The sequence below is a fragment of the Nerophis ophidion genome, linkage group LG10 (assembly GCF_033978795.1).
Source record: "Nerophis ophidion isolate RoL-2023_Sa linkage group LG10, RoL_Noph_v1.0, whole genome shotgun sequence".
Taxonomy (NCBI): Eukaryota; Metazoa; Chordata; class Actinopteri; order Syngnathiformes; family Syngnathidae; genus Nerophis; species Nerophis ophidion.
In genome coordinates this window covers 4,320,095-4,464,273 of record NC_084620.1, presented here as the reverse complement: position 1 = coordinate 4,464,273, position 144,179 = coordinate 4,320,095, and the positions used below count along the sequence as shown (strand labels likewise).

General features: G+C 43.4%; 6 protein-coding genes and 1 long non-coding RNA gene across 14 annotated transcripts in view; 4 read left to right on the top strand and 3 right to left on the bottom strand.

Annotated features, from left to right (window-relative positions):
• Positions 1-13,331, bottom strand: part of shank3b (SH3 and multiple ankyrin repeat domains 3b) — a 48,618-nt gene extending 35,287 nt beyond the window's left edge. For both annotated transcript variants that reach the window (XM_061912119.1, XM_061912120.1), the window contains exons 1-2: positions 10,095-13,331; positions 8,326-8,546 (exon numbers count right to left, since the gene is read on the bottom strand). The gene's annotated coding sequence lies outside the window, so the exon portion shown is untranslated. The remainder of the gene's footprint in view (positions 1-8,325; positions 8,547-10,094) is intronic.
• LOC133560050 (uncharacterized) lies at positions 8,675-11,478 on the top strand. Its single transcript, XR_009808373.1, has 3 exons — positions 8,675-8,887; positions 10,718-10,828; positions 10,899-11,478. It is a non-coding gene; the product is annotated as an uncharacterized LOC133560050 (long non-coding RNA).
• A 14,601-nt stretch (positions 13,332-27,932) lies between the features above and the next one.
• Positions 27,933-32,410, bottom strand: nots (nothepsin). Its single transcript, XM_061912118.1, has 9 exons — positions 32,234-32,410; positions 31,988-32,168; positions 31,787-31,904; positions 29,857-29,975; positions 29,585-29,784; positions 29,359-29,484; positions 29,156-29,300; positions 28,993-29,091; positions 27,933-28,922 (listed from the first exon to the last, which is right to left on the bottom strand). The coding sequence occupies exons 1-9, from the start codon at positions 32,407-32,409 to the stop codon at positions 28,746-28,748; spliced, it is 1,341 nt and encodes a 446-aa protein (XP_061768102.1). The 5' UTR covers position 32,410; the 3' UTR covers positions 27,933-28,745.
• An 81-nt stretch (positions 32,411-32,491) lies between these two features.
• Positions 32,492-46,595, bottom strand: cct2 (chaperonin containing TCP1, subunit 2 (beta)). The gene is made up of 16 exons (XM_061912117.1): positions 46,454-46,595; positions 44,687-44,761; positions 44,547-44,612; positions 44,352-44,463; positions 44,201-44,277; positions 44,012-44,124; positions 39,187-39,389; positions 39,027-39,127; positions 38,831-38,958; positions 38,645-38,748; positions 35,045-35,164; positions 34,850-34,978; positions 34,676-34,779; positions 34,515-34,614; positions 32,770-32,911; positions 32,492-32,702 (listed from the first exon to the last, which is right to left on the bottom strand). The coding sequence occupies exons 1-16, from the start codon at positions 46,454-46,456 to the stop codon at positions 32,672-32,674; spliced, it is 1,608 nt and encodes a 535-aa protein (XP_061768101.1). The 5' UTR covers positions 46,457-46,595; the 3' UTR covers positions 32,492-32,671.
• A 15,674-nt stretch (positions 46,596-62,269) lies between these two features.
• On the top strand, positions 62,270-64,935 carry LOC133560046 (protein SCO2 homolog, mitochondrial). The gene is made up of 2 exons (XM_061912116.1): positions 62,270-62,780; positions 62,871-64,935. Coding segments are annotated over exons 1-2 (768 nt in total). The 5' UTR covers positions 62,270-62,779; the 3' UTR covers positions 63,638-64,935.
• Positions 64,936-73,761: 8,826 nt separating this feature from the next.
• On the top strand, positions 73,762-78,203 carry mansc1 (MANSC domain containing 1). Of its 7 annotated transcripts, none has more exons than XM_061912115.1 (5): positions 73,762-74,053; positions 74,787-75,052; positions 76,349-76,486; positions 76,564-76,923; positions 77,002-78,203. In XM_061912115.1, exons 2-5 carry the CDS (start codon positions 74,827-74,829, stop codon positions 77,502-77,504), a joined length of 1,227 nt encoding a protein of 408 aa, XP_061768099.1. In that variant the 5' UTR covers positions 73,762-74,053; positions 74,787-74,826; the 3' UTR covers positions 77,505-78,203. The 7 variants fall into 7 exon arrangements, with proteins under 7 accessions (XP_061768099.1, XP_061768096.1, XP_061768093.1 ...); XM_061912112.1 differs by having other exon boundaries at positions 76,972-78,203; XM_061912114.1 differs by having other exon boundaries at positions 73,763-74,053; positions 76,564-76,971; positions 77,032-78,203.
• A 3,376-nt stretch (positions 78,204-81,579) lies between these two features.
• lrp6 (low density lipoprotein receptor-related protein 6) lies at positions 81,580-142,491 on the top strand. Its single transcript, XM_061912107.1, has 23 exons — positions 81,580-81,878; positions 89,441-89,837; positions 118,243-118,440; positions 118,509-118,705; positions 118,790-118,921; positions 122,413-122,809; positions 122,887-123,058; positions 130,131-130,347; positions 130,427-130,716; positions 130,789-131,015; positions 133,383-133,567; positions 137,388-137,714; positions 137,795-137,997; positions 138,073-138,284; positions 138,763-138,953; positions 139,389-139,598; positions 139,665-139,790; positions 139,868-140,104; positions 140,188-140,298; positions 140,372-140,599; positions 140,677-140,813; positions 140,892-140,989; positions 141,063-142,491. Exons 1-23 carry the CDS (start codon positions 81,824-81,826, stop codon positions 141,361-141,363), a joined length of 4,848 nt encoding a protein of 1,615 aa, XP_061768091.1. The 5' UTR covers positions 81,580-81,823; the 3' UTR covers positions 141,364-142,491.
• Positions 142,492-144,179: the final 1,688 nt, after the last annotated feature.

The following is a 144,179-nucleotide window of genomic DNA, read 5'->3' as shown; positions in this document are numbered from 1 at the left end:
GTCTTCAGTAATGTGTCGATCCGTTGTGGTGAAGAAGGAGCTGAGCCACCTATGGTCATGAGCTTTGGGTCATGACCAAAAGGACAAGATCACGGGTACAAGTGGACAAAATGAGTTTCCTCCACCAGGTGGCGGGTCTCTCCCTTAGAGATAGGGTGAGAAGCTCTGCCATCCAGGAGGAACTCAAAGTAAAGCCGCTGCTCCTCCACATGGAGAGGAGCCAGATGAGGTGGTTCGGGCATCTGGTCAGGATGCCACCCGAACGCCTCCCTAGGGAGGTGTTTAAAGTTAATGTTAAAGTAGCAATGATTGTCACACACACACTAGGTGTGGTGAAATTTGTCCTCTGCCTTTGACCCATCCCCTTGATCACCCCCTGGGAGGTGAGGGGAGCAGTGAGCAGCAGCGGTGCCGCGCCTGGGTATCATTTATGGTGATTTAACCCCCAATTCCAAGCCTTGATGCTGAGTGCCAAGCAGGGAGGTCATGGCTCCCATTTTTATAGTCTTTGGTATGACTTGGCCGGGATTTGAACTCCCAACCTACCCATCTCAGGGCGGACACTCTAACCACTTGGCCACTGCGCAGTTTAGGGCACGTCCAACCGGTAGGAGGCCACGGGGAAGACCCAGGACACGTTGGGAAGACCATGTCTCCCGGCTGGCCTGGGAGCGCCTCAGGGTTCCCCGGGAAGAGCGAGACAAAGTGGCTGGGGAGAGGAAAGTCTGGGCTTCTCTGCTTAGGCTGCTGCCCCCGCGACCCGACCTCGGATAAGTGGAAGAAGATGGATGGATGGATTCTGGGTGTCTCATTCAGTAAAAAAGCTTCAAATTCCATTCTGTCTTTTAAGGTGATCCTTCTTAAAAGTTTTTAGCATTCAATCAGACATTATTGTGCAGTTTTGTGTTAGTGTTCTTAAAAACAGATATACTGGCCCTTAGGCACATTTTTTTCTCTAAATTTGGCCCCCAAGTCAAAATAATTGCCCAGGCCTGCTATAACTGGAGTTTACCCCCTCCCCACAGCGACAGTGAAGTAATAGCGACATTCCTAATAAATACAGGAGGCGCGCGGGCTTGATTTTTTTAGAACGTGGTTTGAATCTGTAACTAGAATACAGCCCAAAACTGGTGTCTCCTGGAGATCAACTGAACTCTGTCTCTGCATGTTTCCTTGCTTCTTGTCTGATTATTAGATGTCATCAGTGTTTCAAGCTGGCAGAGTCACATCCACATGGAAATGTATGTTTAATGGACAAGGTTTAACACTCATCTGACCTCCCCACCTTCACTAATGCTAATAATGGCCCAGGAATGTTATATCACTTCCTGTTTTTCAACTGTCTCACGCACACACGCACACACACACACTTTTGGCAAGAGCAGTGTGGAAATTCATTCCGAAGAACAGTCAAGTCCCGTGGCTACCATCTTTAATCAATCAATCATTCAATCTTGACTTACATAGGCCTGAATCTCAAGTGTTTCAAAGGGCTGCACAAGCCACAACCACATCCACGGTACAGAGCCCACACAAGGCCAAGGAAAAACTCACCCCAGTGGGACGTCGATGCGTATGACTATGAGAAACCTTGGAGAGGACAGCATATGTGGGCAACCCCCCCCACCTCTAGGGGATGCCGAAAGCAATGGACGTCCAGTCCATAGTGGATCTAACATAATAGTGTGAGAGTCCAGTCCATAGTGGATCTAACATAATAGTGAGAGTCCAGTCCATAGTGGATCTAACATAATAGTGTGAAAGTCCAGTCCATAGTGGATCTAACATAATAGTGTGAAAGTCCAGTCCATAGTGGATCTAACATAATAGTGTGAAAGTCCAGTCCATAGTGGATCTAACATAATAGTGTGAGAGTCCAGTCCATAGTGGATCTAACATAATAGTGAGAGTCCAGTCCATAGTGGATCTAACATAATAGTGAGAGTCCAGTCCATAGTGGATCTAACATAATAGTGAGAGTCCAGTCCATAGTGGATCTAACATAATAGTGAGAGTCCAGTCCATAGTGGATCTAACATAATAGTGTGAGTCCAGTCCATAGTGGATCTAACATAATAGTGAGAGTCCAGTCCATAGTGGATCTAACATAATAGTGTGAAAGTCCAGTCCATAGTGGATCTAACATAATAGTGTGAGAGTCCAGTCCATAGTGGATCTAACATAATAGTGTGAGAGTCCAGTCCATAGTGGATCTAACATAATAGTGAGAGTCCAGTCCATAGTGGATCTAACATAATAGTGAGAGTCCAGTCCATAGTGGACCTAACATAATAGTGTGAGAGTCCAGTCCATAGTGGATCTAACATAATAGTGAGAGTCCAGTCCATAGTGGATCTAACATAATAGTGAGAGTCCAGTCCATAGTGGATCTAACATAATAGTGAGAGTCCAGTCCATAGTGGATCTAACATAATAGTGAGAGTCCAGTCCATAGTGGATCTAACATAATAGTGAGAGTCCAGTCCATAGTGGACCTAACATAATAGTGTGAGAGTCCAGTCCATAGTGGATCTAACATAATAGTGAGAGTCCAGTCCATAGTGGATCCAACATAATAGTGTGAGAGTCCAGTCCATAGTGGACCTAACATAATAGTGTGAGAGTCCAGTCCATAGTGGATCTAACATAATAGTGAGAGTCCAGTCCATAGTGGATCCAACATAATAGTGTGAGAGTCCAGTCCATAGTGGATCTAACATAATAGTGTGAGAGTCCAGTCCATAGTGGATCTAACATAATAGTGAGAGTCCAGTCCATAGTGGATCTAACATAATAGTGAGAGTCCAGTCCATAGTGGATCTAACATAATAGTGAGAGTCCAGTCCATAGTGGATCTAACATAATAGTGAGAGTCCAGTCCATAGTGGATCTAACATAATAGTGAGAGTCCAGTCCATAGTGGATCTAACATAATAGTGAGAGTCCAGTCCATAGTGGACCTAACATAATAGTGTGAGAGTCCAGTCCATAGTGGATCTAACATAATAGTGAGAGTCCAGTCCATAGTGGATCCAACATAATAGTGTGAGAGTCCAGTCCATAGTGGATCTAACATAATAGTGAGAGTCCAGTCCATAGTGGATCTAACATAGTAGTGTGAGAGTCCAGTCCATAGTGGATCTAGCATAATAGTGAGAGTCCAGTCCATAGTGGATCCAACATAATAGTGTGAGAGTCCAGTCCATAGTGGATCTAACATAATAGTGAGAGTCCAGTCCATAGTGGATCTAACATAGTAGTGTGAGAGTCCAGTCCATAGTGGATCTAACATAATAGTGAGAGTCCAGTCCATAGTGGATCCAACATAATAGTGTGAGAGTCCAGTCCATAGTGGATCTAACATAATAGTGAGAGTCCAGTCCATAGTGGATCTAACATAATAGTGTGAGTCCAGTCCATAGTGGATCTAACATAATAGTGTGAGTCCAGTCCATAGTGGTTCTAACATAACAGTGAGAGTCCAGTCCTTAGTGGATCTAACATAATAGTGAGAGTCCAGTCCATAGTGGATCTAACATAATAGTGAGAGTCCAGTCCATAGTGGATCTAACATAATAGTGAGAGTCCAGTCCATAGTGGATCTAACATAATAGTGTGAGAGTCCAGTCCATAGTGGATCTAACATAATAGTGAGAGTCCAGTCCATAGTGGATCTAACATAATAGTGAGAGTCCAGTCCATAGTGGATCTAACATAATATTTTGAAAGTCCAGTCCTTAGTGGATCTAACATAATAGTGAGAGTCCAGTCCATAGTGGATCTAACATAATAGTGAGAGTCCAGTCCATAGTGGATCTAACATAATAGTGTGAGAGTCCAGTCCATAGTGGATCTAACATAATAGTGAGAGTCCAGTCCATAGTGGATCTAACATAATAGTGAGAGTCCAGTCCATAGTGGATCTAACATAATAGTGAGAGTCCAGTCCATAGTGGATCTAACATAATAGTGAGAGTCCAGTCCATAGTGGACCAAACATAATAGTGTGAGAGTCCAGTCCATAGTGGATCTAACATAATAGTGAGAGTCCAGTCCATAGTGGATCCAACATAATAGTGTGAGAGTCCAGTCCATAGTGGATCTAACATAATAGTGAGAGTCCAGTCCATAGTGGATCTAACATAGTAGTGTGAGAGTCCAGTCCATAGTGGATCTAGCATAATAGTGAGAGTCCAGTCCATAGTGGATCCAACATAATAGTGTGAGAGTCCAGTCCATAGTGGATCTAACATAATAGTGAGAGTCCAGTCCATAGTGGATCTAACATAGTAGTGTGAGAGTCCAGTCCATAGTGGATCTAACATAATAGTGAGAGTCCAGTCCATAGTGGATCCAACATAATAGTGTGAGAGTCCAGTCCATAGTGGATCTAACATAATAGTGAGAGTCCAGTCCATAGTGGATCTAACATAATAGTGTGAGTCCAGTCCATAGTGGATCTAACATAATAGTGAGAGTCCAGTCCATAGTGGATCTAACATAATAGTGAGAGTCCAGTCCATAGTGGATCTAACATAATAGTGTGAGAGTCCAGTCCATAGTGGATCTAACATAATAGTGAGAGTCCAGTCCATAGTGGATCTAACATAGTAGTGTGAGAGTCCAGTCCATAGTGGATCTAGCATAATAGTGAGAGTCCAGTCCATAGTGGATCCAACATAATAGTGTGAGAGTCCAGTCCATAGTGGATCTAACATAATAGTGAGAGTCCAGTCCATAGTGGATCTAACATAGTAGTGTGAGAGTCCAGTCCATAGTGGATCTAACATAATAGTGAGAGTCCAGTCCATAGTGGATCCAACATAATAGTGTGAGAGTCCAGTCCATAGTGGATCTAACATAATAGTGAGAGTCCAGTCCATAGTGGATCTAACATAATAGTGAGAGTCCAGTCCATAGTGGATCTAACATAATAGTGAGAGTCCAGTCCATAGTGGATCTAACATAATAGTGAGAGTCCAGTCCATAGTGGATCTAACATAATAGTGTGAGAGTCCAGTCCATAGTGGATCTAACATAATAGTGAGAGTCCAGTCCATAGTGGATCTAACATAATAGTGAGAGTCCAGTCCATAGTGGATCCAACATAATAGTGAGAGTCCAGTCCATAGTGGATCTAACATAATAGTGTGAGAGTCCAGTCCTTAGTGGATCTAACATAACAGTGAGAGTCCAGTCCATAGTGGATCTAACATAATAGTGTGAGAGTCCAGTCCATAGTGGATCTAACATAATAGTGAGAGTCCAGTCCATAGTGGATCTAACATAATAGTGTGAGAGTCCAGTCCATAGTGGATCTAACATAACAGTGAGAGTCCAGTCCATAGTGGATCTAACATAGTAGTGTGAGAGTCCAGTCCATAGTGGATCTAACATAATAGTGAGAGTCCAGTCCATAGTGGATCTAACATAATAGTGTGAGAGTCCAGTCCATAGTGGATCTAACATAATAGTGAGAGTCCAGTCCATAGTGGATCCAACATAATAGTGAGAGTCCAGTCCATAGTGGATCTAACATAATAGTGAGAGTCCAGTCCATAGTGGATCTAACATAATAGTGAGAGTCCAGTCCATAGTGGATCTAACATAATAGTGAGAGTCCAGTCCATAGTGGATCTAACATAATAGTGAGAGTCCAGTCCATAGTGGATCTAACATAATAGTGGGAGTCCAGTCCATTGTGGATCTAACATAATAGTGAGAGTCCAGTCCATAGTGGATCTAACATAACAGTGAGAGTCCAGTCCATAGTGGATCTAACATAATAGTGAGAGTCCAGTCCATAGTGGATCTAACATAATAGTGAGAGTCCAGTCCATAGTGGATCTAACATAATAGTGAGAGTCCAGTCCATAGTGGATCTAACATAATAGTGAGAGTCCAGTCCATAGTGGATCTAACATAATATTTTGAAAGTCCAGTCCTTAGTGGATCTAACATAATAGTGAGAGTCCAGTCCATAGTGGATCTAACATAATAGTGAGAGTCCAGTCCATAGTGGATCTAACATAATAGTGTGAGAGTCCAGTCCATAGTGGATCTAACATAATAGTGAGAGTCCAGTCCATAGTGGATCTAACATAATAGTGAGAGTCCAGTCCATAGTGGATCTAACATAATAGTGAGAGTCCAGTCCATAGTGGATCTAACATAATAGTGTGAGAGTCCAGTCCATAGTGGATCTAACATAATAGTGAGAGTCCAGTCCATAGTGGATCTAACATAATAGTGAGAGTCCAGTCCATAGTGGATCTAACATAATAGTGAGAGTCCAGTCCATAGTGGATCTAACATAATAGTGTGAGAGTCCAGTCCATAGTGGATCTAACATAACAGTGAGAGTCCAGTCCATAGTGGATCTAACATAATAGTGTGAGAGTCCAGTCCATAGTGGATCTAACATAATAGTGAGAGTCCAGTCCATAGTGGATCTAACATAATAGTGAGAGTCCAGTCCATAGTGGATCTAACATAATAGTGTGAGAGTCCAGTCCATAGTGGATCTAACATAATAGTGAGAGTCCAGTCCATAGTGGATCTAACATAGTAGTGTGAGAGTCCAGTCCATAGTGGATCTAACATAATAGTGAGAGTCCAGTCCATAGTGGATCCAACATAATAGTGTGAGAGTCCAGTCCATAGTGGATCTAACATAATAGTGAGAGTCCAGTCCATAGTGGATCTAACATAGTAGTGTGAGAGTCCAGTCCATAGTGGATCTAACATAATAGTGAGAGTCCAGTCCATAGTGGATCTAACATAATAGTGAGAGTCCAGTCCATTGTGGATCTAACATAATAGTTAGAGTCCAGTCCATAGTGGATCTAACATAATAGTATGAGTCCAGTCCATAGTGGTTCTAACATAACAGTGAGAGTCCAGTCCATAGTGGATCTAACATAATAGTGAGAGTCCAGTCCATTGTGGATCTAACATAATAGTGAGAGTCCAGTCCATAGTGGATCTAACATAATAGTGTGAGTCCAGTCCATAGTGGTTCTAACATAACAGTGAGAGTCCAGTCCATAGTGGATCTAACATAATAGTGAGAGTCCAGTCCCTAGTGGATCTAACATAATAGTGAGAGTCCAGTCCATAGTGGATCTAACATAATAGTGGGAGAGTCCAGTCCATAGTGGATCTAACATAATAGTGTGAGTCCAGTCCATAGTGGATCTAACATAATAGTGAGAGTCCAGTCCATAGTGGATCTAACATAATAGTGTGAGTCCAGTCCATAGTGGATCTAACATAATAGTGAGAGTCCAGTCCCTAGTGGATCTAACATAATAGTGAGAGTCCAGTCCATAGTGGATCTAACATAATAGTGGGAGAGTCCAGTCCATAGTGGATCTAACATAATAGTGTGAGTCCAGTCCATAGTGGATCTAACATAATAGTGAGAGTCCAGTCCATAGTGGATCTAACATAATAGTGTGAGTCCAGTCCATAGTGGATCTAACATAATAGTGAGAGTCCAGTCCATAGTGGATCTAACATAATAGTGAGAGTCCAGTCCGTAGTGGATCTAACATAATAGTGAGAGTCCAGTCCATAGTGGATCTAACATAATAGTGAGAGTCCAGTCCATAGTGGATCTAACATAACAGTGAGAGTCCAGTCCATAGTGGATCTAACATAATAGTGAGAGTCCAGTCCATAGTGGATCCAACATAATAGTGAGAGTCCAGTCCATAGTGGATCTAACATAATAGTGAGATCTTATATGTAGGCCCGGTCGGTCATCTTGATAGTACTTCCTGTTGCCGGAGGACGCGGCGCGGCTCTACTTCCTGCTAATGAGGACATTTGCCGACCAAACTTGATAGCTGCTTCCATCAAGGTGAGCCAGCAAGGCCGTGAGTGGGGTGTTGCCATAGCAACTGGAAAACAGGGAATCCTGTGCTAACCTCACTGTGTCAATCTGAGTGTGTGCGCGATCTACATGCTCGCTGTTGCTATGGCAACGCAGCTGAACAATTTTCACAGTCGCCGTGTGAAACTACATCCTAACTGCTGACTCCGGCGCTTTCTGTCCTGCTGCGAGCGTCCACTGGCACACACACGGGACATGGAGGCGTGAAGCGTCCAGGTCACATGACACTCTTACATTCCAGGTCACATGACACTCTTACATTGTGATCCGCACATCTCAGCGTTGGTTTCCGAGGCCGGTGAAGGTAAAATAAGAGCTTCTTCAGCTCTTCCCCCGGGCTAAGTAAGACTGTAGCGGGCAGGAAGTGGACGTGACGCCTTGTTTAGGTGCTGAGACACGAAGCAATATTAAAATAAAAGTTCTCCTACCTACTGGCAGCAGTCCCATCAAACTTTTCCTGTGAGCGATCTGTGCTGGACTGATCCAGAGCCGGACCGCTTTATGGCTTCAGTGTTCTGGGTCGGAGTCTGGTACTGGTCCAGTGTGACGGGCGGCTCGGTGTCTCGGAAGGACGCAGCCGTGGGGACGCCTCGGGTGGGTGGCGGCAGCGGGACCTTCAGATGGTATTGTGGGAGCTGGCCGGCCCATCCTGTGTTGGAGAGGGAGGAAGAGCGAGAGGAAGATGGGGGTCGGGGGTGGGGGGGATTTGGGCGGGCGCGGGTCAGGATGTAAAAAGGGGGCGATGGAGGGGGGGGGGAGAAAGACACATAATGGTTAGGCTGCCGGAGACATGCTTATTGTCTCACACACACCAGGAAGTAGCTAAAACTAGCTTTCCGCTACGCCGCCAGGACTCGCTGGTACCTTGTTGCCACGGCGACGCAAAACAACAGGATGCCATGAGGGAATCAGAACTACGGCTCTTCCTGTGACTCATGCTTCCTGTTTCCTGTGTGTGTGGGCGAAGGAGCGGACGCGAGGAAGGAAAAGGTGAGAAGCTGGACCGCTCTGATAACACACGCACACATGCGCACGCACACACACACACACGCACGCACACACACACACACACACACAAACACACACACACACACACACACACATGCGCACGCACACACACACACACACACACACACAAACACACACACACACACACACACTCTTGATTTTCTCCTAGTGATGTTCAGGCAAACATCACAAAGTTAACCATGGAAAAAGTCTTCAAGTAGGAACACATCGCATTTGTCCTGGAGATGTAGCTCCCTTTGCCCATTACCATGGCAACCAATGACAGGAGCTGATAAAACCCACTGTTCACACACACACACACACACACACACACACACACACACGCTATCTTGTCAAATTTCTCACATCACTGGCGGCTGAAACAGAGGTGGCGCTTCTTCCTCAACTCCTAAAACATGGTGGACGCCAGACTCAAATCCACACAAACGTGTCTCATTGCGAGACGTTGCCGTGACAACCAGGTCTTGTGCCAAGAAGAGACGGTACACTTCCCGAGCAGATCATCTCCTAGATAGACGTTGTGAGACGACGGCCTACACACTCACCGCCGCACTTACATAACACACACACACACACACACACACTCGGAGGATGCTGGAGGAAAAAAAAAGTACAAAAAAAAGTCAAAGAGGAGGGGGGGGAAGGGGAGGAAATAAGGAGGTGAAGGTGAGGGAAGGAGGAAGAAAGGAAGCATATGAGGGAGAGGAGGTGGCAAGAGTGTAGAGGAAGGAAAGAAGGAGGTCCAATCAAAGAAGATGGTTAGAGCTCCTAACCAGCATGTTTTGTCACCAAAAAGTCAAGAATGAAGCTGAACGACACATTTCAAACCCAAACCAGGATTTTAAAGATGGGGGGGGGGGTCTTAAGACACATCCTATGGTCCCAGGAGCAACGTATCCATCTGTGTCTTTACAAAAGTCACCCATGAAGACATTTAAGTGGTTGATGGCTAGAAATGTGCTCGCCATGCCCACTCAGTTATGATGGGCGGAGCTTGGAGCAAAGGAAAGAAGGAGATGTAAAGGATACCAGCCAAGGTGGCTTAAAAGGAAGGACAGGTGTGAAGGTGGGAAAAGTTTCCCACACACACACACACACACACACACACACACACACACACACACACACACACACACGTGCATGGAGGAGTTGGTGCAGAGAGACTCACCCAGCAGATGAGCGACTTGTTCTCCATCATGATGGACTGATCAAGCAGGAGGAAGAGGAGGATGCTGATGAGGAGAGAGGTAGGAGCAGGACGAGTGGAAGGCTGCTGGCTTCAACCCACGCACACACTGCTGTGTGTGTGTGTGTGTGTGTGTGTGTGCACGTGAGCATGCGCACGCCATCTCCCACTCCAGTGCGTGGGTTAGAACACACACCTCTCTCTCTCGCTCGCTGGCGTCCACAGTGAGAGAGTCGGGGTGATCGGCGTGGGTGTGGAGGAGCGGCCCCGTCGCCGTGGCAACGATGCGATAGAGCAGGAAGGAGGGCGGGCGTCAGATCGTCTTCTCTGACCAATCCCAGTCAGCCTGCTGCATGATGGGAAATCAAATAGTTTCAGTCCTTCTTCGTTGGTATGGTCTGAGGAAGCCCTGTGGCCTGGAGGGCAACTTTCTGGTTGCCTAGCAACCCTCCAAGGCGTCTTCTCCCTCGCTGGATCCGCCCACCAGGTCAGGTAGGAGACCTGTGGAGGGTCAGACAGGACAACACTAAGGGAGGGAGTCACGTGATTGAAATATTTTTTAAAAACGGATACGTGCAACAGCGCCCTCTGCTGGATTCTTTCAGAGGCAAACTTCCACATCAGCCTACTTGGTCATCAGTGCGAGGTGCTGGTGGACAGTTGCCATGACAACCAGACCCCTGCAGATGCACCTCCTCTTCATATGACTTTGAATGGTTAGTGACTGCCTCATCAACCGTTGATAAACTATTGTTTAAAAGATAGTAATGATCAGATCAAAATCAGTAGGTGCGGGATGGACGTCAGACCCAGTAAAGATGAGAGAGATGGCGCCCTCTGCTGGCTGCTTCACATCACGGCAACTAAAAGATTCACAAAGTCTGTTTAATAAACATTTCAACACAATCCAACTTGATTGTACACATTTGATTTATTTAGTAAAAAAAGAAATACATCTATTTGTGTGAGTGCTCCAAACATTCACAAATGGTTTTCTACACCAAAATGCATCTATTTATCATTCTTCTTCTCCAGATTTTGGCACTGTCTACTTTCCACATTTTGTATCCAATTCAAACCGATCCAACTTCCAACTGTTCAGCCTATTTGGGAATCGCAGGCTTTCCCCTGAAAAATTCCCCAAATTCCCAGGTTTTCCGGGACATTTTTCCCATTCAAAATGATTTGGGCGTTTTTCAGACTTGCAACATTTCCACATTTTTCAACGATTCAAACCATTCCACCTTCAACATATTCTACTCATCCTGGACATTCAATCTATCATTTTTCCAAGTTCAAAAAAATTCCATCATTGCCCAGAATTCCTGTTTTTCAAACCCTTTAAACCGATTTAAACAATTCTGAAACCAACCAATTCAGCTCACTCAGGACATTCATGCTCCTAATAATAATATTAATTTAAAAAAAACAATAAAAAAAAAAAAAAACACTTTTCCCAAAATTCCAGGACCTTCAATGGAAATGAATGGGACATTTTTCCATCCAACATTAACACAATCCACTCATCCTGGACATTCAAACAAACACTTTCCCATGTTCCAAACTAAATTCTGGGTGTCCTGGAAATTCAAACTCTTAAACATTTAAACCATTGAAGTGATTCTTACATTCATACCACAAACTCCAAAAGCAGTGAAGTTGTCACGTCGTGTAAATGGTAAATAAAAAGAGAATACAATGATTTGCAAATCCTTTTCAACTTATATTCAACTGGGAATTTGATCAGCCTCCGCTTGGGATGGTTTCCTGCTGGCTCCGCTGTGAACGGGACTCTCGCGACTGTGTTGGATCCATTATGGATTGAACTTTCACAGTAGCATGTTCTCATAGTCATTATTGTCACCGACGTCCCACTGGGTGTGAGTTTTCCTTGCCCTTATGTGGGCCTACCGAGGATGTCGTAGTGGTTTGTGCAGCCCTTTGAGACACTAGTGATTTAGGGCTATATAAGTAAACATTGATTGATTGATTGATTGATTTAACCTTCCAACTGGAAAACTGTTATTTTTTGCAAATATTATCTCATTTGGATTTTGATGCTTACAGCATGTTTCAAAAAAGCTGGGAAAAGTGGCAAAAAAGACTGAGGAAGTTGAGGAATCCTCATCAAACACTTATTAGGAACATCTCCCCGGTGAAGAGGATAATTGGGAACAGATAAGTGCCATGATTGGGTAAAAAAGCAGCTTCCATAGAATGCTCACTCATTCACAAAGAAGGATGGGGCGAGGGCCACCACTTTGTTAACAAATGCGTCAGCAAATTGTCCAATATTTTAAGAACATTTCTCAACCAGCAAGGAATTTAGGAATTTCACAATCTCTGGTCCGTAATATCACCAAAAGGTTCTGGAGAAGTAACAGCATGTAAGCGACATGGCCGTGACCTTCGATCCCTCAGGCAGCACTGTATCAAAAAATGACAGTGTGTAAAGGATATCACCGCATGGGCTCAGGAACACTTCATAAAACCACTGTCAGTAACTACAGTTGGCCACCACATCTGTAAGTGCAAGTTAAAACTCTACTATGCAAAGCGAAAGCCATTTATCGACAACATCCAGAAATTATGCTGGCTTTGCTGGGCTCGAGATCATCTAAGATGGACTGATGCAAAATGGAAAAGTGTTCTGTGGTCTGACAAGTCCACATTTCAAATTGCTTTTGGAAACTGTGGACGTGGTGTCCTCCGGACTAAAGAGGAATAGAACCATCTGGACTATTCTGGGCGCAAAGTGTAAAAGCCAGCATGTGTGATGGTATGGGGGTGTATTAGTGGTCAAGGCATGGGTGACTTACACATGTGTGATGGTATGGGGGTGTATTAGTGGTCAAGGCATGGGTGACTTACACATCTGTGAAGGCACCGTTAATGCTGAAAGGTACATACAGTTTTTGGAACAACATATGTTCTCATCCAAGCAACGTTATCATGGACGCCCCTGCTTATTTCAGCAAGACAATGCCAAGCCATGTGTTACAACAGCGTGGCTTCATAGTAAGAGAGTGCGGGTACTAGACTGGCCTGCCTGTAGTCCAGACCTGTCTCCCATTGGAAATGTGTGGTGCAATATGAAGCCTAAAATATGAGGCAAGAGACAGTTGAACAACTTAAGCTGTACATCAAGCAAGAATGGGAAAGAATTCCCCTTCAAAAATGTGTCTCCTCAGTTCCCAAACGTTTGAGTGTTGTTAAAAGGAAAGGCCATGTAATACACTGGTAAAAAGGCTACTGTGACAACTTTTTTGCAATGTGTGGCCGCCATTAAATCCTAAGTCAATGATTATTAAGTATCTTGTCTTTGCAGTCTATTCAATTGAATAGAAGTTGAAAAAGTTTTGCAAATCATTGTAATGTCTTTTTATTTACAAATCACACACCGTGCCAATTTGACTGCTTTTGGCTTTTGTAGTTACTCTGTGCTGGTGTGTTTGCGTCCCTCGAGCAGCAGGTCCACGTAGGCGCCCGTCACCAGACTCTCCTTGGCCACGCCAAGCTGCTCCATCAGACCCTCGGCCACCTGCCGGCACACAAAACTCTCACGCTGAACAAGACTGCTCGGAGCGTGATGAAAACAAACACACCTGCTGTCCGTCCTCCAACGTCTGATCTGGACGCATCACCACCTAAAGAAAGACAGGTAAGACAAACCACCACAGCTAATTTTCCAGGGCCAATGAGACCTCCAGCTCCATGTAGTGTCCAAGTCCTTCCACCGTGTCCAGGTGGACCCGCGTTTGGCCAATTAGAAAGAGACGCCTCTCTTTGCGCACTTCACCTTTGACCCCAAGTGCGTCTGACAGCACGGCCTGAGGACACACAGTGGAAGTGAAGAGAGTATACACACTGGAAGTCTTTGTACACACTCCAATTTGAACTCAACTGCTGCTTTAGAAAAGGACCAACCCCTTATTCCACTTACTTTAACTCAACATTTTGGGTTCATTTTTTCAACACAACTTTTGCGTTAAACTATTTTAACCAAAAAGTTGAGTTATGCTAACTCAATGTTGGGTTATTCCAAACCCAACTATTGGGTTTGAACTATTTTACCCAAAAGTTAAGTTATGCTAACTCAATCTTGGGTTATTCCAAACCCAACTATTGGGTTTGAACTATTTTACCCAAAAGTTAAGTTATGCTAACTCAATGTTGGGTTATTCCAAACCCACCTATTGGGTTTGAACTATTTTACCCAAAAGTTGAGTTATGCTAACTCAATCTTGGGTTATTCCAAACCCAACTATTGGGTTTGAACTATTTTACCCAAAAGTTGAGTTATGCTAACTCAATCTTGGGTTATTCCAAACCCAACTATTGGGTTTGAACTATTTTACCCAAAAGTTGAGTTATGCTAACTCAATCTTGGGTTATTCCAAACCCAACTATTGGGTTTGAACTATTTTACCCAAAAGTTAAGTTATGCTAACTCAATCTTGGGTTATTCCAAACCCAACTATTGGGTTTGAACTATTTTACCCAAAAGTTAAGTTATGCTAACTCAATGTTGGGTTATTCCAAACCCAACTATTGGGTTGAACTATTTTACCCAAAAGTTGAGTTATGCTAACTCAATGTTGGGTTATTCCAAACCCAACTATTGGGTTTGAACTATTTTAACCAAAAAGTTGAGTTATGCTAACTCAATCTTGGGTTATTCCAAACCCAACTATTGGGTTTGAACTATTTTACCCAAAAGTTGAGTTATGCTAACTCAATCTTGGGTTATTCCAAACCCAACTATTGGGTTTGAACTATTTTACCCAAAAGTTGAGTTATGCTAACTCAATGTTGGGTTATTCCAAACCCAACTATTGGGTTTGAACTATTTTACCCAAAAGTTAAGTTATGCTAACTCAATGTTGGGTTATTCCAAACCCAACTATTGGGTTGAACTATTTTACCCAAAAGTTGAGTTATGCTAACTCAATCTTGGGTTATTCCAAACCCAACTACTGGGTTGAACTATTTTACCCAAAAGTTGAGTTATGCTAACTCAATGTTGGGTTATTCCAAACCCAACTATTGGGTTGAACTATTTTACCCAAAAGTTGAGTTATGCTAACTCAATGTTGGGTTATTCCAAACCCAACTATTGGGTTTGAACTATTTTACCCAAAAGTTGAGTTATGCTAACTCAATGTTGGGTTATTCCAAACCCAACTATTGGGTTGCGCAATTTAGAACTCCATGACCCAATACTTGGTTAAAAATGATCTATTTTACTGCTGGTTTGTCCTACTCCTTCACAAACTGATAAAAAAGATTTTTATTCCATTAAAATATACTTAAAAGCAAGATATGAGTGACATTTTTTGTTTGTTTTTTTTAACAAGAATTGCGGTGTATGGTCATAGTAGTTCTATGCAGCATGCTCAAATATTGGCAGGTACAAAAGATGTGTGATTGTAAATAATCCATCCATCCATTTCCTACCTCTTATCCCCTTAGGCTCCATCGCCCCCCACGTTCCCGATCTCAGCTACAATTGTGCGGAAGGCGGCGTACACCCTGGACAAGTCGCCACCTCATCGCAGAGGTGTTATCGTAATTATAGTGTAGGGAGGTGTGGCCGGCGCGTGTGCAGAAGGAAAGGTCACCGCCTCTGTCTATGTTGCTGAGGACGAGCACCATCGGATAGGGGCGGGGCATGTGCTGACGGCGAGACACAGCTGGCAGGTGATTAGATTTCACAGGTGGTACATGTTAATCTAATCATCTGTTGTCTTTAACAGTAAGTGGCCGGGAACAGGAGGAGAGAGAGGATACGGACGTGGCTGAAAAGTCAGGTCCTGCTGGAGAGAAAATCTTTTGATAAAATCTATGTACGTTAAAACCTGGTTAAAAACTGCACACTTGGCTCCGGTACTGTGTCTAACAGTGGATCTGCTGGGAAGCAACTTCCACAATTAAATAAAAGCCATCACTCAACCCTTTTCTTGCAAAGGCACATAACTGGTTATCTTCCACCGCAAGTTAGGAGTTGCCTCGCCGCAGATGTTTGTGTTTTTCAGCCTGCAAACAGCCAAGGACAGACCTTAAGTACCTCAATGAAGATAAGGAAACAAAAGACAAACGAAGATAAGGCAACAAAAGACAGACAAAGCAGAGAGAGGGCGAAATCACAAGGCTCAGCACATTTCCATTCTGAATAATCACGCACTGTGTCTACTGGAGCTGCTTGCATAATATGTGACCCCTCCCTTTAGAAGCAGCCTCAGCGATGTAACTAGGGAACTCCGGAAAAAAAAGGTGTGTGTGGGGGCTGTACCTCAGAGTGTAGGGGAGACTGTAACTGAGTGTGCAGCTCCATGCTTTCTCCTCATGAGCAAAATTGAACTCTGTCTCTGCTTGATTCCTTGCTTCTTGTCTGTGTGACCCGTTTTAATTTTTTATTAAAAGAAAAATGATACAATAAATTTATTTTTCAAACTGAGACTCACTGACTTTGGCTCATTTTCTGTGAAGTACATACAGTGGGGCAAAAAAGTATAGAGTTAGCCACCGATTGTGCAAGTTCTCCCACTTGAAATAAAGACAGAGGTCTGTAATTTTCATCATAGGTACACTTCAACTGTGAGAGACAGAATATGAAGAAAAAATCCAGGAATTCACATTGTAGGAATTTTAAATAATTTACTTGTAAATGATGGTGGAAAATAAGTACTTGGCCAACCATTCAAAGCTCTCACTGATGGAAGGAGGTTTTGGCTCCAAATCTCACGATACATGGCCCCATTCATTCTTTCCTTAACACGGATCAATCGTCCTGTCCCCTTAGCAGAAAAACAGCCCCAAAGCATGATGTTTCCACCCCCATGCTTCACAGTAGGTGTGGTGTTCTTGGGATGCAACTCAGTATTCTTCTTCCTCCAAACATGACGAGTTGCGTTTATACCAAAATGGATACATGGATGATACAGCAGAGGATTGGGAGAATATCATGTGGTCAGATGAAACCAAAATAGAACTTTTTGGTATAAACTCAACTCGTCGTGTTTGGAGGAGGAAGAATACTGAGTTGCATCCCAAGAACACCACACCTACTGTGACGCATGGGGGTGGAAACATCATGCTTTGGGGCTGTTTTTCTGCTAAGGGGACAGGACGATTGATCCGTGTTAAGGAAAGAATGAATGGGGCCATGTATCGTGAGATTTTGAGCCAAAACCTCCTTCCATCAGTGAGAGCTTTGAATGCTTGACCAAATACTTATGCTGTCCTCTCCAAGGTTTCTCATGGTCATCATTGTCACCGACGTCCCACTGGGTGTGAGTTTTCCTTGCCCTTATGTGGGCTCTACCGAGGATGTTGTTGTGGTTTGTGCAGGCCTTTGAGACCCTAGTGATTTAGGGCTATACAAATAATCATTGATTGATTGATACTTTTATTAGTAGATTGCACAGTACAGTACATATTCCGTACAATTGACCACTAAATGGTAACACCTGAATAAGTTTTTCAACTTGTTTAAGTCGGGGTCTACGTTAATCAATTCATGGTACAAATATATACTATCAACATAATTCAGTCATCACACAGGTTAATCATCATAGTATATACATTGGGAACAACAATAAGTGCATTACACAGGGGTTAATAGACAGTTTGGTACTTAAACCTGACAAGATTAATCCTTGATAAAATTTCCTTCCAGAAAAAAGTACCTTTTTGATAAAAAAGGCATTATACCCAAAAATTAGTTAATCATTGGAAAAACAACCCAAAAAAGGTTCATAGTTTGGAAAACCCAGAAATAGACTTAAAATAATACCCTTATAACTAGGGATGTCCGATGATATCTGACCTACTGAAAGCCACTACTAGCCACCACGCAGTCTGATAGACAATATATCAATGATGAAATATTAACATTGCAACACATGCCATTTTTGGTTTAGTAAATTGCAATTTTAAATTTCCCAGGACTTTTTTCTTGAAAACGTGGTGTAATGATGACGTGTACGCGTGACGTCACGGGCTGTTATGAATATGAGCGCTGCACACACACACAGCTAAAAGTCGTCTGCTTTAACGGCATAATTGCACAGTATTTTGGACATCTGTGTTGCTGAATCTTTTGCAATTTGTTCAATTAATATTGGAGAAGTCAAAGTACAAAGACGGAGTTGGGAAGCTTTAGCCTTTAGCCACACAAACACACGGTGATTCCTTGTTTAAAATTCAGGGAGGTGAAACTTTAGTATGGATCACAGCGGACATGGATCCCGACTACATGTCAACCAGCAGGTTTGGGTGAGAAAATTGAGGTTAAAAAGTCGCCTCTTACTGGATATCAGCTGAGCTTGTGTCGTCCATACAGCTGCCGTCGACTTCCCCGAGACACTGTGCGTCAACACCCGGCCGTGGACGTACACTTCTGACTATCAGGTACTGTTAAAACTCACTAAAACACTAGCAACACAACAGAAAGATAAGGGATTTCCCAGAATTATCCTAGTAAATGTCTCTAAAAATAATGCAACCGCGTTTTTTTTTTTCCTAGTCCGTCGCTATCAATATCCTCAAACACCAATCTTTCATCCTCGCTCAAATTAATGGGGAAGTTGTCGTTTTCTCTGTCTGAATAGCTGTTTTTGTTGGAGGCTCCAATTAAAAACAATGTGAATATATGAGAAGTCATCAACATGTGACGTCATCGTCTGAGACTTCCGGTAGAGGCAGGACTTTTCTCCAGTTGCCAACTTTTTCCTGGATGTTCTCTACTAAATCCTTTCAGCAAAAATATGGCAATATCGCCAAATGATGAAGTATGACACATAGAATGGAGCTGCTATCCCCGTTTAAATAAGAACATCTCATTTCAGTAGGACTTTAAAGGCACTGCCTTCGCGTACCGGCCCAATCATATAATATCTTCGGCTTTTCACACATACACGTGAATGCAAGGCATACTTGGTCAACAGCCATACAGGTCACACTAAGGGTGGCCGTATAAACAACTTTAACACTGTTACAAATATGCGCCACACTGTGAACCCACACCAAACAAGAATGACAAGCACATTTTGGGAGAACATCTGCACCGTAACACAACAGAACAAATACTCCTTGCAGCACTAACTCTTCCGGGAAGCTACAATATTCACCCCGCTCTACGCCCCCCACCCCGCCTACCACAACCTCTTCATGCTCTCTCATGGCCCAAATTCCAAGCTGCTGTTTTGAGGCATGTTAAAACAAACAATGCACTTTGTGACTTCAATAATAAATATGGCAGTGCCATGTTGGCATTTTTTTACATAACTTGAGTTGATTTATTTTGGAAAACCTTGTTACATTGTTTAATGCATCCAGCGGGGCATCACAACAAAATGAGGCATAATAATGTGTTCATTCCACCACTGTATATATCGGTATGGGTTGATATCGGAATCGGTAATTAAGAGTTGGACAATAACGGAATATTGGATACCGGCAAAAAAGCCATTATTGCACATGTCTAGTAAACATTGAATGATTGATTGATTGTGTGTACCTTGAGACTGGGGGGGTCCGAGGTGGGACTGATGGAGTAGCGAGACAGTTTGGGCCCGTCAGTGTCGGGACGCTCGTAGAAAATCAGCTGACCGGATCCGTCCTAAAAACAAACACTGTCAACGTCTAAAGAGCGAGAGACATTCCTCGCTTAAAAGACGCACCATGAAGTCCCTCAGTTTGAGTCGTCCTCTGCTGCTGCTGAAGAAGGTGTCGTGCTGCCTGATGATGCTGCCTTCTGATTGGCTAAGGTCAGACGCCATCTTGGCGAACTGCAGGGGGTCGCTGACCTTGGCCTTGATTTCCACGTTAGATGGCATGCTTTGATTGACTGATGGATTGATTGATACTTTTATTAGTAGATTGCCCAGTACAGTGCATATTCCCTACAATTGACCACTAAATGGTAACACCCCAATAAATTTTTCAACTTGTTTAAGTCGGGGTCCACCTTCATCAATTCATGATACAAATAAATACTATCAGCATAATACAGTCATCACACAAATTAATCATCAGAGTATATACACTGAATTATTTACAATCCACGGGGAGGGATGTGGAGGGCTTTGGGGCGGGGGGCTTAGGTTTGGTTGATATCAGTACTTCAGTCATCAACTATTGCATCATCTGAGAAATGGACATTGTAACAGTGTAGGTGTGACTTAGTAAGATATGTACAGCCAGTAGTGAACATAGTTAGCTCAGAAAGCATAAGAACACATATATACATTTGATTTGATTATTTACTTTTGATTATTTACAATCTGGGAAGATGGGGGAGGGGTTAGTCTATAGGGTTATAGTTGCCTGGAGGTGTTCTTTTAGTGTGGCTTTGAAGGAGGATAGAGATGCACTCTATATTGATGTGGCATAGAAAGAGAATGAGTTAAGACCTTTGTTTAATCGGAATCTGGGTTTAACGTGGTTTGTGGAGCTCCCCCTGGTGTTGTGGTTATGGCGCTCATTTATGTTAAGGAAGTACTTTGACATGTACTTGGGTATCAGGGAGTTGTAGCGGATTTTATAGACTAGGCTCAGTGCAAGTTGTTTTACTCTGTCCTCCACCCTGAGCCAGCCCACTTTGGAGAAGTGGGTTGGAGTGAGGTGTGGTCTGGGGTGGAGGTCTAAAAGTAACCGGACTAGCTTGTTCTGGGATGTTTGGAGTCTAGATTTGAGGGTTTTGGAGGTGCTGGGGTACCAGGATGTGTAAGCGTAATCGAAAAAGGGTTGATTGTGAGTTCCTGCAAGAATCTTGATGGAGATTTTGTTGACCTGAGAGGAGATTCTGTAGAGAAATCTCGTTTGTTGGTTGACCTTTTTGATGACCTTGGTTGCCATTTTATTACAGGAAAGATTAGCCTCTAGAATGGAAGCTAGGTAGGTGATCTCATCTTTTCTGGTAATAACAATGTCACCCACTTTAATAGTGAAGTCACTGACTTTCTTAAATAGGATGGATTCCGTTTTACCCAAGAGTATGGATAGCTTGTTGTCAGCGAGCCAGGTTCAAATTCTACAGAGTTAGGCACGGAGGATTTGTTCCAACTGTGTCTTGTCCTTGCCAGATACCAGCAGGGCCAAATCATCCGCAAACAGGAACAATTCACAGTCGCATACTGATGACATGTCGTTTACGTATATTATGAACAGTAAAGGTCCTAATATACTGTCTTGGGGGACTCGGCAGCTGACTGAGGGGAGGAGGGGGGGGGGGGGGGTGACAAGGTGCCTTTCACCTCTACCACCTGTTCCCTCCCCTCCAAGTAAGATTGTATCCAGGTTTTATCAAATCCGATTGCTGTGAGCTAATCCAACAGTAGGCTGAGCATATTGTGAAATCCCCAAAAGAGGACACATACATGCATGCCAAGGCCGAGACTAGGTGAACATTTGCCAATGATACTTGAACTTGCTTTATAAATAATACATATATTTAAATAAACCATTTTTTCACCTGTGTTGACAGCAGTGTTGGCCAAAGGATTTTTCAAAATGGGGTCCCACAGTAAATTTTTGAGGTCCCACTTTATTGTAAGCGTTTTGAAAACCAATGATAAATGTATTGATTATCCTATTGTATCTCACACTCTATATTGTGTTTTGGAAAAATGTTGTCATAAACCTTACTTGATTCATAAAAACAAAATATATATATAAAAGAAAATTGTATACATATATAAATGTATTCAGTTACAAACATTTATTCAATTTCTTCTTTCATTTATGAATCTAAACTTTACCGCTGCGGCTAGCTTTTTTAATGTTTTTATTCAATAAGTTGTAGGTGTATTTATTTCAGTATAAAAGTGTACAAAGTGTTTTTCTTGGGTCATGAAATGATAATGGTGTGCCAGGGCATACATACATTTTATATTTAAGGCTTGAATCTCTGGAGTCTACATCAACTTCACATCTATCCCTCATTTCAAAATGTTTTAGTTTTTTTATGTTTTTTGTTTGTTTGTTTTCTGCCCTTTTTTGTCAAACAAAACTATGGTTTTAATGGCAAACACACACAATTTGCAAAATCTTCCCCCAAAAATAAGTTTCAAAGTGGAATATTGGATGTGAAGTAAGAGGAACCTCATATAGGGCAATAATTCATAATAACAATAATTTTGATTCAATATTATGTTTTGAGCAATGACAGTTTGAAAGAAAAAATTTAAGATTTGTTTTATTGGTCAACATTGCGACTTTTTATAAGTTACATTTCACCTTTAAGCTTTTTTATTTCACTTTTATGTTTTGTTTATTTTAATAGTACTTGCAGCATCGCGTGGACATCGGGGACGGTACCTCTGGATTGGCAGACCGGGGTGGTGGTCCCTCTCTTTAAGAAGGGGGACCGGAGGGTGTGTTCCAACTATTGTGGATCACACTCCTCAGCCTTCCCGGTAAGGTTTATTCAGGTGTACTGGAGAGGAGGCTACGCAGGATAGTCCAACCTCGGATTCAGGAGGAACAGTGTGGTTTTGGTCCTGGTGGTGGAACTGTGGACCAGCTCTATACTCTGGGCAGGGTCCTTGAGGGTGCATGGGAGTTTGCCCAACCAGTCTACATGTGCTTTGTGGACTTGGAGAAGGCATTGGACCGTGTCCCTCGGGAAGTCCTGTGGGGAGTGCTCAGAGAGTATGAGGTAACGGACTGTCTGACTGTGGCGGTCCACTCCCTGTATGATCAGTGCCAGAACATAGTCCACTCCCTGTACGATCAGTGTCAGAACATAGTCCGCTCCCTGTATGATCAGTGTCAGAACTTGGTCCGCATTGCCGGGAGTAAGTCGGACACGTTTCCAGTGAGGGTTGGACTCCGCCAAGGCTGTCCTTTGTCACCGATTCTGTTCATAACTTTTATGGACAGAATTTCTAGGCGCAGCCAAGGCGTTGAGGGGATTTGGTTTGGTGACCGCAGGATTAGGTCTCTGCTTTTTGCAGATGATGTGGTCCTGATGGCTTCATCTGGCCAGGATCTTCAGCTCTCACTGGATTGGTTTGCAGCCGAGTGTGAAGCGACCGGGATGAGAATCAGCACCTCCAAGTCCGAGACCATGGTTCTCGCCCGTAAAAGTGTGGAGTGCCATCTCCGGGTTGGGGAGGAGACCCTGCCCCAAGTGGAGGAGTTCAAGTGTCTGGGAGTCTTGTTCACGAGTGGGGGAAGAGTGGATCGTGAGATCGACAGGTTGATCGGTGCGGCGTCTTCATTAACGCGGACGTTGTACCGATCTGTTGTGGTGAAGAAGGAGCTGAGCCGGAAGGCAAAGCTCTCAATTTACCGGTCGGTCTACGTTCTCATCCTCACCTATGGTCATGAGCTTTGGGCTATAACCGAAAGGATAAGATCACGGGTACAAGCGGCCGAAATGAGTTTCCTCCGCCAGGTGGCAAGTCTCTCCCTTAGAGATAGGGTGAGAAGCTCTGCCATCCGGGAGGAACTCAAAGTAAAGCCGCTGCTCCTCCACATGGAGAGGAGCCAGATGAGGTGGTTCGGGCATCTGGTCAGGATGCCACCTGAACTCCTCCCTAGGGAGGTGTTTAGGGCACGTCCAACTGGTAGGAGGCCACGGGGAAGACCCAGGACACGTTGGGAAGACTATGTCTCCCGGCTGGCCTGGGAACACCTCGGGATCCCCCAGGAAGAGCTAGACGAAGTGGCAGGGGAGAGGGAAGTCTGGGCTTCCCTGCTTAGGCTGCTGCCCCCGCAACCCAAGCCTCAGATAGGCGGAAGAAGATGGATGGATTAATAGAATTTTAAGAATGTGCCGTGGGCCTTTAAAACATAAGCTGTGGGCCAAAAATGGCCTCCGGGCCACACTTGACATCGCTGCTACAGAAAACAAACAATTAAATCTGATAAATGTATAAACAAAAAGCAGAGCCTGGCGACGCATGCGCGTTTATTTTAACTCTCTCTGTCTCTGCTCCGCCCTCACGAATGCTGCTGCGTGCGCACACCTTCACAATTAATTTGTTTTTCAACCCCTTCTTAATCCTGGACGTAGGTTAAAATGACATGCAACCCCAACTGCAAATGTTGGACATTTGACGCCCATTCCGGACAGCCCCGCCAAAGAGGACATGACCGGGGAAAAGAGGACGTATGTCAGTCTAAAGAGGGAGGACAGCAGAGTTGCTAAGCAGCAACATGCTAGCTATTAGCCTAGCTATGTTGAAAGTAGCTTAAAGTCACGAGCAGTCAACTAAAGTAACGACACAGACAACTTACTCGCAGATGAAATTCCAAAAATGTAAACTATGCTATTTTCGCGGCTCGCCCCAGTTGTCGTGTTTGTTTGTGCGGAGAATCGACGCTCGAGTTTCCCGCGGAAAGTTGGGGAGTCTGACAGCAGTCAGGAAGCCTCCCGGGCTGGCAGACGAGCGACCAAACACCGACCCTGGATCAGCGCACGGCCACCAACGTTCCCCCCAGAGGCGCACGAGGCCCAGAAAACCGACCCTGGACCAGCGATTGATAGCACGTACCTTGGTTGAATGACATGTGTATTCAGGCAGTCTTGCTCTACCACATTATATGGCACGGAGAGCTGAATACTAACCAGTACTGTCCCCTAGCGGTCATACCTGCAATAACATCTGATCATAACACTTTAAATCTTCCAAGATTTTTTTTTTACATAATTAGAACAAAAAACATAAACTAAAAAAAAAAACAATATACAAATATCTATCCGTCCATCTTCTTCCACTTATCAGAGATCAGGCCGCAGGGGCAGCAGCCTAAGCAGGGAAGCTGTATATGTATGTATATTTACGTATATATAGATATGTATAAATATATATATATACATATACATACATTCACATGTATGTATGTATATGTATCCATCCATCCATTTCTTCTGCATAAACAAGGTCAGGTCGCGGGAGCAGCAGCCTAAGCAGGGAAGCTATATATGTATGTATATTTACGTATATATAGATATGTATACCCCAGGGCAGCTGTGATGTAGCTTACCACCACCAGGTGTGAATGAATGTTGAGTCCCATTTCTCTGTGAGCGCTTAAAGTGTTTAGAAAAGCGCAATTTAAATCTAAGTTATTATTACTATTATATATATATATATATATATATATATTTATACATACATACATACATTTATGTATGTATGTATCCATCCATCCATTTTCTTCTGCTTAAACAAGGTCAGGTCACGGGGGCAGCAGCCTAAGCAGGACATATATATATATATATATATATATATATATATATATATATATATATAAGAAGATGGACATATATAGGTACTTAAACTCCTCCACTTGGGGCAGGGTCTCCTCCCCAACCCAAAGATGGCACTCCACCCTTTTCCGGGCAAGAACCATGGACTCAGACTTGAGGTGCTGATTCTCATTCCGGTCGCTTCACACTCGGCTGCGAACCGATCCAGTGAAAGCTGAAGATCCCGGCCAGATGAAACCATCAGGACCACGTCATCTGCAAAAAGCAGAGACCTAATCCTGCAGCCACCAAACCAGATCCCCTCAATGCCTTGGCTGCGCCTAGAAATTCTGTCCATAAAAGTTATGAACACAATCGATGACAAAGGGCAGCCTTGGCGGAGTCCAACCTTCACTGGAAACGTGTCCGACTTACTGCCGGCAATGCGGACCAAGCTCTGACACTGATCATACAGGGAGCGGACCGTCACAATAAGACAGTCCGATACCCCATACTCTCTGAGCACTCCCCACAGGACTTCCCGAGGGACACAGTCCAATGCCTTCTCCAAGTCCACAAAGCGCATGTAGACCGGTTGGGCAAACTCCCATGCACCCTCAAGGACTCTGCCAAGACTATAGAGCAGGTCCACGGTTCCACGACCAGGACGAAAACCACACAGTTCTTCCTGAATCCCAGGTTCGACTGTCCGGCGTAGTCTCCTCTCCAGTACACCTGAATAAACCTTACCGGGAAGGCTGAGTGTGATCCCACGATAGTTGGAACACACCCTCCGGTCCCCTTCTTAAAGAGAGGTACCGCCCCCGATGTCCACACGATGCTGCAGAGTCTTGTCAACCAAGACAGCCCCACAGCATCCAGAGCCTTAAAGAGCTCCAGGCGGATCTCATCCACCCCTGGGGCCTTGCCACCGAGGAGCTTTTTAACTACCTCGGCCCCAGAAATAGGAGAGTCCACCACAGCTTCCCCAGGCACTGCTTCCTCATAGGAAGACGTGTTGGTGGGATTGAGGAGGTTTTCGAAGTATTTTTTCCACCTATCCAAAACATCCGCAGTTGAGGTCAGCAGAACTCCATCCGCACCATACACGGTGTTGACAGTGTACTGCTTCCCATTCCTGAGGCGGCGGGTGGCGGTCCAGAATCGCTTCTAAGCCGTCCGGAAGTCGTTTTCCATGGCTTCCCCGAACTCCTCACATGTCCGAGTTTTTGCCTCCGCGACCGCTGAAGCCGCACACCGCTTGGCCCGTCGGTGTCTGTCCACTGCCTCCGGAGTCCTGCGAGCCAAAAGAACCCGATAGGACTCCTTCTTCAGCTTGACGGCATCCCTTACTGCTGGTGTCCACCAACGGGTTCTAGGATTGCCGCCCCGACAGGCACAAACTACCTTGCGGCCACAGCTCCATTCAGCCGCCTCGACAATAGAGGTGCGGAACATGGTCCACTCGGACTCAATGTCCAGCACCTCCTTCTTGACATGTTCAAAGTTCTTCCGGAGGTGCGAATTGAAACTCTCTCTGACAGGAGACTGCCAGAAGCTCCCAGCAGACACTCACAATGCGTTTGGGCCTGCCAGGTCTGTCCGGCATCCTCCCCCACCATCGCAGCTACTCACCACCAGGTGATGATCGGTTGCGTAAGCACAAACAACAGTCAGGACCTGTCCCCCCACCCGAAGGCGGAGGGAGGCTACCTTTTCGTCCACTTGGTTGAACTCCAACGTGTAGGCTTTGAGCCAGGGGGCAACGAGAATTGCCACCCCAGCCCGTCGCCTCTCACTGCCGGCAACGCCAGAGTGGAAGAGTCCAGGCCCTCTCAAGAGAAATGGTACCAGAGCCCTTGCTGTGCGTCTAAGTGAGTCCGACTACATCCAGCCGGAAATTCTCTACTTCGCGCACTAGCTTAGGCTCCTTCCCCCCCAGTGAGGTAACGTTCCACGTCCCAAGAGCTAGCTTCTGTAGCCGAGGATGGGACCGCCAAGTGCCCTGCCTTTGGCTGCCGTCCAGCTCACAATGCACACAACCTCTATGGCCCCTGCTATGGGTGGTGAGCCCATTGGAGGGATGACCCACGTCGCCTCTTCGGGCTGTGCCCTATGGGAACAGGTCCGGCCACCAAGCGCTCGCCTTCGTGCCCCACCTCCGGGTCTGGGTTAGGGTTAGCGTTAGTGTTAGGGTCTGGGCAAGGGAAATCTGAGTCTTTTGTTTGTGTTCATCATGAAGTCTTCAAGCTGCTCTTTGGCTGGTCCCTCACCTAGGACCAGTTTGCCTTGGGAGACCCTACCAGGGCGCTTAAAGCCTACGGACAACATAGCTTCTAGGATCATTGCGACACGCAAACTCCTCCACCACGGTAAGGTGGCAGCTCAAAAGCAAAATATTGCATTATTTATTTAAACTATGAGCAAAATAAATTTTCATAGATATATTAACTATAACAGTTAATACAAAAAACTATTATTGCCTTAAAAACCTCCTGTCTAAGGACTTAATCCCAAATTTTCTCCACAGTAACACTTGATGAATACAGTGAGTGCGTGTACACAGATGCCAATAGAGTGCTTTGTGTTGTATTTTTACATGAATGACTAAATGCCAGCAATATCGGATTGTCTTTATTGTGGTAAATGGGTCATACTTGTGTAGTAGAGCTTTTCTACCTTCAATGTACTCATAAAAGCGCTTGGACACTATTTCCACATTCACACACTGAGGGCGGGAGCTGCCATGCAAGGCCCTAACCCATCAGGAGCAAGGGGTGAAGGACACAACGGACACGACAAAGTTGGGGATCGAACCAGGAACTCTCATGTTACTGCATATGTCAGCAGCTAAATTAGAAGCCCTTGTTTTTCTTTACTTACTCATAAAAGATAAGCTGTCTTGTATGTTCACTATTTTATTTAACCTCTTAAGGCCCAAGCTGTTTGTTTACATTCTTTTTTTATTTCTCTTTGCTATTTGGCCTTATGGACCCTAATTAGAACAACTAAGAATCATCTTTTGATATGATGTCCTTAGTCCATAAGTACATGAAAGTGTACTTCATGTGTAGTGACATGCTAATTCTTATTTTTACACTTTTTTTCTTCCAAATTCCATTGTATGTTATACTCTTCTGACACCACCAGATGGCAGTACAAGTGTCCACATAAGTGGCCATAGGACCCCAATTCAGCAGTGTACACAATTTTGGAAATAAAAGCTAAAAGGTCCTGTCCACGCATGTGGCCACTAAGCGTTTAGATGGTTTAAGGATAAACTTGCAATAATAAACACAATGTATGGTAGGATTTTTTTGTTAAAATAAAGCCAATGATGCAATTTTTTGTGGTCCCCTTTACTGCTGCTTTGCTGGCACAGCCACTCTCCTAACTGCGCCACGCCGTCCTCATTGACAACCAATCAGACTTTATTGATCAGCTGAGCGGCGAACAGGCGCTAAACCAACCCGGTCCTGTCCTCTGTCGAAGATGCTGTAATACTCGCTTAGGAATACATCTCCCAGAATCCACAGGGGTCCCTGTGGTGAGACGATGTCTGCAGCCTGGAAGCCACTGAAGCACAGCTCCCTGTCAGCCAGCATCTCCTGAGGGTCACATGTTTGGTCACCTGACGGCTCAGGGCAGCCGAGACACAGGACAAAAAACCGTGCTGACCTTCCTCACGTAGTGTTCCGCCGTCAGCGTGTACGCCATCCCGCCCAGGACAAAAGACACCTGAGGCAGATTGGACAACCTGGCGCAGTCGATGAGGAACTGCCAAACGCACAGTTAGTCACGTGGCCCGACGCCGTGACGATGTCAACGCTAGACCTCTCACCTCGCCGATGTTTGTGGGCGTGGCTCCGATCAGCTGCTGGAGGATGAGGATGTCATTGGTTGGCCCGGCGATGAGGGAGGTCCCCGTGTCCACGATGGCCTGGCAGCCGCGAGGGCAGAGGGAGCTGACGCCTTGGACCTCCACACTGGAACACGCCCACATTTCAGCACACTCTCCTTTAAACGCCAGCGAGAGGCACACACCTGTCCATCTTGATTTGCCAGTAGCCTTTGGCCGTGACGGGAAGCCATGCAATTGGTCCAGTGTACAAGGCCTCATCAACGCCGCCAAACACCAGTTCACCGTCCACACCGCCACCGCCCGACTTCCTGTGGGGGACATCCCTCTCTCGTCAAAGCACGCTTTTACATTTTGATCATTTTTCTGGCTTCCATCAAGCCGACAAAGAGAGGAAGGTCGAGGCCGCACCTGTTGAGGTAGAAGGAGAAGACGGGCGCCTCCACCGCCTTCTGCGCCATCATGCTGTCAAAAACCGGGTTTTCCAGGATCTCCGCCAAGGAGGGGTACGCCATTCCCAGAACGCCGTCGAACCTCGCCAGGACGAAGGTGCCCCCCGGCTCGTACACGGACTCGCCAAACTCCTGGCTGAGGACGCTCAGGTCGCCCACCTGTAGAATGAATCCTCACCCGTAAGAACCCCCCCTTCGGAAAAGCATGGTCTGGGATAGAACAGACTGGACCTTCAGCGTGTCCCTGGCCATGACTCCAAGAAGGTGTCCTGATCCGTAATGGATGCCAAATGTTCGGCCGTCATGACGAAAGGAAGAGGACTCGAATGCTCGGAAGCGTTTGTGCAGTGCTGTGTACACACACACACACACACACGGACACACACACACAAACGGACACACACACACACACAAACAAAATTGTATTTATTACCTTCCTGAGACCACCGAAAAATGCCCACCTCTTTAGGACCACCCTTTCTGGATATATAAAGATTAGTATTTACAACATTAATAATATATACAAACTATCCATCCATCTTCTTCCACTTATCAGAGGTTGGGTCGCGGGGTCAGCAGCCTAAGCAGGGAAGCCCAGACTTCCCTCTCCCCAGCCACTTCGTCTAGCTCTTCCCGGGGGATCCCGAGGCGTTCCAAGGCCAGCCGGGAGACATATTCTTAAGTTTTTCAACTTGTTTAAGTCGGGGTCCACGTTAATCGATTCATGTTATGTTTGAACATGGTGTTTGTTATGGACAAACTGTGACGAGCACTAAAGTCCAATAACAAAACACCACTCGGGTTCAGATCCGGGCGGCCATTCTTCCCAATCACACCTCTCCAGGTTTCACTGTCGTTGCCAACACGAGCGTTGAAGTCTCCCAGTAGGACAAGGGAATCACCCGGGGGAGCACTTTCCAGTACTCCCTCGAGTGTACCCAAAAAGGGTGGGTACTCTGAACTGCTGTTTGGTGCGTAAGCACAAACAACAGTTGGAACCGTCCCCCCACCCGAAGGCGGAGGGAAGCTACCCTCTCGTCCACTGGGTTGAACTCCAACGTGCAGGCTTTGAGCCGGGAGGCAACAAGAATTGCCACCCCGGCCCGTCGCCTCTCACTGTCGGCAACGCCAGAGTGGAAGAGTCCAGCCCCTCTTGAGAGAAGTGGTTCCAGAGCCCTTGCTGTGTGTCGAAGTGAGTCCGACTATATCCAGTCGGAACTTCTCCACCTTGCGCATTAGCTCAGGCTCCTTCCCCCCCAGTGAGGTGACGTTCCACGTCCCGAGAGCTAGCTTCTATAGCCGAGGATCGGACCGCCAAGTGGCCTGCCTTCGGCTTTCGCCCAGGTCACATCGCACCCGACCTCAATGGCCCCTGCTATGGGTGGTGAGCCCATTGGAGGGGTGACCCACGTTGCCTCTTTGGGCCGTGCCCGGCCGGGCCCCATGGGAACAGGCCCAGCCACCAGGCGCTCGCTATCGTGCCCCACCTCCGGGCCCGGCTCCAGACCGCATTTGGGTGAGGGAAATCTGGGTCCATGATTTGTCTTCTTCCTAAAGGTCTTCGAGCTGCTCTTTGTCTGATCCCTCAACTAAAAAACTATTAGAATATAAAAAACGTAAGCTTTTAGTAATTTATTTTAAAAACATTGTTGTTAGCAATTGTTTTTTAATCTTTTTTTTTACTTCAATTTAATACAGTATGTCTTTCTATGCATATTTATGTGTTTTATTCATTTTGGCCAAAGGGGTCGCATTTCAAATTTTTTACACACTTGTTATTTCATATGTTGATCAGAGGGAGAGCACTTTTAAAACAGTCAATTTGAAAAATCCCTCCTTTTTGGGACCACACTAAGTTTGATAGATTTCACCACCAGCGGTGCAAATGAGACATTCTCTATTAGATACGATGATTTTCCTTATTAGGACCATGATTCCGGTCTTAACTTGTTCACACCTCCTCATATGGAAGGTAATTGTCCTTGTTGATGTCTCAAAAAGGGTAGAAGTACAAAAACACACACACACACACACACAGGTCAGTGGCCTCCTATCATGAGTTGTGGTCAAGCTGCTCTGACTTTCTGTTCAGTGGGAAACAGAGGTCAGTGTGTGTGTGTGTGTGTGTGTGTGTGTGTGTGTGTGTGTGTGTGCACAGTACCGCATGCTTGGCTGACGCAGTAGGACGATGGCACCCAGAGATCAGCTGAGCCTGTGTCAAAGATCACTGAGAAGTTCTGCGCCGGAGTACCGAGGCTGATTTCACCGTAGTACTGAGCCTGACACGCATGAGAACAGTTTGAATGTTATAAAGCGCTGAAAAGGCCATGACACTTGACATCGCTCATCATCTCCCTCTCACGTCCATGAAGTTGTAGAGCTTCTCGCTGGAACGTCCGAGGCGCAGCGACGGCGTTCCGGCGGGGAAGCAGTGAGCGTAGCGGCGGCTGTAGGCGTCGGTGTGGTGATCTCGCAGGAAGTCCCGCAGCTGTCCGGTGGCCCGCAGCTGTGAACGAATGGAAGGCACGCGCCTCAGAGGAACCCTGAGGGAACCACCCAGGCATCACTTCTTGGTCTTTGAACGCATCACCAGGTGAACCTGTCTTACCTGAGCAGCGCCCAGCCGGTGCACGTGCACGACAGAAGCAGCAGCAGCAGCCTGATCATGTCCGTCTCCGTCGGTCCCTCTGCAGACTGAACGCCGGCGGACGTGCACGAGGTTATCAGAAGCCACGTGCACTTTGACCACGCCCAGCAGGAATCAATACGTGCACGAGCGTGCATGTTTGTTCAAGTCATCCAACTTCATTGTCGACAACTAAGAATAATTTTATACTTCAAATAATATGAGAAATATTCAAAAGCATCGGAGAAAAACCAGGAAAGGTCATTTATTTCCGTGAACAAAAACATTTTTGCAAGCGACGCCAACTAGCTAACAGCATTATTTTAGTTAGCATTAGCCACTGAAGAAGAGCAATCCTTTGACGTGAAATACAAGGAGATAAATAAAGACCATGTCTTCTATCTTCATCAAGCCCTTCTTCTAACACGGGTGATGGTCAGGAACTCTCTTCCTGCAAAGGACAACACCAGGTGTCTGTGTCAGGGGACCGTCACATCCTTTGGGTGCGTGTGACTGACCTGGGAGCAGCTTTGATGATGTTGTCCACTCTGAGGATCATCTCCGCGGCCTCGGAGGCGCTCAGCAGCACCTGACGTTTAACCTGGAAGGACTCTGTGATGCCCATCTGTGCCATGTTGCCCACGGTGCCCTCCGACATGTCTGCGGGGTCACACCTTGGTTAAGCCGGGCACGTACGAAAATCCAATCCACTTTATTCATATAACACACATTCAAACAACAAAAGAGTTTCCAAAGTGCTGCACAACAATATATCCTCAGCTCCACCAATGACTGACTAAAAACCATAAAATCAATGAATATAAAACCAATATAAAAATAAATATGATTAAAAACGATTTCAAAGGGTAAAACCAATTAAAACAAATAGAAATCCATCCATCTTATTCCGCTTATCCGAGGTCGGGTCGCGGGGGCAGCAGCCTAAGCAGGGAAGCCCGGACTTCCCTCTCCCCAGCCACTTTGTCTAGCTCTTACCGGGGGATCCCGAGGCGTTCCCAGGCCAGCTGGGAGACAGTCTTCCCAACATGTCCTGGGTCTTCCCCGTGGCCTCCTACCGGTTGGACGTGCCCTAAACACCTCCGTAGGGAGGCGTTCAGGTGGCATCCTGACCAGATGCCCGAACCACCTCATCTGGCTCCTCTCCATGTGGAGGAGCAGCGGCTTTACTTTAAGTTCTTCCCGGATGGCAGAGCTTCTCACCCTATCTCTAAGGGAGAGCCCCGCTCATTTGGGCCGCTTGTACCCGAGATCTTGTCCTTTCGGTCATAACCCAAAGCTCATGACCATAAGTGAGGATGGGAACGTAGATCGACCGGTAAACTGAGAGCTTTGTGTTTCGACTCAGCTCCTTCTTCACCACAACGGATTGATACAGCGTCCGCATTACTGAAGACGCCGCACCGATCCGCCTGTCGACCTCACCATCCACTCTTCCCTCACTCCTGAACAAGATTCCCAGGTACTTGAACTCCTCTACTTGGGGCAGGGTCTCCTTCCCCACTTGGAGATGGCACTCCACCCTTTTCAGGGCGAGAACAATGGACTCGTACTTGGAGGTGCTGATTCTCATCCCCAAATACGATGAGAAATAGAAATAGAAATTTTAAAAACACAAAGGACAACTTTAAACACAACTCACGTAGTGTTAAAAGCCAAACAATAAAAGTGGGTTTTAAGACGAGACTTAAAACAGTCCACTGTGGGAGCAGTTCTAACACGGAGGGGCAGAGTGTTCCAGAGCTAAGGCCCTGTCTCTCCTGGTTTTAAGTCTGGTCTTGGGCACCAGGAGCTGGAGCTGGCTCTCAGACCTCAGAGCGCACGCAGGAGTCTACATTTGGATGAGGTCCGAGATATACTGAGGGGCCAGTTCATATAAAGCTTCAAAAGCAAACAGCAAGGTTTGAAAATCAATTCTAAAATGAACAGGGAGCCAGTGCAAAGTCTGAAGAATTGGGGTTATATGCTAGCGTTTCCTGTCCACCGCCTTCTGGACTAACTGCAACCGCGAGAGAGCTTTTTGGCTAATGCCAGCATAAAGTGCATTGCAGTAGTCCTAGCCACTTGAAATAAATGCTTGCACCATTTGTTAAAAAAGGTTAAAAGATAAAAACAGTTTTACTTTCGCTAAAAGACGAAGATAAAAAAAAACACGATTTTAAAACGCCATTGACTTGTTTGTCAAGTTTAAAATCGCTGTCCATAGTGACACCAAGGCTGGTGACTATGGGACATGTGTACTCACTCAGGCCGAAAGTGGTCTTGTTGTCCTGGTGCGCCGCGCGCAGTTGAGCCACAAGGTCAGCGCTGTCGTAGCCGGCGTTGTCAGCAATGATGGTGGGCAGCTGAGGAGCAAGCTGATGGTCAGCAGACAACGAACAAGATGACCATTACTTATTTGTTTACCATCATTAGGGCCTTGGCGAAGGACTCCATGGCGACGGCCTCCTTCCCTGGCGTCTTATTGGCCAAATCACTCACCACCTTGGCCATCAGCATCTCAGAGCAGCCTGACAAGACAGCAGCTCAGCGTCAGGGGTCATAGGTCAGAGGTATACTGTACAAAGGGGGCGTGTCTACCTCCGCCGTAGACGGTGCGCGGCTCCTTTATGGTCTGAGCCAACACGCAAAGAGCGTCGTGCAGAGAGCGCTCCGCTTCGTCCAAAATCTGCTGTGTTGCTCCTCGCAGCACGATAGTGCACGCCTCACCTGGAAGGTCAGAGGTCAGGCGTCACCTGTGAGTGCATGTCTGCGAGTGTGTGTGTGAGCGCGTACCCATGGCCACGCCTGAGAAGTGGATGAGCGTGTCCTCGCCGATCATCACTTCCTCGATCAGCTTGCAGTGACCCAACTTGGCCAACTCAGGATGCTCAAAGGTCGATGTGATCTCGCCGCCTGCACGCACGCATTTAATTCACACATTTTATAGACACGTGCGCACACACACACACACCAATACACACGCAAACATTTGTTTTACGCACGCACACACATTTTAAAATCATAAACATGCCACTCACGCACCCATTTCATTCTCGCACGCGAACACACACACACGTTTTAGTCACACTAGGGCTGGGCAATATATGGATATACTGGATATATGGCGGGTTTGTCTCTGTGCGATATAGAAAATGACTATATGGTGATATTGGAGTATACGTTCTCACGCAGTTGCTTTTAGCTGCGGGCATTACACTACAGGCTCTTCTCGCTCTTACCCGTCTCTCCTCACAGACAACAAGCGTACCTTTCTACATATGTCACATCATACGTCACATACATATACGCCCTCGCGGAGCAGAGAGGTAGCAGCATGAAACAGCATGGGTAACGTTAGCTGTGATGCTAGCAGAGCCGTGCGAGTGGTGATACGAGAGAAAGAAGGTCCGAATGAAGAAAGAATTCCCAAGAAAAACAGCAGGGGGTCCATTGTCTGGCGGTGTTTTGGCCTCAAGTGGGAATATGTCGAATGGATAACCGTAATTTGTCAAGTGTGGGGCTAAAGGGTTGCTACCAAAAGTATCATTAATGCTAATATGTAGCCGTGCCACACCCACAATATGCCGAGGCAACCATTTCCACATCAACACCATATGAAATAAATTGTCAACAGAATTTAATAACGCCGTAGTAACCTACCACATAGCCAAGGACGAACACTATTTGATTTCCTATTATGCAGCTCATTTTTATTTGACACTTAAAATGTCTCTGACAATCTAACCCTGTTTTGGAAATGACATACATTTTTGTGCCACTGCTTAAAAACTGTTTAATAAGTACAGTTTTGGTCAATTGACTTAGTTGTGATTTCCTTCTCTGCATGAAAGTTTAAAAGTATCATATATTAATTCAGTAGGAAGAAGAATGTTTGAATGTAGACACATAGAATCATCATACTGCTGTGATTATATGCATCAAGTGTTCATTCAAGGCCAAGGGGAAAATATGGAGATAAATTGTGTATCGCGATATGGCCTAAAAATATCGAGACATTAAAAAAAAGGCCGTATCGTCAAGCCTTATGTCACACACACATTTCCTACACATGCACAAACATTCTATTCACAAACGCATTTCATTTAGTGGTTCTTTCCACACCATGTGACAAAGTCCTCCCCCAATCTCCTGTATTCCTCGTCATCACCATCCTCAATACACCCCACTATCGTAGAGTCATCAGAAAACTTTTGAAGGTGGCAGCACTCTGACTGATAGTGGAAATGGGTGGTGTAAATGGTGAAGAGGAAGGGGGAGAGGACTGTACCCTGCGGGGCCCCAGGGTTGCTGACCAGCCTGTCAGACACACAGTCCTGCAGTCGAACGTACGGTGGTCTGTCAGTCAGGTCATCTACAACCCAGGACACCAAGGAGGCCTCCACCTGCATCTTCTCCAACTTCACACCCAGTAGCCCAGGCCGTATAGTATTGAAAGCACTGGAGAAGTCAAAAAACATGACCCTCACACTGCTTGCTGGCTTGTCCAGGTGGATGTGGGCTCAGTTCAGCAGGTAGATGACTGCGTCCTCCACTCCCAGTCAGGGCTGGTAGGCGAATTGGAGTCGGTCCAGGTGGGTCTTGATGTAGGGCGGAGTTGTTCCAGGACCAACCTCTCCATGGTCTTCATGGAGAGCCTGTAGTCCTTTGATGTGCTGGGTCGCGTGGACTTGGGGATGGGGACCACGCATGAGGTTTTCCACAGTGTGCGGACTTTCTGCAGCCTAAGGCTCATGTTGAAGATGTGCTGGAGCACACCACACAGCTGTGGGGTGCAGGCTTTGAGCACCCTGGGGCTCACACAGTCAGGACCCGCGGCCTTGCCTGTGTGTAACTTATTTAACTGTGCATTCTGCAGACAGACACACTGGGGGGTTTCAGGTGGTTGGGGAAGGGGGGAGGTAGTCATTGGAGTTGGGGGGCTGTGAGGAGGGGAGAGGGGGGGTGGATTGGTTCGCTGAAGTTGTCAGGGGCCCGGCTTGCATGTTTTGGGGGAGGGGCAGGAGCTTGTCGGAGCCACTGTGTCAAACCTGTTAAAGAACTGGTTTAGCTCTCTTTGTCTCCGTCTACCCACCTACCTTCCAACGGTTTGAGGCCGGTGATGGTCTGCATACCTCTCCAGACCCCCTTCATGTTGTTGTCCTTCAGCTTCCCTTCCAGCTTCCTCCTGTAGATCTCCTTGGCCTCCTTTAGTTTGGTATTCAACAGCACCTGAACTCTTTTCACCTCCTCCCTATTACCAGCATTGAATGCCCTTTTCTTCTCATTCAGTATGGCTTTGATGTCTTTGGTCACCCACGGCTTGTTGTTTGGGTAGCAGGTGACCGTCTTTGATGGGACATTTGAGTCCACACAGAAGTTGATATAGTCTGTGATGCACTCTGTGAGCCTGTCAATGTCCTCACCATGAGGCTTCATGAGCACCTGCCAGTCAGTTACCTCAAAACAGCCTTGTAGTGTCTCTTGGAGCCCTTCTGACCACCTTCTCAGTTTTTTTGGGACACAGTCAGTCTTTTGACTAGAGGCACATAACAGGGGTTGAGGTAAACAAGGTTGTGGTCTGACCGGCCCAGCTCTGGGAGTGCTATGAAGCTATACGCATCCTTGATGTTTGTGTACCTGTTCCCAATGAGCCTGTTCACCTGTGGGATGTTCCAAATAAGTGCTTAATAAGCATTCCTCAACTTTCTCAGTCTTTTTTGCCACTCGTGCCAGCTTTTTTGAAACCGTATCAAATTCCAAATGTGCTATTTCTCAAATATTTGCAAAAAATAAAGTTTCTCAGTTTGAATGTTAAATATCTTGTCTTTGCAGTGTATTCAATGGAATATAGGTTGAAAAATATTTGCAAATCACTGTATTCTGTTTTTATTTACTATTTACACTTCACTCGTTTTGGGTTTTGTAAATTTTTAGAATTGTCTGGAACGAAAAACTCGAACTTATCGAAAAAATGGATGTATCGCATAGGCCTACATTTCATTCACACACACACGACCGTAAATGGGTTCTACTTGTATAGCGCTTTTCTACTTTTTTTTTTTTTAAAGGAACTCAAAGCGCTTTAAATGGGTTGTACTTGTATAGCGCTTTTCTACCTTCAAGGTACTCAAAGCTTTGACATTATTTCCACATTCACCCATTCACACACTGATGGCGGGAGCTGCCATGCAAAGCTCTAACCAGGACCCATCAGGAGCAAGGGTGAAGTGTCTTGCCCAAAGACACAACGGACTTGACGAGGATGGTAGATGGTGGGGATTGAACCAGGAATCATCAGGTTGCTGGCAAAGCCTCTCTCCCAACTGCGCCACGCCGTCCCCAAAGCAAAACCAACCATAATTCACATTGCGCGCACACACACACAGCACGTACCAGTGACCAAGGCCAGGCGCTCCACGCCAGCAAAGTCGGCATGCTCGATGGCCATGACGCCGGCCTGAGCAAAGAGCTGTTCGGGGTAGTTGTAGATGAGCTGCCTGTCATCACCAAAAAACAGCAACAATTAGACGGCGCAGTGAGGTGGTGTGACCAGACAAGAGGCGGCCAGGTCAACGTCACCTGTTGATGAAGCAGTTAATGCCGTGTTTGAGGATGCGCTCCACTTTCTCTTTCATCTTCTCCTTCTCAGCTAGCTCGATATCAGCCACCTTCGCCGTGGAGTCCACGCGAACCCTTGATCCAAAGATCTGCCTCACAGACATGGCACGTTTGTTCTTCTTGAGTCCAGCAAGAAATGGGAGCAGGGCTTATTCACCTTAATCTTGTCAGTGTCCATGCCTGTGTTAGCGATGAGGATGTTGACATTCTCTAGCCTCTTGGGTTGGTTCACGCCGATCTTCTTGTCCAACAGGAAACCTGAGGAAGCACATGGCCACGTGACTTCACAGCAGCCAGGAGGAAGTCGGCACGCTCACCTTCGTCCAGGTAGGAGTCGGTGAGGCTGCCACCCAGCTTCTTGATGATGTGGATGGCCTCCAGGTTGCCTGAGCCTTTCAGCCTCATGACGGCATCCACGGCGAGCTGGGAGAAGTGGGCCTTGTGGTGAGTCAGGAGTTTGGACGACAGCGTGGTGCGCGCGATGTTCAAGAGGTCCTCTTGGAAACGGACAGGGTCGTTGCTATGGAGGACGAGGAGGGGCCGTTAGTGCAAGTACTGCATCAATGTTGGCGTTAACGCACTTTTTCTGTCTTTTTACGCATCAAAATCAGAAAGGACATGCACTTCCAGAATATTTATTTTTCTTTTTTTTTACCAACCCTGCCTTCTCCCAATCAGAACTCTCCTTTGCTTGTTTTTTGTTTTTTTAAAATCGATTATTGCTTTCCGCCTGTGTTTTTTCTTTATATTTGCCGGTGTTGTGCCAAATTGTGATTGCCTGCCAAAAATGTATTTCCTTGGCGGGAGCAGGCACCGCTCGCTGAACCTGCATTGCTTGGCAGATTAATATGTGTTAGACAAACACTTTAACTTCATGGTTAATGTAAAGCTACGTGTTTGACATTATTTAAGCCTTCATCTTGTAAGGAAAATGACAGATTGCCTTCTCTGTTGTATTGATGAGATTAAAAGGACTGTTGTTAATCCGATATCAATTGTAACGGTCACTTCTTCCTGCACTTAATATTTATTAAGTGTTTGGATGTATTCATTTATGAAAAATGTTCAATAAATGTAATATTGCCTGACAAAAAGTGATTCAACGTAGTATTTTGATATTTACACACGCATATTTTACTAGAATTCCCCAAGGGCATTACATACATCAAATTCAGGTACCTACTGTAGTGTTTACTTGTTGAAATACCCTTTACAAAGCACAAATCTACCCAAACGACCACTTTGCTGCTGCCAAAAATGGATTTTCAAGTAATATTTTGATACTGACACATTTTATCTCTGCATATTTTACCAATAATACTCATATAGGCATTACATATATTAAAATCAATTACCTTCTGTACTGTTTACTTGTTGAAATACCCTTTTTAAAGCCAAAATCTACCCAAACAACCACTTTGCTGCTGCCAAAAATTGATTCCAAGTAATATTTTGATACGGACATCTTATCTCTCTATGTATTTTTTTAAGTAAATCCACATAAAAAACACAAGATACGCTTACAATTAGCGCACCAACCCAAATAAACCCTCCCTCCCCCATGTACACAAAAGGGTTGTTTCTTTGTTATTAATATTCTGGGTCCTACAATATAGAACAATACAGTCTGCAAGGGATACAGTCCGTGACGCACACATGATTGTGTGTGCCGCTGATCCACTAACATTTTACAATAGCTACTATTTTCAATGTAATTGTTTTATTGTTTTAATTTCTTTTTGTATCCAAGAAAATGTTTTTTATTTATTTATCTTATACTTTATTTTTAAAAAGGGACCTTACCAGACCAGGTTGTCAATGAAATTAAATTATTTAAAGAGTTCTTAAAACCAGGTCTAGTCCAGATTATGCCCAAATCGGGCTCAGCAACACACCATCTATGTACACTCAAATTAGGTAACACATTAACATATTGCATATAATCTATAAACAAAATTACATTTACAAAATAAGCATGTGAGGACTTGCTTATTTTCTTCCCATCTATTTTTGTTTTTGGGTGTAATTATCGGTTTCAACCATATAACTTTCTTAAATTACAAAAATACTGAATGAATGTTTTAAAGAAAGTAATACTAAGTGAATATCTGTTTTTGGCCTTAAAAATAAACCTTTTACAGAGTAGTATAATTACATTGACTAAATCATGACTGTCAAGGAACACTCCTAAAATAACAGAAACCACATCAAGCTTCATAAACAAACCAATCCTTAAACACACGTTTTCAACTTCCACCCAAAAGGAGGACACAATATGACGATACCAAAACAAATGCAGGGTGGATTCAGACTCCTAAAAACAACATCAGCAAACATCTGACTATGTCATATTCCATAGTTTTGACATTTTTCCCATGGGTAAGAAGTTATGAATAATTTTAATTTGAAAATAACGATTTGGAACATTGATAGTAGTTTTGTAGAATGATTTGACTATTGCATCCCACGGCAACGGGCAATCCAAATAGTCCTCCAATTTTCCATATATGTTATATGGGGCAGCCTTCAGAGATTTCTTTATTAAACAAAAATCATCTCTATATTTACGTCTATATTTTACTACAACACTCCTGTGGGCATTATATATATCAAAATCAAGTACCTAGTGTACCTTCAAAATTAATTTTTGGCAGCAACAAAATGGTCGTTTGGGTAGATATTTGCTCTAAAAAAGGGTATTTCAACAAGTACCGTATTTTTCGGAGTATAAGTCGCACCTGCCGAAAATGCATAATAAAGAAGGAAAAAAACATATAAGTTGCACTAGAGTATAAGTCGCATTTTTGGGGGAAATATATTGGATAAAACCCAACACAAAGTTGAAAGGCAATTTAAAATAAATAAAGAATAGTGAACAACAGGCTGAATAAGTGTACGTTATATGAGGCAGCCTGGTATGTTAACGTAACATATTATGGTAAGAGTCATTCAAATAACTATAACAGTTGTGATCAAAATTATTCAACCCCCACACAATTTGTGTTTTAGCAAGTTGGACATTTATTCTGTATTTTGTTTATAGTCATATCAAATAAAGATGCATTAAATAGACAAATGCAACTTGAATTACAACATTATATTTTGTAACATACCAAACAGTGTCATTTCTCTTAATATCTCGATGACAAAATTATTCAACCCCTTGAAGATCATAACTCTTAGGAACAGAATTTGAATAAGGTCTTTTCAATCAGGGGTTGAAAACACCTGTAGATGTGATTAGAACCATAACGAGCAACAATTAAACTGATTGAAAAAGACTGTCGCTCAACTTCTTGTAAATGATCAATTGGTGTATTTGCAACATGGTGAAGTCCAGGGAGTGGTCAAAGAAGTCAAGAGAGGAGGTCATTTCTCTTCATAAGAAAGGATATGGATATAAGAAAATAGCAAAGACATTACACATTCCAAGAAACACAGTTAGGAGCATAATTTGCAAGTTTAAAGCTAAAGGCACAGTGGAAACACTACCTGGGCGTGGTAGAAAGAGGATGCTGTGTGCGTACAGTGGTGAAAAACCCCCGGGTAACAGCTGAGGAACTACAACAGGACATTGCAGAGGGGGGAACGCAGGTTTCGTCCCAGACAATAAGGTGCGCACTACGAGATGAAGGCCTCCCTGCCAGAACTCCCAGGTGCACCTCACTTCTGACTACCAGGCACAAGAAAATAGATAATATGCCAAAAATCATCTGGACAAACCCCAAAGGTTTTGGGAAACTGTTCTATGGAGTGATGAGACAAAAGTGGAACTCTTTGGGCCTATGAATCAAGGTTATGTCTGGAGGAGAAAAAATGAAGCTTACAAAGAGAAGAACACCTTGCCTACTGTTAAGCATGGTGGGGGGTCAATCATGCTCTGGGGCTGTTTCTCTGCGTCAGGTACCGGGAATCTCCAGCACGTTCAAGGCATTATGAATTCTATTTCCTAGCAGGATATATTAGCTGCAAATGTCATGAAGTCAGTGACGAAGCTGAGGCTTGGGAGACGTTGGACCTTCCAACAGGACAAGGATCCCAAGCATACCTCCAAATCAACATCAGAGTGGTTGCAGAAGAAGGGCTGGAAGACTCTGGAGTGGCCAGACCTAAATCCTCTAGAAAAGCTGTGGTGGGACTTGAAGAAGGCAGTTGCAGCACACAAGCCCAAGAATATGAATGAACTGGAGGCCTTTGCCCAAGAGGAATGGGCTAAAATACTGTAGATGCTTGCAAGAAGCTTGTATATCACCTTTGAAGGATGTCATTACTGTTCTACTAAGTACTAAAGATGCATGGAACTAGGGGGTTGAATCATTTTGTCAATGAGATATTAAGAAAAATGTCCCTTTTTGCTATTTTGTAAAATACAGTGTTACAATTTAAGTTGCATTTGTCTATTTGACACATCTTTATTTGATTTGACTATAAACAAAATACGGAATAAATGTCCAACTTGCTAAAACACCAAAATTGTGTGGGGGTTGAATCATTTTGATCACAACTGTATAGAACATGCTATACCTTTACCAAACAATCTGTCACTCCTAATCCATAAATCCCATGAAATCTTATACGTCTAGTCTCTTACGTGAATGAGCTAAATAATATTATTTGATATTTTACGGCAATGTGTTAGCAATTTCACACATAAGTCGCTCCTGAGTATAAGTCGCACCCCCTGCCAAACTATGAAAAAAACTGTGACTCATAGTCCGAAAAATACGGTAAACAGAACTGTAGGTGCTTGATTTTGATCTATGTAATGCCCATAAGTAAAATAGGCACAGATGAGGTCTCAGTGGTCCTCGTCAGCCAGACAACTTTGATTTTGGGGCGGCAGCGGTAAAGTTTAAATCCATGAAGGAAAAAAGAAAGTGAATGAATGTTTATAACTGATGACATTTACATAGGCATAAAATGTGTCTTCTTTTTATGAATTAAGTAATGTTCATGACAACCTTTTTCCAAAACAATATAGAATGTGAGTTATAACAGGAAAATGCATAAATGTATAATTTGTTTTCAAAACGGTTACAAAATAAGTGGGACCCCAAAAATTGACTGACTTGATGGGGCCCGTGGGACCCCATTTTGACAATTCCTAGCGCCAACACTGTGCTTGTTTATGCATCAGAGCACCTGTGGTCCACAGCCGCCTCCCGCAGCGCATCACGGGCCGCCTGTGTGGACTTCCTCCAGCCTGAGATGATGGTCTGCGGGTGGATCTTCTTGGCGATGAGCAGCTCCGCCTCCTGTCATGGTACAAGCAAAGCGGGTCCCATGACCTCATCTTTTTTACATAAACATTGAGATTTAGCAGCTTTTTACCCGGAGAAGCTCGGCTGCCAAAACGGTGACAGACGTCGTTCCATCGCCGACCTCATCATCCTGGACCTTGGACATGTCTATACACACGTGTGCACGCATCAAGTTCTGCGACACGGCTGCTGTCGAGTTAACACAGAGCGACTTCACTCACCAACAAGAATTTTAGCGGCCGGGTTGTCGACGCCGATGGCCTTTAGGATGGTGGCGCCGTCGTTTGTCACCGTCACTGTGGCCTCTCTTCCGCCTCCCAGCAGAATTTTATCCTTGTGACGACAACACCCAAACATGGTCACAGACGGTCTACGCCCGCTCACAAAGGACGGCATGGAGTAAGTGAACGCCTCACCATGCCTTTGGGTCCGAGAGTGCTCTTCACCAGATCCCCGATGGCAATGGCGCCCACAAAAGACGACTGCGGGAACAACACACACGTTATTTTAGCAAACAACAATAATCATTCAGTAAGAGTCAGCGGAAGATACACACCAGACGAGCGGTTTCAGCTTTCTCCTCATCAGCTCCATGCTTGAATATGTTGACGGGGGCCATTGACAGGGACGCCTGCAGACATCAACTCATTTAACATCCTTCTTCAAGCCTGATATTTGACTATCCATTCATCTTCTTCCGCTTGTCCGAGGTTGGGTCGCGGGGGCAGTAGCCTAAGCAGGGAAGCCCGGACTTCCCTCTCCCGAGCCACTTCGTCAAGTTACTCCCGGGGGATCCCGAGGCGTTCCCAGGCCAGCCGGGAGAGATAGTCTTCCCAACGTGTCCTGGGTCTTCCCCGTGGCATCCTACCAGTTGGATGTGCCCGAAACACCTCACTAGGGAGGCGTTCGGGTGGCATCCTGACCAGATGCCTGAACCACCTCATCTGGCTCCTCTCAATGTGGAGGAGCAGTGGCTTTACTTTGAGTTCTTCTCGGATGACAGAGCTTCTCACCCTAAGGGAGAGCCCCGTTCATTTCGTCCGCTTGTACCCGTGATCTTGTCCTTTCGGTCATAACCCAAAGCTCATTACCATAGGTGAAGATGGGAACGTAGATTGACCAGTAAATCTAGAGCTTTGCCTTCTGGCTCAGCTCCTTCTTCACAACAATGGATCGATACAGCATCCGCATTAATGAAGACGCCGCACCGATCCGCCTGTCGATCTCACAATCCACTCTTCCCTCACTCGTGAACAAGACTCCCAGGTACTTGAACTCCTCCATTTGGGGCAGGGTCTCCTCCCCAACCCGGAGATGGCACTCCACCCTTTTCCGGACGAGAACCATGGACTCAGAGGTGCTGATTCCCATCCCAGTCGCTTCACGCTCTACTGCGAACTGATCCGGTGAGAGCGGAAGATCTTGGCCAGATGAAGCCATCAGGGCCACATTTTCTGCAAAAAGCAGAGACCTAATCCCACAGCAACCAAACCGGATCCCCTCAACGCCCTGACTGCGCCTAGAAATTATGTCCATAAAAGTTATGAACAGAATCGGTGACAAAGGGCAGCCTTGGCGGAGTCCAACCCTCACTGGAAAATTGACCAAATAAAACTAAATCAAGAACAATGAGTGCTAAAAGTTCGGGAAATACCTAAATTTAAGATGAGATAGGCACCAGCGCGACCCCAAAGGGAATAAGCGGTAGGAAAATGGATGGATGGAATAACAATGTATGCTTAACGTTAGCGAACGAAAAATTCCGAGGTCCTTTAAAGGCAGCATCATTCATCGTGGAAAGCACTGGAAGCTTCACCGCATTGTACAAAACTAAGTGAAATGCGGCAAGAACACACATTTTAAACAACTTTTAAGCAATACAATGGCAATGAGTTGTAAAAGTCAGCACATTAGTCATTCTGCGATGTCATGTTCTTTCACGCTCGCTAACAACCACAAAGCAGAAGGACGAGCTAAGCTAACATGCTAACCCGCAGTGGTGACAAGAAGTGATAATAAAAGGACACAACACACTTCTCCATTACTTCATTTTGTATTAAATAATGAACATTGGAAAGCATCACATGATGTCTAAGAGTGTTTCAATCCAGCTCGGACGCGACAAAGTATCGGCTTTGACGGGAGTTTAACGCCCATGTGCTCGCTGGCTAGCGCCGCTCGCTAACGCAGACAAAGAAGCAATGACGGATTCTCTAACATTGGCTCAGTCGGAATGTTTATCCTGAAACTCGTAGCGGAGCTCAGGTTAGTCTTTAGTGCCATTTGTGAGGGTACGCAGTCAATATAGAAGGAAGAAACTCACCATGATGCGCTTGCTTTAGGCTACGCACTGCAGAAGGGGAGGACAACGGCGTGACGTCACTCACGTAAAATGCGTAACATTTTCTTAAAGTGATGCCCTCACGTAAGATGCGTAACAGTTTCTTAAAGCGACAGACCACGTAAAATGCGTAACATTTTCTTAAAGCGACGCCCTCCCGCAAAATGCGTAACATTTTCTTAAAGCGACGCCCTCACGCCAAAATACGTAACGTTTTGTTAAAGGGACAGAAAAGATAGATCGTCATAATATTAAGAATAATAAGAGAAACTAAATAAAATAAGGACATATATTTTTATACAATGATTTTGTAAATTCACATGTTGCTGGTTTTCAATCACGTGACCTAGAAGCACTTCCGGGTTCCAGGGTCCCATTAGGCTATTTATGTATTTATTTACTTGTTTATTTACCTGCATCAGTGCTGATTTGGGCATATTTGGAACGGTTAGGGTTAGGGTTAGGGTTACTTCTTTATTTACCTGCATCAGTGCTGATTTGGGCATATTTGGAACGGGTTAGCGACAAATATACAAGCAAAAATGAAAGCATATATAAAATGGGATGGAGTGGATGTATACACAAATACAAAATATTTATATATAACATATAGGAAAATCAGTCCTGCGATGAGATGGCAACTTGTCCAGGGTGTACGCCACCTTCCGCCCGATTGTAGCTGAGATAGGTACCAGCTCCCCCCGCGACCCCTAAAATCAATCAATCAATCAATCAATCAATCAATCAATCAATCAATCAATGTTTACTTATACATCCCTAAATCACGAGTGTCTCAAAGGGCTGCACAAGCCACAACGACATCCTCAGCTCAGATCCAACATCAGGGCAAGAAAACTCAACCCAATGGGAGGACAATGAGAAACCTTGGAGAGGACCGCAGATGTGGGGACCCCCATTGGGTGACAGGTGCAATGGACGTCGAGTGTGAGAGTCCAGTCCATAGTTAATCTAACATAATAGTGTGAGAGTCCAGTCCATGGTGGATCTAACAGAATAGTGTGAGAGTCCAGTCCATAGTGGATCTAACATAATAGTGAGAGTCCAGTCCATAGTGGATCCAACATAATAGTGAGAGTCCAGTCCATAGTGGATCTAACATAATAGTGTGAGAGTCCAGTCCATAGTGGATCTAACAGAATAGTGTGAGAGTCCAGTCCATAGTGGATCTAACATAATAGTGTGAGAGTCCAGTCCATAGTGGATCTAACATAATAGTGAGAGTCCAGTCCATAGTGGATCCAACATAATAGTGAGAGTCCAGTCCATAGTGGATCTAACATAATAGTGAGAGTCCAGTCCATAGTGGATCTAACCTAATAGTGAGAGTCCAGTCCATAGTGGATCTAACATAATGGTGAGAGTCCAGTCCATAGTGGATCTAACATAATAGTGTGAGAGTCCAGTCCATAGTTAATCTAACATAATAGTGTGAGAGTCCAGTCCATAGTGGATCTAACAGAATAGTGAGAGTCCAGTCCATAGTGGATCTAACATAATAGTGAGAGTCCAGTCCATAGTGGATCTAACATAATAGTCTGAGAGTCCAGTCCATAGTGGATCTAACATAATAGTCTGAGAGTCTAGTCTATAGTGGATCTAACATAATAGTGTGAGAGTCAAGTCCATAGTGGATCTAATAGTGAGAGTCCAGTCCATAGTGGATCTAACATAATAGTGAGAGTCCAGTCCATAGTGGATCTAACATAATAGTGAGAGTCCAGTCCATAGTGGATCTAACATAATAGTGTGAGTCCAGTCCATAGTGGATCCAACATAATAGTTAGAGTCCAGTCCATAGTGGATCTAACATAATAGTGAGAGTCCAGTCCATAGTAGATCTAACATAATAGTGAGAGTCCAGTCCATAGTGGATCTAACATAATAGTGTGAGTCCAGTCCATAGTGGATCTAACATAATAGTGAGAGTCCAGTCCATAGTGGATCTAACATAATAGTGTGAGTCCAGTCCATAGTGGATCTAACATAATAGTGAGAGTCCAGTCCATAGTGGATCCAACATAATAGTGAGAGTCCAGTCCATAGTGGTTCTAACATAATAGTGAGAGTCCAGTCCATAGTGGATCTAACATAATAGTGAGAGTCCAGTCCATAGTGGATCTAACATAATATTGTGAAAGTCCAGTCCATAGTGGATCTAACATAATAGTGTGAGTCCAGTCCATAGTGGATCTAACATAATATTGTGAAAGTCCAGTCCATAGTGGATCTAACATAATAGTGAGAGTCCAGTCCATAGTGGATCCAACATAATAGTGAGAGTCCAGTCCATAGTGGTTCTAACATAATAGTGAGAGTCCAGTCCATAGTGGATCTAACATAATAGTGTGAGAGTCCAGTCCATAGTGGATCTAACAGAATAGTGAGAGTCCAGTCCATAGTGGATCTAACATAATAGTGAGAGTCCAGTCCATAGTGGATCTAACATAATAGTCTGAGAGTCCAGTCCATAGTGGATCTAACATAATAGTCTGAGAGTCTAGTCTATAGTGGATCTAACATAATAGTGTGAGAGTCCAGTCCATAGTGGATCTAACATAATAGTGTGAGTCCAGTCCATAGTGGATCTAACACAATAGTTAGAGTCCAGTCCATAGTGGATCCAACATAATAGTGAGAGTCCAGTCCATAGTGGATCTAACATAATAGTGAGAGTCCAGTCCATAGTGGATCTAACATAATAGTGAGAGTCCAGTCCATAGTGGATCTAACATAATAGTGAGAGTCCAGTCCATAGTGGATCTAACATAATAGTGAGAGTCCAGTCCATAGTGGATCTAACATAATATTGAGAGTCCAGTCCATAGTGGATCTAACATAATAGTGAGAGTCCAGTCCATAGTGGATCTAACATAATAGTGAGAGTCCAGTCCATAGTGGATCTAACATAATAGTGAGAGTCCAGTCCATAGTGGATCTAACATAATAGTGAGAGTCCAGTCCATAGTGGATCTAACATAATAGTGAGAGTCCGTGCCTGCGGTCTGCTCTGCTGCTAAGACTTCTGGATAGAGTGTCCGCCCTGAGATTGATAGGTGACCCATTACTTCCCTGCTTGGCACTCAGCATCAAAGGTTGGAATTGGGGGTTAAATCACCAAAAATTATTCCCGGGCGCTGCCACCGCTGCTGCCCACTGCTCCCCTCACCTCCCAGGGGGTGATGAAGGGTGATGGGTCTAATGCAGAGGACACATTTCACCACACCTAGTGTGTGTGTGACAATCATTGCTACTTTAACTTTAAAAGGTTCAGAGAATCTAGAGAAATCACTGCATGTAAGCAGCAATGCCTGTGACCCTTTATCCCTCAAGCAGTACTACATCAAAAAGTGACATCAGTGCGTAAAGGATATCACTGCATCGGCTCAGGAACACTTCAGAGAACCACTGTCAATAACTACAGTTGTTCACTACATTTGTAAGTACAGGTTAAAACTATACTATTCAAAGCCACAGCCATTTATCAACAACACCCAGAAACGCCCAAACTCATCAAAGATGGACTAAAATTTTCTAAACTCATTTTCCGAACAATGTCCTTAATATTCTAAAAAATGATGCGGAAACGCATATCTTCCCAACGTTGCTGTGCGTGCCAGAGGGGTTGATAAAAACCTGCTGGCGGGCCGGACGTTTGACACCCCTGGTTTAAGAACAACATTTCTCAACGAGCTATTGCAAGGAACTTTGGGATTTCATCATGTACCGCCCGTGACATCATCAAAAGTTTCAGAGAATCTGGAGAAATCACTGCACATAAGCAGCAAGGCTGAAAACCAACATTGAATGCCCGAGACCCTTGATCCTTCAGGCGCTGCTGCATCAAAAAGCGACATCGGTGTGTAAAGGATATCACCGCATGGGCTCAAGAACACTTCAGACAACCACTGTCAGTAACTACAGTTGTTTGCTACATTTGGAAATACAAGTTAAAACTCTACTATGCAAAGCCACAGCAATTCATCAACAACACCCGGAGACACCGCCGGCTTCGCTGGGCCCGAGCTTGGAAACTGTGGACGTTGTGTCCTCCGGGCCAAAGAGGAAAGGAATCATCCGGATTGTTCTGAGTGCAAAGTTGAAAAGCCAGCATCTGTGATCGTACATATGTTGCCATCCAAGCAACGTTATCATGGACTATTCTCCTCGCTTGTGTTCTGCTCTGCTGCTAAGACTTCTGGGTAATGTAGTTGCACAATAATCACCAACACAAGGTATTTCGAGAGTTGATTTAAAGAATCTTGAGTGGAGTGACAATGTTGCCCGCCTGCCGAGCCGGCGAGGAAAGACGTGACAATGATTCGAAACTCTTCAAGAATGTTCTTTTTTGATGGTCTTCTTTAGGCTCCGCCTACCGCCTTTGCGATTGGCTGGCTGGACGGGCAGGCAGTAGATGTGCATGGGGAACTTCCTGAAGTAACTGCTGACCCAGGGTCTGTAAAGGGGATGAACACAAACATGGCAGTGAGTCCCGGAACCTTCCAGGCCTGTGTTTAGGCGTGCGTGAGTACTTGGCGAGGCGCTGGCCGAGGCCGAGGAGGCAGAGGCTCTTCCTCATCTCTCGGTTCTCTTCTCTCTGCAGGAAGTCGGCCTCTTGCTTGCGCCGGACGTGGAGACCCAATGACTCCCTGAGCTGTTCTTCGACGGAGCCCAGCTGCAAGACAGTCACATGACCCGTGTTGTCACGGGCGTCACTGGAGGCCGCTGCCCCCTAGAGGGCGCTGTGTAAGAGTCACCTCCTCCAGCAGAGTCCTGCTGGCCTCCGCCGTCCGGTTCTCCTCGGCCTCTTGCTCGTCTTCCTGCTTAGGACTCACGCCCGCTGTGCGTGTCGCCATCTGCTGGAGGAATGAAGAACTGACCGAGGATTGGGACCAGTTGAAGAAGTACAAAACCCCAAAACCATCGAAGTAAATGGTGAATAAAAAGAGAATACAATGATTTGCAAATCATTTTTAACCTAAATTCAATTGAATAGACTGCAAAGACAACATATTTATGTTCCAACCGGTACATTTTGCTATTTTTATGCAATAAATGCATTAAAAAAAACTGGCACATGTGGCAAAAAAGACTGAGGTAGTTGAGGAATGCTCATTAAACACTTATTTGGAGCATGCCACAGGTGAACGGGCTAATTGGTAACAGGTGGATGCCATGATTGGGTATAAAAGCAGCTTCTGTCAAATGCTCAGTCATTCACAAACAAGGACGGGGCGAAGGTCACCACTTTGTCGACAAATGTGTGAGCAAACTGTCCAACCGTTTAAGAACAACATTTCTCAACCAGCTATTGCAAGTAATTTAAGGATTTCACCATCTAAAGTCTGTAATATCACCAAAAGGTTCAGAGAATATGGAGAAATCACTGCTCGTAAGCGGCAAGGACGAAAACCAACATTCGATCCCTGGGAGTTAAAACTTTACTATGCAAAGCGAAAGCAACACATGCTGCTATCCAAGCAACATCTTTTTAATGCTTATTTTAGTGGCAAAGCCTTGACCTTCAATCTCTCAGGCGGTACTGCATCAAAAAGGGACATCGGTGTGTAAAGGATATCACCACGTGGGCTCAGGAACAGTTCAGAAAACCACTGTCACTAAATGAGGTTGGTCGCTACATCTGTAAGTGCAAGGTAAAACTCGACAATGCAAAGTAAAAGCCATTTATCAACAACACCCAGAAACACTGGGCCCGAGATCATCTAAGATGGACTGATGCAAAGTGGTAAAGTGTTCTGTGATCTGACGAGTCTGTGGACGTCATGTCCTCTGGAACAAAAGCGGGAAAAAAACATCCGGATTGTTCTAGCCGCAAAGTTGAAAAACCAACATCAAAATAATACAAATACAAATACAAAATATTTATATATAACATATAGGAAAATCATTCAATCAATGTTTACTTATTCAACTGAATATGGCTTGAAAAGGATTTGCAAATCATTGTATTCTGTTTATATTTACATCTAACACAATTTCCCAACTCATATGGAAACGGGGTTTGTACTAAGGGATCGTTCATGATGGTCAACACACGTTGATGTCACCTAGTGGTCAACACACATGTTGATGTCACCTAGTGGTCAACACACATGTTGATGTCACCTAGTGGTCAACACACGTTGATGTCACCTAGTGGTCAACACACGTTGATGTCACCTAGTGGTCAACACAAGTTCATGTCACCTAGTGGTCAACACACGTTGATGTCACCTAGTGGTCAACACACGTTGATGTCACCTAGTGGTCAACACACGTTGATGTCACCTAGTGGTCAACACACGTTGATGTCACCTAGTGGTCAACACACATGTTGATGTCACCTAGTGGTCAACACACGTTGATGTCACCTAGTGGTCAACACACGTTGATGTCACCTAGTGGTCAACACACATGTTGATGTCACCTAGTGGTCAACACACGTTGATGTCACCTAGTGGTCAACACACATGTTGATGTCACCTAGTGGTCAACACACGTTGATGTCACCTAGTGGTCAACACAAGTTCATGTCACCTAGTGGTCAACACACGTTGATGTCACCTAGTGGTCAACACACGTTGATGTCACCTAGTGGTCAACACACGTTGATGTCACCTAGTGGTCAACACACGTTGATGTCACCTAGTGGTCAACACACATGTTGATGTCACCTAGTGGTCAACACAAGTTCATGTCACCTAGTGGTCAACACACGTTGATGTCACCTAGTGGTCAACACACGTTGATGTCACCTAGTGGTCAACACACGTTGATGTCACCTAGTGGTCAACACACGTTGATGTCACCTAGTGGTCAACACACGTTGATGTCACCTAGTGGTCAACACACGTTGATGTCACCTAGTGGTCGACACACATGTTGATGTCACCTAGTGGTCAACACAAGTTCATGTCACCTAGTGGTCAACACACGTTGATGTCACCTAGTGGTCAACACACGTTGATGTCACCTAGTGGTCAACACACGTTGATGTCACCTAGTGGTCAACACACGTTGATGTCACCTAGTGGTCAACACACGTTGATGTCACCTAGTGGTCAACACACATGTTGATGTCACCTAGTGGTCAACACACGTTGATGTCACCTAGTGGTCAACACACATGTTGATGTCACCTAGTGGTCAACACACGTTGATGTCACCTAGTGGTCAACACACATGTTGATGTCACCTAGTGGTCAACACACGTTGATGTCACCTAGTGGTCAACACACGTTGATGTCACCTAGTGGTCAACACACGTTGATGTCACCTAGTGGTCAACACACGTTGATGTCACCTAGTGGTCAACACACGTTGATGTCACCTAGTGGTCAACACACGTTGATGTCACCTAGTGGTCAACACACGTTGATGTCACCTAGTGGTCAACACACGTTGATGTCACCTAGTGGTCAACACACGTTGATGTCACCTAGTGGTCAACACACATGTTGATGTCACCTAGTGGTCAACACACGTTGATGTCACCTAGTGGTCAACACACATGTTGATGTCACCTAGTGGTCAACACACGTTGATGTCACCTAGTGGTCAACACACATGTTGATGTCACCTAGTGGTCAACACACGTTGATGTCACCTAGTGGTCAACACACGTTGATGTCACATAGTGGTCAACACACGTTGATGTCACCTAGTGGTCAACACACATGTTGATGTCACCTAGTGGTCAACACACATGTTGATGTCACCTAGTGGTCAACACACGTTGATGTCACCTAGTGGTCAACACACGTTGATGTCACCTAGTGGTCAACACACATGTTGATGTCACCTAGTGGTCAACACACGTTGATGTCACCTAGTGGTCAACACACGTTGATGTCACCTAGTGGTCAACACACATGTTGATGTCACCTAGTGGTCAACACACATGTTGATGTCACCTAGTGGTCAACACACGTTGATGTCACCTAGTGGTCAACACACGTTGATGTCACCTAGTGGTCAACACACATGTTGATGTCACCTAGTGGTCAACACACATGTTGATGTCACCTAGTGGTCAACACACGTTGATGTCACCTAGTGGTCAACACACGTTGATGTCACCTAGTGGTCAACACACGTTGATGTCACCTAGTGGTCAACACACGTTGATGTCACATAGTGGTCAACACACGTTGATGTCACCTAGTGGTCAACACACGTTGATGTCACCTAGTGGTCAACACACGTTGATGTCACCTAGTGGTCAACACAAGTTCATGTCACCTAGTGGTCAACACAAGTTCATGTCACCTAGTGGTCAACACACGTTGATGTCACCTAGTGGTCAACACACGTTGATGTCACCTAGTGGTCAACACACGTTGATGTCACCTAGTGGTCAACACAAGTTCATGTCACCTAGTGGTCAACACAAGTTCATGTCACCTAGTGGTCAACACAAGTTCATGTCACCTAGTGGTCAACACACGTTGATGTCACCTAGTGGTCAACACACGTTAATGTCACCTAGTGGTCAACACACGTTGATGTCACCTAGTGGTCAACACACGTTGATGTCACCTAGTGGTCAACACACGTTGATGTCACCTAGTGGTCAACACACGTTGATGTCACCTAGTGGTCAACACACGTTGATGTCACCTAGTGGTCAACACACATGTTGATGTCACCTAGTGGTCAACACACGTTGATGTCACCTAGTGGTCAACACACATGTTGATGTCACCTAGTGGTCAACACACGTTGATGTCACCTAGTGGTCAACACACGTTGATGTCACCTAGTGGTCAACACACGTTGATGTCACCTAGTGGTCAACACACGTTGATGTCACATAGTGGTCAACACACGTTGATGTCACCTAGTGGTCAACACACGTTGATGTCACCTAGTGGTCAACACACATGTTGATGTCACCTAGTGGTCAACACACGTTGATGTCACCTAGTGGTCAACACACGTTGATGTCACCTAGTGGTCAACACACGTTGATGTCACCTAGTGGTCAACACACGTTGATGTCACCTAGTGGTCAACACACGTTGATGTCACCTAGTGGTCAACACAAGTTGATGTCACCTAGTGGTCAACACACGTTGATGTCACCTAGTGGTCAACACACGTTGATGTCACCTAGTGGTCAACACAAGTTCATGTCACCTAGTGGTCAACACACGTTGATGTCACCTAGTGGTCAACACACGTTGATGTCACCTAGTGGTCAACACACGTTGATGTCACCTAGTGGTCAACACACGTTGATGTCACCTAGTGGTCAACACACGTTGATGTCACCTAGTGGTCAACACACGTTGATGTCACCTAGTGGTCAACACAAGTTGATGTCACCTAGTGGTCAACACAAGTTCATGTCACCTAGTGGTCAACACACGTTGATGTCACCTAGTGGTCAACACACGTTGATGTCACCTAGTGGTCAACACACGTTGATGTCACCTAGTGGTCAACACACGTTGATGTCACCTAGTGGTCAACACACGTTGATGTCACCTAGTGGTCAACACACGATGATGTCACCTAGTGGTCAACACACGTTGATGTCACCTAGTGGTCAACACACGTTGATGTCACCTAGTGGTCAACACACGTTGATGTCACCTAGTGGTCAACACACGTTGATGTCACCTAGTGGTCAACACACGTTGATGTCACCTAGTGGTCAACACAAGTTGATGTCACCTAGTGGTCAACACAAGTTCATGTCACCTAGTGGTCAACACACGTTGATGTCACCTAGTGGTCAACACACGTTGATGTCACCTAGTGGTCAACACACGTTGATGTCACCTAGTGGTCAACACACGTTGATGTCACCTAGTGGTCACACACGTTGATGTCACCTAGTGGTCAACACACGTTGATGTCACCTAGTGGTCAACACACGATGATGTCACCTAGTGGTCAACACAAGTTCATGTCACCTAGTGGTCAACACACATGTTGATGTCACCTAGTGGTCAACACACGTTGATGTCACCTAGTGGTCAACACACGTTGATAGTCACCTAGTGGTCAACACACATGTTGATGTCACCTAGTGGTCAACACACGTTGATGTCACCTAGTGGTCAACACACATGTTGATGTCACCTAGTGGTCAACACACGTTGATGTCACCTAGTGGTCAACACACGTTGATGTCACCTAGTGGTCAACACACATGTTGATGTCACCTAGTGGTCAACACACGTTGATGTCACCTAGTGGTCAACACACTGTTGATGTCACCTAGTGGTCAACACACATGTTGATGTCACCTAGTGGTCAACACACATGTTGATGTCACCTAGTGGTCAACACACGTTGATGTCACCTAGTGGTCAACAACACGTTGATGTCACCTAGTGGTCAACACACGTTGATGTCACCTAGTGGTCAACACACGTTGATGTCACCTAGTGGTCAACACACGTTGATGTCACCTAGTGGTCAACACACGTTGATGTCACCTAGTGGTCAACACACGTTGATGTCACCTAGTGGTCAACACACGTTGATGTCACCTAGTGGTCAACACACGTTGATGTCACCTAGTGGTCAACACACGTTGATGTCACATAGTGGTCAACACACGTTGATGTCACCTAGTGGTCAACACACGTTGATGTCACCTAGTGGTCAACACACGTTGATGTCACCTAGTGGTCAACACACGTTGATGTCACCTAGTGGTCAACACACGTTGATGTCACCCTAGTGGTCAACACACGTTGATGTCACCTAGTGGTCAACACACGTTGATGTCACCTAGTGGTCAACACACGTTGATGTCACCTAGTGGTCAACACACGTTGATGTCACCTAGTGGTCAACACACGTTGATGTCACCTAGTGGTCAACACACGTTGATGTCACCTAGTGGTCAACACACGTTGATGTCACCTAGTGGTCAACACACGATGATGTCACCTAGTGGTCAACACACGTTGATGTCACCTAGTGGTCAACACACGTTGATGTCACCTAGTGGTCACACACGTTGATGTCACCTAGTGGTCAACACACGTTGATGTCACCTAGTGGTCAACACACGTTGATGTCACCTAGTGGTCAACACAAGTTGATGTCACCTAGTGGTCAACACAAGTTCATGTCACCTAGTGGTCAACACACGTTGATGTCACCTAGTGGTCAACACACGTTGATGTCACCTAGTGGTCAACACACGTTGATGTCACCTAGTGGTCAACACACGTTGATGTCACCTAGTGGTCAACACACGTTGATGTCACCTAGTGGTCAACACACGTTGATGTCACCTAGTGGTCAACACACGATGATGTCACCTAGTGGTCAACACAAGTTCATGTCACCTAGTGGTCAACACACATGTTGATGTCACCTAGTGGTCAACACACGTTGATGTCACCTAGTGGTCAACACACGTTGATGTCACCTAGTGGTCAACACACATGTTGATGTCACCTAGTGGTCAACACACGTTGATGTCACCTAGTGGTCAACACACATGTTGATGTCACCTAGTGGTCAACACACGTTGATGTCACCTAGTGGTCAACACACGTTGATGTCACCTAGTGGTCAACACACATGTTGATGTCACCTAGTGGTCAACACACGTTGATGTCACCTAGTGGTCAACACACATGTTGATGTCACCTAGTGGTCAACACACATGTTGATGTCACCTAGTGGTCAACACACATGTTGATGTCACCTAGTGGTCAACACACGTTGATGTCACCTAGTGGTCAACACACGTTGATGTCACCTAGTGGTCAACACACGTTGATGTCACCTAGTGGTCAACACACGTTGATGTCACCTAGTGGTCAACACACGTTGATGTCACCTAGTGGTCAACACACGTTGATGTCACCTAGTGGTCAACACACGTTGATGTCACCTAGTGGTCAACACACGTTGATGTCACCTAGTGGTCAACACACGTTGATGTCACCTAGTGGTCAACACACGTTGATGTCACATAGTGGTCAACACACGTTGATGTCACCTAGTGGTCAACACACGTTGATGTCACCTAGTGGTCAACACACGTTGATGTCACCTAGTGGTCAACACACGTTGATGTCACCTAGTGGTCAACACACGTTGATGTCACCTAGTGGTCAACACACGTTGATGTCACCTAGCAGTCCCAAGTGTCAGCCAATCAGCTGGATGCTTGCCTAGCTGGCCTCCCATCATGCATTGCAGCACACATGCGCCGCATCCAATGTCACTTAATGACATCTTCTAAGAGGAACTGAGAAGAAGACACCATTTCCTCCAAAGATAGTTTCCATGGTGACACACACACACACACACACACACACACACACACACACACACACACACACACACACTTTGTACATGTACAGTACTTTAAAAGAGCCAGTAGGGACTAAATAAGCCAATAAGAGAGCTGCATTTGTTGGATTAGCAGCACATAAATGTGATCCACCCATGAAAATCTTTGCATTAATTGATCAAATGACATGTGGAGTTTGTGTGGTAAACACAACTTTGTCTTGTGTGCATCTAAATGTGTGAGTGCCAGAATTAAAGATGATCTTGTCTTGTGTGCATCTAAATGTGTGAGTGCCAGAATTAAAGATGATCTTGTCTTGTGTGCATCTAAATGTGTGAGTGCCAGCATTAAAGATGATCGGATGCAGTGGAAACTCACCTCTGTGGACTGTCTGCTGTGTCAGCTGGGAATGAGCGAGTGTTGGTGAGCACATGAATGACTCCTCTTTCACTATCACTATCTGTCACTTTTTTTTTCTCTCTGCTTGCGCTGTGGAGGGCGGCTGCATCTCCAGTAGCTCTGTAGTCAACTCTGTACACTGCTGCTGGAATTTTAATTTTCCTGAAGGAACTCTCCTGAAGGAATCAATAAAGTACTATCTATCTATCTATCTATCTATCTATCTATCTATCTATCTATCTATCACCATGTCACCTCTGTTTACTGACAATATTTGGAATTCTTTGTTGTTCGTTTTTTAACAGAATGAGTAAACGCTTTATTATTGACATTTGCTTATTTTAAAAAGAGCCATATTTGTCATAATGTTGGTATTGATTTAATAACATAATTAACAATAACGTAATTCAACTATTTAAGCTTTGTGGGTTTTCATCAATTCCCTTTCATAATTAAGTTGGTGTTTTATGATGAAGAACCTTTTTTTTTTTAAATTATTATTTCCCCCCAAGAAAGCCTTGCTGAAGACGCCGCACCGATCCACCTTCAGTAATGCGGACGTTGTACCGATCCGTTGTGGTGAAGAAGGAGCTGAGCCGGAAGACAAAGCTCTCAATTTACCGGTCGATCTACGTTCCCATCCTCACCTATGGTCATGAGCTTTGGGTCATGACCGAAAGGATAAGATCACGGGTACGAGCGGCCGAAATGAGTTTGGGTCTCTCCCTTAGAGATAGGGTGAGAAGCTCTGCCATCCAGGAGGAACTCAATGTAAAGCCGCTGCTCCTCCACATGGAGAGGAGCCAGATGAGGTGGTTCGGGCATCTGGTCAGGATGCCACCCGAACGCCTCCCTAGGGAGGTGTTTAGGGCACGTCCAGCCGGTAGGAGGCTATGGGGAAGACCCAGGACACGTTGGGAAGACTATGTCTCCCGGCTGGCCTGAGAACACCTCAGGATCCCTTGGGAAGAGCTAGACGAAGTGGCTGGGGAGAAGACAGTCGGGGCTTCCCTGCTTAGGCTGTTGCCCCCGCGACCTGACCTCGGATAAGCGGAAGATGATGGATGGATGGAAAGCCTTGCTCTGGATGCTGTGGGGCTGTCTTGGTTGACAAGACTCTGTGGACATCGGGGGCGGTACCTCTGGATTGGCAGACCAGGGTAGTGGTTCCTCTCTTTAAGAAGGGGGACCGGAGGGTGTGTTCCAACTATTGTGGATCACACTCCTCAGCCTCCCTGGTAAGGTTTATTCAGGTGTACTGGAGAGGAGGCTACGTCGGATAGTCCAACCTCGGATTCAGGAGGAACAGTGTGGTTTTCATCATGGTGGTGGAACTGTGGACCAGCTCTATACTCTGGGCAGGGTTCTTGAGGGTGCATGGGAGTTTGCCCAACCAGTCTACATGTGCTTTGTGGACTTGGAGAAGGCATTGGACCGTGTCCCTCGGGAAGTCCTGTGGGGAGTGCTCAGAGAGTATGGGGTATTTGTATGACGTCACATTAGTGACAAAAGTCCAAGCGCATACAAACTGTTGTCGCGCGCTGATTCCCCACTTCGTGCGCGCGCGCGACACCCTTTTGCACGCGTGTGGTGTCTTTGTGCGCTGGCGCGGCGCCTTTTTGCGTGCGCGCGGTGCCTTTGTGCGCTGGCGCGGCGCCTTTTTGCGTGCGCGCGGTGCCTTTGTGCGCTGGCACGGCGCCTTTTTGCGTGCGCGCGGTGCCTTTGTGCGCTGGTGCGGTGCCTTTTTGCGTGCGCGCGGTGCCTTTGTGCGCTGGCGCGGCGCCTTTTTGCGTGCGCGCGGTGCCTTTGTGCGCCGGCACGGCGCCTTTTTGCGTGCGCGCGGTGCCTTTGTGCGCCGGCGCGGCGCCTTTTTGCGTGCGCGCGGTGCCTTTGTGCGCTGGCGCGGCGCCTTTTTGCGTGCGCGCGGTGCCTATGTGCGCGCGCCGTCTTTGTTTTGGCACTTTGTGGGCGGTTATTCTTACACAACCCCTTCTTTCTGATTGGTCAGGTGAAAATAGCTGAGGGCCAATCAGAAGTCTAGCAGGGCGGGTCATAGTCAATATGTGTCAAGATAATACAGCTCCTGTCGACAATATGTGTCAAGATGATACAGCTCCTGTCGACAATATGTATCAAGATAATACAGCTCCTGTCGACAATATGTATCAAGATGATACAGCTCCTGTCGACAATATGTATCAAGATAATACAGCTCCTGTCGACAATATGTATCAAGATGATACAGCTCCTGTCGACAATATGTGTCAAGATGATACAGCTCCTGTCGACAATATGTATCAAGATAATACAGCTCCTGTCGACAATATGTATCAAGATAATACAGCTCCTGTTGACAATATGTGTCAAGATAATACAGCTCCTGTCGACAATATGTATCAAGATAATACAGCTCCTGTCGACAATATGTATCAAGATGATACAGCTCCTGTCGACAATATGTATCAAGATGATACAGCTCCTGTCGACAATATGTATCAAGATAATACAGCTCCTGTCGACAATATGTATCAAGATGATACAGCTCCTGTCGACAATATGTATCAAGATAATACAGCTCCTGTCGACAATATGTATCAAGATAATACAGCTCCTGTCGACAATATGTATCAAGATGATACAGCTCCTGTCGACAATATGTATCAAGATGATACAGCTCCTGTCGACAATATGTATCAAGATAATACAGCTCCTGTCGACAATATGTATCAAGATAATACAGCTCCTGTCGACAATATGTATCAAGATGATACAGCTCCTGTCGACAATATGTATCAAGATGATACAGCTCCTGTCGACAATATGTATCAAGATAATACAGCTCTTGTCGACAATATGTATCAAGATGATACAGCTCCTGTCGACAATATGTATCAAGATGATACAGCTCCTGTCGACAATATGTATCAAGATAATACAGCTCTTGTCGACAGGAGCTGTATCATCTTGATACATATTGTCGACAGGAGCTGTATTATCTTGACACATTTTGACCATGACCCGCCCTGCCAGACTTCTGATTGGCCTTCAGCTGTTTGCACCTGACCAATCAGAAAGAAGGGGTTGTGTAAGAATAACCGCCCACAAAGTACCAAAACAAAGACGGCGCGCACGCAAAAAGGCGCCGAAGTGGAGAATCAGCGCGCGACAACAGTTTTCATGCGCTTGTATTTTTGGCACTAATGTGACGTCATAGTTTTTGAACGATATTGGACTCAAGGAGCGATTGTAACTGAATTCTAAAGTGAAACTGAGGGTGGCAGTATTGCAACACGGACGGATGCCAGCTGCCGTGAAACTGAAGAGAAGAAGAAGAAAAAAAGACATGCGCAGTGCGTACACATACGGTGCTACTTGCTACAAGCTAATAGAGGGTGATATAAGTGCATTTCATGTCACACATGGTGAGATAAAAGTATATCGCAGTGCATTTGACGTCACACATGGTGAGATAAAAGTATATCGCGGTGCATTTCATGCCACACATGGTGAGATAAAAGTATATCGCGGTGCATTTGACGTCACACATCGTTTGAGGATTCTCTTTGATCGGCGACCTCGTGGAAGAATATTGCAAGACTCCTCACGTCCGGACCGCAACAAGTAAGTTTAAAACTCGCTTAATTACGACCCCGAAAAGGACAAGCGGTAGGAAATGTCTGGATGATGAAAATGACGCTGTGCTTGTTTTAGTGCTCAGGTGTGCGATGGCCGGTGTCCGTGGAAACTTGCGGACGTGTTCTCGGGTCCAGCAGAGTCCACTCAGGATCCATTGGGCCGGGTTTTGGTCTCAAGGTCAGAGGTCATCGGCCCAGGTCAAGTTGAGGACACGTGTGGCGGTGACGCTGCTTTTTGGCGGCGGGCTGCTGGCGGCGTGGGCCTCCGTCCACGCGGAGAAGCAGCAGAGGGACAGGAGGCAGCGTTTAGAGCAGCTGCGGCAGGTGGCGCTGGGCCGGGGGAACTTCAGCCTCCTGGACCAAGACGGGCGGCGCCGCACCAAGCGCGACTTCTCGGGCCGCTGGGTGCTGCTCTACTTCGGCTTCACGCACTGTCCCGACATCTGCCCGGACGAACTGGAAAAGATGAGCGCCGTCGTGGAGGCGCTGGACCGGGACTCGTCCATACCCCCGGTCCAGCCCGTCTTCGTCACCGTGGACCCGGAGCGCGACGACGTGGCGGCGCTGGCGCGCTACGTCAAAGACTTCCACCCCCGCCTGGTGGGTCTCACCGGCACCGCCCAGGAGGTGAAGGACGCGGGCCGGGACTACCGGGTGTACGCCAGTGCCGGCCCCAAGGACGAGGACGGGGACTATATCGTGGACCATACCATTCTCATCTACCTGCTGAGTCCTGATGGCCTCTTTGTGGACTACTACAACCGCATGAAGACCCAGGAACAGATCACGGAGAGTGTGCGGAACCACGTCAAGAACCACCCCTTGCTTTTTTCTGACTCATGACCGTGAGCAATTCATTTGTTTCTTTCTTGCGTTTTTCTGGGGTGTGACGTTCATACCTTGTCAATATTCAGTGTTTTATCCTTCATAGTTAATATTGTAAATCCCACATTCTTTATTTTCATCTACATTCTGGGTGTCTCATTCAGTAAAAAAATGTAAAATTCAATTCCTTTTTTAAAAGGTGGTCTCTTAGTTTTTAGCATTCAATCTGACATTACTGTGAGGTTTTGTATTCGTGTTTCTAAAATCAAATATACTTGCCCCCAATTACTTTTTCTCTAAACCTCACTTCCCAACGCCTTAAGAGTTTTTGAATTATTGACTCGGGAGGCCAAATTTTAGAGAAAAAAAATAGTCTTGGGGCCAGCATATTTGAATTTTAGGAACACTAATACAAAACCTCACAATAATGTCAGATTGAAAGGTAAAAACATTAAGACAGCCTTAAAAACTGGAAGGACATTTTGAAACTTTAGTTTACTGAATGAGACACCCAGAATGTACACACTGCAAGAAGTCAGTTTTCAAAAACAAGAAAAACACTAAATATAAAAATGAGGGCTATTTTATTTGAACTAAGCACAATGATCTGCCAATAGAACAAGAACATTCGGCTTGTCAACACTTTGTAAAACAAGTACAATCTTCTAACTTCAATGAACCCCAAAATACCTTCAAATAAGTAGATCCTCACTAATAACAAGTGCACTTTTCTTTGGAGGAAAAAAACACAGACCTTTTTGCTCAATATGTTGAAAAATATTCTCAAATGAAGTAAATGCTAGTGTGCATAAACATATGTGCTTGGCATGATTTTTTTTTCAAGCTTGAAAGAAGAAATGATTACTTTAAAAAGTAGTTTTATACTTGTGTGTGTTGACACAGTTTTGCTATTGTTGATGTTAAGAACAATTGTCTACAGTTGATAGTCTAGTTTCAAGCATGTTTGACTCAATATAGGTCATCAAATCTCAGTAACAAGCTCATTTAGGACCAAAACCCTTAAAACAAGTAAAACACTCCAACATAAAATCTGCTCAGTGAGAAGAATGATCTTATCAGACAGAAAATAAGCACATATTACCCTTATTTGAATTATTTCATCTTACTTAGATTTCAGTTTTTGCAGTGCATGGAAATAAAGAATGTTGTATTTACAACATTAACTATGAAGGATAAAACACTGAATATTGACAACATATGAACGTCACATATTTTGCAATCAAGCAAAACGCAACAAAAATGCAACAAACCTTGTGAAATAAATATACAATCTGCTATATCACGAAACTTTAGAACTTGGTTGTAAAAATCTCCTTCCGCGTCCGTCCCTGACACCCACATTTCAGGATGTCACCTAGATGAGCATAGTAACTAATTACATTACCAGAGTAACCTATTAGATTACCAGAGTAACTAGTTAGATGACCATAGTAACTAATTACATTACCAGAGTAACCAATTAGATTACCAGAGTAACTAGTTAGATGACCATAGTAACTAATTACATTACCAGAGTAATCAATTAGATGAACATAGTAACTAATTAGATGACCATAGTAACTAGTTAGATTACCAGAGTAACCAATTAGATGACCATAGTAACTAGTTAGATTACCAGGGTAACCAATTAGATGAGCATAGTAACTAATTACATTACCAGAGTAACCAATTAGATGACCATAGTAACTAATTAGATGACCATAGTAACTAGTTAGATTACCAGAGTAACCAATTAGATGAGCATAGTAACTAATTAGATGAGCATAGTAACCAATTAGATGACCATAGCAACTAATTAGATGACCATGGTAACTAATTAGATGAGCATAGTAATACGTTAGATTGCCAGAGTAACCAATTAGATGATCATAGTAACTAATTAGATGACCATAGTAACTAATTAGATAACCATAGTAACTAGTTAGATTACCAGAGTAACCAATTACATGAGCACAGTAACTAGTTAGATTACCGGAGTAACCAATTAGATTACCAGAGTAACTAATTAGATGAGCATAGTGACTAATTAGATGAGCATAGTAACTAATTAGATGAGCATAGTAACTAATTAGATGACCATAGTAACTAATTAGATGACCATAGTAACTAATTAGATGGGCATAGTAACTAATTAGATAACCATAGTAACTAATTGGATGGGCATAGTAACTAATTAGATGAGCATAGTAACTAATTAGATGAGCATAGTAACTAATTAGATGACCATAGTAACTAATTAGATGACCATAGTAACTAATTAGATGGGCATAGTAACTAATTAGATGGGCATAGTAACTAATTAGATGACCATAGTAACTAATTAGATGGGCATAGTAACTAATTAGATGACCATAGTAACTAATTAGATGGGCATAGTAACTAATTAGATGAGCATAGTAACTAATTAGATGAGCATAGTAACTAATTAGATGACCATAGTAACTAATTAGATGAGCATAGTAACTAATTAGATGACCATAGTAACTAATTAGATGAGCATAGTAACTAATTAGATGGGCATAGTAACTAATTAGATGACCATAGTAACTAATTAGATGAGCATAGTAACTAATTAGATGGGCATAGTAACTAGTATATCATGCCAAAGTGCAGATTGCAACCATTGAAATACTTTGTATAGTTGAAGACTTCCAGTCATTCTAAAACATCATAATGGAAGCTAGTTTCCATCTTAAAGATCTAAAGAAATTATTTGGGAATGTCCGGCAGGCCAGATTGAAAAGCTTAACAGGCTTTAATTTACCCAAGTCTGCCTTAAGAGCTGTGCTGGACAATGAGCTGACATTGGCTAGCACTGCTTGCCTAAACTCTCACCAGTGGGGACTTGTGGAGCTGGACACACAAAGACTTATGAGCAAAACATTGAAGTTATTTCTGTCTGGTATGAAGAGTTGTGTCCTCCACAGTTGTGTGTGCATGTGTTGGCGTGCACACAGAAAACATGCTTCACGCTCTCAACTCTGGGATGGGGGGTGCTTTGATTACCAGCCTGCTCTTATTAATTCTGGGAAAATTGAGCACGCTTAAAGAAGCCAAGACCTGACAATCCATTACAAGTGCTGCATTTCCGCCAGTCTTCCACTGGGGGGCAGCAACTTCACTGCAAAAACTGAAATATCTCAAATAAGGCAGATCTTTATTTTCTGTCTGATAAGATCATTCTTCTCACTAAGCAGATTTTATGTTGGAGTGTTTTACTTGTTTTAAGTGATTTGCTCCTAAATGTAAGATATTACAGCTTGTTGCTGAGATGTGATGAGCTAGATTGAGTAAAACATGCTTGAAAGTAGAATATCAAGTGTTGCAAAGCTGTGTCAACACTCACAAGTTTAAAAGTAATCATTTCTTATTTCAAGCGTGAGACAAAAAAAATCATGTCTTTGAAACAAAAGTGTCTCAGAATTAAAACAGATGACAGTCCAATGGACTTTGCTGTTTTATTTTCCATGAAACAAGAGAAAATACGTCCTCATATAGTAGTAGAGTAACTTGGCACGGTACAGTAAACTGGCACTTGATATTTCAAATGTGACATTTCTAACTATTTGGAACAGAAATAGTTCATGCACATTCTTCAAAATTATAATACAAAATAATATGGTTTGGGGCCGGGCTGTGTGTGTGTGTGTATATATATCCATCCATTTCCTACCGCGGGGGACGCAGGAACCTATCACAGCTATAATCGGGCGGATGGCGGGGTACACCCTGGACAAGTCGCCACGTCATCGCAGGACCAACACAGATAGACGGACAACATTCACACACTAGGGACCATTTAGTGTTGCCAAGCAACCTATCCCCAGGTGCATGTCTTTGGAGGTGAGAGGGGCCTATCCCCAGGTGCATGTCTTTGGAGGTGAGAGGGGCCTATCCCCAGGTGCATGTCTTTGGAGGTGAGAGGGGCCTATCCCCAGGTGCATGTCTTTGGAGGTGGGAGGGGCCTATCCCCAGGTGCATGTCTTTGGAGGTGAGAGGGGCCTATCCCCAGGTGCATGTTTTTGGAGGTGGGAGGGGCCTATCCCCAGGTGCATGTCTTTGGAGGTGGGAGGAAGCCGGAGTACCCGGAGGGAACCCACGCATTCACGGGGAGGACATGCAAACTCCACACAGAAAGATCCTGAGCCCGGGATTGAACCCAGGACTTTCGTAGAGTGAGGTAGACGCACTAACCCTTCTTCCATTGTGCTGCCCTATATATATATATATATATATTTATATATATATATATATATATATATATATATATATATATATATATATATATATATATATTAGGGTTGTCCCGATCCGATATTTGGATTGGCCGCCGATATTTGCCAAAATGTGTATGGGCAAGGCATGGAAAATGCCGATCCAAATCCAGTTTTTAAAAAAACTCTGGTCCGTGTTTTCCAACACACCGATTTAAACAATACATTCCACTCTTCTGCTTCTCTCTAAACTCCGTTCCGCATTTTCCAGAACACTTTCAAAACATCCACAGGTCTGCATTCTAACTGTTCAGACGGCCGTGTGAATTAAAAGTTACAGTAAAAATGTCAGCTGTGTGGGATTATTTTATCCTACAAAACAAAAAAGATGAAGAGGTGGAGTGCAAAACATGCCACAATAAAGTCAAGCGTGGCTGTAAAGTTGTAAGACATTTGAATGACTTTTGCTAGTGAGAGGCTTTTTAGCACTCATCATAGATGAAGACAGGAGCAGGCTGACACCTGAGAATCTTCAAGTGCTCGTCTTTGTTAGAATGAATCTCCCCATTATTCTTGGAGTTCAATTGTTTGCCCCGCCCTGTATTTCTTAAGTTTACACTTGTTCAATAGCAAGTATTGATGCTGAGTTATAGACATTTTATCCCACTCAGGTTGTTTGTGTGTTTTGCTTTTTTAAATAATATTTACAGCATTATTTGCACTTTATACCGTTCACTTTTTTACTGTTTAATGATGCCATTTCTGTTTGTCATGTATAATTTTTGATATTTTGTGTTTATCCTTGAATACCAACTATTGTGTATTATTCAAACTCACCTAATTCAGCTGGCTAGTTGTTATCAAGAGTACTAAAATCCTTTTCAGCATCAATCTGAGAACTAAGTAGGCTAAATAACTTTCAATCAATCAATCAATGTTTACTTATATAGCCCTAAATCACTAGTGTCTCAAAGGGCTGCACAAACCACCACGACATCCTCGGTAGGCCCACATAAGGGCAAGGAAAACTCACACCCAGTGGGACATCGGTGACAATAATGATCCAGTGGGACGTCTGTGACAATAATGATTATGAGAACCTTAGAGAGGAGGAAAGCAATGGATGTCGAGCGGGTCTAACATGATACTGTGAAAGTTCAATCCATAATGGATCCAACACAGTCGCGAGAGTCCAGTCCAAAGCGGATCCAACACAGCAGCGAGAGTCCCGTTCACAGCGGAGCCAGCAGGAAACCATCACAAGCGGAGGCGGATCAGCAGCGCAGAGATGTCCCCAGCCGATACACAGGCGAGCAGTACATGGCCACCGGATCGGACCGGACCCCCTCCACAAGGGAGGGGGGGACATAGAAGAAAAAGAAAAGAAACGGCAGATCAACTGGTCTAAAAAGGGAGTCTATTTAAAGGCTAGAGTATACAAATTAGTTTTAAGATGAGACTTAAATGCTTCTACTGAGGTGGCATCTCGAACTGTTACCGGGAGGGCATTCCAGAGTACTGGAGCCCGAACGGAAAACGCTCTATAGCCCGCAGACTTTTTTTGGGCTTTGGGAATCACTAATAAGCCGGAGTCCTTTGAAGGCAGATTTCTTGCCGGGACATATGGTACAATACAATCGGCAAGATAAGATGGAGCTAGACCGTGTAGTATTTTATACGTAAGTAGTAAAACCTTAAAGTCACATCTTAAGTGCACAGGAAGCCAGTGCAGGTGAGCCAGTATAGGTATATATGTATGTATATATGTATATAAAGGTATATACAGTATAGGTATATATGTATGTATATATGTATATAAAGGTATATACAGTATAGGTATATATGTATGTATATATGTATATAAAGGTATATACAGTATATGTATGTATATATGTATATAAAGGTATATACAGTATAGGTATATATGTATGTATATATGTATATAAAGGTATATACAGTATAGGTATATATGTATGTATATATGTATATAAATGTATATACAGTATAGGTATATATGTATATAAAGGTATATACAGTACAGGCGTAATGTGATCAAACTTTCTTGTTCTTGTCAAAAGTCTAGCAGCCGCATTTTGTACCAACTGTAATCTTTTAATGCTAGACATGGGGAGACCCCAAAATAATACGTTACAGTAGTCGAGACGAGACGTAACAAACGCATGGATAATGATCTCAGCGTCTTTAGTGGACAGAATGGAGCGAATTTTAGCGATATTACGGAGATGAAAGAAGGCCGTTTTAGTAACGCTTTTAATGTGTGCCTCAAAGGAGAGAGTTGGGTCGAAGATAATACCCAGATTCTTTACCGTGTCGCCTTGTTTAATTGTTTGGTTGTCAAATGTTAGAGTTGTATTATTAAATAGAGTTCGGTGTCTAGCAGGACCGATAATCAGCATTTCCGTTTTTTTGGCGTTGAGTTGCAAAAAGTTAGCGGACATCCATTGTTTAATTTCATTAAGACACGCCTCCAGCTGACTACAATCCGGCGTGTTGGTCAGCTTTAGGGGCATGTAGAGTTGGGTGTCATCAGCATAACAGTGAAAGCTAACACCGTATTTGCGTATGATGTCACCTAGCGGCAGCATGTAGATGCTGAAGAGTGCAGGGCCAAGGACCGAACCCTGGGGAACTCCACACGTTACCTTAACATAGTCCGAGGTCACATTGTTATGGGAGACACACTGCATCCTATCAGTAAGATAAGAGTTAAACCAAGACAGGGCTAAGTCTGACATACCAATTCGTGTTTTGATACGTTCTAATAAAATATTATGATCGACGGTATCGAAAGCAGCGCTAAGATCGAGGAGCAGCAACATAGATGACGCATCAGAATCCATCGTTAGCAATAGATCATTAGTCATTTTTGCGAGGGCTGTCTCCGTGGAGTGATTTGCCCTGAAACCGGATTGAAAGGTTTCACATAGATTGTTAGATGTTAAGTGTTCATTTAGCTGCTTTGCAACAATTTTTTCAAGGATTTTCTAAATAAAGGGCAGGTGAGACACCGGTCGGTAGTTTACCATGAGGTCAGGATCGAGGTTAGGTCTTTTAAGAAGAGGATGAATAACCGCTTTTTTGAATGCTAGGGGAACAGTGCCCGAGGAGAGTGATAAGTTTATAATATTTAGCACTGATGGACCTAATAATACAAAGAGCTCCTTGATCAGTTTCCCAGGAAGTGGGTCAAGTAAACATGTTGTTTGTTTTATTCCATTTACACGTTGTAACAATTCCTCTGTTATTTCCTCAAAACGAGAGAAACTATTTTGGAGGGCAGTATCCGCCGTATATACCATCGTATCAGTGTTAATAGAACCCCGTTGTAGCTGGGACGCATTGTCTTTAATCTCCTTTCTAATGACTTCAATTTTCTTACTAAAGAATTGCATAAAGTCATCAGCTGAGTGGGTGGAGCTACTGGAAGGAGTCCCTTGTTGGGTTAGCGATGCTACCGTACTAAACAAAAATGTAGGATCGTTTTTATTACGGTGGATGAGATTTGAGTAATAATTAGCTTTAGCTAAGGTAAGCATGTGTTTATAAGTTATTAAACCATCACTCCATGCTTGATGGTGCACCTCAAGTTTAGTCGTGCGCCATTTGCGTTCCAGCTTTCTGCATAATAATTTCTGAGCTCTAGTTTCTTCTGTAAACCACGGGGTGCGCTTTTTTGGAGCCTTTTTTAACTTTAGCGGTGCTATGTTATCAATGGTTTCGCGCAGGGTGTCGTTAAAGTTGTTAGTGAGGTTATCAATAGAGCCCACATACTTTGGGAATGGTGCCATTACCGAGGGCAGTAGGTCAGCACTTTAAACTTTAATACATGCTCGGATAGGCCAGTATCTGATCGGAAGTGCAAAAACCTGGATCGGGACATCCCTAACACATTATATATACATATATATATATATATACATATACATATATATATATATATATATATATATGCATACATATATTAGGGTTGTGGGAAAAAATTGATTCGAATACAAATTGAATCTAATACGTTTACGTTTAAATACTAGGGGTGTGGGAAAAAATCAATTCGAATTTGAATCACGATTATCACGTTGTGCGATTCAGAATCGATTCTCATTTTTAGAAAATTTATTTTTTAATCAATCCGACAAAACAATACACAGCAATACCATAACAATGCAATCCAATTCCAAAACCAAACCTGACCCAGCAACACTCAGAACTGCAATAAACAGAACAATTGAGAGGAGACACAAACACCACACAGAACAAACCAAAAGTAGTCAAACGAAAATGAATATTATCAACAACAGTATCAATATTAGTTATAATTTCAGCATAGCAGTGATTAAAAATCCCTCACTGACATTACCATTAGACCCCTCCCTGGCCGACCTGTACAGCTCCTGCTGTCTCAGGAAAGCACAGAGCATCCTGAAAGACCCATTCCACCCCGGGCACAGCCACCTAGAACTGCTACCCTCAGGCAGACGCTATAGGGTGCTAAAAGCTGGCACAAATAGACTAAAAAACAACTTTTACCCAAGATCCATAGTAGCATTAAACAGGCTCATGTGTCGTGTCTTTTAATTTTTTTCTTTTTTTTTTCGGACTGTAATGTGCAATGATATATATATGTGTGTATATATATTCATATGTATGCATCTGTGTGGATATATATACATATATATAGATACATCTCTTATTTCTAGCTTTTTTTTACTATTTATATTACCATATTGTACATGCACCTTAGGGGATCTGCTCCAATTTCGTTGTTCTTTGAACCTGTTCACTGCAATAATGACAATAAAACTCTATTCTATTTAAAAAATTAAAAAAAGAACAATAGTGTCACAGCGTCTTACACTTGCATCGCATCTCATAAGCTTGAAAACACAATATTTTCACAAAGATAAAAATAAGTCATATTTTTGGTTCATTTAATAGTTAAAACAAATGTACATCATTGCAATCAGTCGATAAAACCTTGTCCTTTACAATTATAAAAGCTTTTTACAAAAATTAGACTTAGACTTACTTTTTATTATAATTCAAATTTGAATTTTACAGTACAAATAAGAGGCTTCACGGTGGCAGAGGGGTTAGTGCGTCTGCCTCACAATACGAAGGTCCTGCAGTCCTGGGTTCAAATCCAGGCTCGGGATCTTTCTGTGTGGAGTTTGCATGTTCTCCCCGTGACTGCGTGGGTTCCCTCCGGGTACTCCGGCTTCCTCCCACTTCCAAAGACATGCACCTGGGGATAATTGGCCCTAGTGTGTGAATGTGAGTGTGAATGTTGTCTGTCTGTGTTGGCCCTGTGATGAGGTGGCGACATGTCCAGGGTGTACCCCGCCTTCTGCCCGATTGTAGCTGAGATAGGCGCCAGCGCCCCCCGCGACCCCAAAAGGGAATTAGCGGTAGAAATGGATGGAGTACAAATAAGAACAACATTTTGTTGCATTAGCTCTTGGTAGTGCAGGATAAAAAAAAGCAATAAGGTGAGGATATCAATAAATAGATTACTGTACAGATAAATATTTTGCGCTTTTGCATATGCGTCCAGATTTTTGGATGTATGTTTTATTGTATTTTTTATTCCAGCTAGTTAATCCTTTTTGGGGGGAGTTAAGGGGATAATTTAATTATGATGCGTTCAAGAGTTCCAAAAAAATCTACTAATCTGCTTGCATGTCAGCAAACTGAGGTTGATCCTGCTGTTGAATGAATACAGAATCCTTTTAAATCAGGAAAAAAATCATTGTTGAATTGAAAAAAAAAATCGATTTTGAATCGAATCGTCACCCCAAGAATCGATATTGAATGGAATCGTGGGACAGCCAAAGATTGGCGGCGCTATTAAATACATTTTAGTGCGTGTTCCTGCACGAGTGGGCCGGCCCACACGTTTACGAATACCTCCAGCTTCCCTCCCCCCTCCCAGAGGACAAAGACTAAAATGGGTCAGCTGGTCGGTACCAACCAGCTTGGAAGGTGCTTCTTCATCCAGACGCCCCGACGAACAGCTGCTGGTGGGCTCGGTGCCGTCTTCTCCGTTTCCCGTCCTGCGACGCCGTTATCGGGTTAAAGCTAGCTGCTTCCATCCGGCAGACAGTTAATGTTAGTGGGCTTGGGATGGAGGATGCTCGGCTCCCGGGGGTGGAACCTCTGTGAAGAAGACCTGAAGAACCAGCAGGTGCGTTAGGAGTCGGAACCAGAAGCGGTACCGATGTTGGATGGTTCATGATGCGTTTACGTTTACTGGCTAACGAGCCCAAAAGCGTCGTTTAATTTGAAACAGTTAAGACAAAGCAGCTATTTTATCGTCCTATTGTTCATTTGTTGTCATGCTGGCTTTATTCAAACCTTTGTTTAGCTTTTAATTGTCGGTGTGGGAACAATGCCGGTACCGAAAAAGCCCGTTTTAATGTTTTTAAAGTATAGTTCTTTGCTACAAGGAAGCTAGCCAGATTAGCACTAGCCGTATCATTTCATAATTTCGTTACAATATATAATGTTTATTTGTATTTTACATTGTGTCATGATAGCGTTGCGGCACATATTCATCAAACATTCACTGGAATGGATGTTCTGATACAAGGTCCATTTAAGCTCTGTAATTAAGACAAACAGAACCGGTTTTGTTCGCTAGATAAGGTTTATTTATGTCCGACTAAAGTCCTGTTTTGTGGACTTTGGACTGAAATGTTCCTTTTGGTTCAGAAGGAGGACTGCTTGTTGTGGTGAGTTCTTCCTGCAGGTCCCTTTGGTCTAAAAAAAAAAAAAAAAAAGGAAAGAATCTTCGAGATGTTCTATTTTTACTCCATGGTTCTTCTGATCCACACACCTACTTGTGCGAGCTTGTAAGTACCTGCTCCTCACAAACAAACAATATGCTAATGCCACTACCGTTGTCTTTTTGTCAGCAGTTCTAAGACCTGCTAGAACTTTAGTGGACTTTCTACCACCATGACTCTGACGCTGCACGCTCCCCTTGTGAGGACACTTGGCCTGTTCGTGGTTGTGGTTGTGGTTCTGCGGGCGGAACCAGACACATGTTTCTCCAGACAGCACCAGAACGCCATTGTCAATGTCCGATTGGCCTTCAACGTGACCGGTAGCGCCATGGATACCCGCGTGGTCCACTCGGAGCAGGACTGTGTTCTGGCCTGTTGCTCTCAACAGGTCAAGCCAGGTGAGTTCAAATGACGTCAGCGCCGCTCGGTCCCTTTATGACAGGGGTCGGCAACCCGCGGCTCCGGAGCCGCATCTTTGACCACTCCAGTGTGGCTCAGCCGCATACTTGCCGACCGCCCGGAGAAGTCCGGCAGATTTCCAAATTTCAGTGTCTCTATCAGAAATCTCCCGGCTTATCATTTTTTGATTTTCACCCAGACATTAACTTTGAAGGCATGCCTTCAAAGGTGTTATCTAACACCTTTTCTACATGTCATCGCGCCAAGATTTTCACCATGCTATCTGTGCGCGTGTCGGCCGTCCGGCCGGTCACATTTTTGATGCGACCTCTCCCTGAACGAATACGCTACTGCTAGGCATACTTGGTCAACAGTCATACAGGTCACACTGCGGGTTGTGATGTAAACAACTTAAACACTCTTACTAATATGCGCCGCATTGTGAACCTACACCAAACAAGAATGACACACATTTCGGGAGAACATCCTCACTATAACAGAACATAAACACGACAGAACAAATACCCAGAATCCCATGTATCCCTAACTTTTCCGGGCTACAATTTACACCCCCGCCCACCTCAACCGACGCACGGATGGATGGGTGGGAGTGGGGTTGGGTTGGTGGTAGCTGGGTGTATAATGTGCCCGGAAGAGTCAGGGTTACATGGGATTCTGGGTATTTGTTCTGTTGTGTTTATGTTGTGTTATAGTGCGAACGTTCTCCCGAGATGTGTTTGTCATTCTTGTTTGTTGTGGGTTCACAGTGTGGCGCATGTTAGTAAGAGTGACCTTCAGTGTGACCTGTATTGCTGTTGAATAAGGATGCCTTGCAGTCTGTTACGTGTGTCTGCAATAGCCTCGTCAAACAATTCTTTGGACTGGCAAGCTATTTGTACAAAATGTTGAGTGCCATCATTTTACGCCCTTATTATTGTTCATTGGGTAAGCACCAGCGTACATTCGAGAGAATAATTACTCTGAAATTCGGGGAACTCCCAGGAAAATAAGGAGGGTTGGCAGGTGTGACGCTGTCAAGCGGAGTTCATATTAAACTCGCGGGCCGCACTAACATTACATTTTCATATTAAGGTACGGGCCGTGTGTCTGAGACCCCTGGTTTATACATAGCACAAAGCAAAAAAACTCTGTATGCAGTATTATTTCAGTATAAATTTCAAAAGAGTTATTTGGCTCCCATTGTTTTCTTTACTTTGTGAAACGGGTCAAAAAGGCTCTTTGAGTGGTAAAGGTTGCCGACCCCTGCTTTATGACGTCACTTCCTGTTTGTAAAGGTGCCAAGTGCAACATGGCCGTCTTCAACGGCAACAAGACCGGCGGTGAAGACAACTGCTTCCTGTTCCACTGTCCCACCGAGCAGGCCTGTCCTCTGATGGCTCAGTCAGGTGTTCGCACCTACGACATCTACAAAGGTGGTCAAATCGATGCCATTGATGCTTTGTGGTATTTTTAATCCGGTTGTTGTGTTAAAGTGATGGCTTCTTCTTAGGCATGATTCATCCAGCCACCATCAGGCCTGTTTCCATGACAACCAGCACCACCACTGCTCCACCGCCTCCTACCACCACGACAACACACTCTTCTACCACGCCACCTACCCCCAAAGCCACTGCCACGCCCATTTTTCCATCCGCAGCGCCAACCACCACACTGGCAGTAAAGGCCACACCCACAAAAAGACCAAACAAGACGAGCAAGAAGCAAAATAAAACAACCAGAAAAGGAAAAGGTCATGCTGTGACGGTGCACTCTACCACGACGTCCGAGGAGGTGCTCGCTACTACTCTGACTCCTCCTACGACTTCTGCTGCCCTTCCTACCACTGTTTCCGCCACCAGTTTGGCTCCTCCTACTACTTCAGTGGCTCCTCCTACAACCATGGCTGCTACAACTCCACCTTCTACAACCATGGCTGCTACAACTCCACCTTCTACAACCATGGCTGCTACAACTCCACCTTCTACAACCATGGCTGGTCCCACCTCGACTACTACCACTTTGATCATGGCTCCTCCCATGACCAGGTCTACTACGACTGTGGCTCCTCCCACTACTACTTCAACCACAAGTCCTCCCATCACAATGGCTTTGACTACAAAGGCCCCTTCCACACCTCCTCCTCCCCTTCCCGGCAGGACTGTGGCTTCGAGCACGATGTCAGCGTATGCTGGCAGAACAAGTCAGAACGTGGTCATCGTCCCCCACATTGACGTCCAAGCTCCCCCCACCCTCCGTAACACGGGCAACACTCGGGGCAAAGCGCCAACAGCGGCACAAGGGGCGTTAAGAATCGGTGTGGTGGCGTTTATGGTCGTAGCCATCGCCGTGGTATCTTTGGCGCTAGCGGTTGGTGGTCGTAAGGCGATGGAGTCGTTCGACAGACGCCATTACACCAGACTGGAGCTCAATGACTTGCACTACGACGTGTAATCTTTTGCAGGGCCTAAAGGGGCGTGGCCACCTTTTGCACACCTTTTTGATACATGACATCATCCCAATCAAAGATCAATATGAGGCGGCGTCTCCATCATGCTACTGCAAAGACGGAAGGAGGGAACAGCAATACTTAGGTCCTGTGAAACTCAGGAAGCTTCTTAATTAAGACTTTAATCAACTTAATTAAATTGATTAAAGCTTTGATCAACTTAATTATTTGAATTTAATTAAGTTAATCATAGCTTGAATTGATTTAGTTAATTAAGGCTTTAAACATTATGTCACCTGCATGTCTTTTTGTACTTCACACTTTCAAGATGGAGGAATTATTTACTATCAACTATTCTATCTTGTGTATTTTCAGAAATGCAACGTGCATCATTTCAAATACTAATAGTTCGTTAAGGATAATGACACTTTTCCTAGTTAAGCACACTGGCCGTGCACTTTTTTCCGTGCACTATTTTGCTACTTGTTTATATGAAGCTGCTGCAGCGTGCTCTGTCCGCTAGGTGGCAGCAGCAGGCCGCATCACACTTTGTTATTGTGTTATTTTGGGTGTTTTGTTGATTTTTTTTTCACTAGGTTCAATCCAAATTTGCTTTGGTTTTGTTGTCTAGTGACGCTTATGCAGAAGTTTGGAAATTGGTGTTTTTTCTTGTAACTATTAAAAATGTGATTTTTTTGCAGGAACAGTTTGTGTCTAATTACACTTCGGACACATTTGACCTTAAAGTGGAAAAAGGCAAGTTATTGCAGCAACTTCTCATTTGCATCGACAATATTTTGATTATTTAATTCATTTAATTTTTATTTTTATTTATGTGCATTTTCATTGATCCACCTCGATTATACCATTTAAATTCACACAACAAGGCCCGAAAAGGAGCAGGATGAAGAAAAATATTATAGTTTCCTGCCCCCTTTGACATAATACATAGTCTTGCTTCAAGAATATCATTTAAACCAACAAATACATCCAAATGTAATGAAACAATCAAAAAACACAATAAGTGCAAAACTTCATAAAGTATAAACCAAACAGAGAAAATAATAATATACACCTCACCTCCTGGATTATAACTTAATTGACCAAGCTTTATGTTTATATATGCAATGCAATAATAGTGTTAAATGTAATAATATTAATAATGTAACGTTAGTCAACATGTTTAGTGCAGAGTTTTTCAACCTTTTTTGAACCGAGGCACATTTTTTGCGTTGAAAAAATGCAGAGCCACACCCCCAACAGAAATTAACAGTAAAATGTGGTTGTTGCAATTGTTGGATATGACCTTAAAGCATAAGCAAGCATGCACCACTATAGCTCTTGTCTCAAAGTAGGTGTTCTGTCACCACCTGTCACATCAAATCATGACTTATTCTCACTTTTTTGCTGTTTTCCTGTGTGTAGTGTTTAACTTCTTGTCTTGGGGCGGTTTAGCTCGGTTGGCAACTTGAGGATTGCAGGTTCGAATCCCGCTTTCTCCATCCTAGTCACTGCCGTTGTGTCCTTGGGCAAGACACTTTACCCACCTGCTTCCAGTGCCACCCACACTGGTTTGAATGTAACTTAGATATTGGGTTTCACTATGTAAAGCGCTTTGAGTCACTAGAGAAAAAGCGCTATATAAATATAATTCACTTCACTTGCACTCTTATTTTGGTGGCTTTTTCTCTTTTTTTTTGTTGGTATTTCACTGTAGTAGTTTCACATCTTCCTTTAAGCGACATTTCCCGCATCTACTTTGTTTTAGCAATCAAGAATATTTCAGTTGTTTTCATCCTTCTTTGTGAAGACATTGTTGCTTGTCATGTCATGTTCGGTTGTACATTGTGGACGCCGTCTTTGTGGGGACATTGTTGCTTGTCATGTCATGTTCGGTTGTACATTGTGGACGCCGTCTTTGTGGGGACATTGTTGATTGTCATGTCATGTTCGGTTGTACATTGTGGACGCCGTCTTTGCTCCACTGTAAGTCTTTGTTGTCGTCCAGCATTCTGTATTTGTTTACTTTTGTAGCCCATTCAGTTTTAGTTTGGTTCTGCATAGCCTTCCCTAAGCTTCAATGCCTTTTCTTAGGGGCACCCACCTTTTGTTTATTTTTGGTTTAAGCATTAGAAACCTCTTTACCTGCATGCTGCCTCCCGCTGTTTCCGACATCTACGAAGCAATTAGCTAGCGGCTGCCACCTACTGATATGGAAGAGTTCTAGACAGCACCGACACCCAACAACAACACATCATTTGCAGACTATAATTACTGGTTTGCAAAAAATATTTTTTACCCAAATAGGTCACAATACGAAGGTCCTGCAGTCCTGGGTTCAAATCCAGGCTCGGGATCTTTCTGTGTGGAGTTTGCATGTTCTCACCCTGAATGCGTGGGTTCCCTCCGGGTACTCCGGCTCCCTCCCACCTCCAAAGACATGCACCTGGGGATAGGTTGATTGGCAACACTAAATTGGCCCTAGTGTGTGAATGTTGTCTGTCTATCTGTGTTGGCCCTGCGATGAGGTGGCGACTTGTCCACGGTGTACGCCGCCTTCCGCCCGATTGTAGCTCTGATAGGCGCCAGCGCCCCCCGCAACTCCAAAAGGGAATACGCGGTAGGAAATGGATGGATGGATGGTGTGAATGTTGTCTGTCTATCTGTGTTGGCCCTGCGATGAGGTGGTGACTTGTCCAGGGTGTACGCCGCCTTCCGCCCGATTGGAGCTGAGATAGGCGCCAGCGCCCCCCGCAACCCCAAAAGGGAATAACCGGTAGAAAATGGGTGGATGGATGGTGTGAATGTGAGTGTGAATGTTGTCTGTCTATCTGTGTTGGCCCTGCGATGCGGTGGCGACTTGTCCAGGGTGTACGCCGCCTTCTGCCCGATTGTAGCTGAGATCGGCGCCAGCGCCCCCCGCGACCCTAAAAGGGAATAAGCGGTAGAAAATGGATGGATGAATGGTGTGAGTGTGAATGTTGTCTATCTGTGTTGGCCCTGCGATGAGGTGGTGACTTGTCCAGGGTGTACACTGCCTTCCGCCCGATTGTAGCTCAGATAGGCGCCGGCGCCCCCGCAACCCCAAAAGGGAATAACCGGTAGAAAATGGATGGATGGATGGTGTGAATGTGAGTGTGAATGTTGTCTGTCTATCTGTGTTGGCCCTGCGATGCGGTGGCGACTTGTCCAGGGTGTACACCGCCTTCCGCCCGATTGTAGCTGAGATAGCGCCCCCCACGACCCCAACAAGGAATAAGCGGTAGAAAATGGATGGATGGATGGTGTGAATGTGAGTGTGAATGTTGTCTGTCTATCTGTGTTGGCCCTGCGATGAGGTGGTGACTTGTCCAGGGTGTACACCGCCTTCCGCCCGATTGTAGCTGAGATAGGCGCCAGCGACACCAAAAGGGAATAAGTGGTAGAAAATGGACGGATGGATGGTGTGAATGTGAGTGTGAATGTTGTCTGTCTATCTGTGTTGGCCCTGCGATGAGGTGGCGACTTGTCCAGGGTGTACACCGCCTTCCGCCCGATTGTAGCTGAGATATTGCCCCCCACAACCCCAAAAGGGAATAAGCGGTAGAAATGGATGGATGGAGGTGAAATTAGACAATCTCCCACGGCACAGTGGTTGAAAAACACTGATTTAAACCAAAAAAAACATCAAAATGTAATGAAACAATCCAAAAAATAGAAACAGAGAAAATAATAATAATAATAATATACACCTCACCTCCTGGATTATAACCAAATTGACCAAGCATTATGTTTGTATATGCAATGCAATAATAGTGTTAAATGTAATAATAATAACAATAATGTAACGTTAGTCGACATGTTTAGTGCAAGTTGGCATTTGGATCTCCTGTTTGTAAACTGGGAGAGAAAGTAGTCCCTTTGGAATGTGACTGCCTTTGCCTCTGGATAAGCGAGTGTCTCATTCTTCCAATCCAGGATGGATTTCCCCGTTCTCAACTCTACATTTAAAGGTGAAAGATGCGTGGTGTTTGTGTGTTGTATCATTATATTTGCCAATTCAATGGCCGACAATAGCGCGGCGGCGGCGGAGGAGGAGGAGGTGTTAGCGGAGGGATACAGCAGAGGTGCAGCAGGACAATGTGAGCTTGGAGAGTTGGAGCGACGCACTTAGCAGGAATCTTCCCAGCCAGCATGGAAGTGCAATAATTCTACAAACAAACACTTTGCTGGCCGAGCAACGTGTTGCTAAACTGCACATTTTAAGCCGACGGAGAGCGGCGGGCGAGATGGGAAGTGAGCGCTGAAAGAAGACGCGGCTCCAGGGCCAGGAAAAGGGGGAAAGATGGGTGTCGTGTTGCGGACGCTGTTGTTTTCTACTTTTTGTTTTCTCGTACAAGGTGAGTTTCTCCTAAAGCTTTTCTCCCATACTTGTTCTCTCCTTATGGCGGACCCTGGCGTCAAGGTTCTCCCAAGTGTTGCGCACAAGTGGCGTGACTGGGATTAATCGCCGTTGGGCCCAGTCTAGTTTGTTCCGAGCCAAGCTAACCTTAGTTAGCATCTCAAGGCTAGTGCAGCTGGAGCACGACGAGCTCAACCCCACAAACATCGTCTTAGCCAATATAAGTGGAAAATATTCCTGCTCGTCCCACAAGCTGCTTCTTCTCCAACTTTTTTGTTTTATATATACAGTTGTGCACACCCCTGTGGACTTTAGACCACACTTACTCGCTGCACAAGATTATTTTATTGTAGTTGCGCATAATATTCAATGGATTTGCTAAACAAATTAACATGAGTGTAGAACTATTGATTTAAAGGCCTACTGAAATGAGATTGTCTTATTTAAAGGGGAACATGATCACAATTTCAGAAGGGTTAAAACCAATAAAAATCAGTTCCCAGTGGCTTATCTTATTTTTCCAAGTTTTTTTTTTTTTAATTTTACCCATCATTGAATATCCCGAAAAACGTCTTTAAAGGCCTACTGAAATGCCATCCATCCATCCATCTTCTTCCGCTTATCCGAGGTCGGGTCGCGGGGGCAACAGCCTAAGCAGGGAAACCCAGACTTCCCTCTCCCCAGCCTTCTTCGTCTAGCTCTTCCCGGGGGATCGCGAGGCGTTCCCAGGCCAGCCGGGAGACATAGTCTTCCTAACATGTCCTGGGTCTTCCCCGTGGCCTCCTAACGGTTGGACGTGCCCTAAACACCTCCCTAGGGAGGCGTTCGGGTGGCATCCTGACCAGATGCCCGAACCACCTCATCTGGCTCCTACTGAAATGAGATTTTCTTATTTAAACGGGGATAGCAGGTTCACTCTGTGTCATACTTGATCATTTCACGATATTGCCATATTTTTGCTAAAAAGATTTAGTAGAGAACATCCACAATAAAGTTCGCTACTGTCGGTGTTAAGAAAAAAGCCCTGCCTGTACCGGAAGTCGCAGACGATGACGTCGCAAGTGTGGGGGCTCCTCACATATTCACATTGTTTTTAATGGGAGCCTCCAACAAAAAGTGCTATTCGGACCAAGAAAACGATAATTTCCCCATTATTTTGAGCGAGGATGAAAGATTCATGTTTGAGGATATTGATAGCGACGGACTAGGGAAAAAAAAAAAAAGCGATTGCATTGTGAGTGATTCAGATGTTTTTAGACACATTTACTAGGTTAATTCTGGGAAATCCCTTATCTTTCTATTGTGTTGCTAGTGTTTTAGTGAGTTAAATATTACCTGATAGTCGGAAGGGTGTTTCCACTGTTGTGTTGACACTAATGTCTCAAGCAAGTCGGCAGCAGCTTCATGGATGGCCCAAGCTCAGCTTTTCTCCGGTAAGAAGCGACTTTTTAACCACAATTTTCTCACCGAAACCTGCTGGTTGACATTCGGTCTGGATTCATGTTCGCTTGACCGCGATCTGATCCATAGGAAATTTTCCCCTCCGGGAATTTTAAACAAGAAATCACCGTGTGTTTGTGTGGCTAAAGGCTAAAGCTTCCCAACTCCATCTTTCTACTGGGACTTCTCCAATATTAATTGAACAAATTGCAAAAGATTCAGCAACACAGATCTCCAAAATACTGTGTAATTATGCCGTTAAAACAGACAACATTTAGCTGTGTGTGTGTGCAGCGCTCATACTTCCTAAAAACACGTGACTTCTTGCGTACACGTCATCATTACACGACGTTTTCAAGACGAAACCCCCGGGAAATTTAAAATGGTAATTTAGTAGAATAAAAAAGCTGTATTGGCATGTGTTGTAATGTTAATATTTCATCATTGTTATATAAACTATCAGACTGCGTGGTGGGTAGTAGTGGCTTTCAGTAGGCCTTTAAAGGCCTACTGAAATGAGATTATCTTATTTAAAGGGGAACATTATCACAATTTCAGAAGGGTTAAAACCAATAAAAATCAGTTCCCAGTGGCTTATTTTATTTTTCGAAGTTTTTTTAATTTTATTTTACCCATCATGGAATATCCCGAAAAAAGGCCTTAAAGGCCTACTGAAATGAGATTTTCTTATTTAAACGGGGATAGCAGGTCCATTCTATGTGTCTCACTTGATCATTTCGCGATATTGCCATATTTTGGCTGAAAGGATTTAGTAGAGAACATCCACGATAAAGTTCGCAACTGTCTGTGTGAAGAGAAAAGCCCTGCCTCTACCGGAAGTCGCAGACAATGACGTCGCAAGTGTGGGGTTTCCTCACATATTCACATTGTTTGTAATGCACAAAAAGTGCTATTCGGACCGAGAAAACGATAATTTCCCCATTATTTTGAGTGAGGATGAAAGATTCATGTTTGAGGATATTGATAGTGACGGACTAGGGAAAAAAAAAACGCGATTGCATTGGGACGGATTCGGATGTTTTTAAACACATTTACTCTGATAATTCTGGGAAATCCCTTATCTTTCTATTGTGTTGCTAGTGTTTTAGTGAGTTAAATAGTACCTGATAGTCGGAAGGGTGTGTCCACGGGTTTGTTGACGCCAGTGTCTCAGGGGAGTCGGCAGCAGCTGCATGGAGGGCCCAAGCTCAGCTTTTCTCCGGTAGGAAGCGATTTTTTAACCACAATTTTCTCACAGAAACCTGCTGGTTGACATTTGATCTGGATTCATGTTCTCTTGACCGCGCTCTGATCCATAGGAAAGTTTCACCTCCGGGAATTTTAAACAAGGAATCACCGTGTGTTTGTGTGGCTAAAGGCTAAAGCTTCCCAACTCCATCTTTCTACTGTGACTCCTCCAATATTAATTGAACAAATTGCAAAAGATTCAGCAACACAGATGTCCAAAAAACTGTGTAGTTATGCCGTTAAAACAGGCGACATTTAGCTGTGTGTGTGTAGCGCTCATACTTCCTAAAAACGCGCGACGTCTTGCGTACACGTCATCATTACACTACGTTTTCAAGACGAAACTCCCGGGAAATTTAAAATTGTAATTTAGTAAACTGAAAAAGGCGTATTGGCATGTGTTGTAATATTGATATTTCATCATTGATATATAAACTATCAGACTGCGTGGTGGCTAGTAGTGGCTTTCAGTAGGCCTTTTAAGGCCTACTGAAATGAGATTGTCTTATTTAAAGAGGAAAATTATCACAATTTCAGAAGGGTTAAAACCTATAAAAATCAGTTTCCAGTGGCTTATTTTATTTTTCGAAGTTTTTTTTTTTTAAATTTTACCCATCATGGAATAACCCAAAAAAGGCTTTAAAGGCCTACTGAAAGCCACTATTACCCACCACGCAGTCTGATAGTTTATATATCAATGATGAAATATTAACATTGCAACACATGCCAATACGGCTTTTTTAGTTTACTAAATTACAATTTTAAATTTCCCAGGAGTTTCGTCTTAAAAACGTTGTGTAATGATGACGTGTACGCAAGACGTCACGCGTTTTTAGGAAGTATGAGCGCTGCACACACACACAGCTAAACGTCGTCTGTTTTAACGGCATAATTATACAGTATTTTGGACATCTGTGTTGCTGAATCTTTTGCAATTTGTTCAATTAATATTGGAGAAGTCACAGTAGAAAGATGGAGTTGGGAAGCTTTAGCCTTTAGCCACACAAAGACACGGTGATTCCTTGTTTAAAATTCCCGGAGGTGAAAATTTACTATGGATCAGAGCGCAGTCAAGCGAACATGGATCCCGACCGAATGTCAACCAGCAGGTTTCGGTGAGAAAATTGTGGTTAAAAAGTCGCTTCTTACCGGAGAAAAGCTGAGCTTGGGCAGTCAATGAAGCTGCCGTCGACTCCCCTGAGACATTGGCGTCAACACACCCGTGGACACACCCTTCCGACTATCAGGTAATATTAAACTCACTAAAACACTAACAACACAATAGAAAGATAAGGGATTTCCCAGAATTATCCTAGTAAATGTGATTAAAAACATCCCAATGCTATTGCGTTTTTTTTTTTAATCTTTTTTTTTTTTTTCTATTCTGTCGCTGTCAATATCCTCAAACACAAATCTTTCATCCTCGCTCAAATTAATGGGGAAATTGTCGTTTTTTGGGTCCGAATAGCACTTTTTGTTGGAGGCTCCCATTAGAAACAATGTGAATATGTGAGGAGCCCCCACTAGAGATGCGCGGTTTGCGGTCTCAGCGGAGTTCGCGGATAAACCGCGGGTCGGGCGGTTGACATGACGAAAAAATAGATTTTAATTAAATTCGGGCGGGTGGCGGTTGAACCTTCCGAAAATATTTGATATACATGGTCCTGGGATCGGTATCCTTTGCCATTCAAAGAGCCATTTAAGACCCGTGTCATAAAGCGAAAAAGACAATAGGAGACGCTAATATTCTCTTGAATGACTGGCGGCGGTCACCCAGATAATAAGAATTAGGGCGTGCTATGAAGCCATTGACTTTGTCGCCTACTACAGCATGTGCGACCTGCTTGTCAGTCCAGCACCATGTTGTGTGTGGCTTCCGCAGCAACACGCACACGACTGCAAGTCATACTGGGTGATACAGAGTACACTAATGGTTCTGATATAAACTATTTTAACACTCTTAGTAATATGCACCACGCTGTGAAGCCACACCAATTAAGAACGACAAATACATTTTGGGAGAACATCCTCACAGTAACACAACATAAACGCAACACAACAAATACCCATAATCCTTTGTATTTATGACACTTCCTGACTATTTTATACACCCCTAGCAGCCTTGCCTGTACCGGAAGTAGCAGACGATGTGCACGTGACGTCACGAGTTGTTAGGCTCCTCACATTGTTTATAATCATAGCCACCAGCAGCTTGAGCGATTCTGACCGAGAAAGCGAAGATTTCCCCATTAATTTGAGCGAGGATGAAAGATTTGTCGATGAGGAAAGTTAGAGTGAAGCACTAGGGAAAAAAAATGGCGACGGCAGTGGGAGTGATTCAGATGTTATTGTTGTAGGCACAATACCAATGTGAGCGATTTGTATAATGAGCAATCTTTTTGCAAATTGCTTCCAGCTATATGTTTGAATAATGTGTGGTGCACATTTTGCAAATCAATGGTCGCAAATACATGTTTTTGGTGTCAAAATAATTTATTAAATACTTATGTAAATCTATTCATTTGAAGTCGGGACAATATAACTGAGTATTGCCCTCAAATCAGTCCAACCCTAACCACTATACAGTGTACATCCACAACTAAACTGCTGACTAAACTACTACCATAACTTGGTTTACTATTTATAAAATATAATAATGTAGGGTTACTGACTAAACTATCCACAAAATCTTGTCTTAAATCTCGTCTTGCGATATGCTTGCAAATTGCTTGCGCACAATGGAAACACCATATAATTTGCAAAGTGCGCGAGATTGGTGAAATGCTAACAGCATTAGACAAATTTACTAGGATAATTCTGGAAAATTCCTTATCTGCTTATTGTGTTACTAGTGTTTTAGTGAGATTATATAGTCATACCTGAAAGTCGGAGGGCTGCGGTGACCGCCAGTGTCTCTGAGGAAAGCCATATGGAGGAGCCAAGAAAGTCACAGCTGCCTTTTTGACAGCAGCTGCAGAAGGATGCAAACTCCGCTCAAGTCTCCTGTAAGAGCCGACTTAATATCACAATTTTGTCATCCAAAAACTTGCTGGTTGCCATGTGGTAGAGAAACTGTTCGCTTGACCGCTTTGTTCCATATTAAAGCTTCCCAACAAACAAAGAAACAGCGGCTGTGTTTTGGTTGCTAAAGGCAGCTGCAATACACCGCTTTGCACCAACAGCATTCTTCATAATAGTCTCCATTATTAATTGAACAAATTGCAAAAGATTCAGCAACACAGATGTCCAAAATACTGTGTAATTATGCGATTAAAGCAGACGACTTTTAGCCGTGAGTGGTGCTGCGATAAAATGTCCGCTCCAACCAATAACGTCACAAGCACGCGTCAACATAAGCGTCATCATTCTGCGACGTTTTCAACAGGATACCTCGTGGGAAATTTAAAATTGCAATTTAGTAAACTAAACCGGCCGTATTGGTATGTGTTGCAATGTTAATATTTCATTATTGATATATAAACTATCAGACTACGTGGTCGGTAGTAGTGGCTTTCAGTAGGTCTTTACGACATAACGTGTCCACAGATAGTGACAATTTACAACATGACATGTTTGACAGAGTACTCTTTAAAATAAGATAACATGCAAGCAGATGAGCAGTGATCAAAAAGGTGCAAGATTGAGGTATTTATTGCACATAAAGTAAGGTTAGACATAATTATTGTGTGTAGTTGCAGATGCATAAAAAGTCAAAGTTATACTTACACTTATTTTTGCAAAAAGAATAATAACACTTGACATTGTTAACTTTACATATACATTTAATCTCTTCCATCTTGTTACATAAGTTAATCGTTTCAGTCCTATGCTAACTACTAATTTGTGTATTGCAAGTGCAAGATAGTCAACAAGTAACTTTGTCAGTGTTGTAAAAGTCAGTTGAAGTGAATTATATTTATATAGCGCTTTTCCTCTAGTGATTCAAAGCGCTTTACATAGTGAAACCCAATATCTAATTTTTACATTTAAACCAGTGTGCGTGGCACTGGGAGCAGGTGGGTAAAGTGTCTTGCCCAAGGACACAATGGCAGTGACTAGGATGGCTTAAGCGGGGATCGAACCTGCAACCCTCAAGTTGCTGGCACGGCCGCTCTACCAACCGAGCTATACTATGTCACTATGATGCTATATGTATGTATAAATGTATATATACAGTACAGGCCAAAAGTTTGGACACACCTCATTTCAATGTGTTATCTTCATTTTCATGACATTGTAGATTGTCATTGAAGGCATCAAAACTATGACACCTGTGAAGTGAAAACCTTTTCAGGTGACTACCCCTTGAAGCTCATCGAGAGAATGCCAAGAGTGTGCAAAACCGTAATCACAGCAAAGGGTGGCTATTTTGAAGAACCTAGAATATAAAACATGTTTTCAGTTATTTCACCTTTTTTGGTTAAGTACATAAGTCCACATGTGTTCATTCATAGTTTTGATGCCTACAGTGACAACCTACAATGTAAACAGTCGTGAAAATGAGACGCATTGAATGACAAGGTGTGTCCAAACCTTTGGCCTGCAGTGTGTGTGTGTGTGTGTGTGTGTGTGTGTGTGTGTGTGTGTGTGTGTGTGTGTGTGTATCCATTTTCATATATACAATTATGTATGTATATATATATATATATATATATATATATAATGTGTGTGTGTGTACATATATATATAGATTGTGTGTGTGGATGGGTAGTGTGGAACCAAAGACAATTGCAGATGTCTTGCTTTATTTTTGCGAAAGTTTTTTGACGGTAGGTTGATTTAATTTTACATCTTACCAAAGCATTTCAACAAGTGAAAGTTGCTAGGATGAGTTTGGTGTGAAAGATGACATTAAACATTGTTTTCATTCAGGTGTGCCGCTCCTCTTGTACGCCAACCGGCGGGACCTGCGGCTAGTGGACGCGGCCCGTGACAAGGCCAACGCCACTGTAGTGGTGGGGGGGCTGGAGGATGCCGCCGCCGTGGACTATGTGTACTCTATGGGTCTGATCTATTGGAGCGACGTGAGCGAGGAGGCCATCAAACGCACCGTTTTCAACCAGTCGGGCAGCAGCGTCATTCAGACGGTGGTCCCCGGGCTGGCGTCCCCAGACGGATTGGCGTGCGACTGGCTGGGCAGTAAACTCTACTGGACCGACTCGGAAACTAACCGTATTGAAGTGTCCGAGCTGGATGGATCATTGAGGAAAGTTCTGTTCTGGCAGGAGCTGGACCAGCCCAGAGCCATCGCCCTGGACCCGGCACGAGGGTGAGTGTGTCAGTCCTTACATGGATGAAAGGATGACCGCAAGCTTGGATACAACAGTGTCAATGCACATGCACGCTAATGTCAGTGCGAGTCAAGAAGGTGTGAGAAAAACGTTGTTAACTTGCATGCACGTTCTTCGGATACCCCCATCAACACATTGAAACACTCAAGTCAACCGTTGACGTGAAAAAGTGCACCGTAAGGTCGGGTTACAAGGTCCGGAGTACTAGTCCTGTGAAAGCCATCATCTGAGCTCAGGAATGTGGAGAGTAAACTGGAAAGGGAAATGAGCTTGCAATGTTTGTCTTCATTAATAACAAAGCTAACACGATTCCTTTCAGCTGTTACTTGATTACCTATGGGGAGAACCTTAACATTTGTCTGTTTTTATTCAAGGCATGCTAGCACACACTCACACACACACAGGTTGTGGTGCTGTTCCTAACTGTGTGTGTGTTGTGCAACCAGTCTTTCAAATACATCATTTAAGTGTGGTTGACGGCTACAAATTGTTTTGTTACTACCTGTTAGGAATTCTCCATGTTTATGCACATTTATGCAGTGAGTGTCTTGTGGAGACGTTGTACTTATGAAAGTGTCTTTTTTGCCTTCGGTTTTGCGTAAACGTCACCGTCAACGCTCTATACTGGTGCAGAAGTCATTGTACCTGTTAGTTTTGTAACATATCTATTTGAATGAGGAATGCTCTGATCAGGGTTTTACGCTGGTCATCCATAACTAAGAATTTCACATACATTATCTGTAGTTTAAAACATATACATTTATGATAAATGCTTTTGACAATGTAACAATATCAACATGATATTCAAACTAGTTCCCTATTTTATTTTATTACATAAAACAAAAGTCAATAGTGCACAATAACTAAAAACAATTAAAAACTATATTACTCTTTTAAATCCTTTAGTTTTTGCCCTTTGAGTTCTCCTTTGTCCATAAAAAAGAGCAAAAAATATATATTTTTGCAAAAAAATCACTCTAGTATTGATCACATACTGATACTACCCTTGATATTGACACCAACAGTTTGTCAGCCAGGCTGCTGCACAGCAACAGACCACTAGAGTTGTTATATTGTAGGTTTTTGTTCATCTTTATTTTCCTGTTAATAACTGCTTACTTTCTGCTGTAATGTCGTTCCATCCACACTTCTTAAAATGTACTTATTTCTCAAGTTGTTTTATGTTAGCTTAGCAATCAACATGTCTGATCCCGGCTTACTTTTACTTGATGTGTAACATGTTTAGCCTCGTCCTCCAGTGATAATGCTACTTAAGATACAAAAAAAATGAATCCATTTGCCCCAATGGAGGTGATGGTTATTAACTTAGTGGAGCGGATCGCCACCTCTCTCAGCTTGGGGATCAAAAATGAATAAAGAATCAGCCAGAGGTGATTGACATTGAAAGACATTAATCGGCAAATGTACTACGTACTTTCACAGAAATCGTCCGATGCTGATTAGGGGTCGATTGATTGACGTTTCCCTGCTTTATAGGATTAATGGCTTTTTTGTAGCATATGTGATAGGACCGTCCGACTTGGAGAAAAAGCGTAATTGTAATTGTGATTTATATTTGCAATTATTATATTTTATACACAAAAATGCACAAAACTGCAAAAATAACCAGTAAAGGAAGACATATTACTTTTAGACTGTTGATTAACTTATTTTTGTCTCAAGGTGCCACACATTAGAACAATATCCAATAATTTACTTGAAAAATATTTTGCTTTTAAGCAGACGGATTCAGATAATTTGTCAACATCATGCTCTTTAATTGAATAAATATTAGAGCAAATTACACAGTGTTTATAATATAATCATACTATATTCTATTAATAATGATAATAATGCAAATAACCATTTAAGAGGATATACACTTATTTCTCATTACATAGAATTGTTGATGATTGTCCTGTTATTGGAAGTTAAATAACTTCCATCCATCCATCCGCTTTCTACCGATTATTCCCTTTGGGATGGCGGGGGGTGCTGGTGCCTAGCTCAGCTACAATCGGGCGGAAGGCTTTGTTATTCTAAAAAAATATGCAACAAATAAAATTGATTAATTTGTGTGTGCAAAATATTAATTTACATAGATATTGAACATCTTAATGTGTATGTTTTTTCCCAGATGGAAAAAAAGAGGTGGACGTTGTCTTTCTGCTTATTGTTAGCAAGAGATCACGACTGCAATCATGCTCGTTCGTCCGTGTAAATGGGCTCATATTGCTCATTCGATTTGAAGCTAAAATATTCCACAATGGGACATTTGGCTTTGTAATTGTATTTTTTCCGCGTAATTGTGTTACTTTGCGGCACTACTGACTGGGGGACCGTGAGGCTCTCTTTACTGTGAGTGTGTTGGCGGCAGTGCCCCGCTTTCGTCTCCGCCGAGACAAAGATTGTTAATGACTGAAAAGAGGGGTCACTCTGTTCAGTTAATTCCACTGTTAAATGCGCTCACGTGATTAGAGCGATGTAAAAAGAAAGTCATGTTTCTTTCAGTTTGAAGCGACAGACGAACAAATGCGAGGCTCAATTCTGATGAGAAAAAAAAGCCTCAGCGTCTTGCGGTTATTTACAGCATTAATTAAAACCTCAATGTCGATACGATTTAGATTAATCGTGCAGCCCTAATATATGATATTTTCTTGATGTTCTGATATACCGTATCTTGTATCCGCTTTGTTTATTTAGTAAATAGTATCTGACTGCTAAATCAATCAGCTATCATGCCTAAACTGCAAATACTGTAGTGTAATTCATGGGTTCTCAAATGGGGCACGCGTATCCCTGGGGATACTTGAAGGTATGGAAAGGGGTATGTGAGATTTTTTTAAAATATTCTAAAAATAGCAACAATTCAAAAGTCTTTTATAAATATATTTATTGAATAATACTTTTAAAAAATATGAATGTAAGTTCATAAACTGTAAAAGGAAATGCAACAATGCAATTTTAAGTGTTGACAGTAGGGCTGGGCGATATATCGATACATCGCAGGTTTGCCCTTGTGCGATATAGAAAATGACGATATTGTAATATTCGATTATATGTTCTCACACAGTTGCTTTTAGCTGCGGGCATTACGTTACTGGCGTTTCTCACTCCTTCTCGTCTCTCCTTCTCACAGAGACGTAAACCAGCCCGCCTTCTTACATACGTCACATACTGTCGCGCGTCTAGCGTCACACGCTCTCGCCGAGCAGAGAGGTAGCAGCATGGCTAACGTTAGCTGAGGCAGGTCGAGCAGAGCAGAGTGACACTACAAGAGAGAGAAGGTGCGAAACTGATCACAAATGGAGGAAGAACAATAATTGCCCAAAATAAAGAGCAGGGGATCCATCATCTGGCGGTGGTTTGGCTTCAAGCGGGAAGATATTCAGCAGACAACAGCAATATGCAAAGTATGCAGCAGAAGTGTTACTACAAAAAAGTAGCAACACTATTAATTTTTTCTTTCATTTAAAAAGTCGCCCGTGAGAGAATAAAGAGTATTTAATAAATACAGTTTTGGTCAATTGACTTATTTGTGATTTCCCTCTCTGCATGAAAGTTTAAATGTAGCAAATATTAATGCAGTATGAAGAAGAATGTTTTAATGTAGACACATATAATCATCATACTGCTGTGATTATATGCATCGAGTCTTCATTCAAGGCCAAGGCAAAATATCCTAATATATATCGTATATCGCAATATGGCATAAAAATATTGCGATATTAATAAACGCCAATACCGCACAGCCCTAGTTGACAGCTAGATTTTTTTGTAGACGTGTTCCGTAAATATTGATGTTAAAGATTTCTTTTTTTGGTGAAGAAATGTTTAGAATGAAGTTCATGTATCCAGATGGATCTCTATTACAATCCCCAGAGAGGGCACTTCAAGTGGATGATAACTACTATGTGTAGAAATCTTTATTTATAATTGAATCACTTGTTTATTTTTCAACAAGTTTTTAGTTACCGTATTTTCCGCACTATAAGGCGCACCTAAAAACCTAACATTTTCTCAAAAGCTGACAGTGCGCCTTATAATCCGGTGCGCCTTATATAGGGACCAATATTGAGCCACAACAGGTCTCACAACTACGGTAAGCAGCCGCCGATTTTATTTTCCCCAGTAGGAAAAGAAGCGCGCAGTGCATGCTGGGATATATGATTGCGCCAGACCGTGCCGTTTCATTTCCATTCGTGTGTTTATGTAAAGACCCCAAAATGGCTCCTATTAAGAGACATGACTTCAGGAAAGCAGGAATTGTCACTGAACCACTAGACAACAGCAGCGACACTGACTCCCTTAACGATGTCTCGAAATAGTGCAAAGCACTAACAATATATCAATAACTCAACGTTGCTCAAACGTTAATGTCACACAACACAACACACAAAATAAACATGAAAAGCTCACTTTATTAAGTTATTCCTCATCAATGAATCCCTCAAATTCTTTTTCTTCAGTGTCCGAGTTAAACATGTCACAAGAGGTCTCGCAACTACGGTAAGCAGCCTCCTACCCTATTTTCCCTCATAGAAGAAGAAGTGCGCGGTGCATGCTGGGATATATGACTGCGGGAGGCGTGCCGTTTCTGTGTGTTTATGTAAAGAGACACGCTTACGGCGAGTTTAAACTCAAGGCGATCAGTCACACTGTACAACACAGGAATAGAGCAGCAGCGAGAGAATCTAACATTAACAGCAGCGACGCTGACTCTTTTAATGACGACTTCGACGAGACGAATGTTGGATGCCGTATTTGCTCAACTGTTTGATTCGAACACTGAAGAAGAAGAATTTGAAGGATTCGTGGATGAGGAATAACTTAATAAAGTGAGCTTTACATTTTTATTTTTTGTGTTGTGTTGTGGGACATTATAGTTTGAGCAACGTTGAGTTATTGATATATTATTGCTTTGCACTATTTCGAGTGTTACTATATTGTGATTGTACTAAGGTTTGATTTACCGTAACAGTATCTGACTGTTTTTGACGTTTTTATTGAATCGGGGAAAATAGTAAAATGTCTGTTTATTAATTTTGGGAGTCAACGGAGTTGTCAGAATGCTGGTTTGTAATCAATTAATAAAGTTTGACTGACCTATCTGACTGTTTTGTTGACATTCCCTTTAGCGGAGCTCCATCTAAAGGATGCATAACGTAACCCCAGCCTCTACTGTAGCATCTATTCTATGCGCCTTATATATGAACAAAGTTTTAAAATAGGCCATTCTTTGAAGATGCGCCTTGTAATCCGGTGCGCCTTATAGTGCGGAAAATATGGTATTTTTATATCTTTTTTTTCCAAATAGTTCAAGAAAGACCACTACAAATGAGCAATATTTTGCACTGTTATACAATTTAATAAATCAGAAACTGATGACATAGTGCTGTATTGAGCAAGAAACTTCACCCTTGCTCCTGATGGGTGCTGGTTAGCGCCTTGCATGGCAGCTCCCTCAATCAGTGTGTGAATAGGTAAATGTGGAAGTAGTGTCAAAGCGCTTTGAGTACCTTTAAGGTAGTAAAGTGCTATACAAGTACAACCCATTTATCATTTATTTATTTATTTTACTTTTTTATCAATTTTTTTCAACCAAAAATGCTTTGCTCTGATTAGGGGGTACTTGAATTAAAAAAATATTCACAGGGGGTACATCACTGAAAAAAGGTCGAGAACCACTGGTGTAATTGACACTTACTGTATACAAGTACATTTGACATTGGTTATATTGATATTCATTTCATAGAGAGTTTAATGCATTATCCATCCATTTTCTACTGTTTGTCCCTTTCGCGGTCGCGGTGGGTCGCTGGAGCCTATCTCAACTGCATTCGGGCGGTCGGCGGAGTACACCCTGGACAAGTTGCCACCTCATTGCAGGGCTTACACAGATAGACAGACAACAGATAACCGAAAAATAACACAATCTTGTTGTGTCAATGTGTGTCACTTCAAAGTCCACAACGAAAGTTTATTTCCCCATCTGATCGGAACCCAGATGGTCAGTCATTTCTAATGAGTTACCTCGCTCATGAACATGTTAAAATAGGACTTGTCTGTGTTTTGCTACCTGTTATTCTATGCAATCATCAATTATACAATATAAACCTCATTTAGCACACACCTTGCAACCCACGGCCGCAGGTAGATTGTAGCCCAGTGGACAACACTGGCATCATAGACAAGTGGTCACCATAGCAACAAGCTGAACAGGTTTTTCAGGAGTCACCCTTGATAGAAATGCTAGATAAATCACATGTTTAAGTAGTTGTTAGTGAACCTTTTGTTGCTAAGACATGATTAGAATTGGCACAGTTTGTTCGTGTGTGTGTTTAAGATGTTGTGAAGGGTTGATGGGAATGAAGTATGACGTGTGCATTTTGGAAAGCATTCTACCTTCAAAACTCAGTACGTTTTTCCTGCACTAAATTAATCAAATTCATCAAAAATAAGATTTATTTAAAACATGGAAACATCTTAATCTGAACATGGATTGTCACAGTTAGATTATGCGATTAGAAACCAGTTTTCTCTGGCATGGAGGCGTTATCGGTACGCCAATCACAAGCAAAAATAAAGACTGGGTGGAAACCGTTTACTCCCAGGGTGCTCAAAGTACGGTCTGGGAGACCATTTGCGGCCCTCAGAAGAGTTTTGTTGGCCCTCAGGTTATTGTCGAAAAAGAACAACCGTGAAAATGTAAAAAAATGAGCAAAAATTGTAATGTAATGAGAAAAAGTTAAACTTTTCTAATTAATAATATCATACTTACAACACAAACCTGACAGTTTTGTCTTTGAATGTATGTTTTTATTTGTATATAAACACGCAGGCACACATGGTTTCCCCTAAACTGCCAAGATACTTGTGGCAGGGGGCGTGGTTATGGGCGTGTTCACCATGACGACATGGAGTAATTTGCATAATTTACGATGACGATGATTTAAAAAATAATGTATACATACATTTTAAAACAAATCTGTTTTATATGATTTAGTATTAACATCTTTTTTTGTATCATTTTGACATAGTTTCAATAGTTGCTGTATTTTGTACAATACACTTTGACAATTTTCAGGGGTTTACTGACTTGTAATGACTTAAAATCCAAAACAACTAGCAACAAATCTAGCATCTTATTCTGGAGTTATAAAATGTACTCGTGTTTAGAGACTCTACTTCTGTCCCTCGATGTCCCTGAATAAGAAGAGGGCTGCAGCGAGCATGACGTCACACTTGCTTCGCGCTGTTACTCGAGTTGGACTTTCTCTTCTTAAAAGCCTCCACTGTCCTCTTGTGTGGTCCTCTGTATTTTCTGTGTTATTTAAAATGTTGATTTCTATTTATTGTTTTAATTGGTTTTACTCTTTAAAATCGTTTTTAATCATATTTATTTTTATATTGTTTTTATATTGCTTTTATTTTTTTATTCAGTCATTGTTGGAGCTAAGGATTATATTTGAATATTGTTTTTAATATTGTTGTGCAGCACTTTGAAAACATATGTTTAAATCTGCTATACAAATAAAGTGGATTGGATTAATATTCGCACGTTTTGGAGCTGGCTGTTCGCGGGTATATCCGAAATATATATAAAAATCATGTCCACCTAGGGCTGGGTGATATGGCCTTTTATTGATATCTCGATATTTTTAGTCCATGTCACAAAACACGATACATATCGCGATATTTTGCCTTAGCCTTGAATTAACACTTAATTAATCACAGCAGTAGGATGATTCTATGTGTCTACATTAAAACATTCTTGTTCATACTTTATTAATATATGATCATTTTAATTTTTCATGCAGAGAGGGAATTTACAACTAAGTCAATTGACCACAAATGTATTTATTAAACAGTTATTAAGCAGTGGCACAAAAATTCATGTCATTTCAAAACAGAAAGTGCAAGATTGTCAGAGACATTTTAAAACAAGCTATTAGGGCACTTTTGTGCATGATGTCACTAAGAAGACATATCAAAATAACACTAAAGTGCACTTTTTGTACAGAACGCCCCTATAGTAGTTAAAAACAAATAAAGTGCACTTTTGTGCATGATGTCACACAAGATATTTCAATAAGTGTCACATAAAAATGAGCTGCATATCAAATAGTACATGTCCTACGGTGTAGATGTGGAAATAGTTGCTTCGGCATTTTGTGGGTGTGGCACCGAATGGAGATGTTGACATGAAAAGTTTGAAGGACTCTTCATTCTCTAGCGGGTGACTTTTCAAATGATGCTAAGAATTAGCAGTGCTGCTAGTTTTTCTAGCAACACGTAAATGTTCAACATATTCCCGCTTGAAGTCAAACCGCCGCCAGACGATGGACTCTGTGCTGTTTTTCTTGGGAATTAATTCTTCCTCCATTTGTTACCAGATTCGCACCTTCTCTCTCTCGTATTACCACCCACACTGTTCCGCGGGAGCGTATCACGTTGCTCACGTGACAGTATGTGAGGTGTGTAAGAAGGTGCGCTTGTTTTAAGTCTCTGTCAGAAGAAGAGACAAAAAAGAGTGAAAAACGCATGCAGTTTAATGCCCTTAGCTAAAAGCAAGTGCATGAGAACGTATACTCAAATATCACGATACAGTCATTTTCTATATCGGACAGAGACAAACCCGCGATATATCGAGTATATTGATATATTGCCCAGCCCTACGTCCATCTCACAATTTGATTACGATTCAGAACCTAGGATTTGATTACAAATCGATTATTGATGCATCTTTTACATGTACAGTATATAGATGCAGTTTCACATTTATTTTTCTTTCACTAAATAAGCGTTTATCACTTGCAACTTAAAAAAAAAAAAAATGCTAAAAGAAACAGTTCAATTAATTCCCACAATTATTAAATTAATAAAAATGTGTGCAAAACTGGAACATAAGTGCCCTAAAATAATGGCGCTCGTCTTGGTGCGGTGGCTTGTTGCAGTCAGTCAAATTTTAGAACTGTCTGCATTACAGGCGGTAGAAATGGATGGATGGACACTAAATAAATCGATTATCAATTATTGATGTTTACTAATCGATTCTATAATCATCTGTGTCCAAATTGCAATGCATCAAAAATCTATTATTTCCCCAGCTCTACTGACAACGCTCCAGACATTCATTTGTTTTCAATTAAAAAAAACAACATATTTCCAAGGTGTGGCTGTGATAAAAATGTTGTGGCGGCGCGTTACATTCAATGACCTTAAGGGGAAACCCTGATATTTATGTTTATATGTATGTGTATATATGTATATGTTTGTGTGTGTATATGTGTATGTAAATGTATGCGTATATGTACAAAACCAAAAACCAGTGAAATTAGCACGTTGTGTACATCATGAATAGAAGCAGAATCCATTTTCTACCGCTTGTCCCTTACGGGGTCGTGGGGGGTGCTGGAGCCTATCTCAGCTGCACACGGGCGGAAGACAGTGCACCCCCTGGACAAGTCGCCGCCTCATCGCAGGGCCAACACAGACACAATGATTTGCAAATCCTTATCAACTTATATTCGATGAATTCACTCCAATGACAATATATTTAATGTTCGAACAGAGAAACTAAATATTTATTTTTTTTGCAAATAATCATTATTTTAGAATTTAATGGGTGGCAACACATTGCAAAAAAGTTGCCTCAGGGGCATTTTTAGTGATGTGTTACATGGCCTTTCTTTTTAACATGAATTGATTAACGTGGACCCCGACTTAAACAAGTTGAAAAACTTATTGGGGTGTTACCATTTAGTGGTCAATTGTACGGAATATGTACTGAGCTGTGCAATCTACTAATACAAGTATCAATCAATCAATCAATCAAACAACACTCAGTAAACGTTTGGGACTTGAGGAGACCAATTATTAAAGCTTTTCAGGTGGAATTATTTCCCATTCTTGCTTGATGTACAGGTCAAGTTGTTCAAAAGTTCTGGGTCTCCGTTGTCATATTTCACGCTTCCTAGTGCGCCACACATTTCACTGGGAGACAGGTTTCGACTACAGTCAGGACAGAGTAGTACTCGCATTACTTTACCAAGAAGCCACGTGTGCAGAATGTGGCTCGGCATTGTCTTGCTTACATGACCAGGGGCGTCCATGAAAAAGACGTTGCTTGGATGGCAACATATGTGGCTCCAAAACATGTGTGTACTTTTCAGCATTAATCAGCGCTGTGGACCCTTCCTCAGCAACGGTGCCTGCTGGGCCACTCTGACGGCGGGGCACCAGCCGTTATAAACGCACATCAAAAGATACCGATATGGCGGTATTCTCTCAAATATATATTTCTTTCTAAGATACATTGTATTTCCTATAATGCCGGTATATCGCAAAGCCCTACTGTCACATCTCTTGTCAACAAACTGGCTTCGCATTAAGGCACCTCCTTACACACACAAACACATAAACACACGCATACACTCACTCTTTTGGCTTCACTATAACAGCGCAACACGTCACTCCAGATCCAACTGCATCAACAAAATGAAAAACAGCTTACGTTTGTTTAAAAAACGTGCTAAATAAACTAATGAAGAGTGAATGGTGCGTAATGTAAAGTTTTTTACGAGTGTCCTTATCACATTATCTTTTTAATATACTGTTCATCTGTACCAATTTTGCTATAATATTGCAGACTTTCAAAATTTGCACTTAATTCTCACCATATTGTACTTACTGTCACCAAGTTTTGAGAAAATCAATTACTTACAGTTCAGTAAAAAATTAAAAAAATATTCATAAATGACATTCTGACTACCAAATTGCATTTGTATCCAAATATTGGAGGATTTTCTCAAGCAAATGTGATTTATGCCAGCAATATTACCTTTTATTAATCGTGATTAATCTGATTTTTAAAAATTAATCACTTGACAGCCCTAGTTTTTAACTTTTTTTTTTCCAAAATAAAACAATGTCAATATGCCCTCTGCATAAGAATAGAAAATTTGAAAATAAGTCAAGATTTTAAATTGTATGATATAAAAACCTACATCCATTCATCCATTTTCTACCGCTTATTCCATTTGGGGATGCGGGGGCGCTGGTGCCTATTTCAGCTACAAGTTTTAATAAATGTCAGAATGTTCTCAAAGAACAGACAAAGGCTCCCCTTGGCTCTAGCATCTAGTGCCTGGGCGAAGTATTGCAAATACGCCCGTGTGCATACGCACGTCGCTCGAGTCTCGCTATGTCATCAACTCTCGCCGTTTGCCAGCAGTGACATAAGGCAGATGCGACAGATGTTTGTTTACTTTCAAGATGCCGTTGCACGCGATGTTCAGCTTTGCTTGTGCCCTTTTTATTTTCTTTTGCCTGTCGTTCTTAAGAAGACCGTTTTGTTTGGGCGCATCAGCCTGCGCTATGTAAATTGTGTTTCACTGTGTATTTGTGTTTGAAGCCAATATTTACTTGCAGTAGCAGAGGCTTGATGTCTGACTAAAACCACAAGTGTCATTATTATGAAAATCATTAATTACTTACGCTGTTCTGGGTTTCTGGTTTTGCCATCTTTCTCCTCGCATTCGATGGTGTAGGGATAATTCAAATGGCTTTTGATTGACATAAACGTGCAATATTAATGAGTGAAGGCAAAAACGGGGGAAGAATGGGTGTTCGAATTGAGCCTAATACGTGACATGACGCTAGCACATCCTGGCTGGAAGAGAGACTGGTGAAGAAAAACCTAAACTGACGTATTATTATGCTAAAACTTAAAGGCCTACTGAAAGCCACTACTACCCACCACGCAGTCTGATAGTTTATATATCAATGATGAAATATTAACATTGCAACACATGCCAATACGGCCTTTTTAGTTTACTAAATTACAATTTTAAATTTCCTGGGAGTTTCGTCTTGAAAACGTTGTGTAATGATGACGTGTACGCAAGACGTCACGGGTTTTTAGGAGGTATGAGCGCTACGCACACACACAGCTAAATGTCGTCGGCATTTAGCTGTGTGGCATAATTACACAGTATTTTGGAGATCTGTGTTGCTGAATCTTTTGCAGTTTGTTCAATTAATATTGGAGAAGTCACAGTAGAAAGATGGAGTTGGGAAGCTTTAGCCTTTAGCCACACAAACACACAGTGATTCCTTGTTTAAAATTCCCGGAGGTGAAAATTTACTATGGATCAGAGCGGACATGGATCCCAACCGAATGTCAACCAGCAGGTTGTGGTTAAAAAGTCACTTCTTACCGGAGAAAAGCTGAGCTTGGGCCGTCCGTACAGGTGCCGTCGACTTCCCTGAGACATTGGCGTCAACACACCCGTGGACACACCCTTCCGACTAATAGGTAATATTAAACTCACTAAAACACTAGCAACACAATAGCAAGCTAAGGGATTTCCCAGAATTATCCTAGTAAATGTGTTTAAAAACATCGGAATCTGTCCCAATGCATTTGGTTTTATTATTTTCCATCCATCCATCCATCCATCATCTTCCGCTTATCCGAGGTCGGGTCGCGGGGGCAGCAGCCTAAGCAGGGAAGCCCAGACTTCCCTATCTCCAGCCACTTCGTCTAGCTCTTTTTTACTTTTATTTATTTATTTTTATATATTTTTTTCCCCCTAGTCCGTCTTTATCAATACCCTCAAACACAAATCTTTCACCCTCGCTCAAATTAATGGGGAAATTGTCGTTTTCTCGGTCCAAATTGCACCTTTTGTTGGAGGCTCCCATTACAAACAATGTGAATATGTGAGGAGCCCCCACACTTGCGACGTCATCGTCTGCGACTTCTGGTAGAGGCAGGGCTTTTCTCTTAACTACGACAGTTGCAAACTTTATCGTGGATGTTCTCTAATAAATCTTTTCAGCCAAAATCTGGCAATATCGTGAAATGATCAAGTATGACACACAGAAGGGACCTGCTATCCCCGTTTAAATAAGAAAATCTCCTTTCAGTAGGCCTTTAAGGAAAGTAATTAATACACATATGTGGCCCCTTCCTAGATTACAAGTAGGGCTGGGCGATATATCGAATATACTCAATATATTGCGGGTTTGTCTTTGTGCGATATAGAAAATGACTATTTTCGTGAGTATTCGAGTATGTTCTCACGCAGTTGCTTTTAGCTGCAGGCATTACACTACAGGCTTTTCTTGTCTTTCCTTCTGACAGAGAACTAAAACAAGCGCACCTTGTTACACAGTCGCATGCTGTCGTGCGTGCAAAGTCATACGCCCTGGCCGAGCACAGAGGTAGCGGCATGGATAACGTCAGCTGTGGCAGGTTTTGATTGATTGATTGATACTTTTATTTGTAGATTGCACAGTTCAGTACATATTCTGTACAATTGACCACTAAATGGTAACACCCCAATAAGTTTTTCAATTTGTTTAAGTCGGGGTCCACGTTAATCAATTCATGGTAAAAGGTGGTGCAAGCGGAGCGGTGCGAGTGGTAATACGAGAGAGAGAAGGTGTGAATCTGTTAACAAATGGAGGAAGAATAATTAATACTCAAGCAAAACAGCACGGGGTCCATTGTCTGGCAGTGGTTTGGCTTTAAGCGGGAAGATGTTGAATACACAACCGTAATATGTAAAGTATGCGACAAAAGCTTTGCTACGAAAAGTAGCAGCACTCCTAATTCGTACCATCATTTGAAAAGTCACCCGCTAGAGAATGAGGGCTTGAAACTCTGCATGTCAACATCTCCGGCTGGTGCCACACCCAACAAAATGCCGAAACTACCAGCACTGACCCAATTGAGGCTGGTGTCTTCCATTTCCAGGTCAACACCGTATGAAAAAAAATAGTCAAAAACAAAAGGAGATAACGTCCGCAGGAACCTACCACAAAGCGAAGGACATACAGTATTTGATTTCCTATTATGCAGTTAATTTTTGTTTTACAGTTTAACCATCTTGTGTGACATCATGCACAAAAGTGCACTATTTGTTTTAAATATTGTAGTGGTGTTCTTTACAAAAAGTGCACTTTTATTTAATGTTTTGATATGTCATCTTAGTGACATGCACAAAAGTGCACTAATAGCTTGTTTTAAAATGTCTGACAATCAGTCACTTTTTTCTGAAATGACATGAATGTTTGTGCCCCTGTTAATAACCGTTTAATAAATACAGTTTTGGTAAATTGACTTAGTTGTGATTTCCCCCTCTGCATGAAAGTTTAAAATTAGCATATATTAATGCAGTACGCCCAAATGCAGCTGCGATAGGCTCCAGCACTCACGCGACCCCGAACGGGACACGCGGTAGAAAATGGATGGATGGAGGGAACAAGAATGTTTTAATTTAGACACACAGAAGCATCATACTGGTCTGATTATATGCATCAAGTGTTAATTCAAGACTAAGGCAACATTTTGAGATGCTGTAAATATCGCGTATCGTGACATGTCCTATAAAAATCGAGATATTAATAAAAGGCCATATCGCCCAGCCCTAGTTTCCATGTTTTTCGTTGTCCCCATTAGGTTGAGTTTTTCTTTCTTTGATGTGGGATCTGAGCCGAGGATGTCATTGTGGCTTGTGCAGACCTTTAAGAGGCGGCACGGCGTAGTGGGTTACGCCACAGCAGTGTTTCTCAACCTTTTTTCAGTCATGTACCCCCTGTGAACATTTTTTTAATTCAAGTACCCCCTAATCAGAGCAAAGCATTTTTGGTTGAAAAAAGGAGATAAAGAAGTCAAATACAGCACTTTGTCATCAGTTTCTGATTTATTAAATTGTATAACAGTGCAAAATATTGCTCATATGTAGTGGTCTTTCTTGAACTATTTGGAAAAAAAGATATGAAAATAACTAAAAACTTGTTGAAAAAAAAAAACCAAGTGATTCAATTATAGATAAAGATTTCTACCCATAGAAGTAATCATCAACTTAAAGTGCCCTCTTTGGGGATTGTAAAAGAGATCCATCTGGATTCATCAACTTAATTCTAAACATTTCTTCACAAAAAAAGAAATCTTTAACATCAATATTTATGGAACATGTCCACAAAAAATCTAGCTGTCAACATTGAATATTGCATTGTTGCATTTCTTTTCACAGTTTATGAACTTACATTCATATTTTGTTGAAGTATTATTCAATAAATATATTTCTAAAATAGTTTTGAATTGTTGCTATTTTAAGAATATTTTTGAAAAATCTCACATACCCCTTGGCATACCTTCAAGTACCCCCAGGGGTACGCGTACCCCGATTTGAGAACCACTGACTTACATGATTGTGAAATCCTCTATATCGACACAGAACAACGGAATGAAAGTTTAATAATTCTGTGGCGGTGCAATATATTTCTAGGTTGCCGATTTGCTCATTTTGCTATTAATCAAAAAGGGATTCAGCCTCAGACAGATCATCCAATCATCATGCAGAAGTCTGGCATCCAGGTCAGCCGAGCCCACTTTTCAGTCACGAGGCTGAGCCCCCGTCTTAATCACTTCCAGAGATGCTCAGTGTCAGTAGGCGGGACAAACCTGAGCATTTATCCAATGATTGTCCAGTTTTGCTACAGTAGAACAACCCACTCAATGCTCCCCCATTTAAGTCAATCGGCACTCGGCTGTAACATTGTTTCACCTACTCAGTGGCCTAGTGGTTAGAGTGTCCACCCTGAGATCGGTATGTTGTGAAAGACTATACAAATGGGACACATTACATACCTGCCTGGCACTCAGCATCAAGCCTTGGAATTGGGGGTTAAATCACCAAAAATGATTCCTGGGCGCGGCACCGCTGCTGCCCACTGCTCCCCTCACCTCCAAAGTGGGTGAACAAGGGGATGGGTCAAATGCAGAGGACACATTTCACCACACCTAGTGTGTGTGTGTGTGTGACAATCATTGCTACTTTAACTTTAAACTTTGACTTAATGCGATGCAATAAAGATGCATAAAAAGAAGGTCGCGTCAGCTGATGTGAAAGTAGCTGATTCTTAAGAAAGTTGAATGTATTTTAGTTCAATCGGTGTTGGTCCTGCTATGAGGTGGTGACTTGTCTAGGGTGTACCCCGCCTACCGCCTGAATGCAGCGGAGATAGGCTCCAGCACCCACCGCGACTCCAAAATGGACAAGCGGTAGAAAATGGATGGAGGGATGGAAATGTAAATACAAAATTACATAGTCGACCACTTTTTGTGAAATTTTAAAGGAAGCTGAGATTCTCTTGCCTTCTTAAAGCAATCGCCAACGCATCCAGCAGGTCTCTATGGTAAACAGCCTCTGGCGTGTTTGAACAAGGCGGGTCAGAGAAGTCCCCAAGTCATATCCATCACAGATCCATTACTTCGGGACAAGGATTGGCTTTAAGAGCTCGGTCAGTCGGGCTGGAGTGCAAAGCAGGGCTGGGAGTGTACCATGACCGAAAGAGCCGCCGGAGCCAAGATGTGGGCGATTTGCCTGCCACACAGGCGTGCCTCAGTCTTATCGCCGACACTGGCGCGCGGCGCTATTTCTGTCTTTGAAAGAGATCCACCGTCCTTTTTAATATTTGCACATTTTGTAGCTCTCTTACCGTGTGTATCTTGGGTATACTGTATTAATGTACTGTATGTCCATAATGCAGACATGCTGTTTTCACTCCAATCGTCTTGATCTTGGTTATGTCATCACAATATCCTGTTTCGGTGATCAAAGTCTTTCGATAGCCACATTTTTGGTGCATCACTAGTATTAGATTTAACGATATCAATCTAATGGTACGATATTATCACGGTATCAAGGCTGTATTAGTGTGGTTGAAAATGAAGTGGTAGGACTTTTTAGGATAAACACACTGTGATTGAACACAAACATAATGCTAACATTTTCTACTCATATATCACTACTATGTATTTTAAGTTCAAAGGATAATGCAGGAACATCCACTGTTTCAAGCAAATATTAGAAATAAAAATTAACAGTTGAGTGTCTTTAAAGTAACATTGTAAACATCCTAAGTGACAAGTGTAAAACAAAAGTGTTCAGTTTAGTGTCTTTCAACTTTTACTTTCTGAGCAACAGTGTTTTCTACTGTGGACATTTTTTTTTGCAGTTTGGAAAATACTGTTTGTGAAGCCCCGCTAGCTTCAAAAATGTTTTAAGCCAATAAGCTACTACAACTAGTTTAATAGCACATAGCAATGTTTTCTGCTATTTATATTCTCACTATATTCTCACGAAACTAGCTGAAATGATCTCGATTGCCCCTAGTGTACTAGAGGCACACAGCTTATGGCCAACAGTCTCATTAGAAAGAGAGCATGGAAACTGGGACTTCATATGTAGGTGTGAAAATAGAAAAAAACAAATTATTTGAGAATTCAGACTCATTTAGTGCATGGAAGCATACTGAATGCCATCCATCTGTCCATTTCCTACCGCTTGTACCTTTTGGGGTTGTGGGGGATAGGGGGGGTGCTGGAGCCTATCTCAGATTCATTCGGGCGGAAGGCGGGGTACACCCTGGACAAGTCGCCATCTCATCGCAGGGTCAACCAGATAGACAGACAACATTCACACTAGGGCTGGGCGATATGGTCTTTTTTTAATATTGCGATATTTTTAGGCCATATCGCGATCTCCGATATATATCTCGGTATTTTGCCTTAGCCTTGAATGAACACTTGATACGTATAATCACAGCAGTATGATGATTCTATGTGGCTACATTAAAACATTCTTCTTAATACTGCACTAATATATGCTCATTTAAAACTTTCATGCAGAGAGGGAAATCACAACTGAGTCAATTTACCAAAACTGTATTTATTAAAGTTATTAGCAGGTGACTTTTCAAATGATGCTACATATTAGCAGTAATGTTACTTTTTATAGCAACGCTTGTGCCCCACACTTGAAAAATTAAAGTTGTCTATTCGACATATTCCCACTAGAAGCCGGACCTCCGCCAGACGATGGGCCCCGTGCTGTTTTTCTTGGGAATTAATTCTTCCTATATTTGTTACCAGATTCGCACCTTCTTTCTCTCGTAGCAACACCCCGCTAGCACCACAGCTAACGTTAGCCACACTGCTACCTCTTTGCTGGGCGAGGGCGTATACATATGTGTTGTATGTAAGAACCTGCGCTTACACTCTGTGAGAAGGAGACACAAGGAGTGGGAAGAGCCTGTAGTGTAATGCCCGCAGCTAAAAGCAACTGCGTGAGAACGTATACTCGAATATTACGATATAGTCATTTTCTATATCGCACAGAGACAAACCCGCGATATATCGCATATATCGATGTATCGCCCAGCCCGCCCAGCCCTATTTTTAATACCGTGATATTTTTAGGCCATATCGCGATATACGATATATTTCTCTGTATTTTGCCTTAGCCTTGAATGAAGACTGGATACATATAATCACAGCAGTATGGTGATTCTATGTGTCTACATTAAAACATTCTTGTTCATATTGCACTAATATATGCTACTTTTAAACTTTCATGCAGAGAAGGAAATCACAACTAAGTCAATTTACCAAAACTGTATTTATTAAAGTTATTAGCAGGTGACATTTCAAATGATGCTACATATTAGCAGTAATGCCATTTTTGGTAGCAACGCTTGTGCCCCACACTTGACAAATTAAAGTTGTCTATTTGACATATTTCCGCTTGAAGCCGAACCACCGCCAGACGATGGGCCCCGTGCTGTTTTTCCTGGGAATTAATTCTTCCTTCATTTGTTGCGAGATTCGCACCTTCTTTCTCTCACAATAACCCGGTAGCATCACAGCTAACGTTAGCCACACCGCTACCTCTCTGCTGGGCGAGGGCGTGTACGTATGTGACGTATGTAAGAATGTGCGCCTGCTCGTCTGTGAGAAGGAGACAAAGGAAAGAGCGAGGAGAGCCTGTAGTGTAATGCCCGCAGCTAAAAACAACTGCGTGAGAACGTCTACTCCAATATTACGATATAGTCATTTTCTATATCGCAAATAGACAAACCCGCGATTCATATCGTATCTCGATACATCGCACAGCCTTAGTCTGACATTCCCACCCGCAAGAATTGTTAAGGGAATCATTTTAAAAATGAGAAGCAATTTCGAGCAATTCATTCACTGAAAACCGCTTCTTAAAATGAACAGGTTTTTGTAACGGTTGGGCGCGTGTGACCTCGGGGAACATGCTTTTTTTGCCGTACCAAAATATGATGAAGCATAGGTAGCACTTTGCTTCACTGTGACTACGGTGGGAGACGAGGAAAGGCTGGTGTGTTGTGTCCTTTAATGTTAATGAGCTTGTAATGTTATGCAGAGGTATAGCTATAACAATTAATAGACAAATTATACTATTTATTATCCCAGCGGAGAGTGGGGGAACACAAAATACTTTCTTCTTTGTAGGGGTGAGGTGTAACAGAAAATATTTCAGAAGCACTGCTTTAGAGTGACAATGTAAATATCCAGTGCAAAACAATCATGTTCACATTTGTGTCTTTCAACTTTTGCTTTCTGATAAGCAATGTTCTCCACTGTGGACATGTTTGCATCAGTCTGGAAAATCCTGTTTCTCAGAAAAGTTAACTAATAACGAGGGCTGTCCAACTATTCAAATATTTAATTGAGATGAATCACATTGTTCATAGTTAACTCAAAATTCATCATGATTATTCGCAGATGTACATGATTTTTCATCATTAACAAGTGTGCCCTAGACAGATGATTTTCAAGTTTTAACACCATGAACGGACAATTAATTTTCTTTAATGAAATGTATTTGACACTTTATGCTTTTATAAACATCTCATCACAAAAAGAACAACCATGATTTAATGACATTCATACAAAAAAAAATTGGATTAGATTAGATTTAAAATCATTGGTCCCGGTGAGGAAATTCATTTTCACTGACCATACATTTAGACAATAAACATTACACATCACTGACAAAACTAGCAAAAACACATCTTACATGACAATGAGAGCAACAACACATTTACAGGCTTGTCAGACAGGTCGGCCGGGCCTGCTGTTTAGGGTGGCTATAGCTGCAGGGATAAGGCTTTTAAAGATGCCTACTGTGTGTTGGGGTCTTGCCAGATTTTGTATAAAAACAGAATTTGTATTCCGGCTTTAGGAGCACTTTCGTTCGGAGAAGGAGCTACACTTTCATGTTTTTAAAGAACAGTTCCACACATAAATAACACAGAATGTGGATTGTTACGACCATGCTGTAATTGTCAAAGATGTTTGGTAATATCGATCCATCTTTTTTCTACCGCTGTACATTACATGTTGTACAAGTTAATGGTCTTCATATCTCGGCATGGCAAGGTTTGAACCTTCCTTATCAATTGATAAAATTGTATATTCAGCCATCTAATCATTCTGTAATTGACGACTCGACCAAAATATGTTATAAAATAATTTACACATATGTTCCTCAACTAGTGTACTATAATTTTTTAGGTGCAAATATCACAGAATAACATTACAAAACCTCTCTGACGAATTGGGATGAGTAACTTTCACATTTAAATCGATACGGTACTCCTTTGATCTGGGAATCGATACGGTACTCAACAATACCAATTTTTGGTACTTTTGTGTGTTCATGTGGTAAAAAGTGTTTGTGTGATAATGAAATCTTAAAATGTTTAAATGTAACATTTATTTATTTATCCGCTTCGAAATCACCTGCTTTTCTCAAGTGCTATCAAGTAGAATAGAATAGAATAGAATGAACTTTATTGTCATTATATTTGCATATAACGAGATTAAAGACTCCAACTTAAGTTGCGGTAGTGGGAACAAATATGGGGTGAAATAAATGACATAAGAGGTAAAAAGGAAAAACTAACAATTGAAATAGACTACTATCCAATACAAATAATAAGCAATCCTGTACAATATACAAAACACTATAGAAGTACAAAATACAAAATACTGTACAATATACAGAACAAGACAAGAGTACCGAAGTAATAAATAACAATCAATGTCGGACGTATTGCACTCGAAGGGTAGTATTGCACAGTAGGGTATTAGGGCATGATATTGTATACGGGTGAGTTATTATTATTTTAAGTTAGAGTTCAACATGGTGACAGCTTTGGGAAAGGAGCTGTCTCTGAGCCTGTTTGTTCTGGCTCTGCACCTGTAGCGCCTGCCTTATGGTAGCAAGTCAAACAGGTGGAAGCCAGGGTGTGTGCTGTCCTTGGTAATGTTTTTTGCTATGTTGAGGCAACGGGAGTTGTGTAAATCCTTCAGGGAGGGCAGGGGACAGCCGATGATTTTTTGTGCAGACTTTATGACCCTCTGAATCGCCTGTTTGTCTGCTTCAGTGCAGCTGGCGTACCACACTGTTATGCAGTACGTCAGCAGGCTCTCGACAGCCGAGCGATAGAAGGTCACCATCAGCTGCCTCTCCAGTCTGTTCTTCCTCAGCACCCTCAGGAAGTGGAGTCTCTGCTGGGCCTTCCGGATGACCGCAGTTGTATTTTGGGTCCAGGACAGGTCAGCAGATATGAGGGTGCCGAGGAACTTGAAGGAGCTGACTCTCTCCACCTCCTCGCCGTTGATGTAGTACTCGCAACTCGCAGGTGCTAATTGTAACAATCATCGGTACTTTAACTTTAACTAATTCAGACGTGACAAGGGTAGGAATTGGGGGTTGAATCACCAAAAATCATTCCCGAGCGCGGCCACCGCGGCTGCCCACTGCTCCCCTCGTCCCCCAGGCGGTGATCAAGGGTGATGGGTCAAATGCAGAGAATAATTTCGCCACACCTAGAGTGTGTGTGACAATCATTGGTACTTTAACATCATGCGCAACCCAGGCACCAAAACATGGCACCGCTGGATCTTACTTGAATCTGTGCCCGGTAGTTTCGGTCAGTGCCAATAAAGTAGCGGATCCGGTGTCCATCCCTTTTGACAAAGCATGATCGTAGTGCAAGACTGTATTGCGTAGCGCTTTTATTTTGAAGCCAGAAAAGGGATTCATATGAGAAAATGTCTTAACATGTTTTGATGTGGGGTCGACTGTTGGCAATGAAAAAAAAAGTCTCCTTTCGACTTCCTGGCGACTATCTTTTGTTTAGGTTGAGCTTTTAAGTCATCTTACTTACTAAATCAGTCACAGTAACAATCTAAATGTTATGTTATCACCTTAACCGTAATCCGAACAGGGAAGTGAAGCACCACCCACTTGAACGCCGCGAGCAGCAGGCGTTTGCTGCAGGGATGTTGTCTCTCCTCAGGGCGAAAAAGATTAATTTCTTGCCGGGAGAACAACTTGCCATGGCTTTGAACCTAATATTTCCATAAGATAGCTTTTTGTTTGTCCATTTCTGCTCGCCTGTGGCTCATCAGTAGCAAGTGACCTGCAGCCAAGTTCTCCCACTACGGCACCGCTCAAGGTTAAAAAAAGATGCGTGTGCGTTTATCGCTTGTGAAAAAATTTGTGCCATTATTGGAATTTATAGTTAATACTTTATCGCGTTTACTTTGACAGACCTACTAATAATTTACCTTTTAATAGTGTGAATACCTCACAAACTGATGCTTGGCTTCGCTGACCTCTAATATCTTTTCAGAATGACAGTTTATGAGGAGGCAACTTGCCTGAGTGCAGTTCAATAGGCTCCAGGCCCCCCACGACATTGAGAGAAACAAATGGTGAAAAAAATACATGGATGGATTGAGGATTTATGTAGACGAAAGTGTTGCTTTGCAGAATGTAGACTTTGTTACCTCCTCCCAGGAGGTGATTTTTTCTCCAGGATTTGTTTGTCTGTTTGTTAGCAACGTAACTCAAATAGTTACGGATAGATTTTGATTAAAATTTTCAGGAAGTGTCCCAAAAAAACATTTCTTCTCATCGACTGCGAACACACTTCACTTCCTGCTTATGGCGTTCAACGCCCCCCACCTTGGCACACTGCGCTGCGCACAGGATTCTGGGAGATTTACTTTATTTTCTGGCCCTGCCAACAATAAAGCGCCGGCCAGAAATTACACTCACAAGTTTTTGTTTGATACTGTCAGGCCTAGGGGTGGGCGATATATCAATATACAAGATATATCGAGGGTTTGTCTCTGTGCGATATATAAAATGACTATATCGTAATATTCAAGTATACATTCTCACGTAGTTGCTTTTAGCTCCGGGCTCTTCTCACTCTTTCCTGTCTCTCCTTCTCACAGACAAGCAGGCGCACAAACTTACACACGTCACATACTGTCACGTCATACCTCACATACGTATACGCCGTCGCCCAGCAGAGAGGTAGCAGACTGGGTAGCGTTAGCTGTGATGCTAACATAGCCGTACGAGTGTTAACACGAGAGAAAGAAGGTGCGCATCTGGTAACACATGAAGGAAAACTTAATTCCCAATAAAACAGGAGGGGGTCTATCGTCTGGTGGTGGTTCGGCTTCAAGTGGGAATATGTCGAACAGACAACCGTAATGTATCAAGTGTGGGGCAAAAGCGTTGCTATAAAAAGTAGCATTACTGCTAATATGTAGCATCTTTTGAAAAGTCACTCGCTAGAGAATGAAGAGAATTTCATAACGTCCGGAGAAACCTACCACATAGTGAAAGGCCTACTGAAATTAAATTTTCTTATTCAAACGGGGATAGCAGGTCCATTCTATGTCTCATACTTGATCATTTTTGCGATATTGCCATATTTTTGCTGTATGGATTTAGTAGAGAACATCGACAATAAAGTTTGCAACTTTTGGTCGCTAATAAAAGAGCCTTGCCTTTACCGGAAGTAGCAGACGATGACGTCACCCGTGTGAGGGCTTCTCACATCCTCACATTGTTTATAATGGGAGCCTCCAGCAGCAAGAGCTATTCGGACCGAGAAAGCGACAATTTCCCCATTAATTTGAGCGAGGATGAAAGATTCGTGGATGGGGATATTGATAGTGAAGGACTAAAAAAAATAAAAATAAATATAGTTTAAAAAAAATGCGATTGCATTGGGAGCGATTCAGATCTTTTTAGACACATTTATTAGGGTAATTCTGGGAAATCCCTTATCTTTCTATTGTGTTGCGAGTGTTTTAGTGAGTTAAATAGTACCTGATAGTCGGAGGGGTGTGGCCACGGGTGTGTTGACGCCAGTCTCTGAGGGAAGTCACGAAGCTGCAGCAGGACAGAAGCTCCGCCGATCTCCGGTAAGAGGCGACCTATTACCACAATTTTCTCACCAAAAACTGCCGGTTGACATGTAGTCGGGATCCATGTTCGCTTGACCGCTCTGATCCATAGTAAAGCTTCACATCCGGGAATTTTAAACAAGGAAACACTGTGTGTTTGTGTGGCTAAAGGCTAAAAGCTTCCCACCTCCATCTTTCTACTGTGACTTCTCCATTATTAATTGAACAAATTGCAAAAGATTCAGCAACACAGATGTCCAGAATACTGTGTAATTGCGCGATGAAAAGAGACAACTTTTAGCCGCTAGTGGTGCTGGCTAATATGTCCCCTCCAACCAATAACGTCACAAACACGCGTCATCATTCCGCGACGTTTTCAGCGGGAAAATTAAAATTATAATTTAGTAAACTAAACCGGCCGTATTGTCATGTGTTGCAATGTTGATATTTCATCATTGATATATAAACTATCAGACTGCGTGGTTGGTATTAGTGGGTTTCCGTAGGCCTTGAAGGACGAATACTATTTGATATCCTATTATGCAGCTCATTTTTATTTGACACTTAAAATGTCTTTGACAATCTTGCACTTTCTGTTTGGGAAAAGACATTCATTTTTGTGCCATTGCTTAATAACTTTAATAAATACACTATTGGTCTATTGACTTAGTTGTGATTTCCCTCTCTGCATAAAAGTTTAAAAGTAGTATATATTAATGCAGTATGAAGAAGAATGTTTTAATGTAGACACAGAATCATCATACTGATGTGATTATATGCAAGTGTTCATTCAAGGCCAAGGCAAAATATCGTAGTATATATCGTATATCGCGATATGGCCTAAAAATATCGAGATATTAAAAACAGGCCATATCACCCAGCCCTAGTCAGGCGTCACAGTATTATTGTGAAGACTTTGAAACCTAAAAAACGCGGTATCTACAATACCATTACACTCCTACCATCTCCAGTACATTTTTGGCAGGTCTGTAGTTGATGCAGTACGCCGAGCTATTAAAGATAATTAAGGCAAGTAGTATTGCGGACGCAGCAGTAGCCCCCACAGTGAGAGATGAACGTAATGTTGACCCATTGTCACCTTTATGGGCTCAAACATACTGTGGCAAAACATACACGAAGAAAAGTTCACATTTTCTAACTGCGCTCACTTGTCACAACACAGCTCGGTAGGCCTGGGCAATATAGGCTACTGTTTAAAGATACCAATTAATACAAACGACAGACATGATTCTAAACTAATTTTGCTTTTTTTTTTTTTGTCGTCAAAAAAGACATCTTACTCTGAGCAACATTCTAATTTCAATGATGTTTTTCTTTTTAGACCTGATATAAATTGTACTTTTTATGCAATATTTTTCAAATAACAAAATTAAGAGCTTCCTCTAAGAGGCAATACTTCTGCTTAAATCAAATACTTCTGTAGACAAAAATGTAGCATTGTACATTGCATGTAAATAAATAACCATCTGCAACATTGACAATAATAAATTGCAAACTTAAAACTTCTGTCTTGAAGAAAATGCTTCTGTAAATGAAAAATGTAACATTGCAGTAAATCAATAGAGCTACCAATAATCACTAAATAGGATTACAATTACATCTGATTAATGGAGTGCAAACTAATAACTTCTGTCTTGAAATAATTGATTAAATGCTTTGTAATTCCGTGAGAGATTTGCAGCAGCACACACAAGCTGTCTGGTGTAAATGTGCAGAGCAACTGCTTAAAAGATCGCATTGTTCTCCTTTCTCTTCATACAGGGTATCTTGTGTAAATGATTCCAACACAGTAAGCTGCTTCTTAGGTGGAGTTTGTTGTTGTTGTTGTTGTTATTGTTTCAGTTTTGTCCGCCCCGTAGAGGGTTGCATTTCCCCCACTCTGCTTGATAATAACGTTTCAGATGCTGGAATAAGTTTGTTGTAGAGTTGTCCCCAAACCAATATTTTAGTACTGGTACTGGTACTAAAATGATTTTGATAGTTTTCTAACTAAAAGGAACCACAAAAATTGACGGGGGCGCGTGGGAATGGGGGACAGGTACTTTTCAGAGGCTCTATAGTACCGAAAATGAGTCATTAGTATCGCGATACTTTACTAATACCGGTACACCATACAACCATAGTCTGTTGTTCTGCTCTTTTATAAAGAAACTTTGCACCGTGCAGTCTTTAGTTTCAGAATCAGCTTTATTGTCATTACGCAGGGTAACGAGATTGATTTATGCCTTTGTTTAAAGCACTGAAAATTATTTTCTTTGTTACAAACGTCTCGCTGTCGTTGGCATTTGCTATGTTTTTAATATTGGCCCGAATTTTATGTGACACCGATCCACCAAAATGTATTAAAAGATCAAAATCAGGTCAAAGAATAAATGGAATGTTTACCACTCCTCACTTCTGAGACTTTGACTATGTTTACAAAGCACGCCAAAGTACCCCAAATCTGAATTGTTTAAGATCTGATTTTTTTTCCGCCTCACTGTATACACTCCAAGTAAAATGTGACTTTTATCAGACAGTCCCCAATGTGGCCTCGACATTACTTGCATGCGCACCTTGATAAAGTGATATCAAAGTAAGTTGACCGGGAGGAATTCACTGCTGCTGCACTTTTAAAAATGTGTTTTTACGTAAAAGTAAATGAAAGTGATATAATGTATGAATGGATGTATATAGCGTAATATATTTGGGAGGTTGCAATCTTTTTCTGGTTGTTATGCAGAGGAGACACAGTCTCCTCTGCATAACAGGAGCTTTACTTTTCAACTCACATGTAAGCTAATGCGCCATAGCGTCAATTCCGGTCTTTCAACAATCACTATTTCTTCAGAATCAAAATCCATATTCATATACTACATATAGCATATTATTTGTGCACTATTGACAAGTGATGCACCGAAAATTTGGTCGTCTAAATAAGAAATCGAAACCGGTTGTTGTTATGAAACATCCATTTCCGCTGTCAACTTCGTCTCTCCAGTGCACACGACTGACGTAGGTCAGATTACCTTTAGACTGCAGTCACATTTGAAAAAAATCAAATTCCAATTGGATTCAGGACTACCTCCTTTTCTGTCATCTTCATTACTGTCCTATAATATGGTCCGCTACGACTAAGTCTGATCTGAACAAACTGCCACTTGTTCAGAACAGAGCAGCTAGACCGGTGCTTAAATGTTCTTTGTGCACTAATATTTCATATATGCATTCACGCTGATCCTGGTTATCTGTTGAACAAAAGGTGCATTGTAGTCTCCTTATGTTCTTTAGAACTACCATGTTAGCTCAATCACCAGATTACTTTTACAAACAGTTTTTAAAATCAACTAACACACATATTCATGACACTAGGAATGCCAGCAATGGCTATTTGGCACTTCCTGCTCCCAGAACCAATATCCTCAAACATAGTCATTTATGGATTTATATCTTTTGGGGATCGGTTGCCATCTCACATTAATCCCTCACAAAGTAAATTGTCATTCAAGACAGCTTTGAAGATATACCTATTGCAGCTGCCCACATGACGTGAATTTGTAATACTGAGTTCAACTAGCTTTTTTATTTTATGTTGTACTTTTCTTTTGCATAATGTTTGGTAATGTATGTATTCTTTGTATTTTTATTTTGTATGCTCTGGACCCCAGCAATACTAGCGGTTGCCTTGGCGTCAGCTAATGGGGATCCATTCAATAAACAATAAACCTTCTGATGTAGGGTAAATCTGATGTCAAAAGATCAGATTTTAAGCACTTTGAAACTTTTAAACTAGCAATAAATCAGATCCGTGTCACTTGAGGGCAAATAAAATCAGATTTGGTGTTCAGTGTAAACAGGCCCATTGTTGATGATTGGCTACAAGATTTTTCTCGGAGCAGCCGGTGGCGAGTACTACTTTTGCAGAATACTCGCCTTCCTAATCTCTTGTAACATTTGATGGCCGTATAAACTGTTCATGTCTCTTTATTTCAAAACTTTGGAGTACGCCATGACCTACACAAATGTTACCAACAGGCAAGGATTGTGGGAAATATAGTGTTTTACGGAAGTTTCACAGGAAACCACAACGCCTATGTGGGTCAGTGGATGCTCTCTAATACACCTGCGACCCGCACCGACCAGCGCCATGGGCGACTACAAAGTGTCACATTCTGTCTTTGTGGTTGCCTGTCAATGGGCATGTTTTTTGAGTCTTGTTGATGGCCACCCCATTACAACAACCTCTTCATCACTTCCTGTTGGTTGTCTCCACACAGATTCATGTACTGGACTGACTGGGGGGAGGTTCCAAAAATCGAGCGAGCCGGGATGGACGGGACCAATCGCTCCATAATCATCGATAGAGACATCTACTGGCCCAACGGGCTGACGCTGGACTACAACCAGCAAAAACTGTACTGGGCAGACGCCAAGCACAACTTTATCCACCGCTGTGACCTGGACGGCACCAACAGGTAAAGGGCAGCACCGTGCGTGTGTGCGTGGCTGTGCGCGCGCTGATGCCCGTTTCATGTTGTTTCAGGGCGGTGGTGGTGAAAGGAGAGCTGCCTCATCCCTTTGCCCTCACCCTGTATGAGGACACGCTGTTTTGGACTGACTGGAACACGCACTCCATCCACTCCTGCATGAAAGACAATGGCGACGTACAGCGCGTTGTCCACTCGGACATCTTCTCGCCCATGGACATCCACGTCTTCAGTCCCAAGAGACAGGTCCAGTGTAAGTTTGCCTGTGGTCGCAGATATGTCCTCGTCGCAGTAGTGAAGTTGTCTAACTATTTTATTCATCTCTCGTGACACGCAGCCAACACGCCGTGCTCGTTGAACAATGGTGGCTGCTCTCACCTTTGCCTGCTGTCACCTGACAAGCCCTTTTACCAGTGTGCCTGTCCCACCGGGGTCCAGCTGCTCCAGGACTCCATGACCTGCCGAGACGGTGAGTGGACTACTGTCCCACGCTGAAACACTTATTATTATTGCTGCTGTTATTATTATCTAGCGCAGGGGTCAGCAACCCGCGGCTCCGGGGCCGCATGCGGCTCTTTGCCCACGCTGACGTGGCTCAGCTGCATAATCGCCGACCCCCCGTTTCCGCATTTTGGTGCCTCGCCCGGACATCATTCGGGGCTAACATTCTCCGATTTTCACTCTGACTACAATATTGAGGGCGTGCCGTGATGGCTTTACTTTTAACGTCCTCTACAACATGTCATCGCGCCCGCCTTTACACCATGCTATCTGTGTGCCGGCCGGACGCATGCATTTCGCTGCTTCTATTGTCATACGTATGAGATTGCAAGGCATACTTAGTCAACAGCCATACAGGTTACACTGAAGGTTGTGATATAAACAACTTTAACACTCTTACTCATATGCGCCACACTGTGAACCCACACCAAACAAGAATGACAAACACATTTCGGGAGAACATCCTCACAGTAACACAACATAAACGCAGCACAACAAATACCCAGAATCCTTTGCATCCATGACTCTTCCTGACTATATTATACAACACCCCCGCACCCCCAACCCCGCCCACCTCAACCGACACACGGAGGGGGGGGTGGGTTTTGGTGCTAGCGGGGTGTATAATATAGTCAGGAAGAGTCATGGATCCAAAGGATTCCGGGTATTTGTTGTGTTGCGTTTATGTTGTGTTACTGTGAGGATGTTCTCCCGAAATGTGTTTGTCATTCTTGTTTGGTGTGGGTTCACAGTGTGGCGCATATCAGTAAGAGTGTTAAAGTTGTTTACATCACAACCTTCAGTGTGTCCTGTATGGCTGTTGAACAACTATGCCTTGTAGTTGTGCACACCCATTAGTGGAAGCCACATGCAACATGTTACTGGGCTGGCAAGCTGTTTGTACATGTTATAGAAGGCGTCAAAGGCAGAGGCTTCATAGCACGCCCTTATTATTGTTATCTGAGTGACCATCAGCAGTTATTCGCGAGAATAGTTGCTTTGAGAATTCAGGAACCTCCCGGAAAATTTGGGAGGGTTGACTGACAAGTGTAATGCTGTCAAGCGGAATTCATGTAAAGGTCGCGGGCCGGGTGTCTAAGACCCCTGGTTTACACATAGCACAAAGCAAAAAAAAACCTCTTTATGCTGTGTTAATTAATTTTAAATTTCAAAAGAGTTTTGTGGCGCCTATTGTCTTTTTTATTTTGTGAAACGGGTCAAAATGCCTCTTTGAGTGGTAAAGGTTGCCGACCCCTGATTTAGCGAGTTAATCAGAGAAAATTTTTTATTTTGAAACATTTTTTAATTGCACTTTTTATCTGAGAAATTAAATCAGAGCAACTGGACTGGCTTGATTTTCTTTACGAATGCACAATATTTTTTTTCAAGATGCTTAGGCCAATACAGATAACTGATAACTTATTTATTTGTATTATTTTACAATTTAGATTGAACATTTTGCACACCTTGTTTTGTGGCTGGCATAGGGGCAACTTCTTGAGCAGTGCAGGCGTCTTGGTAGGCTCTCAAAACAGTCTGAGTGATGTTGGTGTTTCAGGTGGCTGATGAGGTTTGATGTGTTGAACCACAATGTTTTTATTTTCCTTCTTTGTGGAATGTTTGCAGTAGACTTTTGCAAATAGCACTCAAAATGCCTTCCTCTGTAAAAATCCCACACGATCGACGCCATATTTATTTACAATGAATTCAATGGAAGTTTACAACAGGACGGGCAAGAAAAAAAGTAATGCTAAATTTGCATCAGACTAACCCACCTACAGCATAGTACAGGTAATCTCACGTCATTGGAGCGTTTATTTTTATTTGGTCCCTTAGGGGAGGTTGCACACATATGCGGTCCTCTCCAAGGTTTCTCATAGTCATCATTGTCACTGTCACCGACATCCCACTGGGTGTGAGTTTTTCCTTGCCCTTATGTGGGCTCTGTACCGAGGATGTCGTTGTGGTTTGTGGAGCCCTTTGAGACACTAGTGATTTAGGGCTATATAAATAAACTTTGATTGATTATTTTTATTGGAGCTATTTTTAAATGTTATTAGACTTATTGGATGTCATAATTCCTCATATCTTGTCTATTTACTGTGTACCCTTGATTCGTACCATCAGATCTCCCTTCCTTTTCTGGCCCCTGTTGGCCTGCGTAAACGCAGTTAGTCATTCATACATTGACTTGCCCCAGCACTTCCATTCTGATGTTTGACTACAATCTGTTTGACTTTATAGATTATTTCTAGTGTTATCAAGAGTATTTATGCCTTTTTATTTTGTACAAGTTTGCCACTGTCAATAAGTATTTGCGGGAAGAGCTACCGCACAAATTAAATGACTGGCAATGTAGTCGTGACTAAAAGGGTGTGCTCTGGGTTTAACCTGTGGATTTTTTTATTTCTGTATTTAATTTCTAAACAGAAGTATTTAATTTCTGTTATGAATTCCGCTATCATTCTTAACCTGCAAGCATCTGTCGTTCTTTGACGCTGCTGCGTTGCACGTGTGTATGGAATGTTGCTGGGGCATACAGTAGCTCTTCCAATCGTGCCAGAGGAGGGGAAGCGTGGCGTGCCTGTGCACAGATCAGTGGGCTCACACTAGCCAAATGTTGCAGACTTAACATGGTTGTAATGAGACAAATTTCAATACATTTGTCCGTATTGAGAGCATCCAAGTGTGGTCTTGGGACTCTGAATCTCCTTAAGGGAGGTTGAAGTGTGAATGTGATGGGCGCTGATGACTTTTACATTTCTTGTCTCGTTTGCTAAAAAGTACAAGGGGAAGAAATGTTGTGGACTTCAGAAAGTTTGGTTCACATTTTTCTTAAAGTACGTCACAGAACACAAAAACATTTGCAGAGTATTTTCTGCTTTCCCAAAAGGAGGAAGCATCATCATTCTCAGCAAAATGACCCCTCCCCCCACCACTGGGCGGTTGTTTGGGTGAATGGCAGCTTGGACGCTCCCATCTCCTTTTATTTACATTTTTTGCTTCAGTGCCCTGGCCCGCAGGAAGGGGGGCTTTTGTTGAAGGTGGGGTCACGTGCTCCTACCGCAGACAATGCTGCCTTTCACTAGTGGAGCTGAACTATTTGAGCTCCTTAAATGAGTGTGTGCTGAAACGTGGCGGCGCCATTGTTGACGTGGGCCTCTCACAGCTTTGTGACTTTGTTTTCTTTGTGCTGCACACACACACACACACACACACACACACACCACATCACATCATGCAACTTGCTGTCATTTGTGTGTGTGTGTGTGTGTGTGTGTGTGTGTGTGTGTGTGTGTGTGTGTGTGTGTGTGTGTGTGTGTGTGTGTGTGTGTGTGTGTGTGTGTGTGTGTGTGTAATATTTGGATTTCAAATGTTTCGAGCATCACAGGAACTACGATGCCCTGCATCGACCTTGTCTATGCGTGGACGTCTTACAAGCTGTGCCTTCGTGTGCAGGTGCCACTCGAATGTTGCTCTTGGCTCGACGAACAGACCTGCGCCGCATTTCTCTGGATACGCCCGACTTCACCGACATCATCCTGCAGGTGGATGACATCCGTCACGCCATCGCCATCGACTACGACCCAGTTGAGGGCTACATCTACTGGACGGATGACGACGTCAAGGCCATCCGCCGCTCCTTACCTGACGGCAGCGACGCCCAATTTGTAGTCACGTCGCAGGTCAACCACCCAGACGGCATTGCGGTTGACTGGATCGCCCGGAATCTATACTGGACCGATACCGGCACCGACCGGATCGAGGTGACCAGGCTCAACGGGACAATGCGAAAGATCCTGATCTCTGAAGACCTGGACGAGCCCAGAGCCATCGTCCTGGACCCGGTGGCTGGGTGAGTGGGAAATTTTAATTCCTTTTTTTTCGTTTTTTGCACATAGAGACCTCATCTTTTCCTTGTGTTGGTGTCAGGTACATGTACTGGACTGACTGGGGCGAAGTCCCAAAGATTGAGCGTGCTGACCTGGACGGGATGGAGCGAGTGGTGATGGTCAATACCTCTCTGGGTTGGCCCAACGGCCTCGCGCTCGACTATGAAGAACGCAAGATCTACTGGGGGGACGCCAAGACTGACATGATTGAGGTGGGTGGTTCTTCTATCTGAATGAATGTATTGATGGAGTGTTTTGCAACTTTAAACATTATTTTAGTTTGTGTGTGTGTGTGTGTGTGTGTGTGTGTGTGTGTGTGTGTGTAGGGTAGTGAGACTGTTGCGTGCTCCCTCTTACGCTCGTTACTTTCTCTCTTGTGTGGTGACCCCGCCTCACCCCCTCCCCGCCTCTGGTGTTGCTCAGACCTCCCTCCCTCAGCTCGAGCACATCTGGTTCCGATTGGGGCCCGCACGCCAGCTGCGGTCGGCTGTGTTTAGAATAGAAGCAGAATCTGAAAGTACGCCACACTGTGGTGAAACATTCCCAATCCAGAGAAGAACTTTTAGCTGGCGATGGAAACGGGATTTTATATTTACACTGACCACATATGTACACTACTTGTGTGAGGCTTGTCTCTCCTGTGGACGTGTGCGTCAACACATAGTGGACAGACTCCTATATGCAGTGATGTCAGCAAACATGGTGTGTCAAAGTGCTGAGTAGGGCTAAGTTTTGGGGAAAAAAAAGGATATTATTGGTTATAGATCGATGTATTTTAAATTTCGCCTTGCATGATATCGATTAGACCCACCCTGCACACCTACGAGTTTTGTGAGTGGAGCAGCAGTATCACACGATGCTAATACTAACTTCCAACAACAAGCCACCCAGGGCAAAACACAAGAAACTAAGGTTTTTTTTTAGCAACACCACTCCATTTTTCAGCAGGCAATGAAAATTCAGTAACAGAGGCCATTGCAAATTTTGTTGACAAGGATTTACATCCCCACTTGCTCGGTGGCTCGTTCACCTGCTCAAAGGGAACCACGCTACGTTTTGATCATGCAATGTAAACATGGACTGAAACTCGGGTTGCAGCTATAGATCATTTTAATATTTGGCGGTGAGGCTCAAATGGTAGAGTAGCTGTATCAGCAACTTGTGGTTCCTGGTTCGCATCCAGCTTCCGCCATCTTAGTCACAACCGTTGTGTCCTTGGGCAAGACACCTCACCCACCTTACTCCTCATAGGTTGTGGTTAGCGCCTTGCATAGCAGCTTCCGCCATCAGTGTGTGAATGGGTGAATGTGACGTACAATGTAAAGCACTCTGGGTATCATGCAGGTGGAGTAGAGTGCTATATAAATACAAACCCTGTTTCCATATGAGTTGTGAAATTGTCCATCCATCCATTTTCTACCGCTTATTCCCTTTTGGGGTCGCGGGGGGCGCTGGCTCCTATCTCGGCTACAATCGGGCGGAAGGCGGGGTACACCCTGAACAAGTCGCCACTTCATCGCAGGGCCAACACAGATAGACAGACAACATTCACACACTAGGGCCAATTTAGTGTTGCCAATCAACCTATCCCCAGGTGCATGTCTTTGGAAGTGGGAGGAAGCCGGAGTACCCGGAGGGAACCCACGCAGTCACGGGGAGAACATGCAAACTCCACACAGAAAGATCCCGAGCCTGGGATTGAACCCAAGACTGCAGGACCTCCGGCTAGTGCATTTAGTGCATTCAATTGAATATGGGTTGAAAAGGATTTGCAAATCATTGTATTCTGTTTTTATTTTATTTTATTTTATTTTTTTATTGTGAAATTGTATTAGATGTAAATAAAAACAGAATACAATGATTTGCAAATCCTTTTCAACCCATATTCAATTAAATGCACTAAATAGACAAGATATTTGATGTTTAAACTCAAACTTAATTTTTTTTTTTGCAAATAATAATTAACTTAGAATTTCATGGCTGCAACACGTGCCAAAGTAGTTGGGAAAGGGCATGTTCACCACTTTGTTACATCACCTTTTCTTTTAACAACACTCAATAAACATTTGGGAACTGAAGAAACTAATTGTTGAAGCTTTGAAAGTGGAATTCTTTCCCATTCTTGTTTTATGTAGAGCTTCAGTCCTTCAACAGTCCGGGGTCTCCGCTGTCGTATTTTACGTTTCATAATGCGCCACACATTTTCCATGGGAGACAGGTCTGGACTGCAGGCGGGCCAGGAAAGTACCCGCACTCTTTTTTTTACGAAGCCACGCTGTTGTAACACGTGCTGAATGTGGCTTGGCATTGTCTTGCTGAAATAAGCAGGGGCGTCCATGAAATAGACGGCACTTAGATGGCAGCATATGTTGTTCCAAAACCTGTATGTACCTTCCAGCATTAATGGTGCCTTCACAGATGTGTAAGTTACCCATGCCTTGGGCACTAATACACCCCCATACCATCACAGATGCTGTTTTTTTAACTTTGCGTCGATAACAGTCTGGATGGTTTGCTTCCCCTTTGTTCCGGATGACACAATGTCGAATATTTCCAAAAGCAATTTGAAATGTGGACTCGTCAGACCACAGAACACTTTTCCACTTTGCATCAGTCCATCTTAGATGATCTCGGGCCCAGAGAAGCCGGCGGCGTTTCTGGATGTTGTTCGCTTTGCATAGTAGAGCTTTAACTTGCACTTACAGATGTAGCGACCAACTGTATTTAGTGACAGTGATTTTCTGAAGTGTTCCTGAGCCCATGTGGTGATATCCTTTAGAGATTGATGTCGGTTTTTGATACAGTGCCCTCTCAGGGATCGAAGGTCACGGTCATTCAATGTTGGTTTCCGGCCATGTCGCTTACGTGGAGTTATTTCTCCAGGTTTTCTGAACCTTTTGATGATATTATGCACCGGAGATGTTGAAATCCCTAAATTTCTTGCAATTGCACTTTGAGAAAGGTTGTTCTTAAACTGTTTGACTATTTGCTCACGCAGTTGTGGACAAAGGGGTGTACCTCACCCCATCCTTTCTTGTGAAAGACTGAGCATTTTTGGGAAGCTGTTTTTATAGCCAATCATGGCACCCACCTGTTCCCAATTAGCGTGATGTTCCAAACAAGTGTTTGATGAGCATTCCTCAACTTTATCAGTATTTATTGCCACCTTTCCCAGCTTCTTTGTCACGTGTTGCTGGCATCAAATTCTAAAGTTAATGATTATTTGCACAAAAACAAATGTTTATCAGTTTGAACATCAAATATGTTGTCTTTGTAGCATATTCAACTGAATATGGCCTGAGAATGATTTGCAAATCATTGTATTCCGTTTATATTTAAATCTAAGACAATTTCCCAAATCATATGGAAACGGGGTTTGTACATACCATTTACCATAGTAATCGAGTAATACATCAATTATTTTGTTTGATTAATCTAGTGAATAATTTTTCTGCTTGCCATAACCTTTTTTCTTTTTTTTCTAACAAAAGCGTCAACAACATTGAAATTAACATGTGTGGATGAATAATATTTAAAAAAAAAAACTCTGCTGTTTGCCACCACACAAATAATGGCACCCACACAGCACCACTCCCTTGTGCGCTTTATTGCAGTGAGTGTGCAGAAACAATGTCCGCTTATATAGTTATTTTTTACATTTGTTTTAGTTACTCATTAAACGATTAATCGAAGTACACTGAGCAAAAATATAAACTCAACACTTTTGTTTTTGCTCCCATTTGTCATGAGTTGAAGTCATATCTAAAACTTTTACTATTTATACAAAAGACCTATTCCTCTCAAATATTGTTCACAAATCTGTCTGAAGCTGTGTTAGTGAGCACATCTTCTTTGCCAAGATAATTCACCCACCTCACAGGTGTGGCATATCAAGACAGCATGATTGTTGCACAGGTAAAAGGACACTGAAAATGTGTAGTTTTGTCACATAGCACAATGCCTCGGATGTCGTAGGTTTTGAGGGAGCGGGCAGTTAGCATGCTGACTGCAGGAATGTCCACCAGAGCTGTTTGCCCGTGAATTGAATGTTCATTTCTCGACCGTAAGTTGTCTCCAAAGGCATTTCAGAAAATTTGGCAGTACATCGAACTGGCCTCACAACCGCAGACCAGGTGTAACCACACGAGCCCAGGAGCTCCACATTCAGCAGATGCACCTCCGTGATTGTCTGAGACCAGCCACCTTGACAGCTGCTGCAACAATTGGTTTGCATAACCAAATAATTTCTGCACAGACCTTGAGAAACCATCTCAGGAAAGCTCATCTGCATGATTGTCGTCCTCACCGAGGTCTCGGCATGACTGCAGTTTGTCGTCGTAACCAACATGAGTGGGAAAATACTCACATTCGATAGTGTCTGTTACTTCGGAGAGGTGTTCTCTTCACGGATGAATCCCGGTTTTCACTGTCCAGAGCGGTTTGTTGATAGCGTGGCCCACGTTGGGGGTGGGACTTTGGCATGGGCAGGCGTATGTTAAGAACAACGAACGCAAGTGCATTTAATTGATGACATTTTGAATGGACAAAGATACCATGACGACAACCTGAGGTCCACTGTTGTTCCGTTCACATGACAATGCACGGCCCTATGTTGCAAGGATCTGTACACAATTCCTGGAAGCTGAAAACATCCCAGTTTTTGCATGGCCAGCATACTCACCGGACATGTCTCCCATTGAGCATTTTTGGTATGCTGTGGATCGGCGTATTCATCACCATGTTTAAGTTCCTGCCAATATCAAGGAACTTGGCACAGCTATTGAAGAGGAGTTGGATACAATCAACAACTTGATGTGAAGATGTGATGCACTGCATTAGGTAAATTGTGGTTACACCAGATACTACTCTGACCCCACCAGATCCCCAATAAAGCAAAACTGCACATTTCAGGTGGCCTTTTATTGTGGGCACCCTAAGTCACACTTGTACAATAATCATGCTGTTTAATCAGCCTGCTGATATGCCACACTTGTGAGGTGCAATGGATTATCTTGGCAAAGAGGAAATGCTTACTTACACAGAATTGTGAACAATATTTGAGAGGAATACGTCTTTTGTGTATTTAGTAAAAGTTTTAGATCTTTGAGTTCAATTCATTACAAATATTAGCAAAAACAGTTGATTATATTTGTATTTATATTTGTGTTCATCCATCCATCCATTTTCTACCGCTTGTCCCTTTTGTGGTTACGGGGGGCGCTGGAACATATCTCAGCTGCATTCGGGCAGAAGGCGGCGTACACCCTGGACAAGTCGCCACCTCATCGCAGGGCCAACACAGATAGACAGACAACCTTCACACACTAGGGTCAATTAAGTGTTTTCCAATCAACCTATCCCCAGGTGCATGTCTTTGGAGTTGGGAGGAAGCCGGAGTACCCGGAGGGAACCCACGCAGTCACAGGGAGAACATGCAGTATAACATAATATAGCTGTAAGCTTTTTTGTAACTGATTTAATCGTTACAGTCCTTACTGAAACTGTTATTTTTAATGGTTACATTTGTAACTGTGGTCTTGTTCACTCTGCAGGTCAATTCCATTTTTTTTGTCCAAACACGTCCTGTATCTGATTTTTTTCATGTCAATTGGAAGAACAGTACAATTCTGAATTTTTCATATCAGACCCGAACCCCTTTGTTATGTGGAAATAAATCGGATATAAATGCGATGCGTTCTCAATGTGAACGCTCCCGGGCTCTGGTCGCATTCATCTGATCACAGCGTCATCAATTAGCGATAGACGTCATAGTTATTCACCAAAATAGACAGCTACAAAATAAATAGTTGACAATGGAGCAGAAAATGTTGACTTTGATTGCACAAAATCCTTGAAATTGCCACAAAAGCGGCAGTACTGAAGCCAGCACCAGAGCTGAAGCCGTTTTTACTTCTTTAAACATTGCAGTGCGTGCGCCGTCATGAAATCAGTCCGCAAGAGGGACTGATTGCATTCACAATAGAAATCACATTTTTTTTTGTAATGTGAACGGCCACTAAAAAGATTGGATTTTGACAAAAAAGATCCGAATTAGACATCCGACCCTGCAGTGTGAACACAGCCTGGGAGTGTTGTAAGATGTGGTTCAAGGTCACTATTAAGACAGATACGGCAGCCGTAACTCGGACATGCTTTTGTTTACATCTTCATCTCCCCACACGCAGCACTGTCCTCATGTGAGCCGGAAAAACCTAGAGCATTTAAATATTTACTGTTACTATTATAATACTTGAAGAAACAATACCATAATCCCATTTGCAGTCATGGAATGTTGCAGTACGAGTACCTTGTAATTTCACTTGTGAACAAGAGACTATTACATTTCAAGTTTAAACAGTTGGTACTAAAAACCTGTTGCTTATGGTAAAGAGAAAAATAAAAGTACATTTGTATTTTGTAACAGACTTGAGAATTCATTATTTAAGTGCAGTGGGCTCAAGTACATGCAAAAAAAACAATAAATAAAATTGCTAAATAAAGTATTGACAAAGTTGCACGTGAATATTACACATGTCGGCAGAGGTAGAGTTGTACTAACAATTAACTAACAATCAAGTTTGAACCGTTTTTTAATAACAATTGCAAAGTATTAATATAAACACTACATTATAAGCAGATATATTAACAGGTCAAATGCAAACTTAAGTCTCGCAGATTCCGAATGAAGAATCCAAGGGTTTAAACTGAAATATTCCCACACTGGTGCGGTGAAATTTTGGTTTTGTGATCGTTTTGTCCATGTTACCTGCTTCATGCTAACTAGTTGCACTCTGTGATGCTAGCCGGCCAGAGCCCCCGCCTCGCCACACAAAGATTTTAAGACACCTAATGGGAACGAGATAATTCACCCCCTTCTTTTCATTCAGCTATGGCACAATTGCGCTTAGCTGTTGAAAGCGGCGAAAAGCGTGAATGCTCTTGAAGCATGCACATGCCGATATATCGACACTGGAAATTACCGGCTTAATTTTAATTTATTGTCAGTTAATTGACTTATCAAGGCCTAAGTTTCCGTATATATTTTGCATAGTACATGACATGTTACATGCACGTGTCACATCGGAGGCTTTCACCATACGGCTTAATCAAAGCCTGAACGTGACGTACATGTGTACGTTTTAGTCAAGTTACCTGCAAGGAAGATGGTGACGTGTTTAAGAGCAATGAGAAGTGTGCCCACCATATGTTGCGTTTGGTACTGCAGGGAAGCAAATAGAGCGGAATCCAGCAGCATTCATGACGGTCAATGAAACAATCTTACAGATGATGAACACAGATGGCACAGGGAGACGGGTCTTGGTGGAGGACAAACTTCCTCACATTTTCGGTTTCACCCTGCTTGGCGACTACATCTACTGGACTGACTGGCAGCGACGCAGCATCGAGCGTGTCCACAAGCACACGGCCGAGCGGGAGATCATCATTGACCAGCTTCCGGACTTGATGGGCCTCAAGGCCACGTACGTGCTCAAGGCCTTTGGTAAGTGCCGTGCGCTCTGTCAGGTGGACAAAATGTTATACAGTGTGTTGAAAATGACGCTGCATATGTTCTCTGGCAGGTACCAACCCGTGTGCAGACAACAATGGCGGCTGCAGCCACTTGTGCCTGTTTAAACCTGTGGGTGTTCAGTGCGGATGTCCCATCGGTCTCGAGCTCATTGCAGACATGCGCACCTGTATCGTCCCCGAGGCCTTCCTGCTTTTCTCCCGCCACACCGACATTCGCCGCATCTCACTAGAGACCAACAACAACAATGTGGCCATCCCGCTCACTGGCGTCAAGGAGGCATCGGCTTTAGACTTTGATGTCACGGACAACCGCATCTACTGGACAGACATTACTCTGAAGGTGAAACATATTTGTTTGTTTGATGGGCACAATTGGCCCAAGCCTCAATTTTAACCCCTCCTCTGCCCCCAGACTATCAGCCGAGCCTTCATGAACGGCAGCGCCCTCGAACATGTGGTGGAGTTTGGTCTCGACTATCCAGAGGGGATGGCTGTAGACTGGTTGGGGAAGAACCTGTACTGGGCAGACACTGGCACTAACCGCATCGAGGTGGCCAAACTGGACGGGCAGCATCGGCAGGTCCTGGTCTGGAAAGATTTGGATAGTCCAAGGGCTCTGGCTTTGGACCCTGCTGAAGGGTTAGCATCGCATGTGGATGTTGTGATTGAGACACTTAAACCAACTGGCCTCCTGTGCTACCAACACTGGTGTAGAAAGGTTAATGAATGTCTTAGGGGTGATGTGTGTGCGTGCGCGTGCCTGCCTGCGCGTGTATATGTATATATATATAATATATATATGTATATATATATATGTGTATATATATATATATATATATATATATATATATATATATATATATACATGTATGTGTATATATATATACACGTGTATATATATTTTCCTTGCCCTTATGTGGGCCTACCGAGGATGTCGTGGTGGTTTGTGCAGCCCTTTGAGACACTAGTGATTTAGGGCTATATAAGTAAACATTGATTGATTGATTGATTGATATATATATATATATATATATATATATATATATATATATATATACATATACATATACATATATATATGTATATGTATGTATATATATATGTATATATATATATATATATATATATATATATATATATGTATATATATATATATATGTGTATATGTGTGTGTATATATATTTGTGTGACTGTGTATATATGTGTATGTATATATGTGTGTGTATGTATATATATATATGTATGCATGTATATGTGTGTGTGTATATACATATGTATATACATGTGTGTATATATAGTATGTGTGTATATATGTATATATACACATATGTGTGTATATATATATATGTGTGTATATATACATATGTATATATACATTGTGTGTGTGTGTATATATATACACATCTATATGTACATATACATGTATATATACATAAGTATATATACATTGTGTGTGTGTGTATGTATGTATATAGATATATATACATGTATGTGTATATATATATACACGTGTATATATACACACACGTATATATACATACACATATATTTCTATATGTACATATATGTGTATATATATATATGTACATATATATACATATACAGTACATATGTGTATATATATATATGTATATTTGTATCTACATACAGTATATGCGCGTGTGTATATATACATATATGTATATACGTACTGTGTATGTATGTATTAATGAATGGCTGTGTATATACACGTGTGTGTGTGTGTGTGTATATATATGTATATACATACTGTATATGTGTATGTATGTATTAATGTATGGATATGTCTGTATATATGCATATGGATTTATGCATGTGTATATACTGTATGTTTATGTGTGTGTGTGTATAGATATCTCTATAGATAAATATTTTTATAGCGATATGGATTTAGAGATATACAGTATATGTGTATATATGTACGTATGTGTGTATGTATACATATATTCATATTTATGTATTGTATATATTAGCTGAGATAGGCACCAGCGACCCCAAAAAAGGGAATAAGCGGTAGAAAATGGATGCATATAGTGTATATGTTTTTTTGTTTTTTTTCAAGCCAACATTGAAATAAATAACTTCCTGCTCCAAGCCCTATTTGGATAACATCTATTTTTTTAAAATATAGATTAAAGTGTAGTTTGTGCACACCTGGAGGTATGAAAGACTTTAAGTTGGATTTGACGAACTGTACCTGTAGATTTGTCCTGACAAAGACGAGTATCTTTCAGCGATGGTAAAGGGCTGGTCTTACAGCACCATCATTTCCATGATGTAATCACAGATTAAGCCCTCGGATCGTTCTAAGGCAAATGTTTTGCACTTTGCAAGCGCTGCGGCGAAATAACAAGCCCCGGGCCTTTCTTTGTGCCTGACTTTTGGTAGCTTCTTTAGCAGCAGGCATCTCCGTAGGCTTACACAATACCGTCGTAGCTGTGCTATTATTTCAGGTGGATGATATGATTTATTGTCTTCAAGCACCAAGTTTTTTTTCCCCTTCTTTCGGATTGTGTGCAGAACATTTGTTGCAGATGGCACATGAATGGTCTTCCTCTGAAACAGTGAAGAAGTCCCACACAATCGATGCCATGTTTGTTTACAATGAGTTCATGCTTACAGCACGGCACATAGGAGAAAGGAGCACTATTTGCTCATCCTAACTCACTTGCAGGACTGTACGGGTAATTTCACCTCAATGGAGCGTTTTTCTGTTGTTCTGTTATCTGATTTATCGGTGAGATGATATCATAATTAATTTATTCCTCAGATATTTATTGTGCACCCCGAGAATGTTTTTGGTTGTCGTAGAGGTTGTTGGAGCACTTTCTGTTAGTCTATGCCCAAATTAATCTTATTAGCACTAATATGTGAATGTGGACTAAATGAATAATGGGTTTTAGTCTGAAGCGTTTAGGGTCTCTGGAAAAATTTGAAATATAAATCCTTTACTACTACTAAAAATGTGCTTCTGGTCTTCCTCTTCAGCTACATGTACTGGACTGAATGGGGCGGCAAGCCAAAGATCGACCGATCGGCAATGGACGGCACAGGTCGCATCACTCTGGTGGCAGATGTGGGCCGAGCCAACGGACTTACCATCGACTACGCCGAGCGCCGCCTGTATTGGACCGACCTGGACACGACGCTGATTGAGTCGGCCAACATGCTCGGTAAACAATATTTTTTATGAGAATACACTTAAAACACAGTCCAGCAGTCAAAATAATCAATCAATCAATGTTTATTTATATAGCCCTAAATCACAAGTGTTTCAAAGAGCTGCACAAACCACGACGACATCCTCGGTAGAGCCCACATAAGGGCAAGGAAAAACTCACCCCAGTGGTACGTCGACAATGGTGACTATGAGAAACCTTGGAGAGGACCGCATATGTGGGCAATTTTTTTGGGCTCTGTGAATCACTAATAAGCCGGAGTACTTTGAAGGCAGATTTCTTGCCGGGACATATGGTACAATACAATCGGCAAGATAGGCTGGAGCTAGACCGTGTAGTATTTTAAACGTAAGTAGTAAAACCTTAAAGTCAGATCTTAAGTGCACAGGAAGCCAGTATAGGCGTAATATGATCAAACTTTCTTGTTATTGTCAAAAGTCTAGCAGCCGCATGTTGTACCAACTGTAATCGTTTAATGTTAGACATAGACAACCTACTCAGTGGCATAGTGGCCGAGTCATACCAAAGACTACAAAAAATGGGACCCATTGCCTCCCTGCTTGGCACTCAGCATCAAGGGTTGGCTTTGGGGGTTAAATCACCATAAATGATTCCCGGCGCGGCACAGCTGCTGCCCACTGCTCCCCTCACCTCCCAGGGGGTGAACAAGGGGAATGGTCAAATACAGAGGACACATTTCACCACACCTAGTGAGTTTGTGACAATCATTGGTACTTTAACTTTAACATTGGGAGACCCCAAAATAATACGTTACAGTAATCGAGACGAGACGTAACAAACGCATGGATAATGATCTCAGCGTCGTTAGTGGACAAAATGGAGCGAATTTTAGCGATATAACGGAGATGAAAGAAGGCCGTTTTAGTAATGCTTTTAATGTGTGCCTCAAAGGAGAGAGTTGGGTCGAAGATAATACCCAGATTCTTTACCGAGTCGACTTGTTTAATTGTTTGGTTGTCAAATGTTAAAGTTGTATTATTAAATAGAGGTCGGTGTCTAGCAGGACCAATAAACAGCATTTCCGTTTTTTGGCGTTGAGTTGCAAAAAGTTGGCGGACATCCATTGTTTAATTTCATTAAGACACGCCTCCAGCTGACTACAATCCGGTGTGTTGGTCAGCTTTAGGGGCATGTAGAGTTGGGTGTCATCAGCAGTTTTAGGGGCATGTAGAGTTGGGTGTCATCAGCAGTTTTAGGGGCATGTAGAGTTGGGTGTCATCAGCAGTTTTAGGGGCATGTAGAGTTGGGTGTCATCAGCAGCTTTAGGGGCATGTAGAGTTGGGTGTCATAAGCATAGCAGTGAAAGCTAATACCGTATTTGCGTATGATGTCACCTAGCGGCAGCATGTAGATGCTGAAGAGTGCAGGGCCAAGGACCGAACCCTGGGGAACTCCACACGTTACCTTAACATAGTCCGAGGTCACATTGTTATGGGAGACACACTGCATCCTGTCAGTAAGATAAGAGTTTAACCAAGACAGGGCTAAGTCTGACAAACCAATTCGTGTTTTGATACGTTCTAAGAAAATATTATGATCGACGGTATGGAAAGCAGCGCTAAGATCGAGGAGCAGCAACATAGATGACGTATCAGAATCCATCGTTAGCAATAGATCATTAGTCATTTTTGCGAGGGCTGTCTCCGTGGAGTGATTTGCCCTGAAACCGGATTGAAAGGTTTCACATAGATTGTTAGACGCTAAGTGTTCATTTAGCTGCTTTGCAACAATTTTTTCAAGGATTTTCTAAATAAAGGGCAGGTGAGACACCGGTCGGTAGTTTACCATGAGGTCAGGATCGAGGTTAGTTCTTTTAAGGAGAGGATGAATAACCGCTTTTTTGAATGCTAGGAGAACAGTGCCAGAGGAAAGTGATAAGTTTACAATATTTAGCACTGATGGACCTAATAATACAAAGAGCTCCTTGATAAGTTTCCCAGAAAGTGGGTCAAGTAAACATGTTGTTTGTTTTATTCCATTTACACGTAACTATTCTTCTAATGTTATTTCATCAAAACGAGAGAAACTATTTTGGAGGGCAGTATCCGCCGTATATACAATCGTGTCAGTGTTAATAGAACCCCGTTGTAGCTGGGACGCATTGTCTTTAATCTCCTTTCTAATGAGTTCAATTTTTTTATTAAATAAATTCATAAAGTCATCTGCCGAGTGGGTGGAGCTACTGGAAGGAGTCCCTTGTTGGGTTAGTGATGCTACTGTACTAAACAAAAATTTAGGATCGTTTTTATTAAGGTGGATGAGATTTGAGTAATATTTAGCTTTAGCTAAGGTAAGCATGTGTTTATTAGTTATTAAACTATCACTCGTTCGTTTATTATTTATGTAACACCACAGCTATCAATTATAGTCTGGAGCGCCACGCACGGTGGATCCGATGAAGTATTCATATGGATATTAAAGTCCCCCATTATAGTTATATTATCGGCGTGTGTCACTAGATCAGCAACGAACTCTGAGAATTCACTGATATAGTCCGAATAGGACCCAGGAAGGTGGTAGATAGAAGCCAGGTATAAAGGCAGCGGTGTGATAGACCTCATAGTGAGCACCTCAAACGATTTATATTTATTATTTAGGTTAAAACTAAGGTTAAAGTTTTCGTTGTATTTCAGTGCGAGCCCCCCCCAACCCCCCCCCCCCCCCCCCCCCAATTTTAAGGGGACGGGCAATATGCTCATTCGTATAGTTAGGAGGAGAAGCCTCATTTAGTGCAAAAATGTCGTATGGTTTAAGCCAGGTTTCGCTGAGACCAATGACGTTAAGATTGTTTTCTCTAATGACCTCAATAACTAATAACGTTTTGGGAGACAATGATTTTTTGTTTAAAAAGCCTATATTATAGGTAGTAGGCTGTTTTAAGGATTTTTTGATAAAATTATCCGTAGTAGCAAAATTAAAAATTTTACGTTTATTATGCTTAGTGAACTTAAAAAAATTACGACCATGTCAAGGAATTGATATGACGGGTATTTTCAGATTGTTTGCTTGGTGCTGCGATAAGCTGAACGCATCATAATAATCCCAAAACCTTCTGGACCAGGGGTCGGGAACCTTTTTGGCTGAGAGAGCCATAGAAGCCAAATATTTTTGAAAGTATTTCCGTGAGAGCCATATAATTATTTTTTTTAAACACCGAATACAACTATATGCATGCATTTTTAAGAAAGACCAACATTTTTAGAGTATAATAAGTGTCTTGTTCTTTGTAATAACATTGTTATTCTGAGGCTAACCAAAAATAAATAAAATACTTCTTAACATTAATCAGACTTCTTGAACAGGTGCGGTAGAAACCGAATGGATGGATGAAAATGCATGAGAATGTTTTATATTTTGAACGTTATTTTTGATACTGTGATTACTAGCGGAATTATTCATTACTTATTGTGTTAAGCAATGTCAGCTAAGATTTATCTGAGAGCCAGATGCAGTCATCAAAAGAGCCACATCTGGCTCTAGAGCCATAGGTTCCCTACCCCTGTTCTGGACTTTAATTTCTTGGCATGCAGAACACTACCAAATTTCTGTCCTCAGCTTTTGGCCTGCCACTCTGAAGAAGGAAAATATTCCTCCACCCAAATGAAGAAGAGTTTAACACCTGTTTTTTATTAGCCTCTTAGCATTAGTCAATCTGGATCATTGTGTGTGCGTGTGTGCACGCTTGTTTTTGTATTTTTTTTTTTTTCCCATTTTTGAAGCCACTAATAGTTTCTTTGATTTTGCTCTCGTACTTTGCTGATTTATGTTCAACATTGTGTGTGTGTTTTTGCAGGTCAGGGCCGAGAGGTGATAGCCGATGACCTACCCCACCCCTTTGGCCTCACCCAGTACCAGGACTACATCTATTGGACGGACTGGAGCCAGCGCAGCATCGAACGTGCCAACAAGACGAGCGGACAGAACCGTACCATCATCCAGGGCCACCTGGACTATGTCATGGACATCCTGGTCTTTCACTCGTCCCGACAGGGCGGCTGGAACGCTTGCGCCTCAACCAACGGTCATTGCTCGCACCTCTGCCTCGCCGTTCCTGTCAGCAGCTTCGTATGCGGCTGTCCCGCCCATTTTTCGCTCAACTATGACAACAAGACTTGCAGCGGTAAGAAGCCCCGCCTTCCCTGCGTTCAGTGCAGGCCAGTGTTTTGGTGTGCTTGGCTGTAAACATGTCTGTCTTTACAGCGCCCACGTCCTTCCTGCTGTTCAGCCAAAAGACGGCCATTAATCGGATGGTGATTGACGAGCAGCAGAGTCCCGATATAATACTGCCTATCCACAACCTAAGGAACGTTCGCGCCATCGATTATGACCCGCTGGACAAACAGCTCTACTGGATCGACTCCAAGCAGAACGTAATCCGCCGAGCTCAGGAGGACGGGAACCAGGTGGGTTTGAAACTGATTCGGGGGAAAAAAGAGTCAATAGTTGTGACATTCTAACGTGCGGCCTTTCTCTCGCAGAGCATGACTGTGGTGTCGGGCTCACCGGCCGGGCCCAGTCAGGGCCTGCAGCCGTACGACTTAAGCATCGACATTTACAGCCGCTTTATCTACTGGACCAGCGAGGTCACCAACGTCATCAACGTCACTCGCACGGACGGCGGCCGTGTTGGCGTGGTCCTGCGAGGGGCACACGACAAGCCCCGCGCCATCGTGGTCAACCCAGAGAGAGGGTGGGTGTCTCCCTCCTTTTGTAGCACAGGTTACATAGTCACACGTGAAGCTCATTTGGCGTTTAGGGATGAAAGAAAAGATGGAGGCGTGGATTTCTAGACGGAAAGATTGGCATGCTAACACCTCTCCAGGAGCTTTTACTGTTCTGCCAGATTTGTGCGAGTTCCAGGAAACATTTAAAGACTTTCATATGTTTCTCTCGCAGGTACTTTTTTTTCCCCTCTCTGCGCGCCAAAAAGACTTTTTGTTTTCTCTTCATTTCTTCTTGTTTATTCTCTCGCTCTCGTCGCTGCCAAGTCGTTTGTTTGCAACCATAATTGCAGCCTTTCCTTCGGGCCGAGGTCCGTGCAGTAATCTGTGTGGTTCAGCGATGAAGTTTGCAGATGTTCCGCTTCCTTCCAACATTCCAGAAACAAACACATCCAGTCATGATGATGATGATGATGATGATGAAGACTCATGTCTTATGTGTCATAGGTACATGTACTTTACCAACCTGCTGGAGCGTTCGCCAACCATCGAGCGGGCAGCGCTGGACGGCACAGAGCGGGAGGTTCTGTTTTTCAGCGGACTGGGCAAGCCTGTCGCCCTCGCCATTGACAACGAACTGGGGAAGCTGTTCTGGGTGGACTCTGACCTGCGGCGCATCGAGAGCAGCGACCTGTCAGGTATGTGTGTCGTGTGGCCTCACTTCAGCTGAGGCAGGAAAAGTGGAGGTCGGCGACACGATGCCTAACGCGCGCCTCATTCCAGTGATTCTCTGGCGCCCCACACAGGCCGCTGGCAGTGTTAAACAGCCTCAAAGAGATCCTGGTGGGGCAAGAACAACTTTTTGTCCTGGTTTGACTTCTTGAAGTCTGCAGAGACTGGCGCCACCCTCAGGAGGGTTTGAGCATTGCAGATAATTAGTAAATTGTCAGCTGAGTTTAAATTTGAATGACATCTGACCTGATGTCCTGCTCATTAACGTCTGTCCTACTCCTCCTTCCCTTCCCTTGCCTCACCCTTCAGTTCCTCACCCATTTTGTTGCCTTAGTTCCTGAGCTTTTTGGCCCGACAACCTTGTTTTTTTTTTTTTTGTCCCTGCCGCCTCCTCTCTTTAGGCGGAAATCGCATCGTCATAGCCGACTCCAACATCCTGCAGCCAGTGGGCCTCACGGTGTTCGGGAAGCATCTTTACTGGATCGACAAGCAACAGCAAATGATCGAGCGCATCGATAAGGTCACCCGCGAGGGCCGCACAAAGATCCAAGCCCGCATCGCCTACTTAAGTGACATCCACGCCGTCCACGAGCTGGACATGAGGGAGTATGGTGAGTGCCACCCACCAGGTAAAGCACTAAAGCAAGGCTGCCAAGCTGACTTCTCGCTGCTTTCAGGCAAACACCCGTGCACGTGGGACAATGGCGGCTGTTCTCACATCTGTATCGTAAAGGGTGACGGGACCACCCGTTGCTCTTGTCCTGTCCACCTGGTTCTGCTGCAAGACGAGCTGTCCTGCGGAGGTGAGCGCTGCCCAGTTGAATGAACCCAGCCAATTATTACGCCTCCCTGACTCCCTTATGTTCCTATTTCCTCTTAGAGCCACCCACCTGTTCTCCAGAGCAGTTCTCCTGCAGGTCCGGCGAAGTGGACTGCATCCCTCAGGCATGGCGCTGCGATGGCTACGCAGAGTGCGACGACAGTAGCGACGAGGTGGACTGTCCCGTCTGCTCCGAATCCGAGTTCCAGTGCGACAGCCAGCAGTGCATTGACTTGAGCCTTCGTTGCAACGGCGAGGTTAACTGTCAGGACAACTCTGACGAGCACAAGTGTGAAGGTAGGCGCTCGCCATCTTTGACAGTGACCACATGACCCTGGTCTTTACATACGTTCATGCTTTTATTTCTGTCTGTGCCGCAGTGCGCTGCCCCGCAGACGAGTTCACCTGCTCCAATGGTCAGTGCATCGGCAAACACAAGAAGTGCGACAACAACATGGATTGCACCGACAACTCGGACGAGATCGGCTGCTGTAAGCTAAGCACAAAATCTTCACGCTGCGCCTGGCGTGGAGCACGTGTCACACTCTTTTTCTGTGCACCTAGATGCCACCGACGAGCCACCTCCTTCCAACGACACCATTGGCTCCATCGTGGGCGTGGTTATGGCCTTGTTTGTGGTGGGCGCCGTCTATTTTGTGTGCCAGCGCGTCCTCTGTCCCCAGATGAAGGACGACGGCGAGACGGTCACCAACGACTTTGTGGTCCACGGACCGTCATCAGTGCCTCTGGGATATGTGCCGCATCCCAGCTCCTTGACCAGCTCGCTGCCAGGTGAGAATCGGCACCACAGATCAGTTTTCTCTTGAAAACGAAAAAGCGCCAACAGTCAGTGCATGCGTATGTGTCAGGCATGTCCGGAGGCAAATCTGGGATTGGCTCCCTGAGCATCATGGGCGGGAGCAGCGGGCCATCCTTCGACCGCTCCCACATCACCGGGGCCTCATCCAGCAGCTCGTCCAGCACCAAGGGCGCCTACTTCCCAACGGTGAGACTTGCTAACCCCAGCAATGTTCCAGAAAACCAAGTATATTTGTGTGTGACAGTTTGTTTTGGCCATTGGCAGATTCTAAACCCGCCTCCTTCTCCGGCCACCGTCCGCTCGCAGTACACCGTAGAGTTGGGTTACTCCTCCAACAGCCCCTCCACACACAGATCATACAGGTAGCGCTTGTCAGCGTTTGACAGACCACTTGCTTCCTGTTCCTCCTCACACGACCTTGTCTCTGCCCCGCAGCTATCGTCCCTACACGTACCGCCATTTTGCCCCGCCCACCACGCCCTGCAGCACGGACGTGTGCGACAGCGACTACACGCCGGGCCGTCGTGTGCCGCTCAAGTCTAGCGCCGCCGCCAAGGGCTACACCAGCGACCTCAACTACGACTCTGAGCCTTTCCCGCCTCCGCCGACTCCACGCAGCCAGTACCTGTCGGCGGAGGAGAACTGCGAGAGCTGCCCGCCGTCGCCTTACACCGAACGCAGCTACTCGCACCACCTATACCCGCCGCCACCATCACCCTGCACGGACTCTTCGTGAGCCACAAGGAGCACAGATGGCAGCTCCGCCCCCTCAGTGTAAATAGGAATTGTTCATAAATGAGGTCAAAAATGGGAAACGCCAGGCTGGCTGCGGAACATTTGTACATTGAAAAGAGAAAAGCATATTTATATATTTTCTATACAGTGATGATGCCATAGAGGTTTGTATTAAGACATTTGTACATTTTTTAAGAAAAGCTTTTATTAAAATCACACACATACAAGTTGCCTTAAAGGACACCATGCCAAATATCTACCATCAGCAGCTCCGCCCACTCGCAGTTCTAACTGCCCTCTTCACACCTGGGACGCCGCGCCAAAGGAGTGGAGCTAGCACCCATGTGATGCGAGCACAGCGCAATAAAAGCGTCCCGTCGGGACCCAAACCAAAATGTGCGTCTCGCTCACGTCCCAAAGCTGCCGTGTGGCTCAGCGTTCCCAAGCCGTGCCTGAGCAGTGAGACAGGAAGTATTTTTGTATAAGCTATCTCGGGAAGAAGAAACATTGTAAAGCTGTCATTCCGTCTATTTTTCTACACACGACAATCTGCTCGTCTCACACACGCACACTAAGTTTCACCAGCATTAATGTGACAATCTCAACAGCTGTGACGATTAAACCTGTGGAAAGACTTAAGGTCTGCTGAAATGAAGGGTCAGGTCAGCCCCAACCCGTGGCAAAGTTGGTGTCCTTGCAGGAGGTCCAAGTCAGCGAGCATTACTTTCAAACTTGTTGGATGACTCAATAAGTGTTGGCTTCCATTCATGTTATGTACCAATGTTTGCGTGTCATTTGTCTGACAAAGATTCCAACGTGGGGCACTTGAGCATTCTCTGATGCTTGTGCTCTCAGTGCGGGCCCAGTCGACGAAGTTGGTGCTTAAAGAGTCCAAATGTAGAAATGATTTTGTTCTTCAAGCACTTTTGTCTCTTGGACGGGGAAAAAATGAGAGCGGTTTGGATCTTTGAGCTTTCTCTGGAGGTGACCAACATTTGGTTCTTTCATTGCCACTCTGTAAAGCAGTTTGTTCTCACATGGACTCTACAGCTGCCACCATGAGCTCTTGTAACATCAAATGCTGATTTTCTGTTGTCTTTTTGTTCGACATAAAGTGAGTGACATTTTACCACCGTGTTGGTGTGATTAATCAGCACTTTTAAATGAATTACCGTATTTCCTTGAATTGCCGCCGGGGCGCTAATTAATTTAAAACCTCTTCTCACTCCGGCCCTTACCAAAGGCATGCGGTAAAGGTAAGCATGCGCTAATTATTTTAAAACCTCTTCTCACTCCGGCACTTACCAAAGGCATGCAGTAAAAATTTGAGTGTGATGTAAGCTTGGACCTTTAATCCTACTGAATAGCTCGTAATCTTCTTCCCTTTATGCGATTTCAAATTACCGGTATTGAAATCAGCCTCCATTTTGAATATGATGACAGGGGTCACGAGTTTGACCAGGCGGTAATACTAATCATGCGCAAATTATTTTGCGAAACGAGTTTGACCCGGCAGTAATTCAAGGCAGGCGCATACTATATGCCCTGCGGCAATTCAAAGAAATACAGTATGCTACAAACTTTCCCTCTCCGGATAGTGGGAGTGCTGGAACCTATCCCAGCTGCATTCGCGTGGAAGACGGAGTACACCCAGGACAAGTCCCCACCTAATTGCAGACCCAACACAGGCAGGCAACATTCACACTTGCACACTAGAGCCAATTTAGAATAGTATTGCCCATCAACAATCCAGGTGCATGTCTTTGGAAGTGGGAGGAAGCCGGAGTACCCAGCAGGGAACCCACCCAGTCACGGGAAAGACCCTGAGCCCAAGACATTATTTTAGTGAATACTGAAATAAACTGCAACAAAAAAACAGTGCAATACATTTTCATATCATGGTCACTACTGCCTTGTTTCTCTTATGTTCTTATTTTTACTGAGATATTTTTTATGAGGGATGCCGTCAAGCTGAAGAAGGAGTCCTATCGGGCTTTTTTGCTTCATAGGACTCCGGAGGCAGCAGACAGGTACCGACAAGCCAAGCGGTGTGCAGCTTCAGCGGTTGAGGAGGCAAAAACTCAGACATGGGAGGAGTCCGGGGAAGCCATGGAAAACGACTTCCGGCCAGCTTCGAAGCGATTCTGGACCACCATCCGCCGCCTCAGGAAAGGTAAGCAGTGCAATGGTGGGGATTGTGTTCTGCTGACCTCGACTGCAAATGTTGTGGAGGGAATACTTCAAAGACCTCCTCAATCCTACCAGCAAGTCTTCCAATGAGGAAGCAGTGCCTGGGGAATCTGTGGTGGACTCTCCTATTTCTGGGGCTGAGGTCGCTGAGGTAGTTAAAAAGCTCCTCGGTGGCAAGGCCCCGGGGGTGGATGAGATCCGCCCGGAGTTCCTTAAGGCTCTGGATGCTGTGGGGGCTGTCTTGGTTGACAAGACTGCAGCATCGCGTGGACATCGGGGGCGGTACCTCTGGATTGGCAGACCGGGGTGGTGGTCCCTCTCTTTAAGAAGGGGGACCAGAGGGTGTGTTCCAACTATCGTGGGATCACACTCCTCAGCCTTCCCGGTAAGGTTTATCCAGGTGTACGGGAGAGGAGGCTTCGCCGGATAGTCCAACCTCGGATTCAGGAGGAACAGTGTGGTTTTCGTCCTGGTTGTGGAACTGTGGACCAGCTCTATACTCTGGGCAGGGTTCTTGAGGGTGCATGGGAGTTTGCCCAACCAGTCTACATGTGCTTTGTGGACTTGGAGAAGGCATTGGACCGTGTCCCTCGGGAAGTCCTGTGGGGAGTGCTCAGAGAGTATGGG

What these genes read in the sequence shown, in the direction of transcription:
- nots (XM_061912118.1), bottom strand. Translation starts at nt 32,409, where the DNA reads ATGCACGCTCGTGCACGTATTGATTCCTGCTGGGCGTGGTCAAAGTGC. An exon ending in ACCGGCTGGGCGCTGCTCAG is followed by an intron (nt 32,169 to 32,233) that starts GTAAGACAGGTT and finishes TGGTTCCCTCAG; the next exon opens with GGTTCCTCTGAGGCGCGTGC. An exon ending in CGCCCACAAACATCGGCGAG is followed by an intron (nt 29,092 to 29,155) that starts GTGAGAGGTCTA and finishes TGCGTTTGGCAG; the next exon opens with TTCCTCATCGACTGCGCCAG.
- cct2 (XM_061912117.1), bottom strand. An exon ending in AAGCTGAAACCGCTCGTCTG is followed by an intron (nt 44,613 to 44,686) that starts GTGTGTATCTTC and finishes TTGTTCCCGCAG; the next exon opens with TCGTCTTTTGTGGGCGCCAT. An exon ending in CAAGACCACTTTCGGCCTGA is followed by an intron (nt 32,912 to 34,514) that starts GTGAGTACACAT and finishes GTGACCCCGCAG; the next exon opens with ACATGTCGGAGGGCACCGTG.
- mansc1 (XM_061912109.1), top strand. Translation starts at nt 74,827, where the DNA reads ATGACTCTGACGCTGCACGCTCCCCTTGTGAGGACACTTGGCCTGTTC. An exon ending in CTCTCAACAGGTCAAGCCAG is followed by an intron (nt 75,053 to 76,348) that starts GTGAGTTCAAAT and finishes CTGTTTGTAAAG; the next exon opens with GTGCCAAGTGCAACATGGCC. An exon ending in CACCTACGACATCTACAAAG is followed by an intron (nt 76,487 to 76,563) that starts GTGGTCAAATCG and finishes GCTTCTTCTTAG; the next exon opens with GCATGATTCATCCAGCCACC.
- lrp6 (XM_061912107.1), top strand. Translation starts at nt 81,824, where the DNA reads ATGGGTGTCGTGTTGCGGACGCTGTTGTTTTCTACTTTTTGTTTTCTC. An exon ending in CTCCATGACCTGCCGAGACG is followed by an intron (nt 118,922 to 122,412) that starts GTGAGTGGACTA and finishes CTTCGTGTGCAG; the next exon opens with GTGCCACTCGAATGTTGCTC. An exon ending in TGACAACAAGACTTGCAGCG is followed by an intron (nt 137,715 to 137,794) that starts GTAAGAAGCCCC and finishes CTGTCTTTACAG; the next exon opens with CGCCCACGTCCTTCCTGCTG.